A 107,549-nucleotide genomic window follows, 5' to 3' on the forward strand; every position below is an offset into this window, starting at 1 on the left:
AATCCTGGCGGCTACCCCCTACACTAGCGATCGGAGCTACTTAGGACACCTTAGCCCTCTGGGCCTCAGTTTCCGAAACTAAAAGAAGGGGCGGGGAGGGGGGAGGGATGGTAACCGTAAACTCGGCCCCGGGCCGTCAACTTGCCCCCCCAGCCGTGAGACCCGAGCCACACGATTGGCCAGAGAAGGCGGTCACTCTGCGATACAGAGGGGCCGAAGCTTCCGTGAAGCGCTACGGGACACAGACCATCACCACTCCCCGCCTCCAGCTTCAAATGCACCGCCGCCACGTTTCAAAAATTCGGGACGCCCTCTGAGGGCGTCGCCGGATGCGCCCGTGACGTAACTGTAAACACACCTCCGGCGTTTTGGCTCCTTGGAGACCACGAAGACATCGCGCAAAGATCAGTGACGAATTTCCGGGTGTGCCGTCGCTTTACGACTCGTGCGTTCTGCCGTTGATTCCGGAGGAAGCTAGAGGGCAGTTTACGACAGCGCCGATTGTGTTTACGGCGCCGGCCGGTGCGTGCGCATCTTTCTCCCTTTTTCCCTGTTCCTCGGAGGGCAGCCAGGTGCGCGGTCTCCGGCTCGGACCATCTATCGCCATCCGGGCCCGGCAGAGGCCTTTACAGGTGAGTGGAATGTTCCGTAGGGTTCCGTGGATCTCTGGAGCCGGCTTGGGCTGGGCCCGGCCTTCGGAGGCCTCCCGGAAGAGACCTCCCGTACGGCTCTGGCCGTCTCTGCCCCTTCGCTGGGCGGGGCAGGAATCCGCCTTCGGGGACCCCAGGCCCGATACTCTTAGGGCTGCGGGTCACGGCCTTGTGGGTGAGGTCCCCTGGCCTTAGGCTCCGCTTTGCGGCCACGGGCTGAGCGACTTTGATAGTACCTCTTAACCCCGTTGGGTCTCAGGGACTTCAAAGTGGCCAGAGGTTCCCAGAGTTTCTGTGAAGGAGGTATTGGGGGGTTCCAAACTGAGCAGCGTTCGACCCTGGCCCGAGGAGTTCACAGTCCAGAGGTGTGGAGTGGAGGGCTGTGGTAGCATAGGTTTGATCTCTGATCTGGAACTCTTCTCCGGAACCGAAGGCATCCGGTCTGTAGTGGCCGCGATGACCTACACAGCACCGTGCCCCGCCAGCCACAGGGCCCCTTCTGAGTGCCCCGCCCTGCGCCTGTCGCCGGTACAGCTGTCACTCCGACGCAGCTGACAGGCTGTTTCTGCTTCTGGTTCCATTCTGCTCATTCTTTACGTCTGTGGAAGCCAGGGGACGTCGTGCCACCCGCTGGAGAAGTGCATGCCAAGCCTTGGGTCTGTTTCCTTTTTGAACTGTGGCAGAACGACTAGATTTTTTTTTTTTTACACGTTTTGAAATATTGTTACTGGGTTATGAGGTACGAGCTATAACATAAGGGGAAGAGTGCTGGACGTAAGGCAGACAGCCCTGGAAATCAACTCTCCGTTGAAAAGCTTAATCGGCCGAGTTGCAAATTTTTAATCTCTAAAATGGGGGTGTGGGGGGGTTAGTGCTGTTAACTTATTCAGCCCAGCGTCTGACACACTGTAAATACTCACTTTAACGAGTTGTCTTAAAGCTGCCACTCCTCGTCTCAGTCCTCTTCCTGTAGTACAGCTTAAGTTTAGAGTCGAAGGATGAAGCTCTCGGGTGCGTTCCCTCTTGCTGTCACCCCGGTGTCACTTCTGTAGGAAGCTTGAATCTCTTCCCCGTCACGGGACACTGAGAAGAACTTCCCACGATCACTCCGCCGGTGCGCTTTGGTTACTCTTCAGGCTCCAGAAATATTTGTGCAATGAATTTTCCTCTGGGAACTCACCTGAGGATTACGATGAATGATAAGTGCATAGGTTTTTGATGGAACTGTCAGGCAAAGATCTGCTTGAGCATTTCACAGAATATGGATTCCAGCCAGACTGCTTTGGTTCAGATTTTTTCATTAACTAGTGTTGCAAATTTGAACAGTTTCTTAGCTTCTCTGTGCTTCAATTTTGTGATCTGAAAAGGGGGGACGATACTAGAAGCTACCTCAGGATTGTTGGGGACATTCACTGAGTTTATGCAGGGAAAGCACCTAAGACCAATAACTGGTACTAATAATATTTACAAACATGTGACATATGGCCACGTTTATGGCCTAAGGTTTATGGTAACCTCAGCTTTCTGACAGGTTTGCTTGGCTCTGTGTCCACTTGTTCTGCATAAGGATTTGCATTGATGACAGAAAATCGGAAGAACAAGAAAGAAAAGTTAAACATCAGACTGTACTTATGGGCTCCTTTTTTTTCTCAGCACCCCGTGTATAAATGCATTTTTTGCAAGTCCCAGTTGTAATTGTGTGACATCCTACAATGGAAGCATTTTCATATGTGTAACTACCAAATCTTGCAGTGATCTTGTGCTATGAATTAAATAAGGGTCTTACTCATTTTACAGACGAAAAGACTGAAACTTGGGGAAGCTACAAATTGTATGCCTTGGTGAAGATGTTTTTGAGAACTAGAACATGGTTATTACACTTAAGAAAAGGTTTCATTCTATCAAACCTGAGATACCACTGAGTTTAAGAAGCCCACTATGTTATGTAGCACTAAGAAAGACGGACTGCCAATTAAGATAAGACAGCCAATCAAGCATAAGGTGCAGCCTCATTTCAAAGATGTTATAGTGAGAAAAGTGGGTGTCACAGAATCAGTGCAATACGGTAAATCAGTTTTGTTGGTGGTCTTCCAAGTTTTAAGTATTCACAATATTATCTACGAGGAAACAGATTTAGTAGGAGCTCAACAGTTGAGTGTTCCATTTTGTGTGTTGCCTTTTGAATTTTATCATTATTATGTCTTGTCTTATCTCAGTGGAAGGCTGTTTGTACTCGGAGGCCTTTCTTCATGAAGCTACTCACATTATTTGTGTTTTTAAGGTTTTAGAAGATGGCAAAGTTCATGACCCCTGTGATCCAGGACAACCCCTCAGGCTGGGGTCCCTGTGCGGTGCCCGAGCAGTTTCGGGATATGCCCTACCAGCCGTTTAGCAAAGGAGATCGGCTAGGAAAGGTACTTGCCTGTTGGTGAGAGTGAATCTTTTAAACTGTGGCTGCTACCCTCCATTAGTTCATTCCAAGTTTATTCTCTCAAAAACAACTCCTGTGTTCCTTATAGGGACACCAGCTGGGGAAGGCTATAACGTCTGGGTACTTCCATTAGTCCTAGGAGAGCTGGGCACTTACAAAGGCCTTGTGAGCCAGTCCTTCTTACATTTTCCCCAGACCGCATCTTCACTTACGGGAGTTTCTGGGTCAGCAGAAACGTGTCTGACTGACCTGTGTGTTCTCTTTCTCCTCTTGTTGCTCTCACAGGTTGCAGACTGGACGGGTGCCACATACCAAGATAAGAGGTACACGAGTAAGTGTTCAGCTGACTGCCCAGACCAGGGCCTTGGGAGGATTGTTACTTTTTCTAGTAACCTCCAACCAAAAGCATTCTAGAACAGGAACAAAATGATGATGATAATTCATAGTTTTTAGGGGCATAGTCTGAACTGTAGACAGTTTTGTGGTTTTTTTCTTTTTTATGGCCTCAAAATTTAGACTGCTTGTTAAATAGGTTTAGTCTGTTATAGTGGGATTTTTTTCCCTCCCACTTTTAGGGAGCCACGAACCTTTTCATAGATCCGTTGAACTCATTCCCACTTTGCACACTCCAGTACCTGGGATCTACTGAACCTGGGAAGCCAAATCAGTGGACTCCAGATTTACGACCCCAGATTTTAAGATCTTGATAAAGTAAATGGGTTGGGTTTTTTTTCTGTGGCAGTTGAGATTGTTAGAAGCGACTCCTTGGAATACTAAGTTAAGATTATCTTAGGCTGGACGCCTGGGTGGCTCAGTCAGTTAGGCGTCTGTCTTCAGCTCAGGTCATAATCCCAGGGTCCTGGGATCAGGTCCCACATTGGGCTCCTTGCTCAGTGGGGAGTCTGCTTCTCCCTCTGCCTGCCACTCCCCCTGCTTGGGCTCACTCTCTCGCTCTGACAAATAAATAAAATCTTAAAAAAAAAAAAAAAAAATCTGAGGCTGAGGCCAGCAGTAAAGTATATCATAACCCATTAGACATGTCTGCCTTGGGTACCAGATGATTATGCATTTGTATAATGCGTGTCCCGTGTTTGCCCTTTCTGGGAGAGTAAATCTTAACTCCTATTCTTACAGAATAAGGCAGGGTGTGAAATGGGCTTGAGGTCCTCAGACTCAAGATGTCTTGACTTAGAAAGTTCTTTAGATCAGAGCCATTTGAACTTGAATGTGCACATGAATCATCTGGGGATTTTCTTAAAATGCTGATTCTGATTTAAGGGGTCTGGGATGAGTCCGTCAGCGTGTACTTCTGCTAAGGGTGAACACCTTAGCAGAGAACACCCTTTAAATAGCAGGGCTTTAGACCAGCACGTGTGTAAAGTCTGTAGGTAGTAGCTGTTACACCCCACTGCCTTTGCCTGCAGATAAGTACTCCTCTCAGTTCGGAGGTGGAAGTCAGTATGCTTATTTCCACGAGGAGGACGAAACTAGTTTCCAGCTGGTGGACACAGCGCGCACACAGAAGACTGCCTACCAGCGGAATCGGATGCGATTCGCACAGGTAGGCCAAGAGCCAGCAATCTGACCATCTTGGGGCCGTTACCATTGGCTGCCACTTGCTAAAAATGCTACCTTGTGTGTACTGAAGAAAGTTCATTTTCATAGGTCTTCCAGTGACTTCCAAGTAGCTGACCAGTGAAACATTTTGCTAAAGTAAACTTTACTGGGTCCAGAGATGCCTTTAAATAGTTGAGGTTTTTTGGTAGGCTAGGACATCATGTCTCTGTGCCAACTGGGGGTGTTTGCGTCAGGTAAAAAGGTGCCTATTGGCTCATTTAATTGCTGTGTGCAGGCTTTATTAAGTTGATGGTCCAGTTGGGCTGCACCTTACTACATAAAGAGGCAAACTGCACCTCTAATAAGAGCCCGTAAACCTGCTTCAATAAAACAATGTGTGAACGTATGTCTACGCGAATTCCAAGTAAAGACCTCCCATTAAGCTCTGCCTGTTGTCCGTCAGATCCCCAGGATTTTAACACGGGTGTTTTTTCTTAATTCCCAGCGGAACCTCCGTAGAGACAAAGATCGACGGAACATGTTGCAGTTCAACCTGCAGACCCTGCCTAAGAGTGCCAAGCAGAAAGAGAGGTGAGGTCTCCTGTCCTCCTGGAACGAGTTACTCTTCCAGGACTGAGCGTACTCTGAAATCACTGGGCCAGAGCAGGAGGACGGTTGTCTTCCCCAGCATTACAAACAAAAACAAAAACCTTCCAGATGCCAGTGAAGCCACTGTTTGAGCCTGCCCTCATTCTCTGAGGGCCACCACTGGCAGATCGCAAGGTACTTGGCAGTGGCCGTGCACTGGCAGGAAACAAGGGCAGATAAGAAGAGCCCTGAGGCTTCCCTTGGCTCGGTTCTGCCGGGGCCTCCTTCCCACGGGGCCCTGGGGGCTGGGTCGGGCAGCAGCCGCCCTGCCCAGGCTGGGGCTGCCACTGGCCTCTCTGGAGGGGGAGTGAAACCCACCTGGTCGGTGTTGGGGGGCATTGTGCCTCTTGAAGCACCTGAATGTGCACTCTTGGTCTGCTCTTTTTCACAAAGCCCCTGGTTTCTTAGTTCTGAGAAGTCAGTGGTGATGTTGCGGTTTAGCAGAAGAGGATGGCAGCTTCCGCCTTTCGAAAAGCCACGGACTTAAGGATCTGCGCCAAAAGCACAATCTTCTTGTCTTTCTAGAGAGCGCATACGACTGCAGAAAAAGTTTCAGAAACAATTCGGAGTGAGGCAGAAGTGGGACCAAAAGTCACAGGTAGTGTATCCACGCCAGAGTTCTTTCTAGAAATTCAGTGTTGCTTGTTTATTTGGTTTTATAAGCGCTTTATTGAAATAAAATTCACAAACTATACAACCCACCTATTTAAAGTGTACAGTTCAGTGGTTCTTGGTACATTCACGGATACGGGCCTGCGTTCCAGAACATTCTCCTCCTGAAAAGAACCCCATGCCCTTCAGCAGTCAGCCCTTGTTCTCTCCCCCCAGTCCTCGACTACTACCAGTCTCTTCTGTCTCTGGATTTGCCTCTTCTAGACGTTTCATATAAGCGGACTCCTACAACATGTGGGCTTTTGTGTCTGGCTCCTTTCACTGAGCATGTTTTCATGGCTCATCCGCCTTGTGTGCGTCAGTACCTCCTTATTGCCGAATCTGTTATATGGATATACCAGGTTTTGTTACCCGTTCACTGGGACATGGACGTCTGGGTGGTTTCCACTTGCTGTTGTTAGGAAAAATGCTGCCGACAACGTTCGTGTGCAGGTGCTTGTGGGGACACTGTGAGAACGGAAGATGCGTGTAGGCAGGAGACAGGCTCGGGTGGCAGCAGTTAGGTTCTGCTGGATGTGATGCTTGCTGTGCTAACATCCTGTGAGAAATAAAAGAAGCTGCTAGAGCTCCTTTATAAAATACATACGTATGAAAGAGCTGGTGTGCCCTGGGTGCCGACATCACCTAGGAGTAAAATTCCTGGTTGTTCTTGATCTCTTGACTCCTTCAGTCCTCTTCTAGATTGTAAATTCCAAAGAGTCAGGGATGCTTATTATAAAGCAGCCAGCGCGTGGTAGATGTTCCAGAGAGATTTATGGACCAAAAGCTCTTCACACTGTTAATCTGCCTTCTGCTTAGGTTACGTGCTGGCTCTAATTCTTTTCCCTCCCCTGGTTTTGCACTGCAGAAACCCCGAGACTCTTCGGTGGAGGTCCGTAGTGACTGGGAGGTGAAAGAGGAGATGGACTTTCCTCAGTTGATGAAGATGCGCTACTTGGAAGTATCAGAGCCCCAGGACATGTAAGTGGCATCTTTGGCTACCTTCCGACACGTGCTCGTGTGTGGACGAGCAGGGTGTGTAGCTCTTTTGGCAGAAAGAGAAAGACCATAGTTGATCAGAAGCAAAGCTTTTTCTGACGTTACAAAGAGCTGTTTACCCCAAGTAGTAGATAGAAGTAAGTCAGTGGGGGCCAGAGTGCCAGGCCAGAAATCTTCGTACCTGGATGCCTCTGTAACTACCCGTGTCCCTCTCTTGGCCTCAATCTCCCTGTCATTAAAATGGGGAGTTTGAGTCAATTGGTTGTGTTCACGCTTAGCGACAGGGACCTGATTGCTTGTCTTTTCTGTTCTCGTCAGGGAAGCCATCTCTTCTTTTATATATCGGATTTCTAGATAAGACTTTAGAGTCCATGGGTTTATTTTTTTTTTCTTTCTTTCTTTCTTTCTTTCTTTCTTTCTTTCTTTCTTTCTTTCTTTCTTTCTTTCTTTCTTTTTTTTTTAAGATTTATTTATTAGGGAGAAAGAAAGCACATAAGTGGGGCGGGGGGTGGGCAGAAGGAGAGGGAGAGAATCTCAAGTAGACTCTGACTCCCTGCTAAAGGCAGAGCCTGATGCGGGGCCTGATCTCACCACCCTGAGAGCATGACCTGAGCTGAAATCAGGAGTCAGATGCTCAACCGACTGAGCCCCCCAGGTGCCCCTCCATGGCTTTTTTTTTTTTTTAAAAAGCTGACCTTCCCATTTCCTTTGCGCGTCTTCCCCGCTATCCCCGCAGCGAGTGTTGTGGGGCCCTGGAGTACTATGATAAAGCTTTCGACCGCATCACCACGAGGAGTGAGAAGCCGCTGCGGAGCATCAAGCGCATCTTCCACACGGTCACCACCACAGACGACCCTGTCATCCGAAAGGTGGGCCCCCGTGACGAGTGCTGCCGGCTTCTACGGCCGAGGCCGCAGAAGGAACAGCACGCGGGCATACACGTGAATCATGTGGACCTCAGAAGCCCCTTTTTAGATAAGATGCTCCCGAACAGGTCAGGATTAGATGGGAACACGAGCACCTGACTGGCTCCACCGTAATGCTGGTGTTGCGCTGAGCTGGACTCGAGTCCCAGCTCCGCTGTGCTTCCTGGCGCCACCGACCGAGGCCTTCTTTCCTCCCCTGTGCAGTGGGTCCAATGTGCTTACCACAGCCACTGGGGTGAGGACGAGAGCGTCGCGAGGTGCCATCCCGGAATGTAGCGAGTGGTCGGAGAGCTGCCGGCCCTCGTGTGCCGGGGTGTGCCGGCAGAAGCCTGCGGACTCACCCTCAGACATCCAGAGGCACGCGTCCAGGATGCCGTGAGAGCTCCCTGCGGAGCCCTCCGTGCAGATGGGCAGTTAGAGCTAAGCGTATCCTCCCGTCTTTCTGTGTCCTCTCTGCAGCTGGCAAAAACTCAGGGGAACGTGTTTGCCACTGATGCCATCCTGGCCACGCTGATGAGCTGCACCCGCTCCGTGTATTCCTGGGACATCGTTGTGCAGAGAGTCGGGTCCAAGCTCTTCTTTGACAAGAGGGACAACTCTGACTTTGGTAAGAAGCCTGTCTGGGAGCGGCACCAAGGGGTTGGGTGTCGTGTTGGTTCGGAGCGAGTCCCTGGTTCTTGAGAATGGGCAGGAAACGGTCTGACTCGCCCGCAGTCGTTGACAGCAGCGGCTGCACCCTCCCAGCCTGCTCAGGGACCTGGAGAAGGGAAGGCCTGTTGCTGCAGGACCTCCTCCAGGCGCCGGCTTCCTGAGTCCTCCTGGGGCCCCAGTACTGTGCTTCCAAATGTTACTCCTTTGGATGGCACTTTGCTGACTTCTGCCAGTGCTCCCTACCACTTTTGACGTTTACTTCGTGTTTTTCACTAACACCTTACTTTCTTTACTAAAGTGTAATTATAAAGGGAAGATACGTTTGCACGTGTTTGATACACACAAACGTGTATACACACACCATCAAGGGAAACCAGGTCTCCAAAACATAATAGCAGTGAGACCGAATGGTATAAGCCCATACCTGAGGCTTAGGGCCTTCTGTTTGTTGAAACGCTAACAAAATCAGACATTCTCTTGAGGAATCCAAAAAAAGACTGAAAGGGGATCAGTTTCTTAATTTAACATTAGAGATGTTAAGTTAACATCTTGATGTGCTTGAATTTAACATTAGAGGGGATCTGAAGTTACCCAGCTGCGCTCCCCGCTTCCTCCCCTCTGCGCCCCACACTTGGGAGAGCTGGCTTGGCAGACAGTGGTTCTTTGAAGGATGGGCCTGCGCCCCTCCCTGCGGTGCCAGGCACACTGTCGATGGCTCGGAGTCGTGGGTGGGTGACCATGCTGCCGCTTTTGCAGACCTCCTGACAGTGAGTGAGACCGCCAATGAGCCCCCTCAAGATGAAGGCAATTCCTTCAATTCGCCCCGCAACTTGGCCATGGAAGCGACGTACATCAACCACAACTTCTCCCAGCAGTGCTTGAGAATGGTGAGGCGGTGAGAGCCTCTGGGCACCAGTTTCTGTTTTGTCAACCTCTGTTAATGGAACATCTGCTCTCTGGTAGGCTCTGGGGTTGTGGGACTAAGCAGGGCTGTCCGAGAGGAGCTCCACGCTGGGGCTTTGAGGTCAGGCTGCCTGACTGAACCCTAGAGCCACCCCTTCAGAGCTCTGTGGTGTGCGGTACGTTTCTTCTCCATGAGGTTAGAGTACTAAGAACACTTGTCTCGGCCAGACAGGTTGTAGGGATTCCTTCAACTCTTTGATAGATACGGTGTTTGATACAAATAATACTGTTCAGGTGCTGGAGATCTAGCAGTGAGCAAAGTTCCTGCTCCTAGGAGGCTTCATTCTAATGGAGAAAAGACAGTAAACTAAATAAACCTATGTTGTAACAAGTGGTGGCACGTGCTCTAGAAAAATGAAACCGGGAGGGGGGGCGTGGCTGTTAATTCAGACACATGAAGCACACCGGCGGCACATGCAAGCACTTGGGATCTGTCGGGGTTTGTGCTTGAGGTTGGGAAGGGTAAAGAGCCTCTCCCCGACCCCAGGGGCTACAGGGAGCCAGCCAGGGCTGTAACTAAGCCGAATGCAGGGTCTGGCCGATGGGCTCGGCCGAAAGTGCTCTGTCTCATGACGCCTCTGTCTGTTGGCAGGGGAAGGAAAGATACAACTTCCCCAACCCAAACCCGTTTGTGGAGGACGACATGGACAAGAACGAAGTCGCCTCTGTTGCCTACCGGTATGTCAGCCTCCTGGATGGGGCGGCCTCCCTGAAAGCCGGGGTCTCCGGTGACCGAACAAGCTCCGTGTTCACTGCAGGTACCGCAGGTGGAAGCTTGGAGACGACATTGACCTTATTGTCCGTTGTGAGCACGATGGCGTCATGACCGGAGCCAACGGGGAAGTGTCCTTCATCAACATCAAAACGCTCAACGAGTGGGATTCCAGGGTGAGGCATCCTTGGTCGCCCTGTCCGTGGTTCCTGTGGGCCATGTTGTCCCTGGCCAGCCTTGGTGAGCCTCGGTCGCAGTCCCCATGCATCATTTACGCAGCTACCAAGATTTTATTTATTTATTTATTTTTTTGTCTTCTGAGTTTCTCCTCCCCTTGGTTCTTCATTGAGAAAGAGATCGTGTGTGTGTAGAACGTGCTTAAGGCCTAAGAACTTTAACTACCTTCTCACAGGACTTTCTCCCTCTCTGTTCCCCTCTGCCCTCCCGTGGGCTTCTGCTCTCTGCTGGCGTCTGGTTTTGATCTCTCATCATCTGGGTTGGCAGGTGTCCTGTAAGCCCCGGAGCTCTTTTTTTGATCTGTTCTTTCACTTAGAGCAGCCACTACCTTCTTTCCAACCTTCTTCTTCCAACTCCTTCCCTTCTTGAACTCCGAGATTCTCAGATCAGCGAAGATTTGGCTCTTCAGGAGGCCTCTTGAAAGAAATGGGCTTCCTTCATCTTTCCTCTGCTTCCCTCTCATGCTGATGCTCCATGCTTGTTGGGCTGCTCCCCTCTCTGAAGCTGCCCTGGGCTTCTGTGCCTGACTCGGCTGCGGGGGGCAGTGCTCCCGGGCACTGCTGCAGCGAATAAAGGGTCCTCTGTGGAAAGGACAGCTCAGGCGCCCAGTGAACGGGGTCTAATGAGATGGAGTCTGGGGGCCGTTCTGCTCTGCCTTCGTTAGAGCCTTGGGGAGAGCATTTACCGCTGCGGGTTCCCACTCCCCAGGCGTCCTTAGCCTCTGTCGCCCGATGAAGGAGCACACCAGAAGCCTTGCTGCGACCTCAGGTCTGGGGCCAGTGGCTCTTCTCAGACTTCCCACTGGGCCTCCCGTGGCCGCGGTGTGGCTCTGCCCTCTGTGCTGCTACCTGACTCTGGTCTCGCACGTTTCTCTTCGCTCCCTTCACTTCTGTTCTCTGCTGGCTCCCCTCCTTTTTGAGCTCCAGTGGAGCCTTCTTTCAAGTCAGTCCCCTACATGGCTTTTTTTTTACCACAGTACTTGTGTATTCATGTTCTTTTGCTCCGTAACAAATTAAAGGCTTAAAATGAGTGTGAAGGTTCTGGAAGAAACTTCCAGGCTCATTGTAGTTAGCAGAATTTCAGAGTTCCTTGCCATCGTGGGGCTGAGCGCCCCCGTTCTCATGCCAGCTGTCAGCTGGGGCTTCTCGGCTTCTTGAGGTCCCCCACATCTCTTGCCCAAGGGTCCCTTCCATCTTCAAATCAGCAACGGCACAGCAGATTCTTCTTGTGCTTCCAGTCTCTGACTTCTCTCTGTCTGGTTTACACCCAGATGTAAGAGACTCATGGTTAGGTAAGGCCCACCCAGGTGGTTTCCTTGTCTTAAGGGACCTTAATTACATGTGCAGAATGCCTTTGACGTAGAAGGTGCGAAACCATGGGTGTGGCTTCCTCACCGGCAGGGGTTCCACCCACACGAGGGTAGGAGCCTTCGGGGGTCATCTTAGCATTGTGCTTACCGCAGGCCTCAACCTTGAACTCTTAACGGTGATTCCTCAGAGCTCCTTGGACTCCCATCCCGTTGTTTTTCTGCTGACTTCCCTCTTCCCTCCTGTGCGTCAGCTGTCTCTCCTCCCTTAGGCTCACCCTGAAACACCTCCTCTCTCTCACCCCAGCCTGCCCCCTCTCCCGTGTCCCCCCCACCATACTCTTCTGTTGCGCAGGCGGGTGTGGGCCATCTTCTCCCTCGGTTCTGCTGTCATCACCCCAGTGGAGGACGCTGCTGATCACGCCTGTTACTATGCATTTACTGGTCCCCTAACTGACCTCCTCAGCACCGTCCTCCACCCCACCCTCCCCTCGCTTAGTCTCTGCCAGCCAACTGTCCAGCACACTGCTCCCGTCGTGCAGCACAGCTGTGTGGAGGGGTTCTTGGAGTGCCACGGCAAACTCGCAAGAGTGGTTTTGAGGGAATCCTATCTGTTGAAACACTACCCCTGAATGGTTTGGGCCTAACCACTTAAGGAACTCTGGTGGGGGTTTTTTTGGCCTCTGGTTGCCATGAACCAAGACAATCTGAGACTCTGCCATGTCACCTTCAACCAGTCACTTCACTCTGGGTCCCAAGTTCCCCCGTCCACGCACGAGGTGGTGGGAGAAGACGATCTCTTTGTTTGCACGTGTATATACGCAAGGTCAGGCCCTGGCCTCCCCTCTGCAGCCTCCACCCCCACCCAGGGCTGACCCGGCCTGCGGCCTGTCTTTCCCTCTGCCTCTCCCAGCACTCCACCTCCAGCCTCCGTCAGTGCCCTCCCCTGGGTGAGCCATTGCATTGCCTCCAGGGAGCCCTCCCTTCCCACACAGCACACAGTCAGCACTTGCCCCTGCCATTATTCATATGGCACTTGTGTCACTGGGCACGCGTCGGTCCTGGTCTAGACCAGAGGAGTTACAGTTGGCTGGGTGCCCACTGTGCGCGGAGGGGCCGTGTCTTTGCCGCCTTTGTGGTGACAGCCTTGCCTGTGATTTACCTGCGGACTCCCCATCTTCCGAAGCAAGCCCACAAAGGAGTGCCTTCTCTGCTGGAGGAGGTCCCAGGCCTCAGGCAGTAGGGGCCCCCATTCACTCCTGGGCCCGGCTTACCTCCCGCAGCACTGCAATGGCGTCGACTGGCGTCAGAAGTTGGACTCTCAGCGAGGGGCTGTCATTGCCACCGAGCTGAAGAACAACAGCTACAAGTTGGCCCGATGGACGTGCTGTGCTTTGCTGGCCGGATCAGAGTATCTCAAGCTTGGGTGAGATTCGGGTCCGGGGGTCCTGAATTCATCTGCTGCAAGGAGGGGTCTGCGGGCTGGGCTCGCCTCTCCCCTCTCCCTTGGGAAGAACTGCTCCTGGTCCCAGGTGTTGCTGTGCCTCTGTGCGGGCCGCCCCCACCACAAATGCCCCGTCTCCCCCCTGCTAGTTACGTGTCCCGGTACCACGTGAAAGATTCCTCGCGCCACGTCATCCTGGGCACCCAGCAGTTCAAGCCCAATGAGTTTGCCAGCCAGATCAACCTGAGCGTGGAGAACGCCTGGGGCATCCTGCGCTGCGTCATCGACATCTGCATGAAGCTGGAGGAGGGCAAGTACCTCATCCTCAAGGACCCCAACAAGCAGGTCATCCGCGTCTACAGCCTGCCCGACGGCACGTTCAGCTCCGATGAGGACGATGAGGATGAAGAGGAGGAGGAGGAGGAGGAGGAAGGTGTGTAGCAGGCCTCTTTCTGAAGTCTAGACTTAGCTGAGGCTAGCTAGGGACCGAGCTCTATAGCCACCCTTCTCTCTGGAGCCCTGATGTGGAACTTCCTGAGAGTTCTCTGAGACTAGACTTCGGAGCAGCCTTCACTCTGGAGCCAGGCACTGCTTCAAGCACCTCGAAATCATATGAGGGGCCCGGAGGGGAGAGGGACCTTCTAGAGGCTAGGGTGAGGAAGAAGCATTGAGGGAAAGGCAATGGAAGGGTTCGCCCATGGTCTGAAGGAGCAAAGATGCGCTGGGCTAGTTACATGGGCCCCAGGCTGCCTCTGCTGCTTCATTCACCACCAGCTGGTGACTGAAGGGAATTCCTTAGCCCCATGATGATCCGAAAGGCTTACCTTCCGAGGGGAGCTGGTGAAAATCACAAGCACTCACCAGTGTGACATGGCTCCTTTTTCTAACGTTTTGTGTCTTTCAGAGGAAGAAACTTAAACCAGACGGTGATGTGAAGCTGGAGTTTGTGATTCCACTGAGCCTAGAAGGGCTTTGGATGCTCAGTGGACTGCTGGCCTGATTCTTGCTGTCTGAAGTTTGACGGTGGAATAAAGTATAACTATTTAGTCTCTTACCTTCGTCATGTGCTTACGTTGATCGGCAGCCCCTCTTCCTTCCCCCAGTAGCTCTTGGGCGAGGGAGGGTGAGATACAGCCGTGTTCTGTCTGGAGTTCAGAATCAGGGCTCCTTTATTTGTTCTTGAGCGTTACTCATTTTACACTCCTGTTAGGGGGTGAATGTCCTAGATGTTTTTGTTCTTGGAACTGCGTGATATGATCCTTTGCTGGGGATGGCTGTAGGTTGTGAGGCACATTGTGGAGGTCCCCACAAGAGGTCCGTTTCCACTGGCAGGGGTGCCTGCTGGCTGTGTGCCAGACCCAGCTGCTGCCTTCAGAGACACAAATCACTAGTAAAAGGGAAAGCAGGGCACAGTCTTTTAAGGTTGAGGTGGGTATGCTTCATGTGAAGGAGACTGCCCCAGAAGATTCTGATGGATGTTCCACTTGGTGGTGATCACTGTTTTGTAAATTGTTTTCAAGCTTGGTTTAGGCTGGGGACCGAGTCCCAAGCCAGCATCCTCAAAGCAGCGTGTCGTAAGTCAGCTACAGAACGCTCAGGATGTATAAACTTGTTACAAGTGGGTAGTGTTCTATTCTGGATGGTTTGAAGTAATTACCCCACCAGGTATTATACTAAGCTTTCTATAAATACCTCATCTGAGCCTGACCCAGAACTGGAATGCTGGTCAAAGTGGTGTCATTGTACTGATGAGGAAACAGGCTCAGCTCATTTTGAGTAACATTCCTGAAGTTACTATTTTAATCAAAATAATTGAGCCTCAGGGGCGCCTGGGTGGCTCAGTCAGTTAAGCATCTGCCTTTGGCTTAGGTCATGATGTCAGTGTCCTAGGACTGAGACCCATTATCAGGCTCCCTACTCAGTGGGAAGTCTGCTTGTCCCTCTGCTTCTGCCCTTCCCCCTGCTCGTGCTCGCTCTCTCAAATAAATAAAACTTTAAAAAATAATAATGAGCCTCAGAAAGCAAACGAACACTGGTTTTCCTAAAGTTAGCTAGGGCATGCAACATGCCTCTTGGGGAGTCTTCAAGATAGATTATTAAAAAGCATACGTTGAAGTACAGTGACAAGTGCCATGGGGTTTCAGAGTTGGGCCTGGGCCTCACCAAACTGCCTCTTGCAGACCCATGGTGCAGTCCAGCAGGATTATATGGGATGAATGGGCAGGTGGAAGTCAGCTTCAGCCTTGGGCCCTAAAAAGTTTGCACCAGCTTCCACTTCCTTCGTTTATTTTATCCCCTACTTCACCCGTCCTGCTTGGGGCCATCAAGCTAATGGCTTCAGTCCTGACTCAAACCTTCCACCGCATCCCCCTGCCTGTCAGCCCACTGTCAAGGCCCTGCCACACTTTATCAGTCCTGACTTTACTCACCAAATAAGACCAACAACTAATTCAGGTACTTAATTATTTGCCAGCACTCATTCTCACATCTTCACAACTGAGAAGTAGACCTTTTTATTTTTGGTAAGGTACTTTGCATAGCCTGTCTGGTTTCACAGTTTATTCAACAAATGCTTCCTGATGGCTTGCTGTATGCCAGATCCTGGAGGAAGCCCCGAGGTCACCAGAATTATGATCATTTCTGCTCTATGGACCTTTTCTCTGATTGCAGATACAGGCTATAAATAGGTAAGTGGCACTCCTTAGTGGATACTTTGTTTGAGAGGTCAGGGAAGACTTCTCTAGAGGTCCCAGGGACAATTTTTAATAAAAAGAAGCTCCAGCCATGCAGTTAGACCATCGAGTTCTTTCCACACCAGGCATGGCTGCCTTCCATGAGAACCCTCAGCCCCATCTCACTGGACTTCTTAATGCCCCTTGAAGTTTCCTGTACCTCTCTCAAAATGGCATACATTCTGCCCCTGTAAATCTAAAGCAGGGTCCACATTCCACCTGTGCAAAGCCAGCCTCGATCATCCAGTTCACCTGAACGGTGGCTCAGGATCATCCTCCTGCCATTCACGTTCCCTCTGCTGCAGCCAAACCAGTTGCTGGGCATGAGCAGCGGGTTTGTGTCTACACTGGCCTATCATGGGCCACTTTGTTTACAACATTACCAAGAATGCAAAACATGACGAGTAAACTTTTTGGAAAGAGCTCATAATTTGGCATAAGCGGAGCAAGGGACTAATTCCAGGTTCCACTTAACCGTTTGGTCTCAGGCAAATCACTGCTAAACTTCCATTTGGCCAGTGACGACAGAATGCGGGGAAGAGAATCGCCTACCTCTCCTGGTTGGTGAGACAGCCAGCCAGTCATGCATGTTACTTAGCAAACAACAGACTGCATCACTGTAGCAAACACCTGTTAGCTGCTTTTTTTTGTCCTGACGTCGACCTGGTTTCCAGTCCCCCAAAACTGGGTAGCCAACTAGTGTCTGGCTACGTTCATGGTGGAGTGTAAGACCAAAGTCATCTGCTCCCGTGCTTCCCCTGCACGTGGAGAGGCACAGCTTTAACACAAGAGCCCTGCGCCCCAGCGCGACCCGATCCCCAGCGGCGCCTGCCCCTCCGGCCCCCGGGCAGCACGTGCGTGCCTGTCCCGCGCCGCCAGGAGCCCGCGGCCGCCCCGCCCCTCCCGGCATACCGCGCGCCGCGCACGTGACCCCGCCCCCTGCCATTGGCCGGGCGGGAGGGGCGGGAGGGGCGGGAGGGGCGGGGCCGCCGCGGCGCTGGCGGGCCGAGCGCGGCCGCAGTCGACTGCGGGCTGTCTCCAGCGCGGCTGGGAGGTCCGCGCTCCGTGCCGAGAGGCAGGCGCTGCAGGCGTGGGCTCCGCGCACGCGCGGGGAGCGGCCCCCGGAGAGCGCGCGCCGGCAGGAGTGTGGCCTTGCGTCGCGTGGCGGCAGGTGTGCTGGGCCATCCCTGTCACGTGATCGAGGAGCCCGGCGCTCCGGGCACCTGGCGGGGGCGTGGCCCGGAGGCCACACCTCCTTCGGTCTCGAAGGCGGGGCGGGGCCTAAGAGACCGGCCCCTCGAGGGTCTAAGCTGGGGAGGGCTCGGGAAGGGTGTTGGGCACCCCTTAAATTAGGGGAAGAGTGGGGGAACACCCACCCTCGTGCCACCATGGCAGTAAGAACGGGGGTGGCGCTCCTGGGAACCGAGGCCCTGGAGGAGATGGAGGCGTTCGGATTTCCTGGGGGGAGCCCCAGATCCGGGCTTGAAAGGATGGGGGCAGGCAGATGAGCTCAGAGGACCTTGGGTTCCGGTCCCGGCTCGACCTCAGATTGCGGTGAGCAGCCAGGCGAGCCCCTGCCCCTCTCCCATCTCCCCGGGCCTCGAGGGGCCATCCGGGGTGCCAGGCCTCACATCCGTGGTCTGCCGCAGGATGGGCTTCTCGGCCGCGGCCCGGCTGTGGGGCCCGCCAGGGCTACTCCTGACCTTCGCCCTCCACCCGGCTCTGTGCCTGCGCGCGGCCCAGACCTCGGCGCCCCCTCACCGGGACTACTGCGTCCTGGGCGCCGGGCCCGCGGGCCTGCAGATGGCCTACTTCCTGCAGCGGGCCGGGAGGGACTACGCGGTGTTCGAGCGCGCCCCGCGGCCCGGCAGCTTCTTCACGCGCTACCCGCGCCACCGCAAGCTCATCAGCATCAACAAGCGGCACACGGGCAAGGCCAACGCCGAGTTCAACCTGCGCCACGACTGGAACTCTCTGCTCAGCCACGACCCCGGGCTGCTCTTCAGACACTACTCCCGCGCCTACTTCCCCGACGCGGGCGACATGGTGCGCTACCTGGGCGACTTCGCAGACCGGCTGGGGCTCCACGTGCTGTACAACACGACCATTGCCCACGTCACTCTGCACAAGGACCGGCAGGCCTGGAACGGCCATTACTTCATCCTGACGGACCGGAAGGGTCACGCACACCGGTGCGGGTAAGGAACCCATCCCAGAGCCGACCTGCTGGCACCCCTTGGTCGGCGGTACGTGGGGAAGAAATGAGAGAGTAATTTTTTTTTTTTAGACATTTTATCCATTTGTCATGTTCACTGTGACACCAACCTTGGGTATTTGGCATCGTCTAGCTTAGGTACCCGCAAAGCCCTTTCTGAAGAGCATCTCCTAGAACTAGTGTTCCTCAGAAGACATTCCGGGAAAAGTGTCCAGCAAGTGTTAGATGGGCTCCGTGGGGTTTCAGACCTGAACTAGAGCGGGAGGCCCCACAGGCAGGGCTGCCAGCAATCAGTTTTAGCTAGCTTTGGCTTGGGAGAAAGCTTAATGTCGTGTAATCGGCCCAAACTCAGAGTCACACACTGTACTGCCCTGATTCAGCCCTCACGAGGACCCTGGGGGCAGTTCCCTGACCCTCATTTTACAGATGAAGAGCCGAGGCCCAGAGAAGTTGAGTCACTGGTGCTGTTGTCACACGGCCTGAGCCTGTGTCTTCCTGACCCCGAAGCCTGTGCCCTTTCTGCTACACCAGACTGCCTGTCCCTTCCCGGCTCTGGGGCTGCCACTTGGCTCCAGGCAAGTGCCGGAGTTCATCTTCTCAGGCCCTTCGCCGGAGGCCCAGGGAAAGAAGGGCTCCGTCAGCTTGGGAGCCTTGCGTTTTAGACAGTCGGGCAACAGCATAAGGGATTCAGATCTCAGCTGGGTGGGCAAGGGTGAGAAAACAAGGAGCCACAGGGCCTGCGATGTCTTCTCGGGCTGTGCAGTTCTGTTTTCAAAACCGCCTGTAATCAAACCATCCTGCGGGCCGGCGGGAGCCTGCTCCCGGCTGCCCCGAACAGGAAAGTAATGCCCACCAGCATGAATCACGCCCACCCGGGTTCGGATTCTGGCTCTGCTGTCGTAGGAGCTTGGGAGGCCAGGGGCCCACAGGGCCTGTGTCTCCTCACCTGTAAAGCAGGTCAAATAACACCAACTCAGGGCTTCTGTAGGCAATGAAATGATGCACGAAACACTGGGTAGGGGCCTGAGACAGAATTCCTGCTCGGCAGTCCCCTGCATCTGCCCAGCCGTCAGAAAGGGGAAAGTGGACCGCCAAGTTTCATTTTCACCACTGAGGGCCACACTTGGCCTAACTGCTGTGTTCAACATTAGGGGAATTGTTCAAGTTCTCATGTGTCCCCTTCTCAGAGAGTTGGACTCATTCTTGTGTTTGGCATCATCCCAGTACGGGGTAAAGGGAACCGTCCACTGGAGTGGGCACGGGAGGGGCAAGGGTGAAGTCTCTCGGATACTTTGGGATAGGTCAGTAAACGGATGAATGAAGGGATGTTCTCCTGTGGATTGTTTAGGAGCCAGCAGCCTGGGGGAGGCGGGCCAGCCAGGCAGCAGGGGCAGGGAGTGAGTTTCACGTCGTGGTCTTCCAGCTCAGAAACTAAGCCGTCTTCCGTCTGTCCCTTCCCTGCAGCGTGCTTTTTGTGGCCACCGGTTTGTCAGTCCCCAACCAGGTTGACTTCCCTGGCTCCGAATACGTGGAGGGGTACGAGTCTGTGTCCGTGGACCCCAAGGACTTCGAGGGTCAGAATGTGCTGATCCTGGGGCGTGGGAACTCTGCCTTCGAGACAGCAGAGAACATCTTGGGTGTCACCAACTTTATCCACATGCTGAGCCGCTCCCGGGTCCGACTGTCATGGGCCACCCACTACGTAGGAGACCTCAGGTACGCTATGAGCTGCTCATGGATTCCATACCACCAGCCCCCTTGAGAGCCATTCCTGACCCCACTGGAACAAGTGCCCCTTCCTCTGAATCTCCTTGTGCCCCGTTCAGACTCCTTTCTCTCTCCTGGTGTTCCCCTCGGGCCCCAGGGCCATCAACAATGGCCTGCTGGACACCTACCAGCTGAAGTCCTTGGATGGGTTGCTTGAGTCTGACCTGACGGATCTGGCTGTCGTGAAGGACCGCGAGGGCAAGTTCCACGTCACCCTGAAGTTCTTCCTGGAGGAAGGCAACCAGAGTGCCGACGCCATCACCCTCCCCCAGGACGACAACGACAACTTTGCCATGCGTGTGGCCTACGACCGGGTCATCCGCTGTCTGGGCTGGAACTTCGACTTCTCCATTTTCAACGAGTGAGTCCACACAGGGGTGGAGCTGGGGTCACTTCGTGAACCCCTTCTGACACGTCCCCAGGGGCAGAGAGTCACCACCCTGTGGGCTAGCGGCAGGGCTTTCGGGACGGCGCCGTCAGAGTGGACATGGGTGCTGCCGGGTCCCCTGCCCAGGACGTGAGCTCGCTGTCCTCACAAGGATGGGCGGCCCAGAGGCCCTCCATCCTGGAGCACCAGCAACAGTGGGTCTTCATCTGCGTCGTGATCTTCCACCCGAGAGACGGGAAAGGGGGGCTCAGGCAGAGTAAGTACTCGGCATATACTATATGCTTCATAAAATGGTAGCCGCCGACTTCACTTATAATTGCGAGTTCGACTGCTTTGCTTGAGATGTTGCTGCCCCAGGTACCTTGGCAAGGCTTGGTATCAAAGAATCCGTCCAGTGTCTCACTTCCCCTGGCCAAGGCGCAGGCAGACAAGGAGAAACTGGAGGGCCTGAAGCAGATGCCCGCCCAGCAGGTCCCCCGGGCCTGGTCGGAGCCCAGAGCCTAGCCTCAAGTCAGGCTCAAATCCTGGCTCTGTCCCTGACCCACCACGTCTTCACCCTGAGCCTCATACCCGGCTGTTAAACAGAGATCTTCATACCCGGCTCCTAGGGTCCTGGTGTGGTTTTAACACAATAAGCAATATAAAGCACGTACGTACGCTTAGCTCAGTGAGGAGCACGTAGTAAGCGTTTCATACACAGCAGTGATTTTATTAACAACCCCTTCTACTCACAGGTCCCTCCGACTGTCTTCCGGGGGTGAGCTCAGCAAGAAGTACCCGCTGGTCAAAGCTAGCTATGAGTCCAAAGGAAGCCGGGGCCTCTTTGTGCTGGGCACCGCCAGCCACTCTGTGGATTACCGGAAGTCTGCCGGGGGCTTCATCCATGGATTCCGATACACAGGTGAGCCCGGCGGAGAGAACCATCCCCAGGCTTTGTAAACATAACCTGATCTGCAGCAGCCTTCATGGGAGTGCTTGTCGGTAGTCGATTGTCTTAAATTCTGTCTGGGACAGAGGGCAACAGGTCTTCGTGGGCTGGGGATAGATCTAGAAAAGCGTCAGGTAAGGTGTGAAAGCAAGTACATCTAGGGGTGGCATATTACATGCTCAAGCCCTGTGCCAGTCAAGCAGCAGGTATTGGCAAGAAGGCAGAGCTGGAGGAATGCTCGTGGGGGTTCCTCCCCGGCGGGGTGGTCTAGAGGTGAGGCTTCGTGACCTCTCCGTAAGCCTCTTGGACGGCGTGGCATCAGAGGCGTAAATGAGGTGAACTCTTCGCCTTCGTGGGGCTGTCTTAAGGACAAACTAAGATAATACCTAGGAACCTTGTAGCTACGAAGCATCACGCACAGATTCTTTGGGTACCCACATATTTCAATTAAAATTACAGTTGGATTACATCAGTTCTGAGGGCATAAATGTTCTGCACTCCAGGCAGGCTGCTGGGTGGGCGAGTGTTAACAAGGGCCAGTTAGTTGATTTTGCCACAAACACCAGAAGCACCCTGCGTCCTGCATCCCATCAGTTCTGTATTTAATTTGATGATGCCATTAGCTTAATGCTCATTTTTGCATTTTACTGTCCTTCCAGTTTGGCAGGGGAAAGTAGCCATGTTTGATTTCCAGATGATATATTTTATGTCCCATGCATGTGGTCAGAGAAGGAAACCAGAGAGAGAGTATTAGCTGTCTGTAAACCAGGACATCCACATATTGAATACACACACACACACACATCCACATATCGAATACACACACACACACACACACCCTGGAATGGAAGAGTCTGTCCCTTTAGCTGTGTCTCCCCAGTAAGAAATCCGCAGATCCTGTCATTTCCGCTCCATTATTACTGATGTAATCCAACTGTAATTTTCATTGAAATATGTGGGTACTAGGGCACAGAGAACTTAAGTAACTTCCCGAAAGTCCCCCAGCCAGTGGATGGCAGAGGGTAATTTGAATCCACACGTGTCTGACCCTAAAGCTCATAGCCAACCACTAAGCTTCGGGCAGGTGGGGCAACAGTCCTGGGTGTTTAGGCACCGGCCGCTGTGTGGTCACCACCACGAGCCGAGCGGAGGGCCCTGCTGGGGGAGGGCTGGTGTGGCTGTGCACATCCCGCTCCTCCTGCTCCAACCTGAGAAACCGGTCCCAGGGCAGACCAGAAGCATTCAGTAAGGCAGAGGAAAGCCAAAAGAAGAGAAAGTACGAAGGACGCAGACCATAACCGCATGGACGGTTATTCCGAACGCCCAGCCCATCTGTCCCCCTGCTGTATCTGTCAGCCCACCGCCTCCATATCCTGACCCACAGCTTCTTCGTCTCTCCTGACTGGTCTTCCTACCACTGCAGGTCTCTCTGGCTTCCCATCCAGCCGCTGCACAGTCCCCGCCGAAACACCTTTTCCTGAAACAACAAAATCTTGCCTTTCCTGTGCTTACAGCTTAAGCATCTCTCCGCAGCTCCCCACCTCCCCTGCAAGAGCTGCAGCTCCTCGGCGTGCCATTCCAAGCTCTGCCAGGCCCGGGCCAGCTCACCTTTCCAGCCTGGGCCCTCGCCTGCTCCCCAGAATGGGCCAGGCTCTCTCGAGATGGTAGCCCCTTTCGTCAGGGCCCCCTCCCCACGCTCCACTAGCTGTGGTGTTCCTCGACCCTGTGCAGAGGGATAGCTGTCGCTTTTCTGCCCTTAGGTCACTCGGACTCCGTGACAGTTCGGATGCAGGCAGTGAAGGAGAGAGGGCGCTGAAAGGGTCTCCTGCTGGGGGTCTGGGAGAAAGAGGAACTGTGGGCAGGGGAGCGGGGTGAGAGGGAGGCATGGGGTCCGGGGCTGGCAGAGCAGCTGGGAGAGGTCCTGTGGGTGCCTGGAGCCAGAGCTGGCCCCGTCATCCCTGCAGCTACCCTCCGGGGCTGCTTTCGCCCCGGAAGCAGAACTGAGTAGTGTGACCGACCAGGCAGCGAAGCCCAGAACACTGTCCATCCAGCCCTTAGTAGGAAGCTTTCGCTGACCCCACTCCAAAGGCATCCTCTTGGCGCCACACAGGCAACCGTGCCTTGAGTTCCAAGAGGTCCATGGGGACTGGACGTGTGTCCGGTGGTGAAAGATCAAATCTTAAGGGCAGCATGCTGTCCCTCCCTCTGGCCTGATTTCAGTGCGTGCTGTTCACCGCCTGCTGGAGCATCGCCACCACGACGTCGCCTGGCCCTCCACCCAGCACCCCATCTCACAGCTGACCAGCTCCATCGTCCGACGCGTGAACGAGGCTTCTGGGCTCTACCAGATGTTCGGTGTGCTGGCCGACGTGGTCCTATTAAAGGAGTGAGTAGCCTGGCTTCACCATTCACCCTGTCCTAGTTCTTCTCTGCCTGTTCCAGGTGTGGAGTGGCCCCGTGCTTCCCTCCTAAGGTGAAGCCTGCATGGGGGGTGGGGGGGTAGGGAAGATCGATTCTGGGGGAAAACGTCAGGGAAATCGATACCATGGGCTCCACAGGCAGGCAGACAGGCCTGGGTGTGCATCCCAGCTCTGTCACTTTCTACCTGGGTGACCTAGGCCAAGTCCCTCAGCCTCTCTGAGCCTTTCTCTCAGTGGCACAATGGGGATAATCACACCTTGCAGGCAGGAGTAAAGGTCACTGGTAGACCGCAGTTGGCACCAAGCGGATGAGCAGTAAACCACAGTGATGCATATCACCAGTGTGGATCGATGGGCTCCCTCGGGCCAGGACTGTGTTGGCTCCTTATCAATTAAGTGACAGGTGGCAGATCACAGGTGACACCCAGCAAAGCAGGGAGGGAGAAGGGCTGCAGGTGAGGGCGCTCCGAGGACAGGTGGCAGGTGAGAAGCAGGGGGGATCCCTCAGTCAGAGCGGGAGAAGCCTGACCCAAAGCCGGGGAGGGCCACACACATCAAGTTCAGGGACACGCAAGGAATTCACAGTGCCCAGCGCAAGATATCCCATCACCCTGACTCCTCTCTTCCATTCCCATCCTCCACATTCAGACTCTCCATAAACCCCGTAAGCTCTACCTGCAAATTATGTCAAGAATCTGACTGCCTCTCCCCAGTCCCAGTACTGCCACCTTGGTCCAGACGCCCAGCATCTCACCTGAACTAACTGCGGCCTCTCACCTTTGCCCTGTGGTCTGCTTTCCACACAGCGGCCTGGCGGTCCTCTCAAAACACAAATCACACACAGTCAGCTCTGCTCAGTACTCTCCAGGGGCCCTCAGGGCACATACGAGCCCTCCTCAACCTGCCCTCGAGCCCCTCTCCTGCCCCTCTGCCCAAGGCCCCTTCAGCCACATGGGCCTCCTTCCTGTCCCTCGAAGACACCAAGGCAGTCACTCCCTCCCAGGGCTTTTCTGTTACTGTTCTCTCGGCCTGGGTCACTCTTGCCCCAGATACGTTTCAGGTTGCTCAGAGTTTTCTGGAATCTGTCCCAATGGAAGCCAGGGCTCAGCTGTGACAGTAATGGTAAAGTGAGGTGCGTGGGGGTGACCAGAGGCCGTGCACTGTACGAGAGACACGTGCACACACCCGCACACGCCCCCCTCAGCTCTGCTGCCGCACTGAGGGTCACCCCCCCATTATGCCCAGGAACGCCGCGGCATTTGAGTACCTGGAGGAGTTCCCCATGCAGATGCTGGCCCAGCTGGAGACCATCACAGGAAGGAAGGCCAGGCATGGGCTCTTCGTCATCAACATGGAGTACGGCAGAAACTTCTCTGGCCCTGACAAGGACGTGTTCTTTTATGACCGGTCTGTGGGGCACACAGAAGATGCCTGGCAGTCTAACTTCCTCCATCCGGTCATCTATTACTACAGGCACCTCCCCACCGGTGAGCTGGGCCTCAACTGTCCCCCGAGCGCGGGCTTCCAGGAGCTGGGCGGGTCTCTCACCTGTCACACCTCCCCTCTCACACAACTCTCCCGGCTGACAGAGGACACTGGGGGACTCTGCCCAGAAACCGAATGGGGCAGAAGGTCCCGGAATAAGAAACAGTGTTCCCAGATTCTGGCGCATACCGTGACCTGGGCAGGCCACACATGGAGTGTCGTGACCTCCTCCAGGCGCCACACAGTAAGAGGGACCGTCTTGCTGTGTGTCTCCAAAGGAGGCCGAGCATGGAGGGGGAGGGGACCTGGAGACCGACTCTCAGAGGGAACGGGGAAAGGAGCTGGAAGTGGTCCACATGGGCCTGCTGCTGAAAAAGCACAGAAAAACTAGGCAGTGTTCTCAGGCTGTGCTTTCCTTGCTGTGTGGCCAGGGACCATTACTTGAACGCTCTGAGCCTGTGCTTCCTCATTTGAGAAATGGGGATAACAGTAGGATTGTGTGAGGATAAATGACATAAATAACACAGAATGTGGGGCGCCCGGCTGGCTCAGTCGGTGGGGCATGTGACTCTTGATCTTGAGGCTATGAGTTCAAGCCCCACTTTGTGTGCAGAGATTACTTAAAAAATAAATAAAAATCTTTAAGAAAAAAAAGGCACAGAACACCAGCACGGTACCTGGCACAGAGTAGCTACCAGTAGATGACCCTCCCCGCCCACCCCACCCCCCACCCCCCAACCCCCGGGGAACACGACTCCTGCTTCAGAGATTGAAGGGCTGTGACTTGGAAGATGATGCTCTAAAAACAAGCAGAGGTAGTATCAGTGACAGAAACGCAGGATTCTGTTCAGAATCAGAAGCAACTACTAGTCAAAGCTGTCCCACAGTGGAATGGGTCGCCCCTGAAGTCGAGTTTCCCGGTACCAGGATGGTTGAGTCATGGCTTCATGGCCGTCGGCCTGGGACGCCACAGAAGGGAGCCCACAGCAGGTGCGAAGCTGGACTAGGTGAGCTCTCAGGCCCCTTTCGATGCAGGGCCTCTGAGTGTCCTCACGGAAAGAGCAGTTTTGAAAAAGTCACAATGGACCTCAGTCCCTGTGTGCCTTGGAAAGACCCAGAGTGCGAGTGATCAGTCTTGGTTCCGCTTTCTGATCCCACAAGGAACAGATCTAGTCTCTTCCTCATGCCAGCCTTGCAAACACACAGATGGCTATTGAAGAGGCTGGCCGCTGCTCAGCACGGAGTGTGTCGGGAAAGCTGAACGCGCGGGAGCGAGGGAAGCACCTGGGATGTGTGGGAACCATGCTGTCCGTTCCAGGATGGGAAGCCCAGCCTCTGGGCTCTGACACAACTCCCCCCCTCTCCTCCCCACAGAGCAGGAGGTGAGGTTCCGCCCTGCTGACTGGGCCCTGCCTCGGCCCACTGCCATCCACCACATCGTGGAAGATTTCTTGACGGACTGGACCGCCCCGGTGGGGCACATCCTACCTCTGAGGCGCTTCTTGGAGAACTGTTTGGACACCGATTTGCGAAGCTTCTATGCAGGTAACCTAAGTTCCTAGAAGGGACTGAGCTGAAGGTTGAAAAAAGACCATAGATCCATGCCCTGTGGAGTTTTCAGGATTCATATCTAGAATCCACACCCAAGAATTCTGTTATCCACAAGATAGATGAGATGTTCACAGAGACCGTTCCCAGTACGGCACACCTAAAGTCGCTGAATAGAATGTCATTTTTAAAGAACTGGCAGGGAAAAAAAGGGAACTCTAAGAAAAGCATAAAGCCCTTGTTGGACGTGGGATATCTGCCAATCATCAGTAGTAGCTTAGAGCCTGGGTAACTGACCAGTACTTGGGGGTGGGAAGGTAAGGCTGGAGCAGGGTGGGAGGTCTGTTTAGAGACCTTCACTTAAGCTTAGATCTCAGTGACCCAAGTAGGAGACATAAAACATTCTCAAGAGGGAGATGGTGGAGACTCATGCTTTTGGCTCTGGGTAGAATAAGGGAAAATCTCCCCTGAGAATTTCTAACCACTAAGCCTCACTCATGTGAGTTTGAGGCCAAACTTCACACTGGTGTCAAAATCACAGAAGTAAATGCAAGTCTTCTGTGAAGAAACAAACTTTAGAGAAAGGGGCGCCTGGGTGACTCAGTTGGTTAAGCATCTGGTCACGATCCCAGGGTCCTGGGATTGAGCCCCACGTCAGGCTCCCTACTCAGTTGGAATCTGCTTCTCCCTCTGCCCCTCCCCTCTTCTTGTGCACTTTCTCTCTTTCTCTTCCTCAAGTAAGCAAAATCTTTTAAAAAATAAATAAAATAAAACTAGAGAAATACAAATATACATTTAAAAAAAAAAAACCTAGGGCTTGGGGTGCCTGGGTGGCTCCGTCAGTTAAGCGACCAACTCTTGGTTTCAGTTCGGGTCATGATCTCAGGGTCCTAGGATCCAGCCCTGCACTGGGCTCCATGCTCAGCATAGAGTCTGCTTGTCCCTCTGTTCCTCCTCCCACTCTCTCTCTCGCTCTCAAATAAATTAAAAAAAAACTAGGGCTCAAAAAGTTCCCACAGATAAAGTTCCGAGTGAGTTGGACCCACCCCTCACCCCCAAACAAAAAGCACTTAACACAAAAGGACATAAACTGCCACGAGGGAGCATTAGCAGAAACAACAAACTGCTGGATCAAGCCAAAAAGACTATGGGAATTGGAATGGTTACAAACAGAGGATACAAAGTCTGTCTAAAATATATAAGGAAATGGGCGCCTGGGTGGCTCAGTTGGTTAAGCAACTGCCTTGGGCTCAGGTCATGATCCTGGAGTCCCTGGATCGAGTCCCGCATCAGGCTCCCTGCTCAGCAGGGAGTCTGCTTCTCCCTCTGACCCTCCTCCCTCTCATGCTCTCTGTCTCTCATTCTCTCTGTCTCAAGTAAATAAATAAAATCTTTAAAAAAAATAAAATAAAATATATAAGGAAATGAAAAAGGAGATTACCAAAAATATAGTTGGGCAGCATTCAGAAAGACCCAAATAAAACTTCTGGAAATGAAAAAATGTGTAACTAGAAACTCAACCTAGGGGCGCCTTAGGGGCTCAGCCACTTAAGCATTCAACTTGTGATTTTGGCTCAGGTCATGATCTGAGGGTCCTGGGATCGAGCCCTGCATCAAGGCTCCACGCTCAGCAAGGAGTCTGCTTGGGATTCCCTCTCTCCCTCTGCCCCTCCCCCCTGCTCACATGTTGTCTTTCTCTAAAATAAGTAAATAAATCTAAAAAAGAAAAGGAACTCAACCTAAAGATAAAGTAGCACATTAGATAGAGACAAAGAGAGAATTGGTGAACTGGAAGGTAGCTCTGACAAGAGAAGTCTGAGGATCCGGAGGGAGAACTGACAGAAATAGGGCAAATTTCAGTCTTTTTTAAAACCCCCTGACTGCCTAGGATATCTACCCTTTTCTGTTCGGCAACCATATGTTGAACACCAGCTGTATATTAGGTACTATTCAAATCAAATCAGGTTCGAGATGGTCAGTCTCTGGCCTACAGGTTAGGGAGCAGGTGTCCTTGTCACCCCAGGCGACATCCTCAGTCAATTTGGAAATAAAATGCATATGTTAAGAGAGCTGGCTTAAAACAGTAGTGTAGGCTAATCGCCTAAATATATGTGGATGCTCCGAGGTAATTCATAGCACAGGGCTAAGCAACTTTGAAGTGCTAGCATTCTGCAGACTCAGCTATGACCGCACGCTTGCCTGGGAAATTGACATGGTGCAGGTCTAGAGATCTCAGCTACAACATCCCTGCCTGTTTCTCGAGGTTGCAGGAATACTCAAAGATGGCCATGCCCATTAGGGAGCGTGTCCCGCCCTGGGTTATGGCTGCCACAAATGCATCATCAGGCCCTAGAGCCTCCTGGCTCCCACTCCCTAGACCCTGCTCAACACTACAAGCCACTGAGCGTCCCTGCCTTCAGCTTGGAAGCGTCCTCCCAACTCAGGGCCAGCTGGCAGAGTGGGCTTTCCTCCACCCCCATAGCTGATGCGCAGCTGTTAGCGCTGGCCCCGGACTCGGCTGGGCTTCTCTGCCCCCCACCAGGCCCCTGCAGGAGGGGTGACATATGTCATCAGAAGGTGGTGCTTGCCAAGAGGCCACCTTGCTGCCGCTCTCCCACCTTCCCCCTGCACCTGCGGTCCTCCCTGCTCAGAGAGGCTTGTCATGGCCTGTTCTGCCAGGGGCTGTCTGGGCCAGAAGTCAGAAATGAAGTCAGAAGTACCTCTGTGTGTGGCTCCTTACAGCCTGTTCACCCACGCGGGCCTCACAACATCCTTTGTAACGTGCCCGGGTGTTTTGAGATAAAAGACTCAAGACAGTTTTTGGACGTTCGCTCCTTCCCATCCTGTCTCTAAATCCCTGAGAAGACTGAGCCCCTATCTCTTTCATCTGTTCTGTTTTTTAAGTCAAAGTTACATAAGCACTTAGCTAAAAGACTTTTTCTCACTTCCACCCTCAGTCCCGGAAGGAACTACTTCAGGCTCTTCTGGTGGTTTCTTCATATTTCTGAATAATAAATACCCACAGCTGTTTCCTGATAGAGCCAACTTGACCCATGCACCAGCTTTCTGCTGTTCACCAGTGTTATCTTTCCGCCCCCCACAGGGCTCACAACAGTGCTGTGCACAGAGTATTTGCAACCCAGAGATGGCTGAGGGAATAAAGCCATGCAGGCAGCTCTGAGCTCAAAACAGGACTGACCACCAAGCTCCCGGCCCCAGCCAGGCCAGCTTCCAGAAGAGAAGGCTGAGGGTCTGCTCCTCAGTGGCTGAGCTCCCAGTAGGACTGGCTCCCTGCAGAGCATCATGTTGGGCCCAGATCTCTGGGAGTTGAGTCATTTCTGTGGTTTGCTTTCCATTTGGGGCCTCATTCTTCCAGAATGTCAGGACACCCTCCTTTGAACTTCAGGGAAGGACGAGATCCTTGGCTACGCAGGTCAGATGTGAGATCCCCACAAAAGGCAGCTCCCCTGCTCAAGGGGTGGAGGGCCCTGGGTGAGGCCCCGGGGCATCGGCACCCTGGCCTCCCTCCTGCACCTCTCCCCATGCCTCTCTTACTCATTCATCTGCTTTTGCTTTTGTGTAGAATCCTGCTTCCTGTTCGCCCTAACACACCAGAAGCTGCCGCCCTTCTGCCAGCAGGGGTACCTGAGAATGCAGGGGCTCGTGGGGACTGAGACCCTCCGGCGGCACGGAGTGGAGAGCGGGCTCCTCCGGGACTACACCATTGTGGGCAGGCGCCGTGAGGACCAGGGCCAGGGGCCACTAAGTAGCTCTCGGGCCCCAGGGCCTCCGGTCCAGCCCCTCGACAGCAACAAGGAGGAGCTGTGACCACCAGGCGGCTCCCAGCCAGCCCTCTGTCGCACCGACGCATGGTTGCCAGAGACCACTCAGATTGTCACAGTGACCAAGGCCACTCTGAGGGGTGGCCATGCGGTGGTCTCCCCTCTGGTCTGGTCCTTGGATGCCTGAGAGGCGGGATCCCGAGAAGGGCATCCTCTGCCAGGTGGGAGCCGCCTTCCACAGCCAGGCTTGTCTGCAAGTGAACTGTCACTGGGCACCAGGCTGACTCGGGTCTGTCCCCATCAAGTGCCCAGCGGTCCCATTTCCTTCGGGTCTACTCGTCGGATGAACCAGGCGACCGTGTCACAGGTGGTGCTGTCCTCATCATCATAAGGGTTCATGGCAGGCACTTTAAACCGAAGCTCTAACATCCTCAACCCTCTGGGGCAGGTGGGACTGTCGCCTCTGATGAAGACATCAGCTCAGAGAGCTTAGGTGACTCCAAGCTTCTGCCAGGCATCCCTGTCTGGGTCCCCTGAGGCCTGGGCCACTCTGCCTCACCCTGCCCCCACCTCTGTTTCCAGAACCCAGGCTGGGCCAGCCCAGCTTATCATCACAGGCCCGGCTGCTATCACCAGGCAGAGACGGGACAGCTCCTGCAAAGCCACCTTATCTGCGCGGGTTTCTGCCTGAGCAGCAGGACTCAGAGCTGCACCCGCCCCAAGACACACTCCTTGACTTACATCGTCAGCATCTCTGTCTTCTCTCTCCTCCTCGGCACCGTCCCCTTGCCCTGCTCCTGCCCTCTGAAACCCTGAACAATGCCTTGCCTCTGGTCTGCCTGAGCAAGTTTTGTAAAACTGTCCCCAGGCTTACAGTGAGGATTCTTTCCGAGGGGACTGACCTGCTGTTTGTACAGGGAACCTGGCTCAGCGTGTGCAAGGAGGCATTTCTAGCTGCATTTGTGTGACAACGACAATGCCTCTTTCTGGTTGCCCTAGCTGTTCTCACGCTTCCTCCTCACCAGGCATCCACCCCCTTCCTACACTCCCATCAGGCACTTTCGTCCCAGGTAGGAGTAGGCCATGGAAAGCATTTGTACAGAAAATAATCACGGTGATTTTTTTCAAAGCCCAGGACCCTAGATGATTGCTTTTTCATCGGTTCTTACGGGTCCCTGTATCCACTCAGAATTCGAGGGACACGGGCTTTCTGGATCCACGGCCCTTTTCTGGAAACATCCTCTTGGCCTCAACCACCAGGCCCACTGCCTGTCTGCACACACCTCTCCCTCTAGTTGTGTGCAGTTAGAACAGTGACACTTGGCAGCCCGAGCCTGCTGGGGAGGTGCTTACCCTGTGACAATACTTGGCAGAGCTTCCCTGGGGATGGAAGCATCTAAAGATCCCCTAGTCCCAGACGGTTGGGTTCGCCATATTTCTTACAGATGATTTGTAACCCAGATTTGGGCCCCATTACTCACTCACCCCCACCGCTTCCGTTTCCAAGACCTTTTTTGAAACAAATCTTTTCCCTAGGACTGTTCCCATAATGTCAAACCCTGCTACACCCATCACACCTCACCAGCCACTGACGGCAGCTGAACGCCTATCAAAGTTCAAGGTGCTGCAACAAATAATTCACAGACGCCTAACTATGTGACATCTGCTGCTTCTCCCATCATCTGCCAAATTGTTCATTCCACCAAAATTTCAGCCAGCCTTGTTTGTGTTTCATAGGGCATGGCTCCATGGTTCAGCTGATTAGAGATGCCTTCCCTGGTATTCTCCTTGTAAAACTGGTCAGTAATTTGGAAAAGAAAGTAAATCTCATTTCAAATCCCTATTTCATACTTCAGAATTAATTCCAGAGCAATTTTTTTAAAGATTTTATTTATTTGATAGAGCTCAACTAAGCAGAGCAGCAGGCAGAGGGAGAGGAGACCAGGCTCCCCGCGGAGCAGGGAGCCTGATGCGGGGCTCGATCCCAGGACCTGGGATCATGACCTGAGCCGAAGGCAGATGCCTAACCGACTGAGCCACACAGGAGCCCCAATTCCAGAGCAACTTTTAAAAGCCATACAGAAACGGGAAGTGACAAGGGGGTGTTAGAGTAACAGTAAAAGGACTGTCCAACTTCAGAAGCGATGGGGTAATTCCCAGAGAAGAAGGTTTAACATTTCCAGTCTACTTAATTTTTTTAAGTTTTTATTTAAATTCCAGTTAGTTAACATACAGTGTGATATTAGTTTCAGGTGAAATTTTTCTCTTTTTTTTAAGTAATCTCTATACTCAATGTGGGCCTCAAACTCCCAACTCCAAGATCAAGCACTCCGCTGACCGAGCCAGCCAGGTACCCTTCACCCATACTTAACTAATGTGACCGTTTAAAGAAAAGGATAAAAATTAAAAGGCAGACAGCATGGGTAAAATAGTGACAGCAGAATACAATCCATAAAAATAAATAATATCTTTATTACTCAACCAATTGGAGTTAATGAGGGAAAAAAGGATAAGAAAATCATGGGACATTCACCCAATAAAATACTACACGGCTCTCAAAACCTCTCAGAGAAGGTGACAGACCATACCATAAAAATACATGTGTGACAAAGCCAAGCAAAAAGAAGCAGACCATGAGATTGTAGTTGTGAACTACTTATAACTATGTAAAACTAGAAAGCCACAGACGGGGGAGACTCTGGAAAGGACACCTCACAAAACGTCAACAGTAGTTATATTAGGTTTGTGAAGGCATTTTTCTTTCCTTTTCCTTTGTCCAAATTTGTGGTAACACTCCATAGTGAAATACATAAAAATACACAAAAATACATTTATTTTTTAAAAAATCATCTCTGCTCTTGGGATTTAAAATTGCTGGGGGCAAGAGGAGCGGGGAGCCCTCCCAGGGGACATGCTCTGCCCGGTCCCAGTGGTACCCATGGTTTCGTCCCTCTCCCAAGTCAGGAAGACACTGCACCCAGTGTCGAGGGGGAAGATGTGCCCCCCGCCAGAGAAGGGACTTTTAAGCGGTGTGTGCTCCTCTCCTACAGTCTTTGGATTGACTGACCCAGCACAACAGAGGACATCTCTGGAAGAATCTTCCCTCCCAAGAGACAGAAAATGAAAGATCAAAAATCCTTACTTTGTGGAGGTCTCCTGGGTGTAATCTCCAATCTGCTGTAGAGCCCCAAATTCTTTTTGTTCCCCAAATAAAAATGGGGGTATAGCTAAAGTCTGTCTAAAAAGTGAATCACCAAGTAGTGAATTTATCTGCTAAACTACTCCTAACATCTAATCATTTACTAACGTATTTACTATGTACCCAGGACTGTGCTGTGGTTTTAAAGATAGGCTCACAAATTCTTTGCTACTTCTCCTCCAAAGAGCTGGATGGAGCTCATTCCCCTCCTTGTTGGGTGAGAGCAGGACTGATTGATTCACTAATAGCAAACAGAGGAGACGTGACAGGATGTCATTTTCAAGATTAGGTTATAAAAAGACCGTAGCACTCACCCACCAAGAGGCTGTTCTCTCATCACTCACTCGGGTCATGTTGCAAAGACATGCAGGCACATATGGAGAGTTCCTTGTCCATGTGGCAAGGAACTAATACCTGCCAAGAGCCGTGTGCATAAGCCTAGAAGCAGATCCTACTCCTATCCAGCCTTTAGATGACTGCAGTGCTGGCCACCACCTTGAATGCAGCCTCATGAGAGGCCCCCAAACAGAACCACCCAGCGCAGCCACTCCCTGACTCCTGATCCACAGAACTTTGAGATGTCTGTTGTTTCACGCTGCTAAATTTTGGGGTGGGGGGGTGTTTTGTTACACAGCAATAGATAACTAATGCATGCACTAAATAGCTTACCTGCATTAATTTGTCACCACAACCCTAAGAGATAGATAATCCTATCCCCCATTCCTACCCTAGTCTCCCCATTCTTCTGCTGAGAACAATCACACAGCAGTTCTGTAGTGGTGAGGGGCTTCGAAAATCCACTTCCTTCGAGCCATCCTCTCAAAATTAAATCATTAAAGTAAACCACATTACCTATGGGTTTCCTTCTTGTGAACACTGGCTGACAAGAAATTAAGGGACCACACAATTCTCAAACCTAAGAAACAGGAAATAAAGTGTTTGTGGCCCCACCAGGTGGCAGGGAAATGTTAAACTGCTGATTACACAAAAACGTACCCTCAAAAAGAGTATTCATCCACTCCATCAACCAGACGTCCTGTGATTCAGGTTGGGGCAGGATGACTCAGATGGGACGAGGAAAGCTCTGGAGTCTGGAGCATCCACCCCCCGCCCAGGCTCCAGCCTCAGTTAGAATCCTCGGTTCCCTGACCAATTACAACATTATCCCCAAAAGCTAAATTGGATTCTTCCCTAGAAAAGAAACCCATAGGCTGCATCATTTCCCTGCAGATGCTAATTTTTTTTAATACAGTAAAAGTGCTGACTGGGGAAAGGTTTTTGTCAGACTGCAGGCTTTAAAGAAGCATTTAATTCAATCTGGCATCCAGACCGAATGTAAATCTACCACCAAGTGAAGCTGATGAGCAAATATATGAGAGGCTTTAGCCCAAGTATTTAATCCAAGTACATCACATGACTAATCCATCAACCCTGAAATAAAAAGTAACAGATGTTTTTAAGCAGGGAAGAAAAGACCAGCAGAATACCCTGTCTCACTCCTTTCTCAGTTCTGCATACTGATTTGCCTGCTCCTCTGGAGAAAGCCCCGAGTTTCGTGCTCATTGCAAAATGTTTCAGAAATCTGTCACCTGTTTTTTTCATTCTCTTGGCGATATTACGGTCTCAGACCAGTCTCTCAAGTCATTCCCAAATCATTATAAATTAATTAGATGCAGAAAAGTCTCACCACCAGGAAAAAAAAAAAAAAAAAAGATAATGCAATCTAGCTTCAAATGTTTACAGTGGGTTATAGCCCTTCGTTGTAGTTTAGAAATAAAGCAACTATGGGGCGCCTGGGTGGCTCAGATGGTTAAGCGTCTGCCTTCGGCTCAGGTCATGATCCAGGGTCCTGGGATCGAGTCCCGCATCGGGCTCCCTGCTAGGCGGGGAGCCTGCTTCTCCCTCTGCCTCTGCCTCTCTCTCTCTGACTCTCATGAATAAATAAAACATTTAAAAAAAAAAAAAAAAGAAAGAAAGAAAGCAACCATGAAAATGTATGAGATGAGCCCCCTTAACACTGGCTATGTTTCAGTTTCAAATAAGATGACTATCAGGAAAAGGAGAAGTGTCCAGAAGCCTGCACGACGAAGCACCATGGTACATTAAAGATGGCCACAAAGGTTATGACGATTCCTATCAAGATGTGAGGTCTTTGTCCCCTCGCCTTGAATTAGGGTGGCTTCCGGGACTGTTTTGACCAAAACCAGCCACACTGGTTTCTGGACAAAGGCCCGAGAAGACTGGCAACTTCCACTACTTCTCTGGGAACCCAGCCACCACACGGAGGAAGGCCCGTGTAGAGAGTAAGTGAGGCACGTGGCTGAGCTTCCAGCTAATAGCCCGAACCAACTTGTAGCCATGTGGGTGTGCCATCTTGGAAACAGATCCTCCAGGCCCAGCTGAGCTCCCCATGCAGGGCAGAGATGACCTATCCCAGCAGAGCCCCACCCAAATTTCATATCTGTGAGGAAAATGATTTTTTTTTAAAGATTTTATTTATTTATTTGAGAGAGAGAATGAGAGAGAGCACATGAGAGGGGGGAGGGTCAGAGGGAGAAGCAGACTCCCTGCCGAGCAGGGAGCCCGATGCGGGACTCGATCCCGGGACTCCAGGATCATGACCTGAGCCGAAGGCAGTCGCTTAACCGACTGAGCCACCCAGGGGCCCCGAGGAAAATGATTCTTGTTCTAAGCCACTAAGTGTTGGGGTGGCTTGTTACACAGCAATAGATAACAGGGACAGACACCATGGAGAGGCTATAAGGTGGCTTCAGTGAAGTTACACATGTAAAAGCAGGTATATTATCTGTATTAGTAATTGTTTCTTGGTTTTGTTTTTGTTTTTTTAGCGTAGGGGAGGAGCAGAGGGAGAGGTAGAATCTTAAGCAGACTCCAAGCCCAGCACGGAGATCATGACCTGAGCCGAAATCAAGAGTTGGACACTTAACCAACTGAGCCACCCAGGCACCCCTGTATTAAGAATTGTTAATGAGCATATTACAAAGATAATTGCAAAGCACACTCATCAAAAAACTCTTAGTAAAATATAGCTATGGTATTGCACCATTTAGTGTACATACACTGAGGGATCAATTGAAAAGATAAGTGAGGGGCGCCTGGCTGGCTCAGTCAGAAGAGCAGGCGACTCTTGGTCTCGGGGTTGAGTTTGAGCCCCACATTGAATGTAAATGGTACTTAAATAAATAAGTACTTTCTAAAAAATTATTTAAAGAAAAATGAAAGTAAGAAAAGCATGAGCAAGTTAAAGAAAAGAAGAGAGCGCATGAAGACTCAACATTTGTTCTGTGGTTGCCTGAAATTAACTGGAGGAAACTCGGGAGTCTGATGGCTGTCTTTGCCTCCAGAAACCCACAAGCAGCTTGCTAACTCCTGTACATGTGTGCAAGTCAACAAGACAAACCAGTATTTCACTGAGATCAAACACTGCACTTGAAAGGGATTTTCAACCCAACACAACACAACTGGCCCAACACAACATTTTTGATAAAAAGACTTCCCATCTTTGTCAGACATGAATTGATCAAGAAGTCATATGGAAGGATTATTGGACTTGAAGGAAAGGGTCCTTAGTACCAGCATGTTTGTGGTCCACATGCCTTCCTCTGGAGAACCCACTCAGTGTTCACCCAACTCTATGGGACCACCCACCACGGGCCAGACACATAATGCAGACTGGCCAATCGGAGAATGAGCCACAGTTGGGCATGTGACCCAAACAGAGCCAATCAGAGCCTTGTCTGAGGCTCCACGTAGGGACACTAGGAGGGAGAGGGACTTTCCTATTCTCAGACTGTAAACCCAAAGCTGGACTTCTTGTGGCTATCTTTCCCACCACATAGGGAATGAAACCAACATGCTGAGGAAAGCAAAACAAGTGAAAGAAAGCCCATGAGCTCTGCAACATTATTGGAGCCCTGATCCCCCTGTGCCCAAGCTCCTGAACGTGCCAGTTATATGAGCTAAGAAGTCCCTTTTCATGAGCGGGTTTGAGTTGGTTCCTGGAGTCGCCAAAGGGTCTTGGTCTTGTCATGAGAAGAATTCAAGGACAAACACTCAGCACAGCGAACCAGCAACACAAACAGGAAAGTTCATTACAACACTCTTGATGGCACAGAGGTATTTTGTTGGAGGAAAAATATGGACATTGATGTCCATGAATCAAGAAGTGATTCAAAAGAATTGGATTCTGAATGTGTGAAGTTTAGAAATTTCTTATTAGGGTCACCTGGGTGGCTCAGTCGGTTGGGCATCTGCCTTCGGCTCAGCTCATGATCCCAGGGTCCTGGGATCAAGTCCAGAGCTGGGCTCCTTGCTCAGCGGGGAGCCTGCTTCTCCCTCTCCCTCTCTCTCTATGGGCCGCTCCCCCTGCTTGTTGTACTCTCTCTCTCTCTCTCTCTCTCTCTGACAAAACAAGTGAATAAAGTCTTTAAAATAAAAAATTTTTAGAAAGAAATTTCTTATTAAACATACTCACTAGTCCTTTTTTATATATATGCACAAGACATATATTACATTTTCTTTAAATAAATCAAAAAGAGGGGCATCTGGCTGGATCAGTCAGTAAAGCACGTGACTCTTGATCTCAGAGTTATAAGTCTGAGCCCTATATTGGGTGTATAGATTACTTAAAAATCAAATCTTTAAAAAATCCATCAGTCAGGGGAACCTGGGTGGTACAGTCCGTTACTCCTCTGACTCTTGCTTTCAGCCCAGGTCATGATCTTGGGGTCAAAAGATCAAACCCTGCATGGGGCTCTGCGCTCACCACAGAGTCCGCTTAAAACTCTCTCTCCCGGGGAACCTGGGTGGCTCAGTTGGTTAAGCGACTGCCTTCGGCTCAGGTCATGATCCTGGAGTCCCGGGATCGAGTCCCGCATCAGGCTCCCTGCTCGGCAGGGAGTCTGCTTCTCCCTCTGACCCTCCTCCCTCTCATGCTCTCTGTCTCTCATTCTCTCTGTCTCAAATAAATAAATAAAATCTTTAAAAAAAAAAAACCAAAAAAACTCTCTCTCCCTCTCCCTCTGCTCCTCCCCCTGCGCTCTCTCTCTCTCTTTCTAAAATAAATAAATCTTTAAAAAAAGTCAATTAGTCAATCAAAAAGAACTCTTTCAATAAGCGTAAAATAAGGGGCGCCTGGGCAGCTCAGTCGTTGAGCGTCTGCCTTCGGCTCAGGTCATGATCCAGGGTCCTGGGATCGAGCCCCGCATGGGGTTCCCTGCTCCGCGGGAAGCCTGCTTCTCTCTCTCCCACTCCCCCTGCTTGTGTTCCCTCCCTCGCTGTGTCTCTCTCTGTCAAACAAATAAATAAAATCTTTAAAAAAAAAAATAAGCGTAAAATAAGAACTCTAAGTGATAAGAAACATTGTGTCATAATGTAATAACTGCCAGTTTTATTATTCTGGGTTCAAGCAGAAAAACAGATGCCAACTAACACATTTCAAGTGAGGAAAATTAATACAGAGAATTTGTTATACGGGCACCGAGGACCAAAAAGGCAAAGGGAACGCAGAGATAACTCAGGGATAATAAGTGCAAAACCAGCACCAGCCCCACCTTGGGTTGTGCTAACTGTTGGGAGTCGCTGGCACCCAGACCTCCTGAAAAGGAGGCCCTGCTTGCCTAGTGCTGGTACCTCCGGAGGAGTACGATGAATCTGGTTCGGAAGTCCCGAAGAAAGCAGAGGCTGGAGCCGATGGCTGCCTGGGTGAGGAGCCGACGCTCTGGACAGTGGTAAGAATGGGAAGCAAGGGGCACCTGGTGGCTCTGTCCGTTGAGCATCCGACTCTTGGGTTCGGCTCAGGTCAGGATCTCCAGGTGGGGAGATCGAGCCCTGCATCGGGCTCTGTGCTCAGCGGGGAGTCTGCTTCCCCTCACCCTCTCCCCCTGCACCCCCCTCTGCTCACACGCACTCTCGCACTCTAAAATAAATAATAGGGTGCCTGGGTGGCTCAGTTGGTTAGGCGACTGCCTTCGGCTCAGGTCATGATCCTGGAGTCCCGGGATCGAGTCCCGCGTCGGGATCCCTGCTCCGCAGGGAGTCTGCTTCTCCCTCTGACCCTCCTCCCTCTCATGTGCTCTCTGTCTCTCTCATTCTCTCTGTCTCAAATAAATAAAATCTTAAAAAAATAATAAAATAAAATAAAATAAATAATAAAGATTAATAAATAAATAAATTTTTAAAAAGAAAAGAATGGGAAGCAAATAGGTAGGAACAAGTCCCTTCTCCCTCCTCCTGCCTTCTCGTCTCCCTCAAATGACCCTTCGTGGCAGAAGCTGGCCAGAGCGTGTGGCTCTCAGCTTTCTAGCACTGGCATCAGAAAGCACAACAGGGAAGAGTGGATCTGGAGCTGAGAAGCAAAGCTTAGTAACAGGCACAGCACTGTTTTTATTTCTTAGTGATACATGAAATAATTGTGCAATTAACATTTGATGGCCTCTTAGGTTCTATGAAGTAAGATAGCTAAGCTATTAATATGGTGGCCACTGCAAGGCCCAAAATGGGAGTGATGTAAAAAAAATGTTTAGTCCTCCCCATGTAACTGTTGGCAGGAGCAGTGCAGAGTGGGTATGTGGTTCCACAGGGTCAGGGACTCAAACATCTACCTTTTCTCGCCACCATTTTCAACACATGACCTAAAGCCTAGGGTCCAAAGTAATTACTCCAGTTCCAGCCAACACATCCATATTCCAATTAGAGAGAAAGGGATGGCATGCCCCAACCTTTTAAAGCAGAAGCTGGTAAACTCCTACCCATGGGCCAAATCTGGCCTTCTGCCTGTTTGTGTAAATACAGTTCTACTGAGACACAGACAAGCCTATTCATGTATGCACTGTCTATTTCTGCTTTTGCACTTACAACCACAGAGCTGAGTAGTTGCAACGGAGACCTTAGGGCCTGCAAAGCCTAAAGTATTTATCATCTGGACCTTTAAAGAAAGAGTTTGCTGACCCTGACTTTAAAAGAACAGCCTGGGGGCGCCTGGGTGGCTCAGTAGTTGGGCGTCTGCCTTTGGCTCAGGTCACGATCCCAGGGTCCTGGGATCGAGCCCCACATCGGGCTCCCTACTCCCCGGGAAGCCTGCTTCTCCCTCTCCCACTCCCCCTGCTTGTGTTCCCTCTCTCTCTGTGTCTCTCTCTGTCAAATAAATAAATTAAATATTTTTAAAAAATAAAAAAAAATAAAAGAACAGCGTGGAAGTTGAACAAATGACTTCAATTCCCACAACCTAGTTACACGGCCAGAGGAACCTGCAAGAGAGGCTGGGAAGTGCAGTCTTTAGCTGAAAAGCCCAGGCTCAACTTAAAATCCTATTACTTTGGAAGCCAGCAGGCTCTACCACACAACCCTTCCATAAATTCTGCCTCTGGCTTTCCTCTCTTCTGAACTCCCCATCACCTGCACCACTGAGTGGTCTGAACCCCTCATTTGCTGATTCTAGGTGTACTTTATTTTATTGTTTTCTATAAATTTCCAGCATTTTTAACTAATTATAATACCAGCTACCTACCCAGTAGCCATTCCCTCACTTCTTCCTTGCTAGCAGTTTCCTGATTTTGTTCAGAGTGTGTATGGCTGGAGGAGCTCAGGAAAAGTGGGTGCAGCTCCACAGAATGAACCCTATAATTGGTCTAATCCATCTCCCTTGCCCACTTATCCGTTTAGAAGTGACCATGTCACCCAGGACTGGTCATGGAGAAGTAAGGAGGGATTCTGGGAAAGACTGTCCTGCCTGATTTTTTAAGATTTATTTATTTATTTGAGAGAGAGAGAGTGCACGTGCGCGCGCGTGCGCACACACACACGCATGCATGAGTGGGAGGAGGGGCAGAGGGAGAGAATCTTCAAGCTGACTCCCTGCTGAGCACAGAGCCTGACTGGGGGCTCAATCCCACAACCCACGAGATCATGACCTAAGCCGAAACCAAGAGTCAGATGCTTAACCGACTGAGCCACCCAGGCACCCCTCCAATAGTTATTTTTATAGCACAATATCCTGGTTCAAAAAAAGATAAGACATATATCTTTTTACTCTTGGTGGGTGTCTCAGGCTGCCATAACAAAATTCCACAGACTGAATGGCTTAAAAACAGATATTTAGATATTTAAGTCTCATAGGTTTTTTTTGTTTTTGTTTTTTTTTAAAGGTTTTATTTATTTGACAGAGAGAGACACAGCGAGAGAGGGAACACAAGCAGGGGGAGTAGGAGAGGGAGAAGCAGGCTTCCTGCTGAGCAAGGAGCCCGATGATGGACCCAGGACCCTGGGATCGTGACCTGAACCAAAGGCAGACGCCCAATGACTGAGCCACCCAGGCACCCTTAGGTGTTATGGAGGCTGGGAAGCCCAAGGTCAAGGGGCTGGCAGCTTCAGTTCCTGGGGAGAGCTCTCTTTCTGGCTTGTAGATGGACACCTTCTCGCTACCTTCTTATAACCTCAAGTGGCAGATAAAGAGAGAGAATGCTCTGGTCTCTCTTCCTATTCTTGTAAGGATACCATTCCCATCATGAGGGCCCCACCCTTATGACTTCATCTAAATTTAGTTATCCCTCAAAGGCACCCCCTCCAAACACCATCACACTGGGGATTAGGGCTTCAACATATGAATTTGGGTAGGACACAAACATTCAGCCCATAATAGTGGGCTCTTTGCCTTATACATACATCAATGAATCTTTGTGGTGGATGACAACAAGTGGACCAAGCCCTGGATTCTAGAATGGAAGCAAAATGACCTCCTTAGAAGCCAGTTACTGATTCCTTTGAGGATAATCTGAGTCATCTTTATAGACTGGTAATCAGTTCTTTGGGGCCCCTTAGCTCCTTAACTCACCCAGAGCAGCTGTTTCTTCCTACCTTTTTTTTTTTAGATTTTATTCATTTATTTATTTATTTGAGAGGGAGAGAGAGAGTGTGAGCAGGGGGAGGAGCAGAGGAAGAGGGAGAGAGAGAATCTCAAACAGACTCCATGCTGGGCACGGAGCCTGACGCGGGGCTGGATCTCATGACCCTGAGACCATGACCTGAGCAGAAATCAAGAGTTGGACACTTAACCGACTGAGCCAGCCGGGTACCCCTGTTTCTTCCTACCATAATTATGACCCCTAGACTTGGGGTCAGTGTTCCAAGGTTGGCTTCAACCTGGATCCAGTTGGGAAGCCTGAGGAAAGCTCTAAACAAAGAGAACTATTTTTCTTTTTTTTTTAAGATTTTTTTTTTTGGTCAGAGAGAGAGAGGGCACAAGCAGGGGGAGTGGCAGGCAGAGGGAGAAGCAGGCTCCCCGCCGAGCAGGGAGCCCGATGCAGGACTCGATCCCAGGACCCGGGATCATGACCTGAGCCGAAGGCAGACGCTTAACCGACTGAGCCACCCAGGCGCCCCTAAAGAACTATTTTTCTAAACATGAAAACAGTTCACACCAAGTTCCAAGAAAGAAGTACCTTTGTGCTCCAAGAGTTGTGAGTTTTGGAAAACATAAAACAGAAGTGATACAGATCATGTGTAAGCGAACAGAAAGCAAAAATAAGGGACATGAAACCTGACCTGACCCCAACTTCTGCTTCTTGTGGCACTGAGCTGAATAATTACTGTCTCACAGAACAACTGAGTGCATCCTCCATGTGGCAAGTTTTCGGGCTATTCAGTAAATATTGAAAATATTGAAAAATATTGAAAAACTATGTTCACAGGGGCGCCTGGGTGGCTCAGTCAAAAAAGCGTCTGCTTTTGACTCAGGGCATGATCCCAGGGTCCTGGGATCTTCTCCCTCTGCCCCTCCCACTGCTTGTGTCCTCTCTCTCTCTCTCAAATAAAAAAAAAATCTTAAAAAAGAAAAATTACCGGGCGCCTGGGTGGCTCAGTTGGTTAAGCCACTGCCTTCAGCTCAGGTCATGATCCTGGAGTCCCGGGATCGAGTCCCGCATCGGGCTCCCTGCTTGCTCAGCGGGGAGCCTGCTTCGCCCTCTGACCCTCCCCCCTCTCATGCTCTCTCTCTCTATCTCATTCTCTCTCTCAAATAAATAAATAAAATCTTTAAAAAAAAAAAAAAAGAAAGAAAAATTACCTGAAGGGGGTACCTGGCTGGCTCAGTCAGTAGAGCATGTGACTCTTGATCTCAGGGTCATGAGTTTGAGTCTCACACTGGGCATAGAGTTTACTTAAAAGAAAAAAGTAAAAATAAAAATTACCTGAAGACACTGGAGAGCAACTCAGGTAGGCAGAACTAGAAAAGAGCTGACACATTGAAAAAGGAAATGGCATTGGGTGAGTTATCCATTTTGTAAAGCTTTTTACCTAAGGCCAGACTCCAGCTAGCACCACAGAGCTCAGCTAAAATTCCAACAGAAGCCTACAGTCTTGCTGGCTCAAAGAACCAGAGGAAAGAGTTAAAGGATACCACAGAAGTGGAAAGTAAGGGTGGGAAAAATCCTCAAAAAGAGAGAGCCACAGAGGCACCTGGCTGGCTCAGTCAGAAGAGTGTGCAACTCTTAATCTGGGGGTTGTGAGTTTGAGCCCCACATTGTACGTAGAGACTACTTAAGTAAAATCTTAAAAAGAGAGAGAGAGAGAGAAAGAGAGCCACAGAGAAGGGGCCCAAATTCTGCATATAAACTCTGTACAAATCTCTGGCTGACCCCTAAACTACCCACGTGTGGGGTAAATTATAAGTAGCTCAGCTAAGGTAGAAAAATGAACAGGGCTCAGTGCTGCCCACCACAAAAGAGACAGAGCTTGGAGTTCAAATTCAGCCAAGTTAACTAAAACAAAACAAAACAAAACAAAAAACAAAATCAACATTCTTTGGAGAAATATACAGAATCCAGAGTATCTGCAATGAGTGTATCAGTCACAATGTGATTCAGTCCAGGATACAATCCAAAATTATTAGAAATATAAAGAAGTAGGAAAATATGACCCATACTGAAGAGAAAAGCAACTAACAAAGAATGACATGGAGTTGACCCAGATGCTGGATACATCAGACAAAGATTTTAAAGCAGTTATTATAAATATCCTCAAGGGGGGGCGCCTGGGTAGCTCAGTCATTGGGCGTCTGCCTTTGGATTGGGTCATGATCCCAGGGTCCTGAGATCAAGCCCCACATCGGGCTCCCTGCTCCGCGGGAAGCCTGCTTCTCCCTCTCCCACTCCCCCTGCTTGTGTTCCCTCTCTCACTGTGTCTCTCTCTGTCAAATAAATAAATAAAATCTAAATAAATAAATAAATATCCTCAAGGACATAAAAAAATGCTCACAATGAGTAAATAAATAGAAAATCTCAATAGAAAAAGAAATCTATTTTAAAAAATGGAAATTCTAGAACTGAAAAAATACAATACCTGAAATCAAAAGTTCACTTAACAGTTTTAACAGCATATTGGAGATTACAAAAGAAATTATCAATGGTAAAGATAGATCAATAGAAATAACCCAATCTAGGGGCACCTAGCTGGCTTAATCAGAAAAGCATGTGACTCTTCATCTTGGGGTCATGAGTTCAAGCCCCACCTTGGGTGTAGAACTTACTTAGATAAATAAATATTTTTAAAAAGAAAAAAAAATAATCCAATCTGAAGAACACAGAGTAAAAGAATTGGAAAATCAAGAGTCTAAGTAATTACAGGACAATATAAAAAGCTCTAATATATGTATAATTGGAGTTTCAGAAGGAGAGAAAAGAGAAAATGGAATAAAAACAATTTTTTAAATACATAATGTTTGAATTTACCCAAATTTGGTGAAATGCATAAATTTAGACTCTGGAATCTCAGTGAACTCAAGCAAGATAAACACAAAGAGAACCACACTCCAGTACATCACATAAATGCTGAAAACCAAAGATAAACAAAAGATCTTAAAAGCAACTAAAGAAAAACAACACATTATACACATGGAATGAATAACTGGTGACATCTCATTGGAAAGTATGGAAGCCAAAAGACAGTGAAAGGGCATTTTTTAAATGCTAACAGGAAAAGAAGAAAATACATCAACCAGAATTCCATGGCCAATGAAAATATTCTCCAAGAATTAAGGCAAATAAAGACATTTTTAGATAAACTAAAATGAAGGGAACCAATTTGCAGCAGTCCTGAACTATAAGAAATGCTAAAGTAAGTTCTTTGGGTTGAAAGGAAACTATATCAGATGAAACCCTGGATCTCTTCAAGAATTGAAGAGCACTGAAAAGGACAATTATATGAGTAAATATTAGGGGTGGCTGACTGGCTCAGTCAGTGGAGCAGGGGACTCTTGATCTCGGGGTTGTGAGTTCAAGCTCATGCTGGGCATAGAGACTACTTAAAATTACATCTAAAAAAAAAGAGTAAATATTAAAGACTGTATTTTCCTCTTAATTTCATATATATATAACAGTTTAAGGCAAAAATATCAACATTCTTTTTTTTTAATAATACTTTTTTTTTTTTAAGATTTTTATTTATTTATTTAACAGAGAGAGAGAGAGCACAAGCAGGGAAAGCGGCAGACAGAGGGAGAGGGAGAGGGAGAAGCAGGCTCTCCGCTGAGCAGGGAGCCCGATGCGGGGCTCGATCCCAGGCCCTGGGATCATGACCTGAGCCGAAGGCAGCCACTTAACCGACTGAGCCACCCAGGCGCCCCAAAAATATCAACATTCTATTATAGGATTCTAAGCCTAGAGATATAGTGTATATAACAACATAGCATAGAAGATGAGAAGAGATGGTAAATGGACCTATCCAGTTGCAAGATTCTTACATTATTTTATGGGCACAATATTAATATTAATTTTAAATCAATTGTGGGAAGCTAAGGATTTGCACTGCAATCCCTAGAGTAGCAACTAAAAAAAATGCAAATAGATTTATCAATAGATAAATTAAAATTGAATTCTAAAACATATATATTCAGTAAACCCAAAAGAAATCTGGAAAGAAAGACCAGAAGAACAAAAGACATATGGAACAAACCGGAAACAAACAGTAACATAGTAGATCTAAATCCAAACATGTCAATAATTATTTTCATTGTAAACGAACTAAATACTCCTAGTAAAAGGCAAGATTGTAAAAATGTATAAAAAAGCGAGACCCACGGGCACCTGGCTGGCTCAGTCGGTACAGCATGCGACTCTTGATCCCAGAGTTGTGAGTTCAAGCTCCACGTTGGGTATGGAGCCTACTTGGAAAAAAAAAAAAAGTAGGACCCAACTATATCCCGCTATAAGAGATGCACTTATACATAAAGTCCCAGATAGGCTGACAATAAAAGGATTGAAAAAGAAACATTAGACAAACAGTAATCATAAAAATGTTGGAGTAGTTCTTTAAATAGCAGATAAAGTAAACTCCAAGATGAAGGGCATTGCTGGAGTTAAGGAGAGACATTCCATAATAGTGAAAGAGTCACTACATCAGAAAGACACAACAATCATAAATCTGTAGGAACCTAATAACAAAGCTTCCAAATAAATGAAGAAAAAATAGGGGCGCCTGGGTGGCTCAGATGATTAGGCATCTGCCTTCGGCTCAGGTTATGGTTCCGGGGTCCTGGGATCAAGCCCCACATCAGGCTCCCTGCTCCTTGGGGAGCCTGCTTCTCCCTCTGCCTCTCTCTCTGTGTGTCTCTCATGAATAAATAAATAAAATCTTTTTAAAAAATGAAGAAAAAATGGACAGATTTAAAGGGAGAAATAGATAAATTCACAATCATACCTGATTTTAACATCCTGCTCTCGACAATTAATAGAACAGCTAGAAGAACAATCAGTAAAGACATGGAGAAGCTAACCAACACTCTATCAGCCACCTTGACCTAATTGACATTTATAGAACACACCGCTCAGCAACTATAGAATAGATAGTCTTTTCAGGTACACATGGTACATTCACAAAGACAGACCATAGGCTGGGCCATAAAGCAAGCCTCCATAAATTTCAAGATTGAAATCTAAGAGTACTTATTATGAGCCCTTTACTTGCATTATCCTGTTTAATCCTTCACAATAACCCTAAGACATTGGTGAGTATTATTAGTCCAATTTTACACACAAAGTAAATGCTCGGGGGGGCCTGGGTGGCTCAGTCGGTTAGGTGACCGACTCTTGGCTTTGGCTCAGTTCATGATCTCAGGGTAGCGGGATCAGGCCCCATGTCAGGCTCCATGCTCAGCGTGAAGTCGGCTTGTCCCTCTCCCTCTGTTCCTCCCCCCTCAAAAAATAAATAAATGAATAAAATCTTAAAAAAAAAGCAAAGGCTCAGGAAGCAAAAGTCATTGTTATTCATGGGACCTCATTATAATTCTTGTCAGTGACACTTTCACAAACTAAAGACAAATATACTTATCCTCAGACCTAGCCCCACCACATCCTTGCAGTCAGCGGAAGAATTGAGGACATGCAGTCAGAAGTTCTGGATGTGAGCCTAGCCTCACTTCTACCTGTGTGCCTTTGGTAAGTCACATGACCTCTCTATGACTTGATTTCCATCCATAAACAGTATCTAAGGTACATACTGCTGGCCCCATTTTACAGATGAGGAAATCAAGCCTTATATGGGTTATATCACACTGTGTGTAAGTGACAGAGCCAAGATCCATATCCAGGTCCATGTGACTCCAAAGCTCACGTGTTCACCAACCTGGGCTCCGAGATCTAACACCTGCACACCCAGGCCCGCCTTCCCAGCTCGGGTCTGTGACTGGCACCTCCAGGAAAAGTCTATAATAAGACCCAACGTTGTAAAGGAAACCTTTTCAAAGACTTTTACATGTTAACCCTTATTTACAGATAATATTAAAGGCACAGTAGAGTTGAGCTGTTAAACCCACACCAGCAGACTCTGAGCCACCAGACCTGCCTGGGCAGGAAAACGTGGGGAGCCTCACCCCAACAGCAGGCAGGATCTGGAATGAGCCCTGGTGCCCCAGCCTGCATGTGTCCGCCGGGGGCAGAGGGGTGGGCACGTGAAGGCGACAGCATACACCCACCTGCACTCTAGACCTGCCATCCCAGGAAGGCGCAGTGGCCGGTCTGGGAGTTAAGGGTTACGGGGCTGCTCCAGCGTGCACTCTTCATGTTCAGAAAGGGGTGAGGGAACATTGTGTGATTGCTGGAAACACGACAGAACATGAATCACCATGGAACATGAAACCAGCTTCTTGAAATGCAAAACGTACATTACAGTTCTAATTGTTCTGCAAAAGTGTTTTTTAAAAAAAACATAAAAAACATTAAAAACATAAAAAAATAAAAGACCAACCCAGCAATTACCATCAAGATGGAAACTGAAAGCAGATACTCTAGGAAAAACACCTCCCAGAAACACTATGAGCTTAGATGTGGCCCACTACCTCTCTCTGCAGTGTTTTTTGCTAAAGTGCCTCCCTCCAGCTATGAAATCCTCCGACACGTGGTCACTGAGATGCACCTGTCTCCCACACCCGTCCCCTGTCCGGTGGACCTGAGGGAGCTGGCTCCCCGCGGCTGGGCCCAGCTTGCCCGGCCCACTGAGGAGACCGTCAGAGCCACACTGCCACCAGGTGGACACCGTTGCTAACAACCGCGTCTGAGAACCACCGCTGCCCGCCGCTGCCCACCCTGCCCTGGGTTTGAGCCCCACAGTTGCAGTCCAATGGCCTAGACTGGCTGGCTGGTCCCTCGGGATTGGCAGGGAGGAGGAGGAGCAGCAGTCTAGAGTCAAATCAGCCCCTTGCTAGGGGCAGTAGAATACCTTTAAGCTTCTACCTCCTACTATTTGGGTGATCCTGGACAAGCTACTTAACCTCTGTGTGCTTCATTTTCCCCATCTGCAAGATAGGGACTCACAGGGTTGTAGGATTAAATGAGTTGATACATGCAGGGTGCTTAGCACAGTGTCGGGTGTTTGGTAACTCTTCAGTATATCAACAGCTTCCAAACCCTCTGACCATGACCCACAGCAAGAAACACATTCTAGGGGCGCCTGGGTGGCTCAGTCGTTAAGTGTCTGCCTTCGGCTCAGGTCATGATCCCGGGGTCCTGGGATCGAGCCCTGCATCAGGCTCTCTGCTCAGTGGGGAGCCTGCTTCTCCCTCTCCCACTCCCCCTGCTTATGTTCCTGCTCTCGCTGTCTCTCTCTGTCAAATAAATAAAATCTTAAAAAAAAAAAAAAAAAAGAAAGAAACACCTACATCAAAACCCAGGACACACAGATATAGACGTAACACCACCAACTGTTCCACAAAATAATACTTGTAACATACAATGTACTCCAACATTTTCAATTCTATTTGTTTGTCTTAAAGCTGATCATAGCCCACTATATTGATTTCACAAACCCACCAATGGCTCACATCCCTCAGTCTAAAAACCACTGCAGTAAATCTCGGCAAGAGACAGCAGTAGAAGCTTTACCCCTGGCTCAGGCTGCTATAGCCTTGGCCCCCTTCCCTTCCTCTCATACCTGTGCCCTGAGCCTGCCTGGTACCTGAGACGGACCCACGCCAGGTCGGCTATGGCTGGGCAGACGCACCAGCATGGAGCTGAGGAACCCCTTTGTGGCCTACTGTGAGTTCAGCCTCGTCATAGGCTCTCTCCCTGCAGAGAGAGAGCGATTTCATCAGTCATCAGGCACTGACAATGGGCTAGGCCCTGTTCTCAGTCCTTCCTGCAGCCTCACAGCCCCCTGTGAGGAAGGCATCATTCTTCCCATTTCTCAGATGAGAAGCCTGAGGCCAAGAGGTGATGTAACTATGGAATAAGAATAAACAGGACCGGTCCCCCTTTGGAATTCAAAATGTGAACTACGCAGGGAAACTGGCCCACCAGAAAGTGCAGCGAGTGGACATGACGAACAGGATTAAGAGGTGACTGGAAGAGAAAATGCGGGAGATACAGGAAAACGGAAATAAACACGGGCAAGGGGGCAGCACCCCTGCCAGATGGCATCTGTTTTAGTGAAATAGCTGCACCAAGGGATGCAGACGTCAGGGGAGCCAGAGGTACTGGGGCTCCCGCTGTGGATTACCACCACTGGCTCCAGTCCCAGGCAGAGGCGGAGGCAAAAGCAAGAGGTCAGACAGGGTGGAGAGGGCCACGCCTGCCCATGCTCTCCCCTAGTCTCCTGCCTGTGATGGACAACCTACTAAGTGGAAGGCTGACACAGCTGATGACCAGGGGGGATGTGGGCCTATTCCAAAGATTCCCTCCCCCATCCCGGAGGAAGGTCCCTGCACAGCTGTGACTGTGCACACCAGGGGAGCGAGGGAGTGAGCCCGCCAACTGCACAGAGAACAAATATGGCCAAGACAAAGTGGAAAAAAAAAAACAAAACAAAACACAAAAATACCAAGGCAACGATTTGGGAAGGGTCTCACGGAGCCATGTAATATGGTGGCGAAAATGAGATTCAGGGGCTCCTGGGTGGCTCAGTTGGTTAAGCGACTGCCTTCGGCTCAGGGTGTAGAGATTACTTAAAAATGAAAAATCTAGGGGCACCTGGGTGGTTCAGTCAGTTAAGTCCTGGAGTCCCGGGATCGAGTCCCGCATCGGGCTCCCTGCTCAGCGAGGGGTCTGCTTCTCCCTCTGCCCTCTTCCCTCTCGTGCTCTCTGTCTCTCATTCTCTCTCTATCAAATAAATAAATAAAATCTTTAAAAAAAAAAAGAAAAGAAAATGAGATTCAGGATTAGAAGATGTGATCTGTGCTCCCATGCTCTGTTCATGGAACAAATCATCACTGAGCACCTACTATGGTGCCCTAGGCCCTGAGGTAAGCAGTGGAGAGACAGATGGACCCTGCGGGAGCTGAGAGTATAATGAGGAATGAGGAAGAAAGAAGCAGAGAGTATTCTGTAGTTTCTGTGTCAGAAGCATGAGCCCCATGGCTCCGGTCTGTGGCCACTACGCTTTGTGAAATTGTGCCTTCCTCATAGGCCTTCTCAGTGTCCGGGGCATCTTTATGCCTTTCCCACACCAGAGGAAGTTTTTCCGCCAAAATGAGTGAGGCTCTTGGTGCCCTCTAGACTTTCCACACGTCCCAGCATGGGAGCATTGTGAAACTTCCCGCAAGACTGCCACCCTGGCCTCCCCATCTTTCTCCTGGCATCCGTTTTTCATGACACAAGCCCATGAACTGTGGGCTTGTGATGCCTCTGACAGGCTACCCTCCCCCCTCTCCCGCCCACTTTAGTTAGACTGCGTCATTGTGAAGCCCAGCCCTTTCGTCCGAATTCTGGGAATCTCCACCCGGCCTACCTTTGGAAGGAACCTGAACAGGATTGTGGCCCTCTTCCCGTCTTCTTCCCCTCCATCCTGGACACTGGTTGCTTTCTGTGAAAACGGCAGTGAACACGTTCGGTCATGAACTGGCCCTGAGGAAATGGGTCAGGAGTTGTGTGGGCAAGAGGGAAGGATGAGAGCTGCTGGAAAATGGAGAGTGAATTATGTTTGTTTGTTTTTTAGATTTTTCACTTTTTTAAAGATTTTATTTATTTATTTATTTATTTGAGAGAGAGAGAGAGAATGAGCAGGGGAAAGGGCAGAGGGACAAGCAGATTCCCCACCGAGTGGGGAGCCCGAAACAGGGCTTGATCCCAGGACCCCAAGATCATGACCTAAGCCAAAGTCAGACGCTTAACTGACTGAACTACCCAGGTGCCCCTAGATTTTTCATTTTTAAGCAATCTCTACACCCAACATTGGGCTTGAACTCACAACCCCGAGATCAAGAATCACATGTTCCTCCAACTGAACCAGCCAGGTGCCCTGAAGTTTTTTCTTTTTAACATTTTTTTATAAATAAATGCAGTGGAAACAAAGAAAAAGAAACAGTAACAACAGAGTGTTGAGCGTGGTGGTTGATTGACAGATGGACAGGGGCTGTGGAAGCTCAGAGAAGGGCATCTCCCCCACTCGAGGAGACTCAGAGAAGGGTCTCCAAAGATGATGCCTAGTCTAGCATTTGGTAGCATTTTCTCCCATGGAGAGTAGAGGGAAACGCCTTCCAGTCATAAAGAGTAGCAACTGCAAAATTCAGGGAGAGGAGAGACATTTAAGCAAATTCTGGAACTGTAAGGGATTCCCACTGGCTGGAAGGTAGATTGAAATGAAGGCGTGAGATGGGGCTCTGCCAATTTACCTTCCTTGTAACCTTGGACAAGTCACATAACCTTTCTGCAAACTGTTCCCTGAGATATCCAAAGGTACTGTTTAGTAAGCACCTATGAACATCCTCTGTGAGCCAGGCACTGTATCAGATTGCTGGGCATATAGAGTCAAATAAAAACTACAAATTCTGGAGCGCCTGGGTGGCTCAGATGGTTAAGCGTCTGCCTTCGGCTCAGGTCATGATCCCGGGGTCCTGGGATCGAGTCCCACATCGGGCTCCCGGCTCAGCGGGGAGCCTGCTTCTCCCTCTGACCCTCTCCCCTCTCATGCTGTTTCTCTCTCGCTGGCTCTCTAAAAAATAAATAAAAATCTTAAAAAAAAAAAAAAAAGCTACAAATTCCTACTCTCAGGAAGCATGTGGTACAGATACCTTACAATGTGTTATGCAAGAGTTATGAGCCAAGCACTACAGAGAAGGAAGCAATTAATGCTGCTCAAAGGGTGCCTGGGTGGCTCAGTCATTAAGCATCTGCCTTCGGCTCAGGTCATGATCCCAGGGTCCTGGGACCCAGCTCTGTGTCCGGCTCCCTGCTCAGCAGGGAGCCTGCTTCTTCCTCTCCCTCTGCCTGCTGCTCTGCCTATTTGTGCTCTCCCCATCTCTCTGTCCAAATAAATAAATAAACAAAATCTTAAAAAAAAAAAAAGTCATTATAAGAAGTGATGAGCAGGTGTACCCCCAAGGGGAGAGAGAAAAAAAGCATTTCAAATTGAGCAAAGGCAAGGAGCAGGAAAAAGGCAGTGATATATTCCTAGAGCCATGAGGCCACGAGTGGTGGTAATGTACGGTTGGGGAGCAGGGAAGACAGATCTGGCTGTGACTCCAGCCTGGGACACACAGAGGACGCTTATACCCCCCGCTGCCCATGACAATGACGGTGGGTGCACAAGGAACACCGAGGCCCAAGCAAGACCACAGGTCACAACACTTCACCAGGGGCCTCAAAGGCAGGCCCTCCAAGTACCACCACCTGGCATCTTGTCCAGGCCCAGTTCCCTAGCGACTCCAAAAAGACAGGCTTGAGACAAGCCTAGCCTTTCATGTCGGGTACTGGGAAACAGAAGCCCCCGGGCCAGGGTGACTTGCCCTATAACCACGAGGTCGTACAGTTGTGTGTGACAGACAAGGGCCACAGAGCGTCCTCTTTACGCCCAGTCAGGGTCTTTTGCCCCCAACCAGCACTCCGCCTTCGAGGAACTTAGCTTCCTCCTTTGTAAAATAGAGGGAAGGAATCTTCAGCACCTCCAGTTTTTGGAAGACACTGAGGCAAAGAGGTAGGCGGTGCAGGAGTTTGCAAGACCCGGAACCACGCCTCCCTCCCGCCCTTTTCTCCCGTGAGGACCTCCCCCGTCTCCCACCTCCTTCCTCCTCCTCTTCTTCCGGACCCTACTCTAGGGCCCGCCCGCCACTTCCGGCCCCTTCCCCGAGGGCCACACCCTCTTCCGGTCCTTCCCCGAGAGCCCGCCCCCCTTCCGGACCCTCCCCCGAGGGCCCGCCCCCTCTCGCGGTCCTTCCCCTCGAGAGCCCACCCCACTTCCGTTCTCTCCTCCCCCCCTCCGCCCCAAGAGTCCCTCTCTTCCTGTCCCTAACTGAAGCTCCACCCCTTCCGCTGTGCCGCCTCCCGCCACCCCCATTGGTGGAAAATCCAAGGGGCGGAGGGAAAAGCTCCAGGTTGTCTGTCCCCGGAAGTGATGCTCGGAGGGCCCTCCCCTGAGGAAGTGACGGCAGGAGTGCCCTTGACCGGAGGGGAGGGCCGGGCTGTGCATCCCTCCGCTCGCGCTGCAGGGAGGTAGGAGGCTCGTGGGGGTGGCTCGAGGTGGTGTCGTGGCGGAGACACGCTCCGGGCCTGTTCCTGCGCTGTCCGGCGGCCGAGCGGGCGGGGGGACCTGTCCTTCGTTGAGCCGGGATCCCCAGTGGCGTCCGATTCCCCAGTCCCTCCTCAGACACGTCCTTTCTTTTTTAGAACCCCCTACACACTCCTGTTCCTGAGCCTCTTAGTTCCCCTTGAATTGTTGCGATTCCTCTTTCCTGATCCTTTGATAACCCCCTTTTCCCTTAATTTCCCATTAAAACGCCTATTAAACGAGTAATAAAGAATTTGCAGACGGCCTTGGGTTCCAGTGTTGACTCTCATTCAATAGTTAGGTTACTTTGGGCATGTCACAATTTACCTGAGCCTCGGACTCCTCATCTGTGATGTGAGCAATACTGTAGAAACTTCCTCCAGGGTGATCTGGGAGAACTGTAATGTGTATAGGCCACTTGGGGATGGGGATGGACTTGGCCCTTAGCAGGTGCTCCGTAAATATAGGTTCCTCCCTCCCTTCTGTTGTAATTCCGCCCACATCCTGACTTCTTTTTGGTTGTCAGCCCAGTTTTCCTGTCCTGGTTTGCCATTCCTTCTGCTTTTTGATTCTCATTCTTCACTTAACCTCTACTCTAGAATCTTATGTATCATTTCCTGGCATTATTTTTCAGGCCCTGAATCTTGAGCCCCACAGTACTGCCCAGATACTTTTCTTTTCCTAGTGTATTGACTTCCTGAACTCTTCCTGCCTTTTTCCCCTCACAGATGGCTCAGCGACTTCTCCTGAGGAGGTTCCTGTCCTCCATCATCTCCAGGAAGCCCCCTCAGGGTTGGTGGGCACCCCTCACCCACAGGGCCCCGCAGTGCAGTCCTGGTGACCTGACAGTAACACCCAACCAAGCCCGGTCAATATACACCACCAGAGTGTGCACAACGACCTTTAACATCCAGGATGGACCTGACTTTCAAGACCGAGTTGTCAACAGTGAAACACCAGTGGTTGTGGATTTCCATGCACAGTGAGTCCTGGGGGTCAGCAGAAGACTGGGGTGTTGCTTGTTCAGGAATTTATTGAGTACCTGCTGGGTCTCAGTCCCACGTTTGATGCTTCTCAAACATAGCCTCATTCCAAAGACCGATAAGACCCAACCCTCGCACTCAAAGATTGAGTGTAGTCTGATAGGACACAGACTAGTGAACAGTCTTCAGAGCTCACTGTCACTGGCACTGAGAAACACTCACGTTCTGTATCTCACTGCCCAAATGGCTCAGAGTCCCCTTCAGCTTGGACCAAAGCAGGAAAAATAGGACAATCACATCATCTGGCTTTGGGTGTATACCAATTCCTGGCCCTGCAGATAAGTTGAGTTTTAACAACCAAAACAGGGAAGGGCTGGCAAAAAGTTATCAGTGCCACCACAGTGGTACCCAAGCACGCAGGGGATGGGCAGGGTTTTCTTTTCAAGGCTATAGAAGTTTGTTGTAGGGGTATTTAAACGCTGATAGCCTTCTGATTGTTAGCTTGGCCTTCCTCATTTCCAGACTTTGGGTCCTGACTAGCCACCTGGCTACAAAAGAACTTGGACTAACCCCTCAGATTGAGGCATCCTTGTGTAGCCTGGGTTAGAAGTTGGAAGGCCTTCTGGGCAAATCTCTGACAGATTGTTTTGCTTTCTTTCCCGTTCTTTCTCTCGGACTCACCACGTTGCCTTGCGCATGCCGTCTGATGTCCTTGCGCTTCCCCTTCACTGACAATTGGAGATAAGGTCTTGCAAAGTGGGTTTTTAGATGTTGTGAGTTCATTAATTGACATCTCTGAACGGAAAGGGTTTTAAAGGCCAAGACTTAAAATAAGGGTCGTCGGCCAGGGGTTCATGGCCAGCAGAGCTTTCTCCCTTCCTTGTAAAGCAAGGACTTCCAAAATGAATGATAAATGGGATGATGCCTCATTTTCTTCTCTGACCAGAAAGTAAGACATGAATTTGCTTAGTACCCTGGAGATGACAGCCTGTTGTCGCTCACCACCCAGAGGGGAGCACCTGTGATGAGTGCAGTGTGAGCAGTTGACCCCGGGCCTGGGAGATCACAGAATAACCCAGGGCTCAAAGAACACATTTGGAACACAACCTTGGGTTGCAGTCCCAGGGTGCCTGTCAAGCTCTGGGACCTTGCCACAAGTTCCTTAACTTGTATGGTCCTTAGTTTCTTAAGAAGGTGTTTTCCTTTGTGGGGTTGTGGGTTTGAGGGCTCTGGGCAGTAAAAGCAGAGAAGGTCCTGGCATGTGACAAGCATGTTGGAGACGCTCCCTAGCATTGGCTTCTCCTCCCCGTGGTTCTGGGTCCATGAGGTGTGTGAAATAACTGCATTTTAGAGAGCACGTTGAGCCCCATTGCCTTAGTGGATTTCTCATCACTGCTGTGAGAGGCATAATCTCTCTTACTCGAAAAGAGGAAACAGGCTCCAGAACAGTCAGCTGGTTGGTGAGGAATCTCTGTTTGAACCCAAACCTTTTAACTTCAGATCTCACATTTTTTTGTATGACGGTGTATTTCTCTTATGTGTGCTGAAATAACCTTTATAAGAGTCTTCTGATGAGGACTGTGTTTTAGGAGCCTGTGACCTCTGAAAATCCCCCCACTGCAGAGTGCTGGCTTTATTATTTGGCATGTCAACATTATAGGTTAATATTCAATCACTGTACACAGAGCTGAGAAGGGCAAAAGGCCCCTCAGAAAGATGTGGCTCAAGAGAGGATTCTGGGGAGACAGAAGATCGATGGCTAAGCACTCTTGTGACTGGATGCTTCCTCTCTCCCCTTCTGAGGTGGTGTGGCCCGTGCAAGATCCTGGGGCCAAGGTTAGAGAAGGTGGTGGCCAAGCAGCATGGAAAAGTGGTGATGGCCAAGGTGGATATTGATGACCACACAGACCTCGCCCTGGAATATGAGGTATGAGTTGGCAGGGGACTGCCCCAGTGCGGCTGGTGTGGGGGGTGCTTGGGGACCACCAGTAGCCAATAAGGGTGTCTCGGTTTTTTCTAGCGTGCTCAGGAGTTCAGGGCACTTTGCAGTTGTGACTCTGTCGAGCCTCTGAGCCACTTGTCTTTTCACCACCTTTAGGAAGTGGAATGTATGATCTAAAACACCAGCTTATTCTCTGAGTCTTGGGACATGGATGCATTCCTTCCTTCATATATTCATCCGTGCACATATTCAATCAGCAGTCACATGGGAGCCCTGGCATGTGCCAGGCATTCGTGACTCTGGCACAAGAAAGACAAACTCCTTGTGTCCAGCACTCTTAGTCTAGCAAGAGAACAACAGGTAGATCATTTCACCATATGGTGAGAAATGCTAAGAGCAGAGGTGCACAAAGGAAGGACTGATTGTTGGGGAGGGGGGTGGAAGAGTGGAGGAGGGAATGCTTCCCACTAGGAGGACCTCTGAGTGGGGCCGTGGAGAATGCATGGAGAAGGGCCACGTGCACGGCAACACACGGAGACGGGGGAGTCTAATGTGTTCCTTTGGTGTGTGTGTTCAGAGTCTCTTAAATGCCAGGTGCTGTTTCTTGGTTGTTGATAAGGCAGTGGACAAAGTGGACAAAATCCCTGCCTTCGTGGAGCCTACATTCCAGTTTATTTGTGGGTTTTTTTTAAAGATTTCATTTATTTATTTGTCAGAGAGAGAGGGAACACAAGCAGGGGAAGCGGCAGGCAGAGGGAGAAGCAGGCTTCCCAAGGAGCAGGGAGCCCGATGCAGGGCTCGATCCCAGGACCCTGGGATCATGACCTGAGCCGAAGGCAGATGCTTAACTGAGCCACCCAGGTGCGCATCCCTCTAGTATATTTGATGGGTGGTCGGCACACTTTTTCTCTAGAGGACCAGGTGGAACGTACTTGAGGCTTTACAGGGCATTGGTCTCTATTGCAAATACTCAGCTGCCACTGGAAGCTGAGTAACAAATGGGCGTAGTTGTATGTCAGTAAAACTTTATCCACACAAATAGGCAGCAAACTGGGTTTGGCCCATGGGCCATAGTTCACTGATCCTGCTTTAGATAATAAGTAGAGGGGCGCCTGGGTGGCTCAGTTGGTTAAGCGACTGCCTTCGGCTCAGGTCATGATCCTGGAGTCCCCGGATCAAGTCCCGCATCGGGCTCCCTGCTCGGCAGGGAGCCTGCTTCTGCCTCTGACCCTCCCCCCTCTCATGTGCTCTCTCTCTCTCATTCTCTCTGTCTCAAATAAATAAATAAAAAAAATCTTAATAAAAAAAATTTAGATAATAAGTAGAGTGGGAAAAAGTAAATCAGGAAGAGGAGGTAGGGCTAAGCATGGGGCTGGGGAGGGATTCATTTTTAAAAGGGTGGGCAGTGTGGGGGGGCACCTGGCTGGCTCAGTGGTGTGTGCGACTCTTGATCTCAGGCGTGTGAGTTCAAGCCCTGCATTGGTTGTAGAGCTTCCTTTAAAAACAAATAAGTAAGTAAATAAAAAATAAAAGGGTGTACTTGGAAAGGCCTCTCTGAGAAGCTGACATCTGAGCAAAGACCTAGAGGGAGTGAGGAAATGAACCAGGCAGCTCTTTGGAAGAGCAATCTAGGCAGAGCAGACATCAAATGCAAAGTCCCTGTGGTCAGTGTGAGCCTGGTTTGCTCACAGAATAGCAGTGCCTGTGTGCCTGGAGCGGGAGATGCGTGGGGTGTGGGGGCGTCCTCCCAGCCTCGGAGACCAGGACAGCTGGAGAAAAGGGAGAGGTGCACTGCAGCTGGATGGCCAGCATGGAGAACTGAGCAGGGAATGAGAAGACAGGCTGTGGGGGATGTTGGCTGTGGCCAGAGGGGAAGGGGTCAGGAAACCATGCTGAAGATACCATTATTACCAAGCCGAGGTCATGCCTGGTGGCCTGTGGTTCCCCGACATATTTGATCTGGCCTTTGGGTTCTTTTTTTAAAATACTGAACCAGATGCTGGTATCTAAAGCAGAGATTTCACCTGAAAATCGAGATTTCTGGTTCCCTTTTTTTTTTTTTTTTTAAGATTTTATTTATTCATCAGAGAGAGAGAGAGACAGAGGAACGCAGAGGGAGAAGCAGGCTTCTTGCTCAGCAAGGAGCCCGATGTGGGACTCGATCCCAGGACCCTGGGATCATGACCTGAGCCGAAGGCAGACGCTTAACCAACTGAGCCACCCAGGCGTCCCCAGATTTCTGGTTCTCTTGACGATCTGGCCAGAGTGAGCCTCCATCCCTCCTTCCTTCTGGGTAGCCAGTGACTGAAAGAGGGGGCCTGTTCCCTTCAGGGTTTGTAAGTCCAGGCTCAGCGCTCATGAGACCTGCTCAAGTAAAGGTGCCGCCTCCAGCTGGTCCCCATGGGGGCAGGGGTGAGGATAGGCTGGCCGCCTGTTGCACTCGGGTGGGAGTGATCACCCACGGGAACATCTGCCCCAAACAGAGGCAAAGGAAGTAGATGCTGGGCAGGCAAAGTCACTGATGACCACTGCGGGTGGAGGAGGGGGTGTGACCGAAGGAAGACTGTCCATGGCACTGAGCAAGAGATTTGGGGCTGCTCACAAGGGCTTGTGGGGGAGGGACGACTTGCTGTTTTTGTGTTTTGTTTTGTTAAGTAAACAATACCCCCAACGTGGAGCTCGAACTCACAACCCCAAGATCAAGAGTCACATGCCCTGGGGCGCCTGGGTGGCTCAGTCCTTAAGCGTCTGCCTTCAGCTCGGGTCATGATCCCAGGGTCCTGGGATCGAGCCCCACATCGGGCTCCCTGCTCCGCGGGAAGCCTGCTTCTCCCTCTCCCACTCCCCCTGCTTGTGTTCCCTCTCTCACTGTGTCTCTGTCAAATAAATAAATAAAAATCTTAAAAAAAAAAAAAAAAAAAAGAGTCACATGCCCTACTGAGCCAGCCAGGTGCCCTGAGGCACTGTTTTTTTTAAAGCTCTCCCACTGATCTTTCAGTCAAGGGGGCACTTAACTGGCCATTTAGATGCCCCTGCCTTTCTCCTCCTTGTCCATCCCTCCCCCAAAGCCCACAGCAGCTGCGGGGATGAGCTTAGGGCTGGAGTGGCTAGAACATCCCCAGGGTAACCAGCAGGCATAAGGTGTCTTAGGCCAACTCCTGCCACCACAGCAATCAGCCTCAGCCAGTGGAACTTCTCGGCAGACACACCCTGAGTGCCAGCCCTGCTCCAGGAATTGTGCTTAGCTGGTACAGATGGCAAGAAGAATAACCCATCCCCACCTGCATTCCAGGGAGCCTGGTGATGTCGGGCTGGCCACCGAGGTCCTGTGGTCAGGCCTGGAAAGTGTGTGTTGGAGGTGGGTCCCCTTGTAGGAGCTTCTCACTCCTCCCTCTGTCTGCTGTCCAAATCGTGTGTCGGTCACACAGAAGGACCTCAGGGTGCTTGGGCCCACATCACATGGCTCTTGTTTTGCCAAGTCCTGGGCAGATGTCACTGCAGTGCTTAGGAAGCTCCAACTGGGGTTGTCCTGACCACCCCCTCCGCCAGCCCTTTCCTTCCTTCTTTCACACCTGTTCTTTTGGAAGAGAGCCTGAGGAAGAAGTTGCAGCTGAGAGATCCATGGTACCTCCTGAGACAGCTTCCTCCTTTTCCAAGTGTTGGATGAACATCTGGGAGAAACTGCTTTAAGTTGTATTCAGGGAATTTGGTGCCTCTCCCCGAGCTTTCCTGAACTCTGCCCCACCTCCACGCCCAGCACGCACCCTCAGGGTGAGTCTCCTTCCTCACACAAATTCCCCTTGCACCACACCTCTGCTTAGGTCAGCTGCCCACCCTAGAACTCCACTGTCTCCCAAAGGAGAAGGAATGGAAAGGCTGGGGGCCTTGGGGTTTTGGTGTCCCCACCCCCATTTGCGCATTGCCCTGGCTTGGCCGGAAAAAAGCTCCCTGGTCTCCCAGCTCCTCGTCCCCACTGAATGGCTGGGCATTCCCTGATCCTTCAGACCTTGCCAGCTACTGGGGGCAAAGAGCAGATCCAGATGTGGACCCTTGAGCCTCTATGCTCTCCTCTGGGGCTTCTTCTGGCTTCACACTTGGAGCTGTTATCCTTTTATTTTCTCCTCATATAGAGAAGGCCCTTTAAAAAGTATTAGAAAAACAGCCAGGTAAGACATAATGAGGGTGAAAAGTCACCTGTCGTTTTACCATCCCAACACAATCACGTCACGATTTGGGGTAACTGGTTTATGCTTTTATTTGAATTTTTTCCCTTTTAATGTTTCATGTAACTTCATAGTTCGTTGAATAATAATATTTCATTGTTGCAAAGTATAGCACTTTAATCATTACCATAGCCCCTACTTCGAAAGTATTCTAAATCAGTTCTTCACAAACATGCATATGATCTGGGATGTTGCTTAAAAGCAAGTTATGAGGGGTGCCTGGGTGGCTCAGTTGGTTAAGTGAGTGCCTTCGGCTCAGGTCATGATCCTGGAGTCCCTGGATCGAGTCCCACATCGGGCTCCCTGCTCGGCAGGGAGTCTGCTTCTCCCTCTGACCCTCCCCACTCTCATGCTCGCTCTCTCTATCTCATCCTCTCTCTCAAATAAATAAAATCTTTAAAAAAAAAAAAACAGGTTATGAATCGTAGGTCTAGGAAGAGCCTGAGATTCTGCTTTTCTACAAGCTTCTCAGTGACCACTGCCAGCAGTCTGGAACCAAACATGAAAGAGCAAAAGTTCCAAAGGCCTATGTTGACCTTCTAGGGGGCATGTGAGGGTTCACACCTGGTGGTGTCCATCTCATGGGTTTGGACAAATGTACAGTCACATGCATCCATCATTACAGTTTTGTACAGAAGAGTTTCACCATCTTTAAAATCCCCTGTGCTCCACTTTCTCCTCCCTCCTCCCCTTGGGCCCCTGGCAACCACTGATCTTTTTACTGTCTCCATAGTTTTGCCTTTTCCAGAATGTCGTATAGTTGGATTTGATTTTTTGAGTAGGCTTCATGCCCAGCTCAGAGCCCGGCGTGGGGCTTGAACCCACAGCCCTGATCAGATCAAGACCTGAGCGGAGATCAAGAGTGAGACATTTAACTGACTGAGCCACCCAGGCGCCCCTGGATTTGATTTTTTTAATAGTAGTTTTTTTCCTGGGGCACCTGGCTGGCTCAGTCAGTGGCGCATGCAACTCTTGATCTCGGGGTTGTGAGCTCAAGCCCGACACTGGATGCAGAGATCACTTAAAAAAATAAAATCTTAAAAAAGTAATAATCATAATAATAGTTTTTTCCAAGAATCTTCCTGGGTCCAAAGGCTTCTCATTTGAAGCGTGGCGTCCGCCTTTCGGCACTTCCCTGCCTGGGCTTCCTCGCCCTGCCGGGACTCGGGAGCTCTGAGGCCAGTGTGTGGCACAGTCAGACGTCACGACAGCAGTCGGACAGATCTCGTGTCAGACCCCAGCTCTACCACTTAGTCACTCAGCTCTCGGGCCTCGGTCTTCTCTGTAAAGCGACCCCACCTTATGGTGCGAATTTATGAGGTCGCATCCGCAAGTGGTTAGTGTCACCCCGACACGTGAGGAACCCCCCGGTACGTAGTGGCCTAGCTGACGGTGATCTTTTCCTTTGCATTAGCTCCGCAATTAGCCAAGAAGGAGGTCGCCGGCCTATGTGACAACTGGCACGGTGCCTGTCCCTTGGTGGGGCCTCACAGACGGGACGGGGAGGGGAGGCAGGGGGAGACTCAGCAGGATCACTGAGCTCCATGGCCATGTGGCCAGTGGACTGCAGGTCTGTGGGAACAGACCACACACACACACACACACACACACGAGTCCCCAGTGTCTTGGGCCCAGCCTGGAAGGTTCCAGGTGGTGTCGCAGAGCAGGAGGAGGAACAGCGCGTGGTAGCACGGCTGCTCACCTTTGCTGCAGCCACTTGGTCCCCTCGGAGCTGCCAGAACGGAGAGCGAAGCCGCGTTCCTGCCCCACGGCGGCCCCTCTTCCACTTAGATCACATTCCAGAGGACTGTGCCAAGGACCTGTGCGCTTCCATTTAAGGCAGTGTTTACCAGCACCAGCCCCTCCTGATTTGTGAGCCAGACTCAGGATCCACAAAGCCACATCCTCCTCCCTCGGGGGAGGGAAGTCCAGCCCCACCCCAGATACGACAGCAACGTCCTGGGAAAACCAGCCTCTTGGCAAGCCCGTTGCTGTGTGCACTCGTCTGATTTAGACTCACCCTCCGAAGGACGCCCTTGGTCAGTAAAGACTAGACCTTGGAGTATCTGCTCTACGTCTGACTGCAGCGTGGCCGGGCGTGTGCGTGCACGCATGTGAGTTTGCACAAATGTGATCGTGGCGGGCCTGGTCTGGAGTCTCTGAAAACTGACACCACTCCAAGCCACCTCAGCGAGCGTAGTCCTACTTGGAGGACACATAAAAGCCATTAGACCACTTCTCATAGGACATACAGGTTTTATAGCAGTTAAAGAAACAGAACAGGATGGGATCCAGTTAATGCTTGAGCCTTGTCCCTCAGTTGAGTGGCTGGATTCGAGGTGCCCTTGCTGCCCTCACAGGCCACTAGGGGGCGCATAAGAACACAGCTCCACGGGCACCTGGCTGGCTCATTCCGAGTGTGTGATTTTTTTTTTTAATATTTTATTTATTTATTTGAGAGAGAGGGACAGAGAGCACGAGCAGGGAGGAGAGGGAGATATAGGCTCCCCACTGAGCCGGGAGCCCAACGCGGGGCTCCATCCTGGGACTCCAGGATCATGACCAGAGCTGAAGGCAGACGCCCAGCCGACTGAGCCACCCAGGCGCCCCCGGAGTGTGTGACTCTTAATCTCAGGCTGTGAGTTCAAGCCCCAGGTTGGGTGTAGAGATTACTTAAAAAATATAATAAAATAGGGCACTTGGGTGGCTCAGATGGTTAGGTGTCTGCCTTTGGCTTGGGTCGTGATCCCGGGGTCCTGGGATCGAGTCCCGCGTCAGGCTCCCTGCTCTGCGGAGAACCTGTTTCTCCCTCTGCCTCTGCCTCTCTCTTTCTTTCTCTGTCTCTCATCAATAAATAAATAAAAATCTTTTTAAAAAATTAAAATAAAGTCTTCAAAAAAATAAAACACACAGCTCCGTGCCCGCCCTGGTGCACCCCACATTGGTGGCACAGTCCAGAGCAAGCATCTCTGGGCCCTGGCCTGTGCCTGGAGGCAGGGCGAGCCGCATGCTGGACTTTGCCCTTCATGCCACCTCCCGGGCCACAGTCATGAACAAGAGCAGGAGCCAGCGGCAAGACTACAAACAGTAGCGCACGCATGGTCAGCCCACTGCCCGTGGGTCCACCCGCACATTCCCTCTGCCACCCTCACATTCCCTCTGCCACCCTCATCAGCCCCTGGACAGTCCTTGAAGGAACCTAATGGGACTAATACGAACAGGGACTATGTCCTCTTCCCTCTGTTTGTCCACCCAGAGCCCATTAGGGGCGGGGGGCAAGGCCTGCCACGTAAAGTCAGTGGGGGCGTGGTGGCAGCCCCCCGAGGCGTGAGAGCGGGCCGGTGTGGCCTGCAGTTCTCTTGTAACGGACCTGTGCACCATGTGAACGTCCGAACTCCCCAGTCTGGCTCCCCGGGATGACTCATGGGCAGGAGGGCACTCGGAACGATCCTCAGAACAATTCGTGAAGACTTGGTATGTTTGTGTAAACTGCTGTTGTTACTTTGTAGTTAACTTGTGTAAGAAAAGAATGTTTATCTTGTTCTGTTTATCCGTTTTCTAAAAAATGTCTACAAATGTCAGGCAGGGGGCCCAGGCCGCAGCAGATGCTCGATGCCAGAGTGAGCAGTGGGCCTCATGGACGCGCCATGGAATCTGTATGGGTCCCCCTGGGGGACTTGAAAAAATGCTTCACAGGCCAAGAATGTTGCCTCCATCCCCCCTAATAAATAAACATCAGCGCATACATGGCTGAGCCCGTCGTCCCGCACTGTCCAGTGTGAGTCGGTGACTTTCTGGACCCTGCTGGCCACGCAGGCAGCGAGCGAACATGGCTCACGCGGGGCCCGTGGTACACTTTCTGACACGTTCTCTGCGGCCACCATTTGCTGAGCACTGCATACCAGGCGCTCGGCCAGGTCTGACCCTCGAGGGCCCTGCCAGGTGCAGGGCGCCGTGCCGAGACCGCTCGCCTTAGCTCGTGCAGCCCCGGGACCTGGTATCCGTGCGCTCAGTGGCTCCATTCTGCAGATGGGAACAAGGAGACGGAGTGATGAAGGGGCTTCCTCAGAGCGGCCCGACTTCGGGTCAGCCACTTCCAGAGCCTGAGCTCCTAACCACCCAGCTTTATCTGTGACTCTCTCATCTCTGGCCTAAGCCTTCAAGGTCGATGCTATCACCCCCATTTTACAGAAGAGGGCGCCGAGGCCCTGAAGGTGGTGTGGCCTGCTAGTGGCCGCAGAGCCAGGACTCAGACCCCACCCCGCCCCCAGGGCCGGTCCTCCCCTCGGGGAGCTTCTCCCCGCCCCCGACCCTGGCCTGCAGCTGTGGGCTATTTTCATCCCTCCTGTCATTGCAGCCAAACCACTGGGCCAGTGAGTCAGTCCTGCGGTTGGGGGAGGAAGGGGACCGCCGGGAGCCCACAGTGGAAAAGCCCTGCAGCACCCCTGCACCAAGGGAGGGGGCCCCGCCCGCTGCTGAGGCAGTCGCTGCCCTGCGTACACCACCAGCCTTCTCCACAAAGACTGGGGAATGGCTGTTGAGAAAAGCTCGCCTCCAGGTGACCTGGTCTCCTTTTGTCTCCTCCACATAGGTGTCAGCTGTGCCCACCGTGCTGGCCATCAAGAATGGGGACGTGGTGGACAAGTTTGTGGGCATCAAGGACGAGGACCAGCTGGAGGCCTTCCTGAAGAAGCTCATTGGCTGACAAGCAGGGAAGAGGCCTGGTTGCCCTTGCCCCCCTGGGCCCCCATGGTTCCAGGAGGGCCCCCGATAGAACTCCGAGCCCTTCCGTGTTGGCCCTTCCCGCCTCCTCCCTTCTGTCCGGCCCCTGTGGGCCCATGCTCTGGAGACCAGGCCCCCAAACACAGGAGCCTTGCGTGCTTCCAGCCCGGCTGAGTGCCAGAGGAATGGTGCTGCTGCTGATCTGGGGACAGCCGCCTCTCCCCGCCCCCCCCACTGTCTTTTGTCTGCTCCCACTAGGGCTCATCCGTCCTCCCGGGATGCTGGAGAGAGCCCCAGGCCAGCCCCAGACCAGCCGGCAGGGACCGCTCAGCCCACATCTCCCTGGTTCTTCTGATCCGCACCCCGGTGCCTGCCTCCTGCATTTTTCTTTCCTGCCTCTGTTTTGTAAAAAGGAAGAAGGAAAAAAGAAACCCAAACAAGTGAGAGTAATCTATAATTCTCTCATTTTTTGTAGGTCTGTAATAAAGAACTTTATGTGGTCCCTTCTACCTCCTACTCTGAAGAACAGACCCTGGGCTCCACACTAAATTACCCTCTAGCCACCCCCCCCCAAAGAGCCACCTCCCTTCCTTCTTCCCAGGCGCAAGGGCAGAAACACACACATGGGGTAGGACGAGGGGGCAGTCCTCAGACCCCTGCCTTGGGAAGCCTCACTGTGAACAAACGGGACCAATAAAGCTAGGGTTTGCACCGTTGACAGCTTCCGTTCTGTCTGGGCTCTGGAAGCACTTGGGACCCCTCCCCAGGCTGGGCGGCTGTCCCTGCTTCCTGCGACTCCACCACCCTCTTGCCCTTGACCAGCCAGCACCCCCTGTTCCTAACACTGTTGTCGGTGGTGGCCGCTGTCCTGGCGCCGCCTTCACGCGCAAGTGAGGCAAGAGGGTGCCTACTGTCCCTGTTACACAGATAAGGACACTGAGGCTCATGGAGTGCAGGGCCAGAGTTTGTACCCAGACATGGTTGCCTCTGAAGCCTGGGCTCCTGCACCTGATCCCTTTGGTGCTTCTGGGCCTTTCTTCTCCGCTGACCGGCACATGGCCACTCCTCTGGAAAGCCTGGCGCCCTAGGGGAGCTGGGCCGCTTTTCCTGTGCATGCCACGGGAACAACTCAGCCTCGGGCCCAGGCTCTCTGTCCCTTCTTGTTCCCAGCTCTCCGTGGCCCATGGAGGAAGGTGCCAGGCCACCAGGCTTGCCAGCCAAAATAGCCTGCCCCTTCTGTCTCCCTCTTGGGACCGAGGTGCCAGCTTCCTGGGAACCATGGGGGGCTTGACAGCAGGGGTATCCTGGCACCCTTGCCCTCGGCCCTGGGGTGCCGTGTCTCCTCCTGGGGGCATTGTTCTCAGTGGCTCTCGGGTTGCTCTTGAAAGTGCCTGAGTCACACCAGGGTCTTGGAGGGGCCCACGCCAGCACCGGCTGATGCCGGGGAGTGGGGCTGCCTCAGAAGCAGCCCCTGAGTGACCTCTGACCCAGGACCCGTCACAGGCACGCGGAGGGGAGATGCGCCAGCAGTGGGCATTGGCCAGCGGGGGCCGAGAGCGCTGGAAGGGTGGACGACAGCAGCTGGTGCTGCTAGGGCGCTAACTGGGTGCCCCCCGACCCCACCGCGGCTGCACAAGGTTAACGTCCTCACCCTCGTTCCCTTTTACACATGAGACGCACTCAGAGGTTGAGGACCTTGTCCAAGGTCACGGGGCCCTGGGCTGGGGTTCGAGGCCCGGTGGGCTGGCCCGTTCCCGCGCCTCTTCGGTCCCGGTACAAAATGTAGCGTGTGATTTTAGTCCCGGAGCCAGGGAACACGGCAGGCCGTGGCGGCTCGCTTGACGGGAGAGACGCCCAGGCGGAGGTTGAGCAACTTTCAGAGACGCCTGGCAAGTAAGGGGTGGGCCAGAGTTCAAGGTCAGGGTGCCGTGACGCCCGAGCTGGGGCCCTGCCACAGTACCCCGCCGCCGCTCCTTAAAAGGTGCCCTTTGCCAAGCACTTTCTACACACATTACCTCATTTAATTCCTGTCTTGTGAGGCAAGTATTATTTCCACGTTCCAAGTGAAAAAACCGGTTCAGAGAAATTGACTTACCCAAGGTCACGTCTAAAAAGCCATGATGCCAGATCTAAACCCAGGTAGGGGTCTGGCCTCTCCGTCGCTGGCAGGTGTGAAGGGCTGCCAAAGGGCCTCTGCACCGCCCCGGACTCCCCGTCCTTAGAAGGTGTGCTGTGGGCTGGGGTAGGCTGGGGGCCTCTGCCGGCCCAGGTTGGCAATCTGTGCCCGTGTGGTGGTTTGTGGCGTGAGTCACTGGCTGGGAGCACAGAACCCCCGGGGTGATCCCGTTTGACTAATTCCCCGGCTCTGACCTCACCGGGACGCGGCTGGCTCTGCATCGCAGCCCCGCTGCTGTCCCCTGGGAGCCCCCTCGAGCTCCCAGCCTGTGAAACGGGTCGGCTGTGTGGCTGCAGGGCCTGGTGGGCCCACCGCGGGGCAGGGGGACCAGCGCCAGCCCCTCAGAAGCACAGACACCGCCCAGGGAAGGGGGCACGGCCACAGGTCCCCTCGGCCCCAAGACCTCCCGGGGGTGGCGTCTGTACACGTATTCTGACAACCAAGGTCTTCCAGGGGGCCCGAAGACAGGAGTCGGGGACGGAAGCTCGCATTTGTTGTGCTGTATGTATGTCCTCCGCCGTGATCCCCACCACTCCCCGCCGGGCAGGAGTTCTCCCCATTTCCCAGGGGAGGAGACTGAGGGCAGAGTGATGTCCGCGGAATGGCTGAGATGTGCAGCCAAGCGGAGCGCTCGCCAACATAGGGCTCCCGCGGGCCTTCGAAGCGCTAGGACGGGCAGGAACTGACCGTGCCCTCCTGATGCCACAGACCCTCGGGCAGCAATGTCAGGGCGTGAGAGGCCCTCGCATGTCATCCCGTGTCCCTCATAAGGGCACGGGCGGCGTGACTTGCCCAGGCCCCAGCACACTCGTGAAGGGGACTCGAGGCCCCGGGCCCTGACTGCAGCCAGCTTCGAGATCACAGTGCCTCACCCGGCCCTTTCCTCCCTGCACTCCGGGAGAGGTGCAGAGGATGCTGTGTCTCGGAGGAGGCCAGGCTCCGGGGCCAGGACCTGTTGGGTCAAGAGGATGTTGCCCGTGCTGCCAGTGCCCTTCCCAGCAGTCCCTGCCCAGGGCGAGGGGCCGAGGCAGGGAGCTCAGCCCCTGCCCCAGACGCCTGGGGAAGGTTTCTCCGGAAAGCGAAGGCAGCCCTGGTGGGGCTGCCGGAAATCCCTAATGTGTGGGCCCTGGCCTGGGAGGGCCCAGAGAACAATGTTGGGGCCTTGGTGGCCGGCCGGACGCCCTGTGACCCGCGAGGCTTCCAGGCATGCTGCCGCAGTTCCTCTCCACTGCCTGGAACACCGGCTGCGGGTGTGACCCTGAACCCCGGGCCCCAGGGGGCTGGCTGCTGTGACCACTGTTTGTGCCAAGGAGCTCCAGCTCTCCAGCCACCTCCCGACGGCCTTCTGGAAGCCCAGGGCTGTCCGCAGCCACTCCTCGGTGGTGTAAGGAGAGCAGGAAGAGTCAGATCTGGGCTCCAGTCCTGACTGCGCCCGCCGCCTACTAGTGTGGCCTGGGGTACACTGCCTCCCCATGCGGAAGCTCGGCGGTGACATCAATAGAACCAGGCGACGGGGGCAGCTCCCGCTGAGCGCGCTCTAGGTGTCATCTCACTGAGCCTCCTCAGCAAGCCCGACAGGCAGGGACCGCTGTCGCTGCTTTCCCGATGAGGAAACAGGCCCGGAGTGCCTCAGTGGCCCGGCCTCGACAGGTGTCAGGGCTCGGCTCTGGACGCGGGTGTGTCCGACCCTGAAGTCTCTGCGTCCTTACCTATTAGCTCCACTGCTTTCCCTTTGGGGCAAGGTTTTTCACCACTTTCAGCCTCAGTGGCCCCATCTGCACGCTGGGCCAGTGACACCCACTCCGCATGAGGTCACAGTGGGGACAACATGGCGAGGTGTGCAGAAGCATTCTGCGACCTAGCTGGAGCTCTGAGAGTGTCCACGGCTAGGCTCCCCCCCACCCGCCCCAGCGACACGTTCAACAGGAAGCACCAGGTTTCCTGAGATAAGGACCCGGCACCTCACCATGGGCAGGACCGTGCTTGTAGGAGGCCGTGGACCTGACTTTGGGCTCCCTGCCCTGGCCCCGACCCCTGCCGCCGCCCCCTCCTGCTCTGCAGCTGGCTTGGAGGTGCCTGTGGCTCGGGCAGCCCCGGGGAGCTAGAGGTGGTGACCTCACTCTTGGAGAATGCCCACTGGAATTCACCCTGAGTCTGGTCCTCTGTTCTCCGCGCCTCCCAGCCTGACTCCCATCCAACTGCCCTCTCCCTCCCGCCCCTGAACCAGCAGGTCACACAGAGCCACTGATGGGAGCACCTCTTGTGAGCTAGGACTCCCGCACCCCACCGCACAGCTGCTAATTATTAACTGGGGGTGAGCAAGTCCCCCGCCTTCGGTCCGCTTACTGGGAAACGGTAGGCAAGTAGCTCTCTCTGGTCCGCTGCCTCCCCGCAGGTCGATTTGGGGGCAGGGGGGACACACTCAGCCCATAAAAGCCCGTTACTTAGTTTAATAACAATGGATAACACACAGAGGTTGCGGGCACTGTTCTAAACACTGTATATTAACTCCTTCGATGCTCATACAACCCTAGGAGGTAGGTTCTAGTATCAGCTCCAGTTTATGAATGGGGAAATTGAGGCACAGAGGCTTTTTTTTTTAAAAGATTTTATTTATTTGAGAGAGAGAGAGAGCAATGAGAAGGGGGAGGGTCAGAGGGAGAAGCAGACTCCCCGCTGAGCAGGGAGCCCAATGAGGGACTCGATCCCAGGACTCCAGGATCCCAGGACTCCAGGATCATGACCCGAGCCTAAGGCAGTCGCTTAACCAACTGAGCCACCCAGGCGCCCCAACACAGAGGTTTTAGTTATGACGCCAGGTCACACAGCTAGGAAGGTGCAGAGCCAGGATGAAAACCCCCCTAGTCTTACTGGTGCCCTACTCTTCAACCTCCCCTAGAGCCTTACCATGACTTCCTAGCAGCAACTCAGAGCATTCCTACAGCCTCCCCACCCCACATCCCAGACCAGGGAAAGTCACTCAGTGAGGGTCATATCATTAGCCTTTCCCCCACCGTCCCATACATAGGTATTTTCCTGTTAATATTTCTGTCCATTATAGGGGCGCCTGGGTGGCTCAGTCATTAAGCATCTGCCTTCGGCTCAGGTCACGATCCCAGGGTCCTGGGATGGAGCCCCGCATCGGGCTCCCTGCTCTGCGGGAGGCCTGCTTCTCCCTCTCCCACTCCCCCTGCTTGTATTCCCTCTCTCACTGTGTCTCTATCAAATAAATAAATAAAATCTTTTTTAAAAAATTAAATAAATAAATAAAATAAATTTCTGTCCGTTATAAATGAGACTGGAATGAACATGTTTGGAAGTAGAGCTTCTTTCTTCTTTTGGATTTTATGGATGCGGGATTCTCAGGGCAAAGGGAGCATTTTATTGTCGCTGAGAGCCTGGAAGGAGTGTCCTGGGGCCTGAAACCTGAGCTAGGTTCTCTCCCAGCACCCGCACCTCCCACCGGCTGGTTTACTTTGGGGGAGGGGAGGCTGAGCGGCAGGAATGTCATCAGACCTGCCCCACCTCCAGTCACCTTTTTGTCCAGACCACCGCTACCTTAGAAAGTTCCAGGCCCCAGTCAATTACACTTCAATTTAAAAAAAAACAATAAGGGGCACTTGGGTGGCTCAGTCATTAAGTGTCTGCCTTCGGCTCAGTTAATGATCCCAGGGTACTGGGATCAAGCCCCACATTGGGCTCCTTTCTTCACAGGAAGCCTGCTTCTCCCTCTCCCACTCCCCCTGCTTGTATTTCCCTCTCTCACTGTGTCTCTCTCTGTCAAATAAATAAATAAAATCTCTAAAAGAAAGAAAGAAAGAACAATAAGAAAGAAACCTCCAGGCCCCCAATCCTGGCATTTCTGAGAACTTGAGTCCAAAGCAAGCATGCATGTAAGGGTCTGGTTGTGGTTACGCATCTGGGATGGTTCTGGGTCGGGGGTGGGACCCGAGAATGTGTATTTCTAAAGCCCTAGTGATTCAGATGCAGATGATCCTGGACTTGGAGAAAATGCCCTTCCTGTGACCAGAACCCTCTCCAATCCCATCCTATTGCACCTGTTCCTTGAGCAGCCTTCCATGTTCCTACCTTTCCATGGGGCCAGGCACAGGAATGTGCAACATGAATGAATCAATGAAGTGTCTAACCCCACCAAGGAGTTCTGCGCCAGGCCCTGTTGCTGGTCTGGTCCCCACCCTTATCCCACAGCCCAGACCCCATTGCCAAGGCCCCTCTCTCCTCACCACGGAGACCCGGCTGGGCCTCAGCACCTCTGGCACTTTCCAGGTGACTTTGGGCATCGCTCTGAGTCTCTGAACCACCGTGTCCTCCCTCCCCAGGAAGCAAGCATGTTCATGATTCCCACGTTCTTTCCCATATTCGTTTTCCATCTAACGGGGCTCCCAGTAATGTGGAGGCAAGGGAAGAAGTCTACCAAGTCTGGATGAGGAGAGGGAAGTGGAAGCCCAGAGAGGGTAGATGCCTTGCCTGGAGTCAACCAGCAAGCAAGAAGAGAAAATCCAGAGGTGGCTCTGGGTTCCCATTGCCGGTCCTGGGGTTGCTCTTTTTGGAGACTGGCAGAGAGGTGGAAGGGGAGCGATTACTTCTAAAGGAAGTCATAGGGGCAGGAACTGGTCGCCAGGCGTCCCTTCCCCCTGCTGAGTCTCTGGAGCCAGGAAAGACCCTACCTTCCCCTGCCTGTATTTGTTTGCCCAGCTCAGCACCCCACATGGCCCAGGAACGACTCCACAGAGCAGTGGCCACGGTGGGACTGGCTGCCCAGCGGGCCTGGTGTCTGCTCAGCACTTGGCCCTGACCACTGAGGCACAGCTGGGCCGACTGCAGGGCTACAGTGCTCAGGCCACAAGAGCAAGTTTCCTCCCCAGCAAAGGGAGGGAGGGCAGGCTCTCCGGGGCCAGGCCCAGGCCCTCCCTGTCCTGGTGCTGGTCCCCCGTGGGCTCTGGGGACCAGGCAGAGAACTGGCTTCCCTGGACAGTGGCCCAGGAGGACAAGGCAGGCGGGGCCGGGGCAGCCTGGGAAGATGAAGCTGTTTCTGTCCATGAGGCCCAGGCTCACGCCCTCACTCACTTGGGCTGCTTGGCCTCTGATGCCTCCTCTCTGGAGGCCGCGTTTCCCAGAACTCTGCTCTCCCCAAGTCATGAACCTCAGGGCCCCGAAGCCCCCAGAGACCATTCTCCACCTCCGGGTTTACAGAGGAAGCCAGGCCCAGCAAGGGGAGGGGGTCGGGGAGGCGCTGAGGCCAGCTGGAGAGTGGCTAAGTCTGGAGGTGGCTTTTCAGAAACCCCACGGAGGCATCCCTCCCTTCTCCAGCTGTCCAAAACCAGACTGTTGCCATGTGTCCTCACACTGTCTCTCCTGCAAGAGCCTGAGTCCTAGAGAGTGGGCCTGGCCTTCTCTTCTGTGTCAAAGTGCACCGAACTCCTGACCCCGGGTCTGGGTCCTTCGGATGCTCTCGTCCCCTACCCCCATGGTGCTGTGAGTGACTTTTGGGAAGTGAGAGAGATTCTTTTTTTTTTTTAGCTGCCCAGAACTTCTGGCCGGAGAGCATTATATCTTCAAGAAATTCACTAAAAAGCGTGGGGACCATGGGGTAGTCCCACCAGAGGGCGGAGAATGGGGGGGCCCCAAGAGACTAGGGTTTGGAATTGGATCTGAGGTGACCAATCATCCTGGTTTGCCTGCGACTTAAGGAGGTTGCCAGCACTTACAGGGTTTGAGAACTAAAAGTGGGCCAAGTCTTGACTCTGCCACTCCCTGGGTAACCATGGGTAAGACACTTCCCCTCTGCATGCCTCAGAAGTGAATCTGGGAAATGGGGTCAATAGCCACCAATATCCTTCTCACGAAGTTCCCAGAGACTGGAGAGAGAAAGCTAGATTGTGTTACATCCCAGCAGATATAAGGGTTATTTTCTCACCATTAGTGGTGGCCCCTCTGGTGAGGGATCTCCTCCTCCTTCCCCCCCAACTCCCACTGCCTATTATTCGCTCATTTCCTGCCAAATGCTAATCAGCACCTACTATGTGCCAGGCACCAGGACTGCAAGGGTGGAAAAAGAAGAGCCCAGCCCTCATGTTTCTCAGAGCGCACGCATAGGTACTTTGAACACAGTAAGATGAATTTGTTCAGGAGCAAATTTTCATGAGCAGCCACTATGTCCCAAGCATTGTCTTGAACAGTGTACAGACATAAACTCATGGGACCCTCACAATAACACGGTGAAGTGAAGATTATCTTATCCCCATTTTGCCTATGAAGAAACTGAGGCTCAGAAAGATTAATCAGTAGAGAAGTCAGGGAGAGGGCATTAAGAAGCATCTTTTTGAAGGATGAATGTATGTCTCTGTGCGTGCAGGAAGGTGCTTTCCAGGAGGGAGCAGCAGGTGCAAAGGTTGGGAAGCCTGGAACAGCATGATGCCTCCAGGGAACTGCAAGTTCACAGATGCCTGTGCACTGAGTTAAGGGTTCATACTTATCCTGTAGGTGACTGGGAGGTTGTGAAGTCCAGTGGAGGTCAAAGAAGAGCAATTGGACACATCGTGTTTTAAAAGGATCTGGGCTGTGAGGAGAGGTTGTAGGGAGAAGAGTGGAGGCCAGACGACCAGGGAGTTGACTCATTTGGGACACTTCCTATTTGTTTTAAAGTTTTGTCACTCCAAGAACGGTTCAGTCAACCATACACTTCCGACGGATCAATGGCTAATGTTCAGCCAGGTCCTGGGCTGAGCTTGGGGCTACAGAGACTCTTTCAAGTGCCAGTTAGAAAAGGCACCCACTCGGGGCACACCGGGCCCAGGAAGTCTCACCCTCTGACCGCAAGGATCGGTAAAGGATCACGCTGGGGTGAAAGAAACCCGCCCACAGCCACAAGGAGAGTCGGTCAAGTTCAGCCCCCCGGAGGACGGGGCCCGGCGCGGTCTCAGCCAAGAGGGGAGCGGGGGTGGGTGGGGGTGGGGAGCCCCAAAGGGCCTCGGGGGGCCTTGGGGCACCACTGGAGGGGCCCCGCCCTTGGCATTAAAGTCTACCCTGAGGTTGTCGGGCCTCTGGGCCAGGCCAGCAGGATGGGATGCCCCGCCCCTGCCGCGCCCGGCCTCGCCCCTGCGCGCCGCGCCTGCCCTTATAAGGTGAGCGCAGCGGCCAGCTCCCGCCCGGGGCGCCTGTCGTCACCTGTGTCCGCCCGCCCGCCCGCCAGGGCCACCTCTCCAGGACCGCGCCGCCCAGCGCCTTCCTGCCGGGAAGCGTCGTCCCCGGGCCGGCGGGGGCCGCGCACCTGCGCCCCTTCCTTCCAGCTGCGCGCGAGCGGGCCCCCGCGCAGTCAGCCCGTCGGGGCTGTGCGCCCGGAAAGTTGGGGGGAAGCCGCAAGCTGGGGTGGGGGTGGGAGGAAAATCAGCCTCTCTTCGGGACCCCCCCGCCCGCCCCAGCCCACGAGTGCCTGCTACAGGCCGGGCAGTGAACTCAACTTCTGCAAAGCTAATCGCCCAGCCGACTTGCGTGGTATGGCTTAGTAAGAGCCAAGACGGCAACCACACCACTCGGGCTCGGTTTAGCGAACTTGCTTACTGGCTTTGTGGGCTATGGGCAAGTTAAGTAGTTCTGTGCCTCGGTTTTCTTATCTGTAAAATGGGGATATAATGGCTTATTCCTCAGGGCTGGGGTGAGCACTGAATGCGTTAATATGAGTTAGTGGTTCTCCGCAGTTTTGGGTGCAGTTGATAAATAATTGAGCCCTGAAGGGTCAGAAGTGAGACCCTTACCCCCAGGAGTTCAGCCTCAGTCCTGGTCTTGTTTGCCATAGGAGCAGTTTTTAAAAACACCGAGGTACTTGGTTTTCACATTTCGGTAAATCCTGGTGAGGGGCAAGGAGAAAGTCTTTCGTTAGAGTGTCTCTGTCACCCCCTCAGCAGATTCCATTTTTAGCAAAGGAGAGACAGGCCTCAGACTGGGAGCCCCGGGGAAGGAGATAGGAGGTGGGTAAATTCAATAACATGAGTTTGTTTTGGTGATTTCAGAGTTTCCCTCGAAGAGTTTAGAGTTACTGTTTATGGCTCTTGGTTTTCCATACATGGTAGTGACATAATATTCACTTAATGTTTTTAGTATGAAAATGGCAGAAATACAAGGGCACAGAGAATGATAAAGGATTCTTCATATATTCATCTAATGTTCACAAATAAATGCGTTAAAATAGGAGCTGATTTGTAGAAAGAAGAATAAGAGTACCAAGAATAAGAGTGCAAAGGCAAAACTTCTGAGCAGGCTAACAGTGCCTGAAATTTGGCAGAGGGACCCCCAGGGGCTGCATCGTGGGCCAGGAGGGAAGAGGGGGCTCTCCCTCCTACCGGTGGCGGCGCGAGGAGGCCAGATCTCTGAGCCTGGTTCGGGCTGTCCTAGCGCGCACCTGCAGCACGCAAATCCCGAGAGCCAGCATGCCCCAGTCGGCTGCCTCTAGACTCAAGTCTCCTCGCCTGGGTTATTTCTGTATTTACTTTCTCCCCTGCCCACCTGGGCTGCAGGCACCTGCCCTGCACACTAGAGCCAAAGGAATTTTCTAGACCACTGAAACCACTCCATGGCTCCCCAGTGCCCACAGGAGAAAGACCAGACCTTAGCAGGGCTGATGTGCCTTCCACGGTCTGGGGCCCACAAAGCTCTCAGAGCCTTTTCCTAGCACACCTTCCTTCCACTTTCCTCTCAGGTCAACCTGAGCCGTTTGCAGCTTCCTGAATATTCATGAAGTAAATATTTAATGCCTTAGGATGCAGCACCAGAAACGGAGCTCAGCTGTGGTGAGGAGCTCAGCGGGCATGGTCCAGCCCTCTCTCCTGGCATTCCCCGGCTAGTGGGGAAGTTAAATAAGTATGAAAAAAGTTTTGTTTTGTTTTGTTTTTTTTTTAAAGATTTTATTTATTTATGTTGAGAGAGAGAGAATGAGAGAGAGCACATGAGAGGGGGGAGGGTCAGAGGGAGAAGCAGACTCCCTGCCGAGCAGGAAGCCTGATGCGGGACTCGATCCCGGGACTCCAGGATCATGACCTGAGCCGAAGGCAGTCGCTTAACCAACTGAGCCACCCAGGCGCCCTGAAAAAAGTTTTTAAAGTGCCATGTGCTATAAGGGACTTACAAAGTACCAAGAGAGTTTTGCCTTTTGCCAGGAAGACCCCCACTCAGCCCACCCTGCCCTGCTTTTAGTCTTTGCTGATACAGTGTCTCCAGCAAAATGGGGTCCCCTTGCATGTGTCTTTATTTGGGGCTCTTATCATATTGGGGTGGTAATTTACATGCCTGTCTCTCACATTGGACGATGAGCTCCTCAAGGAAAATCATCTTGGTGTAATCGGTCTGGTGTCCCCAGTAGCTTGGGTGGATGCCTAGCAGGTGCACGGCATTTGTTGGATGACTATTAAAGCGGCAAGTCTCCACACCAGGATCCGCACCTCAGAGCAATTCAATCTTCCATCAAGGATTCACTCATTCACTCATTCATTCATTCATTTTAAATGAACAATTTCATTCAGCCATGAAATCAGAGTGTGCCAAGCCCCTGATGGTGGATCAGTTGATTGACAGAGGGTGAGCTCTGTGCTGTGGCAGACTGTGGGACAGCCAGCCACAAAGGGGTCATCCTGCCTGGCCACCTGTGGGACAACTGACAGAGCGAGTGTCATTTCAACAGGGCCTCCTTGAGTGAAGGCAGGATTGGGCGTAGGGCTGAAGGAAGAGGGACTTTGAAGGAAGCAGAGGGCTGTGAGCACTTGCAGTGCTGGGGTGGGGCCCCCGGCTGGGTGTGGCAGGAGCCTTTGGTCGGGTGTGTGAGCCGGGAGCCCAGCCAGGTAGGTTGGGGCCCGACACTGGGAAGTGCCCGCTCACTTCCCACCCCCCCTTGGTGAATAAAGGGTGCATCATCTGAGGCAGTGGCTTTTCAAGTTTTCCTGACCGACCAGAGGTAGGGTCCACATCACGTCACAGCCTGGCACAGCTCGCCAAATTGAAACAAGCCTTTCATGAAACAGTGTACTACCCACGACTCCCGCTGATATTTTCTTTGGCCTTTTTATCGTCATCATCCTCATCATAATGAAATTCTGAGTGTGACTCACTGTGACCTGTACGTTGAAAAACATGGATCCAAGCGTCCTTCCAAAGGGTCTAGTAGTGGCTGGGAGGCCCTTTTTGATTCATAAAGAATTTAAACTCAGCATCTGAGAGGCTGTCCTTCACTCCGCAGCTACTTTCTTTTTTTCTTTTTTTTTTAAGATTTTATTTATTTATTTGACAGAGAGAGAGAGAGAAAGAGCGTACAAGCAGGGGGAGTAGGAGAGGGAGAAGCAGGCTCCCCGCTGAGCAAGGAGCCCGATGCGGGGCTCAATCCCAGAACCCTGGGATCATGACCTGAGCCGAAGGCAGACGCTTAACCAAATGAGCCACCCAGGCGCCCCTCCGCAGCTGCTTTCACTTGTAAAGCAGCACCGGAGGGCGGGGCGGGTCCCCCAGCCTCCCCCATGTCTGGGTGCCCACCCCCCCCAGTCAGGATCCCATGGCTGCAAGGTGCTCCCAGGTGGAGCTCCCAGGGGGTTCCAAGATCCAAATGAGAAGAAGGAGAACAACCCCACCACATTTCCCCTGATCTAACACACCCTCCCAGCACACACCGCCCCGCCTCGTTCTCCACTTGGCACCTAGTTTCCCTGCCAGGCTGGCTTAGGATGCCATTGACCCTGGGGGTGGGATGGGGAGAAGGGGGTGGTGGAGGCCGCAGCTGGGCTCTGGACTCTGTGCCATCACGTGGGCTCAGTTCTCCCCTCTGTTCTCTAGCCTGTACCAACCACCTTGTCTGCAGGCCAGCACTTTGGCTTAGTGGAGGGTGAATATGGGGGCCAGAGCCCCACCCCGATCCAAGCTTCTGGCTAACTTCCTCTGCCATCGGGATCTCTGAGGCCTCTGGAGAGAGAGGGGAAACCCGTGGAAGGGGGGTGGCCCCGACTCATAACCCCTGGCCCTCAGAACACCGGAGCCAGAGGAAGCTTCGAAATGGAGTCCAACCCTTTCGTTTTATTTTTGTGGAAACTGAGGCCCAGAGAGGGGAGGGAACTCACCCACATTTACACGGGAGTTAGTCTCAGAGTGAGTCCTGGAGAGTCAAGTCTCCTGGCTTTCTGTTGCATGTTAAGGGTCTGCGGAAAGGGGAAGGGGGCTCGGGAAGGGGCTTGGAGAAATGTCCTGTCTGGGAGCAACTGGGCCGTTGCTTGCAAGGCCCCCAGCCTGGGAGACCTGCGTCCTCACTGTGCTTCTGCCACCCTGTTTCTGTGGCTCCGCCGGAGTCACTGCCTTGTCTGGGCTGCAGAACAAGGGGACGGGACCAGGTGAGGTCCTGGAGCCCTTCCAGCTCTGAGCCTGAGCTGCCTGCCTTCTCCTCTCCAGTGTTGGAGCCTTCCCTACCCCCTGAGCTAAGAGAAGACCCTCTCCTCCTCCCCTCCCTAGCCCTGAGCTGCCTGGTGGAGTGACAGGGGAGGATAAAGCCTGTGGGAACCTGTCTTCTCCCAGGAACTTGCTGCTTCCCCTGGGGCCTCAGGATTAGGGTGGTGACTTCTAATACTTTCTTTCTGGAGACACTGGGTATGGCCTGAAATCCAGGCAGAGGGGCCCTCCTCCCGCTGGGCTTCCTGGCTCCTTGGGCTCTCCCCATGCACAATTTGCCTTCTCAGTTCACCTTCCTTTTCCACGTGGGAATTTCCTCTCTAACTGGACCACATGCTTCTTGGGGCAGGATTTGAGACCCTATGTCTGCAATCAAGGGCTCTTACAGCGGGAAGGATTTGGGCCTCTCCCTAGGGGAGGCAGCATGAATACTGGTTAAGATTTGGGGCTCCTGATGGAATGTGCCCAGTTTCAAGCTCCAGCCCCCTGCTGGCCTGCTGGGTGACCTTGAAGGGTTCAGGCCCCAGCCCCCTGCAGGCACTCACTAATGCTGCAGGAATCTATTAATCTAGTGTTACTCTGCATGGCGTGAGCACCCGGGGAGAGGAGAGAAGCTTGGGAATGTGCGAAGGGCTTCATCTGCATTATCTCTATGTGCCTCACAGGGACCCAATGAGATGAATAATATTTATGGCCTCCTTGAGGCTCCAGGAGCAAAGGGTCTTGGAACAAAGGGACTTGGTCAGGCCCCATGCCAGAAGGGAGGGAGTCTAACTCAAGCTCACTGGCTACCGGGCTCTGGACCCTCCATCCCATTCATTTCCGGACTGACTCCACAGCATTCACACCGGATGGACCCCAGCCACCATGTCTCAGGGCGGGGAGGGTACCACAGACGAGGAGGCTGGAAGTCCAAGATCAGGGTGCCAGCAAGCTCGGGTCCTTGGGGAGGCCTCTCCCTGGTTCACACACAGCTGCCTTCTTGTATGCTCACTAGGGCCCTCCCTCTTGCTCAGCGGGCTCTAACCCCATCATGCGGGCTCACCCTCCTGAAGGCCCCACCTCTAACTCCCATCCCATCCCATGAGGGCTTCAATATGTGAATCTGGGGGAACACAAACCTCTCTTTTCTCAAGCCTCCAACTAAAGAGCTTTTCCCAAGTGGAATGGCTCTGATGATTGGCCCGCTCCTCCTTCTAGAAACACTGTATAAGGTTGGGGTTCTTCAGTTTCAAGCCACAGAAACTGACTCCGAATAACTAAGCAGAATAAAAATGGAGGTGGAGGGACTTCCTGGAACACACTGGCCACTCCACTGCAGGAAAGGATGGGTGCCTGCCCCTCCCTGGGGGGCTTCTGTGCCTTCGGCTGGTGGTCCCACCAGAGATGACTTTAAGGTTCGGAGCATCTGAGCTCAGTCTTGGGAGTCTCACAGACCAGAGTTCTGGCCCGCTTACCACTTCCTCCTTACTGGTTGAGTTTATGGGTCACCTTTCCAGGATGTGGCCGTCAGATGCGCTCTTCCCCCTGGTGTCTCTCATCAAGGTTCTGATTCTAGGAACCAGAGTCCTGTTGCCTGGCTTGAGTCACAGACCTGCCCCAGGACAGGAGAGGCAGGACCTTGTGATTGGCAGCCCTGCAATAACCAGATGGAATGAGGCAGGGGTGGATCCCCCCCCCCCCCCAAGGAAGGGATTGCTATGAACAGAACAAGGCGGGGGACTCAGAAGCTCTCCACCCTGAGATTCTACCCACTGGCCTTCATCCTGGCCTTCTGAAGACAAATTTCACTTTCCCTGCTTTCCCTCCCCCTTCTTCCCTCTTTCCCTCCCTCCTCCCAACATTTATTGAGTGTTTGCTTTGTTTGGGGCACATTGTTAGGCCCGGGGAATAAAAAGATGAGTCAGACCCAGGGCCAACCCTAGGGAATTTATCTAATCCCGATCAGCATACACTGCTGTTCAGCCCTGGCAAGGCCAAGTCAGGCATTACCAATCGACCTCAGCACCCTTTCCCTGGGAGCCTGGGCTCAGCCTCAAGACGGTGCTTCCTGTCTCCAACCTCTGTTTCCACTCTCACACCTCCTTTCTGACTCCCTGACTGCCATGGTCTGAACATTTCTGTCCTCCCCCAAATCAAACGTCGAAATGCTCATCCCCGGGGCGCCTGGGTGGCTCAGATGGTTAAGCGTCTGCCTTCGGCTCAGGTCATGATCCCTGGGTCCTGGGATCGAGTCGCGCATCAGGCTCCCTGCTCAGCGGGGAGCCTGCTTCTCCCTCTTCCACTCCCCCTGCTTGTGTTCCCTCTCTCGCTGTGTCTCTCTCTGTTAAATAAATAAATAAAATCTTTAAAAAAAAAAAAAAAGAAATACTCATCCTCAAAGATGATGATATTTGGAGGTGGGGCCTTTGGGAGGTGCTTAAGTTAGGAAGGCGGAGCCCTTCCCTCTTTTATAAGGGCTCGGGGTCCTGGGATCGATGGAGCCCCACATTGGGCTCTCTGCTCAGCGGGGAGCCTGCTTCTCCCTCTCCTTCTGCCTGCCTCTCCCCCTGCTTGTGCGCTCTCTCTGCCAAATAAATAAATAAAATCTTAAAAAAAAAAAAGGGCTCCAGCGAGCTCCCTTGCCCCTTCCACCAGGTGAGGACACAGCGAGCAGGTGTCATCTGTGAATGGGGAAGGGGGACCTTAGCAGAAAGTGATCGTGCCGGCACCTTGATCTCGGACTTCCAGCCTCCAGAACTGTGAGAAATAAATGTCTGTTGTTTATAAGCCACCCAGCCAGTGCTGTGTTTTGTCATAGGAGCCTGAATGGACTAAGACATTGACCTTTTGCCTCCCTGTGATTAGGGCCTCTGTGATTACTTCAGGCTGACTTGGATAACCCAGAATAATCTCCCCATCTGGAGATCTGTATCAAAATCACATCTACAAAGTCCTTCTTGCCATGCGAGGTAACATTCATAGGTTTGGGGGCCATTATTCTGCCTGCCACAGGTTCCTTACTTGTCAGATGGGGTGTTGATAACCTACTGCATAGACTCATGGGCAAGATTATGGAAGACAATCCATGGGAAGCCCCAGGCAGAGCACCTGGCATAGAAAGAAACATCTGCCATTGTGCACTTAGTGGGAGATTTTCCCAGGGGTCGTCACTGGAGAGAGCTCAGCATCGTCATCCCTGACCGTGGTCCTGTGTGCCACCTCTTCTCTTCCTCCTGGGCACCGTCAGTCCAACCGAGGGGATGGGGGTGTGAAATCCCTGCCAGATGTCAAGTTTGTACCCAAGGTTTTTCTAGGCTCTGCTCTGTCCACCCCCCACACCACCCCCTGCAACCTCTGGGCTTACTTGTTAGGGCACTCAGTTAGTTAGTTAGTTAGTTAGTTAGTTAGTTAGTTAGTTAGTTAGTTAGGTCCCTCCCCAGACTAACTGAAGCAGAAACTCTGGGGTGGGGCCCTGCAGTCTGGGGTTTTGGGGGCCCTCCAGGGGATGCCAGTGCTCACTCAAGTTTGAGAACCCTGGGATGGAGCGCCTTCTCAAGCACCCCCACCTGCAAGAAGTCTCCCCACTGCACCAGTGCAGTCGTGAGGTCCAGGGAGGTGAGGGGCTGGCCTCAGACGGCGCAGGTTGGAACTTGAGCAAAGCCAGTGTTCTTTCCACATCCCCATGCACCTCCACCCTTGGGCGCCTCCCTTCACAGCGCCACCTGGACACGGTGCCCAGCGCCCCGATGCTTCCAGGGAAACTCCACCCCGCCACTCCCGGGGCGCAGCCCAAGCCCAGGGACCTCTCCCTCTTCATCTGTCGTGTGTCATTTGGGGCAGGGTCCTGAATTCAGCTCCAGTCTCAGAGTCTGGTAACTAACTTACACTCGAGTATAAATGGCTGATAGGGCCTTCAGGGCTTACCTGTTCCTTTTAAGGGGGTACCTGCAGTAAGCAGGAAGAAAGAGCACTCCTGGTGGGGTTTCAGCACCTTGTCAGGCATGTCTGGAGGAACTGTGTGTGTGTCTTGGTGGGAGGGCTATGGACTTGCTAAATGCAGACAGAATAGTCTTGTGGAAATAACACAGGGCACTGTTTATGGCTGGGTCATGGTCATCACTGCCTAGCGACCTTGGGCAAGTCACTTCATTGCCCTAAGCCTTCATTTGCTCTCCTGGAAACGGGCATGATTCCTACATGGAGTCCCACAGGGAGGGTTACATGAGATAACCTTTATCAGGTGGCCCTTTCCTCTCTAGATTGCTCTGGCGGGTGGCTCTGAACTGAGCCCGACCGGGGCAGAGTCACCCCAGGTTACAAAGTGGGCAGGTCCCTTCCTGGTACAACACCTCGTGCCTCCCATCTGTGCCACCTGCCAAAGGAATGCCCTGGGTCAGAGTGCCTAGCATCCCTGCTTCTGGAAGCCTTCTCTGGTGCCGGCCTGAGCTCCCAGCCCCGTGGGTGGCAGTGGGGGCTGTGGAGAGAGTCCTGGGCTGGGAATCAGGAGCCCGGGGACTGGTCCTGGCTCTGCAGCTGACTTGCTGTGTGACCTGCACAAGTCCCTGCCCCTCTCTGGGCCTGAGGACTTGCCTGAAAGATGAGTGAGATGTATGGATATGTGAAGGCCCTTCCCATGCTAGCTTCATAACCATCCCCTGGACTCCTTAGCAGCCCTGCCTGTCCTCCTGGATATGGCACTGAAGCACATCCTGCTCAGCGGTTCCCACAACCTCCTATGAGATGTGCTATTTTCTCCCCTGCGTGACTAAGTTCTTCGAGGGTGGGCCCTATGTTTGTGCCTCCCTGTTCAGCCTTCAGCTTTGCACTTAGCACTGAGCTCCATGCATCGTTGTGCTGATAAATTCCCAAAGACCTTGGCTGTGCCCAGAGAGCACTTTTCTTTCAAGGTGCCATCTCCTCGAGGAAGCCTTCCCAGATTCCACCTTCCTGCAACACACATGCAGAATTGCTCCTCCCACCCCCACACCTCTCCCCTGGCTCTGGTCATCCCTCCCTTTCAGATCGTTTCCTAGAACAGTGCCTGGCACACCCAATAAATCGGGGTTGAATTCACTTGAATTATAGTCTAAGGGGAGAGAAAGAGAGAGATGAAAGGAAGCCCAGAGTCTTTGCAGGGGCCGGGGCTACAGCTGAAAGGGGCTCTTCCCCAGGAAGGCCTGCAGATGGCCAACAGCCGGCCGGGGGTGGCCGTGACTCACCCCCACTCCTGCAGGCTAGGGGATGCTGCAGACAGGCTGCAACGAGTCCAAAGGCCTAAAGGAATTTTGATAAGGATAACACAAGCCCTGGAGTATTTCTAGAATGCAGGAGGTTAAGGGTGTGGGGAGCGGGGTCAGGGCAAAACTGCCTGATTATGTTATTTATTTATTTTTGCCCGGATAAAAAATTCACATCGTACAAAATCCAAAAGGTACAAAGGGGACCCAGTGAAGTCTTTCATCCTCCCATTCCTGCCCCCCAGCTCCCCTCCCCAGAAGGCCAGCGTTTCCAGGGGCTTCTGCATACAACCTTCCTGTATTCTTTTCCTCCCTTGCCAACCCAGAGCCACCTCTCAGCTGTTCTTCACTTCGCTTTTTCCCTGAACTCATCCTTGAGAGCATTTCATATTGGTGCATACAGAGCTTCCTCATTTTTTTTATTTGCCTGTATTTAGGGTTGCCAGGTAAAATGCAGGATGCTCAGTTAAATTTGAATTATTTGAACTTCAGATAAAGAACAAATGACTTGGGGTGCCTGGATGGCTCCGTCGGTTAAGTCTGCATTCTGCTCAGGTCATGATCCCGGGGTCCCACGATCAAGGCCCGCTTTGGGCTCCCTCCTCAGCAGGGAGTCTGCTTCTCCCTCTGCCCCTGCTTGTGCTCTCTCTCTGTCAAATAAATAAGTAAATAAATCTTTTTTAAAAAAAAAGAACAAATGACTTTTTAGTATAAGTTCATTTCATGCAATACTTGGGACACACTTATACTAAGAAAACCCCTATTCGTTTTTCTTTTTTTTTTTTTTTTTTAAGATTTTATTTATTTATTTGACAGAGGAAGACACAGTGAGAAAGGGAACACAAGCAGGGGGAGTGGGGGAGGGAGAAGCAGACTTTTCCCGCTGAGCAGGGAGCCCGACGCGGGGCTCGATCCCAGGACCTGGGATCATGACCTGAGCCGAAGGCAGACGCTTAACTGACTGAGCCACCCAGGCGCCCCCCCTATTCATTTTTCAATCTGAAATTCAAATTTAACCAGGCATCCTGTAATTCCATTTGCCAGATCTGGCCCCTCTTGCTATATTTCATGGGAACTCCTTTTTTTTTTTTAAGATTTTATTTTTAAGTAATCTCTATACCCAATGTGGGGCTCGAACTCACAACCCTGAGATCAAGAGTCACACAACTCACCGACTGAGCCAGCCAGGTGTGCCCCTCATGGGAATTCCTTAAGTCTTTGGAGTCTTCAGGAATCGGACACCTGGGACCTGGCAGGCATCCACTCCCTGGCCTTATTCTGAATCAGACCCTGCAGGCCCCACTCTTTGGGGCCAGTGTGGATTTCCATCTCCAGGCCCCCATTACCAAGGTAAGAAATGAAAGGCTCGGGGCTCCTGGGTGGTTCAGTTGGTTGGGTGTCCGACTCTTGATTTCGGCTCAGGTCGTGATCTCAGGGTCGTGGGCTCTGCAATTGGCAGGGAGTCTGCTTGAGATGCTCTCTCCCTCTGCCCCTCCCCCCACTTGCGTGGGCTCTCTCTGTCTTTCTCTCTCCCTCTCTCTCTCTCAAATAAATAAATAAATTTAAAAAGAAAAGAAAAGGCTCTTCCAGTCATCTTTCCACCTCCCCCATCTGTGGCCCAGAGCGGTGAATGACTCACCCAATATCACACAGCCAGTCGGGGCAGAATGGGGCTCAGCCCTGGGTCTCCTGTCTCCAGCCAGTTTTTTTTTTTTTTTTTAAGATTTTATTTATTTATTTGACAGAGAGAGACACAGCGAGAGAGGGAACACAAGCAGGGGGAGTGCGAGAGGGAGAAGCAGGCTTCCCGCCGAGCAGGGAGCCCGATGCGGGGCTCGATCCCAGGACCCTGGGATCATGACCTGAGCCGAAGGCAGACGCTTAACCATCTGAGCCACCCAGGCGCCCCTTGGCCAGAATATTTTAATATAAAAACTGATCAGCATGATCTCCACTAAAAACACATGGTGTAACAGAGATACCTACACCAAATTTATCTGAGCAAGCAAAATATAGTAAAAAAATAAAAATAAAAATGTATCTTCAGAGTTATGCAGCAATATTCTTCAGGAAAACACCAAGTATTTTATATTTTACCTTTCAAGTTTCCATGTATTGAGACCTGCTATTGTGCCTGGCACTTTATATACATCAGTATTTAATGTGTTCAACATTATTAACCCCAGAAAACTAAGGCTCAGGGAGGTTATGTGGCTTGTCCTGGTCACACAGCATCTGTGTTTGAGAGAACATCTTTTGATACCTCACACAAGTTAAGAAAACCAGAGCATTATATCCCTGATTGAAAAACCAATAAGGGAAAAATCTGCACTCGTTTCAAGCTGGGGGGTGGGTTGGGGGGGAGTGCAAAGAAAATGTTCTAATCTGCCAGCAAAGACTGAGATTTCTTTTTTTTTTTTTAAGATTTTATTTATTTATTTGTCAGAGAGAGAGACAGTGAGAGAGGGAACACAAGCAGGGGGAGTGGGAGAGGGAGAAGCAGGCCTCCTGCTGAGCAGGGAGCCCGATGCGGGGCTTGATCCCAGGATCCTGGGATCATGACCCGAGCCGAAGGCAGATGCTCAACCGACTGAGCCACCCAGGCGCCCCTCCAGCCAGTTTTTTTCTCATGCTGCTTAGCGTGATCTGCTCATGGGGGTCATGAGCTGTAAGCCTAAGCGTTTGGAACATGCACAGACACTTTTGGGAAGCCAGAAACAAAAGGGCTCCAAGTTCTGTGGGGAGAGGTGGGGCCAAGAACACGGGGAGCCCTGCTCCCTGGCTAGGGGACTTTCCGTGCTGGGTCTTATCCCCAAATGCCCGGCTGATCGGCATAATAATAGTAATACAATAGTAATGACAATAGTGATACAAAAAAAAAAAATAACAACAACAGCAGCAGCAGCAATAATAATACTAGTAGCTACGGCTATCAGCTACTCACACTGTGCCGGGTCCTCTCCCAGCTTGGCCCTCGTGAGTCTCACGGTGGCCCCGCGTGATGAGCAGGATCAGCCCCGTTTCCCCAGCTGGACGCTAAGGCTCAGGAAAGGCAAGCGACTTCATTTGCCAAGATCCCCCAACTGCGAAGTGGTAGCGCTGGGGTTTCAACCCAGAGATGTTTGACTCCAAGGCTCAAACCCTTTACACTGGGATTATGAACGCTTATCAACAGATTTGTGCCATTTTTTTTTTCAGGTGAGAGAACAGTACTTGTGACAAGCTTTGGTTTTATAAGGGCGCAAAGCGGGAACAAACTTCTGGTCCCTGTGGCCTGCAGGATGAAAGCCAAACTCTCCCTGGTCCCTCACTTGACCCTCGATGATCACCATGAGCCTGCCCTGGCCCATTTCTCCAGGCTAAACCCTGCTGTTCTGGCCGCCTCCCTGGCAGGCCACCCCCTTCCTTTCCACCGTACCTCCACGCTTTGATGATTCGGTCAAGTGGGAAAGGCCCAGTAGAAGAATGGGGTAGTTCAGTTACTAGGAGTTACCTGCTGTGTGACCTTGGGCAAGTCACTTAACCTCTCTGGGTCTCCCTTTCCTCAGCTGCCCGGTGAAGACAGGTATGCCTAAGTCTCAGCCTAGTATCTGTAGGCTGATTAGTATGCATTTTTGGAAAAAAGGAAGGAAGAAAGGGGATACTTCTTGTGTCCCCACCATGTGCTAGACCCTGGAGGAGACACTGGGAACACTGGTGAACAGGCAGATCCAGTTGCTGCTTTCCCGGAGATTTTTCTTGAAGGGTTGCAGATGTGGTTAATTGCAGCAGCTGGTGAAGTAACTGCGGCTTTGTAACTGAAGGCAGGATTTTCCCCAGGCCTGTGGCCTTTGGCCAGGAACGAGAATGAGGGCAGGGAGGTACCCTAATCTGGGGGAGAGGAAAGGAGATTTGCCCCTGTACACTCGGCTTCAGGCGTTGGAGCCTGGCTTTGTCCCCAGGGGTCTGCTTTCACAGGCCACCTGGCTCTCTCCTGTGTCCCTAGCACTTAGCAGCTGGGGAGAGCTCAGGAATGCCTGACTGGGAGCCCAGGAGAAGGCGAGGGGGAAGGAGGGGCTGAGGACCCCACCTGGCCCCGCCCCGGCGCTCAGGTGCGCTCCTGGCCCGGAGCCCCCAGAGGGGCCTCTCTCCTCCCAGGTGTGTGGGAGGAGACAGAGCGCACAGCCCCGGGTTCCTACCCAGTGTGGTGTCTTCGGGGCAGCTGGGGGAGGGGGGTCTGGCAGGTGGGGGAAGGCCGATCAAAGAACAGAACCAGACGCCCCCTCACCTTCAGGTCCCCACTGTTTCCTTAAGGAACCTGGTGAATTTTGCATTTCACTCCCTAGCAAATCTGTGTTTCGCTATAACGTGATTTCCTCTCCTCCTGCCTGCCATAAGGGTCGCAGTAAATCTGACTGCAGAGGGCTAGGATTTCTTTTATTTTTTATTTTTATGTATGTATTTTTTTTTATTTTATTATTTTATTTTATTTGTTAGTCACCGTACATTACATCATTAGTTTTTGATGTAGTGTTCCATGATTCATTGTTTGCGTATAACACCCACTGCTCCATTCAGTAGTGCCCTCCTTAATACCCATCACCGGGCTAACCCATCCCCCCACCCCCCTCCCCTCTGAAACCCTCAGTTTGTTTCTTGGAGTCCATAGTTTTTACCCCAAAGAGGACCAGGATTTCTAGCCATGGCACGGCAGTGTCCCCACCGACCCCTGCAGGGAAGGGCCTCAGGATGGGAGGCTCCACGAGACACTCTTGTCCCTGAGGACAAGCAGTCTTCCCTTCCCCCCTTCTCAGATCTGACCCCTACCATGTCACCAAAATCACGCTGTGTCACAGCCATCTGCTTCTGTGGCTGCCTTGGCCGGTGATGGTGGCCTCCCTGGAGGAGAGGACCACAGGCTCCCTCACTCTGGGACCCCAGCCCCCCGCACAGGCTCAGGTCGTATGTGGACCACGTGGAAAACTGAGATGGTCAAGGAATGGGCAGGGTGGTGGCCTGGGGTGGGTGGGGGCGGTTGCTGTGGTAAGCAGAATACTGGCCTCCCAAAGATGGCCACATCCTAATCCCAGACACCTGGGGTGCCTGGATGGTTCAGTTGTTTGAGTGACGGGCTCTTGATTTTGGGCTCAGGTCGTGATCTCAGGGTCCTGGGATGGAACCCTAGGTCGGATTCAGTGCTAAGTGTGCTTGAGTTTCTCTCCCTCTGGCCCCCCCTCTCATGCTCTCATGTGCTCACTCTCTCCCTAAAATAAATAAAAATAAATCCTAATCCCGGACACCTGTGAATACGTTACCTTATATGGCAAAAGGAACTTTGCAGGTGTGGGTGAGTTAAGGCTCTGGAGGTGGAAAAAAAGTCCCGCTGCCCTTCCTGATGGCCTGCCTTGAAGATTTTGGACTTGCCTCGCCAGCTCCCATATGGCTACATAAGCCTTACCGTCAATCAATCAATCATTCAATATGTATGTATCCTACTGGTTCTTTTTCTCTGGTGGAAGCCTGAGGCCAACAGGAGCCAAGGGAAATTGGCCTCGGGGGTCTGTATTTGGGAGACCACTCAGAATGGGGTCGTGGTGGGCAGAGGAGAGCTGGCTCAGGAAAAGTCTAGAAGGTCAGGGGCCCCTCCGCTGGGGTCTGTGTCAAGCCCAGGTCTCCAGGGAGGGGGTGGAGAGAGAGTGCAGTCCCCACAGGCAGCTGAGCAAACACAGGAGTTGGAAAGGGTGGAGGGTGGAGGGTAGCTGGGGATGGGCCAGGTGGGAGGGAAGAGCATGGCCTGGGTTTGGGGGTGGGGGGAGGGGGAGGTCTCAAGGAAGTGAGCAGGCCTAGAGGTGCTGGAAAAGCAAGGCCAGACGGGACCGAATCCTGCTCCTCTGACCAGCTGTGTGGTCATCCTGGGCCCAGAGAGGGAGCAGCCCCCGCCCTCCTGGGGCATCCTGCCCCTCCCTGGGCTGCCTAGCAAGTGCAGTGTCCAGCACATCAAGGTCACTGCACGAATTATAGGAGACTGGGGGCGCCTGGGTGGCTCAGTCGGTTAAGCGGCTGCCTTCGGCTCAGGTCATGATCCCGGGGTCCTGGGATCGAGCCTCGCATAGGGCTCCCTGCTCAGCGGGGAGCCTGCTTTTCCCTCTCCCTCTGCCCCTCTCTCACTCGCTCTCTCGCAAATAAATAAATAAATCTTAAAAAAAAAAGTTAGGAGACTGGGCCTGGCCAACGGGGCCCAGAAGATGAGGCATTTGACAAAGAAGATCTGAGAACAGAGAAAAGGAGGGAATGGGGGCCAGGCTGGGAGGTGGGGTGCCTTGGGGGGGGCAGCCCACCCACATCCTCGCCCACACCCCTGGGGAGCCAGCGTGGCCGTGGGAGGGAGAGTCCTCTTCCTGCCTCCCCGCCCGGGTTCAGACCTCCATTTCCCCTCGGACCTCTCCTGGGCTGTGGTTTTAGCCAACAATTTGGATCCTTCTAGAGCTTGGGATAGGAGGCCTCGACCCCTTCCTTCTTAGTGGTGCTAAGAAATGCTCTGCATTCCTGAGTCAAGAGACCAGGGGCCATTCTTCTCCCTTAGCATGGGGGCAGAGCCAGGGGAGCAAAATTCGGTCTGAACCCCGAGCTCTGAGCTCCCGGGCTCCCAGCTCCTGCGACTGCCGGGCCCACTGAGGTCTGCTCAGAGCCATCTGGGGGCTGGGGGGCTGAGGCCTGCTCCTGAAGCCCTGGGGCAGGAATGTTGGAGAACAAATTCCTGGGGCTTCCCTGCCCTGGAGGCTGGGCTCCTGTCTTAGGAGCTCCCCAGAGGAGGGCCTTGTCTGATTCCTGTGAGTCTCCCCATGATGCCCAGCGCAGCCTGGCACGGAGGGGGTTCTCCACGTTTATTGTTGGGGGTGGGAGGGCAGGGCAGGGCAGTGACACGTGGGGTATCTGAGAAGGCCTCAGGGAGGGGCCACACCTGTGCTGTGACCTGAAGTACAGAGTGAGCTTGGACAGTGTGCCCTGGGGGCCTCCTACGGGATCTTGTATTTACTCCTCCCCCGAAGCCCAGAGAGGGTAAGTAACTTGCCCAAGGACGCACAGCAGAGAAGTCCAGGGGCCAGTACTGGGATTTGAGAGTCCCTGCTCATAAACACTAGGCGCACTGCCTCAGGGGAGGGAGGAGAAGCAGATGCCCAGAAGGGGGAGCGAACTGAAGTACTTAAGGAAAACAAGCTCTGTCTCCCAAGGCTGAGGAGCTGTGGGTGGTGGGTATGGGGTGGAACACGGGAGCCAGGAGGCTGGTTGGGTCGGCAGGGGCCAGGTCAGGAGGGGCCTCCGAGACCAGAGTGAGTTTCCACTTCCGATGGACCCTTCAGGAGGTGCCCTTGAGCAATCGTTTGCTGCTAATAAATACATTGGAAACCATAGGATTAGCCCACTGCCAAAGCCCTCCTGGCGGTAAGGACTCTGGTGCATCAGGGTCCTCATCCACCACCAAGAAGTCATTCGTCCCACCCCTTACCCTGCCTCTCCCCACCCCTCTCCTCTATGCTTTTGGGTATGATGTGCCCTGCCCCCCCCATTATAAATTCCTGTGAAGGGAGAGCTCACATCTAAATCCTCTGCAAATCCCTCCAGAGCACTAACTTAACGTTGGTGTGATCTTTTGTTGTTGTTTTTAAAGATTTTATTTATTTATTTGACAGAGAGAGACACAGCGAGAGAGGGAACACAAGCAGGGGGAGTGGGAGAGGGAGAAGGAGACTCCCCGCTGAGCAGGGAGCCCGATGTGGGGCTCGATCCCAGGACCCTGGGATCATGACCTGAGCCGAAGGCAGATGCTTAACGACTGAGCCACCCAGGTGCCCCATGTTGGTGTCATCTTGACCTCAATCTCCGCATCTTTAAAATGGTGTTAACAACACTAACCCCCCAGGGTTGTTAGGGAGATTAAAATGAGATGGGGCATGTTAAACCTTCTCCCTTTCAGGATGTGGTGAACAGAAAAGCAACCCCCAAAGATGGTCATTAGGATGTTTTAATCCCTGGAACCAGTTAGGTTCCATGCAAAGGGGACTTCAAGGTGTAATTAAGGTTGCTAATTGGGCACCTGGGTGTTTCAGCCAGTTAAGCGTCTGCCTTTGGCTCAGGTTATGATTCCAGGGTCCTGGGATCGAGCCCCACATCGGGCTCCCTGCTCAGCGGGGAGTCTCCTTCTCCCTCTCCCTCTGCCTCACCCCCTGCTTGCGCTCTCTCTGTTGCTCTGTCTCTCAAATAAATAAATAAAATCTTAAAAAAAAAAAGGGGTTGCTAATTAGTTGACCTTAAAATAGGGAGATTATCCTGGATTACCTGGGTGGGCCCTTAAACAGGGGAGAGGGAGCTGTGGGTCCAGCAGAATGGTCTGGGAGGATGGATCGAGGGGCCGTGAGCCAAGCAGTGCAGGCAGCCCCTGGAAGCCGGAAAGGGCAAAGGAACGCAGACCCCCAGAGCCTCCAGAAGGAACAGAGCCCTGCTGACCGCTTGATGTTTCGCAGTGAGACCAGTGCTGGACTTCTGACCTCCGCAGCCCTGAGATCCTCAGTGTGCATGGTTTTAAGCCAGGCTCCTGGTCCTGTGCTCCTTCCTCTCCCCTCTCCCCCGTCTTTAGTCCCCCATCCGCTCTACGCCGCTGCAATGAGCAGGCTTTTTACACCCATTTCATACATGAAGAAACAGGCCAGGAGAGGTTATGTGACACGTCACTGCCTCTCCTGAGGGTCACCCAGGGGATGTAAAAATACCTTCATGGCTGTGCAAATTCATGGGGGTGGATATATTTTTTTTATAAAGATGTATTTGCATTTATTTTTTATTTTTTATTTATTTTTAAAGATTTTATTTATTTATTTGACAGAGAGATAGAGAGCACAAGTAGGCAGAGGGAGAGGGAGAAGCAGGCTCCCCGCTGAGCAGGGAGCCCTATGCGAGGCTCGATCCCAGGACCCCGGGATCATGACCTGAGCCGAAGGCAGCCGCTTAACCAACTGAGCCACCCGGGCGCCCCTATTTTTTATTTTTTTTTAAAGATTTTATTTATTTATTTGAGAGGGAGAGAAAGCAAGCATGAGCAGGGGAGGGGAGGGGCAGAGGCAGAGGGAGAAGTAGACTCCGCACTGAGCAGGGAGCCTGACGTGGGCTGATCCCAGGACCCTGAGAGCGTGACCTGAGCTGACGACAGACCCTTAACCGACTGAGCCACCCAGGTGTCCCCATGGGGGTGGTTCTTATCATCCCGGGCCAGCCAGGAGGCCCCTGCCTCAGCAGAGACCCCTCGGGCCCCTCAAACTTCAGTTCTTGCCAACCCCATCCCCCACTTCTTGCCCTCTGTGTCCTGTTGTCTTCCAGGAAGGGGACCAGACTATGGCCTCTGATGCCTTCCCACCACCCCACCCCCACCCCAGCAACTGGTGCTGCGCCATCACCCAGGAGGAGTTCAGTGAACAAGGGGCTCTCCTCCCGTGCTCACCGGGCCAGAGCCCAGCCCCCTACCCTCTGCCCTGCTGGTAAAGGCTGTCCTCCTCAAAAGTGAGATGCTCCATCCTGAGCCCCAGGGAGGCCGCCCAGGCTGCCCCAGCGGACAGAGTGGGAGGGAAGCTGCATTCCCCCACAGCCAGCTGATGGGGTCAGAGGGGAAACTGCACTTCCTGCTGGGCCCCTGGGGAGCCTGGTGTGTCCTAGAGGCTGGCTAGGTCTTTGCTTGAGCTCCAAGGGGACAGAGGGCAGGGAAAGGAGGAGGGAAGAGAGAGAGGAGAGAGGCGGGGGGCAGGGAGAGGTGGGAGGCAGAGGGAGCTGGGAGAGAGAACCAGAGACAGAAAGTAACAGAAGAGGGAGGGTCAGATGCATAGAGGAAGAAGCAAGAGAAAAGAGTCCGAGAATCAGGAGAGGGGAAGCAAGTTAGACACCCAGAGACAAAATGGTGAATGAGAGAGTTGGAGAAAGAGGCCTAGACAAACAGAAACAGACTGGGTAGGTGAGGCCAGAGAGAGCACTGTGCTTCCTGGACCCGCAGGCTTCCTTTGGGTTTTCTGTGTGTCTCTGCCATGAAGCCAGCAGGCCTGGGGTCAGTTCGAGCCCTGCATTGGGTGTAGAGATTACTTAAAGTTTTTTTTTTTTTTCTTTCAGATTTTACTTATTTATTTGAGAGAGAGAGAGAGAGCATGAGCACATGAGGCGGGAAGAAGGGCAGAGGGAGAAGGAGAAGCAGGCTCCCCGCTGAGCAGGGAGCGATGCCGGGCTCAATCCCAGGACCCCGAGATCATGACCTGAGCCATAATCAAGAGTCAGACACTTAACCGACTGAGGCACCCCTTAAAATCTTAAAAAAGAAGAAGAGGATGAAGAAGAAGAAGAAGAAGAAGAAGAGGAGGAGGAGGAGGAGGAAGGAGGAGGGGAAGGAGGGGAAGGAGGAGGGGAAGGAGGGGAAGGAGGAGGAGAAGGAGGGGGAGGAGGGGAAGGAGGAGGGGAAGGAAGGGAAGGAGGGGAAGAAGGAGAAGGAGGAGGAGAAGGAGAAGTGGGAATTTTTAATTTTGTTATTCGTGATTTTCCTCAGTGCCCTGCCCAGCTCCTGGCACATAGTAGGCCCATTCATGATACTTGGTTGGATCGAATTGTCAAACTGGATGACCTATGCAAGCTCTCACTCATTCATTCACCAACTCATTAATCCAGCCAGCATTTACTGAGCCCCTCCCACATGTCAGCCCTGTGCCTGGTGCCAGGACACAATGTGGAACAAAGGCTTTGTCCTCACTGGAAGGGTAACTCCCAGCTGAATGGTATGATTGGTTATGGTTTCTGGCCTACGGGGATTTTTCACATCCCCTGCCCAGGATCCTGGTGTGTGGATGCTGTTGAAGGGCCTGAAGTTCAGAAGGATAAACACTCTACAAGGGCAGCGCTGGACTCTGTCTCCAGTGCTCTCTCCTAGGACTCCCTCCTTAATGCTCTCTCCTAGGACCATACTACCCAGCTTCCATTGGGGCCTACCCTCAGGATATTGCCTGGGGTTCCTTTGTCTGGCTCAGAGTTTGGGAGGTGCCCAGCGGTGGCCTCCAGTGGGGCTGCCATGTCCTCGCTGGAGAAGTTGCTTGGGGCCACACAAGCTGGGGAAGGGCCTGACGTGTGTGCCCCCCCCCCCACAGGCCAGATAAGAAAGTGACCACAATCCTTTTTGGGTCACTCTCTTGGTCAAAAGAGGAACATGGTCTGGAGTGAAAAGGAAAGATATGGAAAGAACTACCACCGAGTGACTTGGTCTGCCTGGAGGATGGGGACAGCAAATTATCATCTCAGGGTTGCTCCTGGCATCTTGGATCATGAGGTTTCCTCTCCAGCTGTGCTTCCCTATTTACTCCCTTCCTTATCAAAATATACTAGGGCTTCAGGTTGGCCCCCGCATGGCACAGCCCTCACTGACCCTCTTGCCTCCTGGGACCGGGATCTGTCTGCATTTTGGGATTCTAACTTGGTTGGAAGCAGAGTGGATCCTGAGGCAAGGATTTTGCACTTCCAGCCTCCCCTGAGCTCAGCTAGAGCCTTCCAGGGAGGGGGTACCGGTGCTGGCAGAAGTAAGTCCCATGGGGGATCACAGTACTGGGTGCTAACAGTGTCTGCATCCGAACAAAAGGTTTCCCTGTTAGACATAAAACTTTTAAAAAAATGTAAAAAAAAAAAAAAAAAAAATTATGCTGGACTCCCAGACTGGAGACCTGGCTTCTGGATTCTAGTTCTGGTTCTTTCCTCAATTCGCCTGCAGCAAATCGCTGGCCATCCCTGGGACTCTATCAGCCCATCTCTGAAATGGGGGTTTGGGCATATGTTGCAGGTTTTCAAAGTACGCTCTATACCCAATGCAGGACTTGAACTCACGATCCTGAGATCAAGAGTCACATGTTCCACTGACTGAGCCAGCCAGGTGTGCCCCCCCTCTTTTTTAAAAATTTTTAAGTTCTGAAAGAATTAGAGATTCACCCAGCCTCCCTCCGCCATGTTAACATCTTGCCTAACTATAGTACAATATCAAAACCAGGAAATTGACATGAGTGCGATCCCCAGAGCTTATCAAGATTTTACCAGTTATACATGCATTCGTGTGTGCATGTAGCTTTATGCAATTTTATCACTTGTGGGGCTTCATGTAACCACCACCGTAATCAAGATTCTTAACTGTACCAACACCACGAGATGCACCTGTATAAGCCCACCCCCGCTGCCCACTCCTAGCCCCTTGTAGCTTCTGGGTCCCACCTCTGTAGTGATGTTCACTCACATGGTGCATTGTATAAATGGAATCACACAGCATGCAACCTCTTGAAATTGACTTTTTTCCCACTCAGAATAATCTTGATTATGTGCAGAAGTACGAGCTTATGTGCAAGCTTCTGCATTGCAGCAGATGGAATAATGACCCCCAAAGATGTCCACGTCCTATCCCTGGAACCTATGAATATGTTACCTTATATGGCAAAAGACACTTTGCAGATGTAATTAGGTTAAGGATCTGTATCCCTGAAGTTTTAGCGGGGCACATAGCTGCCCAACTAAAGACTACATTTCCCAGACTCCCTTGCAGCTACATGAGGCCATGTGGCTGGGTTGAGGCCAATAGATGTGAATGAATCTGATGTGTGTACCTTCTGAGTGGTGACCTGTATGAGTTAGGTAGTATTGAGTAACTTGTTTTCCCACAATTCAGCGGCTTAAAACAACAATAGACATTTAGTATCTCACACAGTTCCAGGGGGTCAGGAATTTAGGAATGGCTTAGGTGAGTGATGCAGTGACTGACTCTCAGGAAGTTGCTGTCAAGATGTCGGCTGGATCTGCAGTTACCTCCAGGCTGCACAGTAGCTGGAAGATCCTCCTCCAAGGTGGCTCCTTCCCATGGTGAGGCAGGTTCTCGTGGGCTGTTGGTGGGAGGCCTCAGTCCCTCCCTGTGTGGACCTCTGTACAAGGCATGACTGTTCTCAGGACATGGCAGCCGGCTTCCTCCAGGGCGAGCGACCCAAGAGAGAGCAAGGCAGAAACTGCAATGTCTTTTATGACCTAGCCTCGGAAGGCACCCTCTGTCTTTTCCAAAATACCCTATTGGTTACACAGTCATCCCTATTCAGTGTAGGAAAGGACAACACAGCGGGGCAGGGATCATCGGGGACAGTGTTGGAGGCTGGCTACCACATGTCCTTAATAGGAAAGGAATGTGTCAGCCCCTTTCCTCTCTCGCTTCTCCCTCTGCCTGGAATGACAGACTAATTGCAGTTTTGTGGCTGAAGGCATGTGAATAAGGGCAACCCCTGAGGGATGGCTGAGCTACACAATAGAAGGAGCCTGGGCGCCCAGCGCTGCTGGTGCTGGACCACCTCCCCGGACTGTTACGTGAGAGAGAAATACATCTCTGTCTCATGGAAGCAATGATGTTTTCCGCTCGGTGACAGCAGCCTGATCTACCCTCTAACCAATACTGTCCCTTTGCTGAAGCAGTGAGCTTTGTGTCCCCACCCGGTCAGCTCCTTGACCTCTGGGAGTATAGGCCAGAGGAAGACGGTGGTTGGATTCCATCTGCTTCTGCTCCTGACCCTCCCCTCACTCAGACAGTTCCTGGCAATCTAGAAAGCAGGACGAGCAACCAAATTTCAGCCCCATTCCTCCCCTACCAACTGCCACCATCCCTTTCCCTCCTCAAAGGATGGGCTAAGAGCATCATTCCTTTATTTGAAAGCTTCTTAAGACCATAGGTTTTTAAACTGCCCTGAAGAAAGAGCCCGGTGACCATCAGCATCACTCTGTAAGAAGGTCTCTGCTTTCTTAATATAGTCTTGGCCATCTGTTTAGATGTACTTGGCAGTCTAGAAAGTTCTTTCCCATCCATCCTTTTTCTCACTTGAACATGAAAACAACCCCATGAGTCTTGCAGGGGAGAAGAGCGAGGCTCAAACAGAGCTGGTTGGGAGGGTTCAGAGCCATGTGGCTTTCATTTTATCCCATCAATTTTTTTAAAAGATTTTATTTACGGGGCGCCTGGGTGGCTCAGTCGTTAAGCGTCTGCCTTCGGCTCAGGTCGTGATCCCAGGGTCCTGGGATTGAGCCCCGCATCGGGCTCCCCGCTCGGCGGGAGGCCTGCTTCTCCCTCTGCCACTCCCCCTGCTTATGTTCCCTCTCTCGCTGTGTCTCTCTCTTCAAATAAATAAATAAAATCTTAAAAAAAAAAAGATTTTATTTACTAATTTTAAAGGGAGAGAGAGAGTGCGTGAGTGGGAAGGGGCAGAGGGAGAGGGAGAGGGAGAATCTCAAGCGGACTCCGCACTGAGCGCAGAGCACCACACGGGGCTTGGTCCCACAACCCCGAGATCATGACCTGAGCCGAAATCAAGAGTCAGATGCTTAACGGACTGAGCCCCCCAAATTGTAATAATCATCATTACAGTAACATGTGAGCCAGGACCATTTGGTCCAACCCCCTGGTAGCAGCTGCCCTGTTCTCCTTCAATATTCAAGTTGGCCTGTGGGGATTCTGCCAGGCGCCTCCGGCCAGGCTTCCCTGATCTCAGCAGAGCCCTTTTTTTTCTTTTTTTTAAAGATTTTATTTATTTGTTTGACAGAGAGAGACACAGTGAGAGAGGGAACACAAGCAGGGGGAGTGGAAGAGGGAGAAGCAGGCTTCCTGCTGAGCAGGGAGCCCGATGCGGGGCTCGATCCCAGGACCCTGGGATCATGACCCGAGCTGAAGGCAGATGCTTAACGACTGAGCCACCCAGGTGCCCCAGAGCCCTTTTTTTCTAGATGAACACAGACACCAGTCTGCAACCCAAAGGCTTTCCCTGGCTCTGTGGGAACGTCCGCTCCTTTACATTCCCTCCAGCTGTATCTGGGAGCCCCTAGGGAACTCTCCATGGCCAGTGGCTTTCTGAGGCTTTAGTGGATCAGCTCTTCCTTTTTGCTCACTCATGGTCCTGTCTCTCCTCCCCAGGAGTCAAGCTTGAGCTCAGGAAGGGGGGCTCACAAGAGTAAGTGTTCACCCCTTCAACAGTACAAATGGAAGTACCTGGTGTGGCAGGCACTGAGCAGAAAGTTAAGGACACAGACATACCTTCTGTGTGGACCTGCCATCTTCACAGACTCACAGTCCAGGAGGGAAGACAGCCTTTAACAAGGACTGAAACAGTGAGATGCCACTTCACGCCCAGCACAACTTAGAAAGATCAGTACTCGCAAGTGTTGGTGACGATGTGGGGGAGTTGGGTGGTCTCAGGCACGGCTGAGACATGTGAATTGGCACAGCCGTTCTGGAAAACAATCAGGCAGTATCTGGCAAGATCCAATCTGGGCATGCCACATAACCCAGAAATCCCACTCCTGGGTAATCATCCTGGAGAAACTCTCATCAAAATCCCTCAGAGAATCTGGGCAGAGATATTCATTGTTGCATTGCTGGTGGCAATATGTGGCAGATCTGTGCTAGGGAAGTTAGAGCAGCAACAAAGAACAAGGTGTGCGTACAGCAACAGAGAGGTAGATCTCAAAGCAGTAAACGGAGTGAGATTTAACTTTTTTTTTTAAGATTTTATTTATTTATTTGACAGAGAGAGAGATAGAGCGCAGAAGCAGGGGGACTGGGAGAAGGAGAAGCAGACTCCCCGCTGAGCAGGGAGCCCCATGTGGGACTTGATCCCAGGACCCTGGGATCATGACCTGAGCCAAAGGCAGACGCCTAACCATCTGAGCCATCCAGGCGCCCCATAATTTTTGAAAATGAAACACGTGCAAGGAAAAAAAAAACACATGCAAGAAATCTTAAAAGAAAATTCACAAGATTCACGCATGTGTGGGGAAGATGAATGGGAACCAAGGAAGAAGGAAAGCATAAAAATAAATAAGAAAATAATCTGGCATAAACTACCAAAGATCGCTGCTATCCCCTGAAAGTCTGTCTACTCAACTCTGTAGCTAGAGTTTCTTAGAGGCAGAATAAAAACAAATAACTACACTCGTAAACAAGTAAGCCTAGGGGAGATAATCTGAGGGTCACATCTCAGGCTGCTCTGCTCTGTGTTCAAAACACTCTCCTCTGGTGTTGGCCAACCCTCAAAGCAACCCTCCATGTTGGACTTTCCTTTACCTTCCAGTGAGTTTTTTCCCGGAAGTCTCCTTGGCTTCATGCAGAGAGGCCCATGTTGGATGCCCCAGGACCTCCAGTCTTACCCGAATCACAGGTGAACACTGTTTATGTCTCAAGAGGAGACGTAGATCATGCACCCCTTCGTGGCCCCATTTTGTAATCATTTATCAAGTGCTTGCTTGCTGTGGGGCACAGGAGCACAAAGAGGGACCACAGTAATGAACGCCCCTCTATTGGGCGCCTGGGTGGCGAAGTTGGTTAAGCACCCAACTCTTGGTTTCAGCTCAGGTCGTGATCTTGGGGTTGTGGGATCAAGCCCCGCATTGGGCTCTGTGCTCAGTGTGGAGTCTGCTTGAGATTCTCTCTCCCTCTGCCCCTCCCCCTGCTCTCTCTCCAAAATAAATAAATAAATCTTAAAAAAAAAAAAAAGCCCCTCTATTTTGCATATGGTATGGCAGGCTTCATTCTAGCACTTTGCATACATCAACCTACTTAAATCCATCTAAACACACAGAGATTGACGACATTGGCTAGTCGATCCTGGTGTCCCTAGAAAAGAAATGGATGGAGGGTCTACTGAATTCTTAATTGGTCTATGGAAGTGGAAGAATTCTCCATCAAGTCAAGAGGGACTAACTCAAGTGACCAAAACAAAGTCAATGCCCTCAATCAGTTCTTGGACTTGAACCAGTTTATGCACCCAGACACCTTGAATAAAGGGGAGCTAGTTCCCCTTGAGGGGGGACCCCACTACAGTGCCAAAAAGTTACCCTCTTCAGCCCTGTGTTTATAGCAGCATTATCTACGATAGCCAAACTATGGAAGCAGCCCAAGTGTCCATCGACTGATGAGTGGATAAAGAAGATGTGGTCTATATATACAATGGAATATTAGCCATCAAAAGAATGAAATCTTGCCATTTGCCATTACATGGATGGAGCTAGAGAGTATCATGCTAAGTGAAATAGTCAGAGAAAGACAGATACCATATGATTTCACTCATATGTGGAATTTAAGAAACAAAGCAAACGAACAAAGAAAAAAAGAGACAAACTGAAAAACAGACTCTTAACTATAGAGAACAAACTGCTGGTCACCAGAGGGGAGGTGGGTGGGGGGTGGGGGAAATAGGTGAAGGGGATTAAGAGCACACTTACCATGATGAGCACTGGGTGATGTATGGAGGTATTGAATCACTATATTGTACACCGGAAACTAATATAACACTGTATGTTAACTCTACTAGAATTAAAAAAAAAAAAAAAAAAAAAAAAACTAACAGAAAAGATCAATGTTAAAAAAAGAAAAAAGCAGTGTGAGCCATTTAAAATTGAGCTTGCCATTTCTCTGGCAGGAAAAGAAATTTAGCCAATCTAGTACTGAAAAGAAAAATGGGCGCTGCACACATATATCAAGTGCAAAGTAAAAAAGAAATAAAGTAACTGAGCCTGAGAATTTCAAATGGAGCTCAGTGAGAAAAGAGTGATAGATTAAAAAAAAAAAAAAAAAACAGGAGCAGCTACAGTCTACAGCTTTCTCCCAGCCTCCCCCAAGGGCACATCCAGCCCTTTCCTAGGGTGACAGCGCCTTAGGGAAAGGAGATAATCAGACTTTTCTGGCTCTAAACTGACGTGGACTCCAGGAGACCCAGCACATCATGGTGGTCCACCAGTCAGAGCAAGGGCTTTTGGGATGATCAGATGATCCACGGAGTGTCAGCTTAGGTCTTTCTCACACTTGGCCAGATGGGTCCCCAAACCCATCCCGTGGTTATTTCCCCAGTTCTAGATTGTGTGATTGGAATAGACATCCTCAGCAACTGGCAGAGACCCCGTAACGCCAATGCTGTCGCCGTCCCCATCTTAACCGAGGGGAATTCGGAAGCAGGGAAGATTCCTTCATTCACCCAAGGTCACAGAGCTGGAGACTGGGACTCAGACCATGGCAGTCAGGCTCCAAATCCACATCCTCAACATTCTACTGCCCCTAAGTGCTTGCAGCTTCATAGGGGAGAGAAACAAGTACACGGATAATTGATGCCCCGTGTAGAGTTGTAGCCGTAGAGATGAGCATACGGGTTATGATGGTCTGGGGGCCCGGTGGGCTCAGCGAAGTGTTCCCAGCAGAGGTGGTGTCTAAACACAGTTTTGAAGGATGAGTCAGAGGTAGTGAGACTAAGGAGAGTGAGGGGCAAAGACGCTCCAGATGGGCAGAGGGGCCCTGCCGAGGAGGGGGCGGTCACATGGGGAGGTGGTGCAGACGGCTCAGGCTGTGGGAGCTCATGGAACCTGGGACGTGAAGGTAGGTGCCAGGGTCCCCGAGAGGGCTGCCATGGGTGGGGTCCTGCTCCTGCCTCCTGGGGCCCAGCCCAGCCTGCCTTTCTTGTCACTGTAGCTTGTGACATTCCAGAGCATCCCCAACATGTGGTTTCTGCACGCAAGCCCTTGTGGTTAGTATTTAGCAATGCACTTTCATCTCAGAGTAAACACTTCTTTAGTTTTGTTTTTGCTTCCTCTTTGTTTATCGCCCTGGGCACCTTTTTGACCCCCACCCGAGGCCCTACAAGGAAGATAAAAGCTCTTCGGGAAGCCTTGGAGGGCTGGTGGCCCTTTGTGAATGACTCTCATCCTGGGCACATGGACTGAAGTCCTTGGAGACAACACTTCTCTGGTCCTTTACAAACCAGCAACAGCCTGGGAAGTGAGGAAACTCACTGCCTGGGCCCTGGCCGTGGTTTAGGGGGAGAAGAAAGGGGTGGATGTGTGCGGGGTGCCTACTGGGAGGGCCAGCCCTGTGCACTTCCGTTCCTTCTCTTAATCCTCACTTCCGGGGCACCTGGGTGGCTCAGTCATTAAGCGTCTGCCTTCGGCTCAGGTCATGATCCCAGGGTCCTGGGATCGAGCCCCGCATCGGGCTCCCTGCTCGGCGGGAGGCCTGCTTCTCCCTCTCCCACTCCCTCTGCTTGTGTTCCCTCTCTCACTGTGTCTCTCTGTCAAATAAATAAATAAAATCTTTAAAAAAAAAAAAAGTCCTCACTTCCACTGGTGAGATAAGGACTAGTTCACCCATTTCTCGGGTGAGGAAAATCTGGTACAGAGAGGTAAGTGAGCTGGCCCAAAGTTGCACAGCAGCACAAGGAGGGGCGGAGCTGAGGGCTCGCACTGGGTGGCTGTGACACCCGTCTTTCCCACGATCCCACTCCGTGGCTTGAAGTGTGGACAGTTCGGTGTCTTTAGGTTGGTGGAACTTAGGGAAAGTAACCGTGAGGCTAAAGAAGAAAGACTCGAGGCGCCTGGGTGGCTCAGTCGTTAAGCGTCTGCCTTCGGCTCAGGTCATGATCCCGGGGTTCTGGGATCGAGCCCCGCGTTGGGCTCCCTGCTCAGTGCGGAGTCTACTTCTCCCTCTGCCTCTGCCCCTCCCCTCCCCTGCTCATGCTTGCTTTCTCTCCCTCTCAAATAAATAAATAAAATCTTTTAAAAAAAGTAAAAAATAGGGGCGCCTGGGTGGCTCAGTCGGTTAAGCAGCTGCCTTCGGCTCAGGTCATGATCCCGGGGTCCTGGGATCGAGCCCTGCGTTGGGCTCCCTGCTCGGCGGGAGGCCTGCTTCTCCCTCTCATTCTGCCTGCCACTCTGCCTACTTGTGCGCTCTCTCTATCTCTGTTAAATAAATAAATAAAAATCTTAAAAAAAAAGAAGAAGAAGAAGAAAGACTCATTATTTTCCTTTTGGGGTCCAGGGACTGGCGTGAAAATAATGCTGGCCAACAGCGCTGAGTGCTTATCTGGTTCCAGGCACTGTTCTGAGCACTTCGCTGGTACCCAGGCATCGAAACCTCACCATACTTCTACTGACCTAGGTAATATTCTCATTTCACAAGTAAGAAAAATTGAGGCACAGAAAGGGAAAGAAACTTGCCCAAGGTCACACGGTTCATAAGTGGCAGAGCTAGGATTTGAAATGAAGCTGTCCCTTAAAAAAAGAAAAAAAAGACCACTTTTTAAAAAAGATTTTATTTATTTATTTGAGAGAGAGAGAGAAAAAGAGCAAGTGCACGCGAGCAGGGGGAGGGGCAGAGGGAGAGGGAGAAGGAGAGAAGCAGACTCCCAGCTGAGCAAGGAAGCTGGACAAGGGGCTCGATCTCACGACCCTGAGATCATGACCTGAGCCGAAATCCTGAGTCGGATGCTCAACCAACTGAGCCACCCAGGCGCCCCTAGAGCACTCTTTTTAATTAATTAATTAATTAATTTTTAATTGTGGTGAAACACACATCACATCAACTGTCCCATCTTAACCGTCTTCCAGTGCATAGTCCAGGGGCACTAAGAACATTCACACTCTTTTGCAGTCATCACCGACGTCCACCGCCGGAGCTTTTTTCCACTTGCAAAACAAACTCTGTCCCCATTGAACAGCGACTCCCCATCTGCCCTTCCCTGCAGCCCCTGGCAGGGGGCATTTTTTGTTTTTTGTTTTTTGTTTTCAAGTAGGCGTCACACCCAGCATGGAGCCCAACGCGGGGCTCAAACCCACAACCCTGAGCTCCAGACCTGAGCTGAGATCAAGCGTCGGATGCCTCCCCGAGGGAGCCACCCAGGCGCCCCATGGGGCATTTTATTCTCTGCCTCTATGAAGCTGACTCCTCTAGGTACCCCACGGAAGTGGAATCCTAAGGTATTTGTCCTTTTGTGACCGGCTCATTTCACGAAGTAGAACGTCTTCCAGGTTCATCCACGCTGGAGCCTGGTCAGAGCTGTCTTCGTCTTTAAGGCTGAGTGCAATTCCACTGTGCGTGTGTGTATCACACCTGGTTTCTCACTCACTGCTCACGGGCACTGGGGTCCTTCCGCCTCCTGGCTAATGGGAACAAGGCCGCTATAAACAGGGATGTGCAACTTTCTCTCCGAGACCCTGCTTTCAGTTCCGCGGGGCGCCCAGAAGTCCAGAGAGCACGGTTCACCATGTTCCCTGCCTCTTAGCAGAAACCCCACCGGCTTCTCCGGCTGTTCTGTGAGGCCTCCTTGCAGGGGGGACTTGCGTCTGGGGCCATTCCAGGGAAGTCTGTGTGAGCAGAGAAGGGGCTCCTGTCCTTCCCGCGTGCCCCCCACAGACATGGGTTTCTTTTCAGCCATTCTCCTCAGCTTGAGAAGCTCCTGCCTGCCTGGATGTGGCATAACATGCGGTGAAGGGACCTTCCAGCCACCACCTGCTCAGGACCCAGGCTCTCTGGGCCCAAATGGGACCTTGACACTCTCCGGCCTTGTGGCCTCGGTGAAGTTCCTGAGCCACCCTGTGCCTTATTAGATCAACTGTAACATGGGGTCGTCATCCCCAGCATCCCCTCTCAGTACCTTGTCTATGGAATGCGTGAGCAAACCCCAGAAAGGCTCAGAACAGCGCCGGGCCCGTGGCAGACACTCAGCACACGTCCCCTCTAGGTCCAGACAGTGCAGAACCCACGAGAAGCAGCCCACGGGAGCTCTGAGCACTCTGGCTGACCGTTGAAACACCGGGGCTAAGTCTCAGCTCTGTCACTTCTGGTGTGACCTTGGGCAAGTGGCCTTCTCTCTCTGAGCTTAGCTTTCTTCATCATTCAGAGATGGTTAGGCCTCCCCTGCCTAACTCCCAGGGAGGAGATCCAATGAGACCCGAATATCTGTGAAGCCCATCTAGAACCTGTCTTAGGCCCCACCTGCTCTGCCTGTGTGTGGGTCCTGTGTCCCCGGCTGATGAGGGGCAGTATCAGTATCTCACACCTGACCCTCAATAGATGTCCCTCAGTAGACACACATCATCCAATCAGTGGTGCTCCTGGACCCCAGTGCTCTGTCCCCCAGCCGTTTGCAGGGCAGTTGCCAACCTCAGGGAACCGAGAGAGAATTTATTGGCTCCCACAGGGAAAAGTCCGGGCAGAGCTGGATGCAGGTATGGGATGCTGCGATCGGGTCCCTCTCTCTGTCCCTAAATAGGCAGTTAGGGCTTATTTTCAGGTGGGCTCTCCCTACGTGATGGCAGACAGCCACCAGCTATCCAGTATCACATCAAACCAGTTAGCAACCTCAGTGGAAAGAGAGCTGCTTTCTCTAAATAGTTGCAGCAAACATCCTG

The 107,549-nt window shown here is 51.9% G+C and overlaps 3 protein-coding genes across 3 annotated transcripts; all 3 read left to right on the forward strand.

The window, feature by feature from the left end:
• The first annotated feature begins 386 nt into the window (after window positions 1–386).
• Window positions 387–14,229, forward strand: EIF3D (eukaryotic translation initiation factor 3 subunit D). Its single transcript, XM_045872601.2, has 15 exons — window positions 387–632; window positions 2,932–3,064; window positions 3,367–3,412; window positions 4,506–4,642; window positions 5,144–5,229; window positions 5,812–5,884; window positions 6,806–6,918; window positions 7,673–7,805; window positions 8,322–8,469; window positions 9,270–9,400; window positions 10,069–10,154; window positions 10,235–10,364; window positions 13,015–13,157; window positions 13,325–13,608; window positions 14,080–14,229. The coding sequence occupies exons 2-15, from the start codon at window positions 2,942–2,944 to the stop codon at window positions 14,091–14,093; spliced, it is 1,647 nt and encodes a 548-aa protein (XP_045728557.1). The 5' UTR covers window positions 387–632; window positions 2,932–2,941; the 3' UTR covers window positions 14,094–14,229.
• Window positions 14,230–16,905: 2,676 nt separating this feature from the next.
• On the forward strand, window positions 16,906–32,921 carry FOXRED2 (FAD dependent oxidoreductase domain containing 2). The gene is made up of 9 exons (XM_045872602.3): window positions 16,906–17,078; window positions 17,557–18,105; window positions 19,587–19,838; window positions 19,987–20,250; window positions 21,012–21,178; window positions 23,426–23,591; window positions 24,871–25,112; window positions 26,485–26,655; window positions 30,242–32,921. The coding sequence occupies exons 2-9, from the start codon at window positions 17,558–17,560 to the stop codon at window positions 30,484–30,486; spliced, it is 2,055 nt and encodes a 684-aa protein (XP_045728558.1). The 5' UTR covers window positions 16,906–17,078; window position 17,557; the 3' UTR covers window positions 30,487–32,921.
• A 21,495-nt stretch (window positions 32,922–54,416) lies between these two features.
• Window positions 54,417–67,207, forward strand: TXN2 (thioredoxin 2). Its single transcript, XM_045872603.3, has 4 exons — window positions 54,417–54,566; window positions 55,350–55,603; window positions 57,408–57,531; window positions 66,361–67,207. Exons 2-4 carry the CDS (start codon window positions 55,350–55,352, stop codon window positions 66,472–66,474), a joined length of 492 nt encoding a protein of 163 aa, XP_045728559.1. The 5' UTR covers window positions 54,417–54,566; the 3' UTR covers window positions 66,475–67,207.
• The last annotated feature ends 40,342 nt before the right edge of the window (window positions 67,208–107,549 follow it).

This window comes from Mirounga angustirostris, unplaced genomic scaffold (genome assembly GCF_029215605.1).
Source record: "Mirounga angustirostris isolate CCGP_5_RB_7025 unplaced genomic scaffold, mMirAng1.0.hap1 SCAF_5, whole genome shotgun sequence".
NCBI classification, from domain to species: Eukaryota; Metazoa; Chordata; class Mammalia; order Carnivora; family Phocidae; genus Mirounga; species Mirounga angustirostris.

Coding starts and splice junctions, on each gene's coding strand:
- TXN2 (XM_045872603.3), top strand. CDS start 55,350: ATGGCTCAGCGACTTCTCCTGAGGAGGTTCCTGTCCTCCATCATCTCC. Junction 55,604..57,407: donor GTTGTGGATTTCCATGCACA/GTGAGTCCTGGG, acceptor TCCCCTTCTGAG/GTGGTGTGGCCCGTGCAAGA. Junction 57,532..66,360: donor ACCTCGCCCTGGAATATGAG/GTATGAGTTGGC, acceptor TCCTCCACATAG/GTGTCAGCTGTGCCCACCGT.
- EIF3D (XM_045872601.2), top strand. CDS start 2,942: ATGGCAAAGTTCATGACCCCTGTGATCCAGGACAACCCCTCAGGCTGG. Junction 6,919..7,672: donor GTATCAGAGCCCCAGGACAT/GTAAGTGGCATC, acceptor CTATCCCCGCAG/CGAGTGTTGTGGGGCCCTGG. Junction 13,158..13,324: donor TCAGAGTATCTCAAGCTTGG/GTGAGATTCGGG, acceptor CCCCCCTGCTAG/TTACGTGTCCCGGTACCACG.
- FOXRED2 (XM_045872602.3), top strand. CDS start 17,558: ATGGGCTTCTCGGCCGCGGCCCGGCTGTGGGGCCCGCCAGGGCTACTC. Junction 20,251..21,011: donor GACTTCTCCATTTTCAACGA/GTGAGTCCACAC, acceptor TTCTACTCACAG/GTCCCTCCGACTGTCTTCCG. Junction 21,179..23,425: donor CCATGGATTCCGATACACAG/GTGAGCCCGGCG, acceptor GCCTGATTTCAG/TGCGTGCTGTTCACCGCCTG.